General features: G+C 35.8%; 7 protein-coding genes across 9 annotated transcripts in view; 3 read left to right on the top strand and 4 right to left on the bottom strand.

Moving 5' to 3' along the window:
* Positions 1-19,897: 19,897 nt before the first annotated feature.
* On the bottom strand, positions 19,898-21,918 carry LOC121407480. The gene is made up of 2 exons (XM_041598575.1): positions 21,177-21,918; positions 19,898-21,071 (listed from the first exon to the last, which is right to left on the bottom strand). The coding sequence occupies exons 1-2, from the start codon at positions 21,764-21,766 to the stop codon at positions 20,081-20,083; spliced, it is 1,581 nt and encodes a 526-aa protein (XP_041454509.1). The 5' UTR covers positions 21,767-21,918; the 3' UTR covers positions 19,898-20,080.
* Positions 21,919-25,608: 3,690 nt separating this feature from the next.
* Positions 25,609-34,363, top strand: LOC121407481 (C-type mannose receptor 2-like). Its single transcript, XM_041598576.1, has 6 exons — positions 25,609-25,834; positions 28,166-28,238; positions 28,866-29,261; positions 29,439-29,603; positions 31,101-31,334; positions 33,861-34,363. Exons 1-6 carry the CDS (start codon positions 25,736-25,738, stop codon positions 34,115-34,117), a joined length of 1,224 nt encoding a protein of 407 aa, XP_041454510.1. The 5' UTR covers positions 25,609-25,735; the 3' UTR covers positions 34,118-34,363.
* A 19,954-nt stretch (positions 34,364-54,317) lies between these two features.
* LOC121407479 lies at positions 54,318-65,179 on the bottom strand. 2 transcript variants are annotated; one of them, XM_041598574.1, is made up of 9 exons: positions 65,029-65,179; positions 61,780-61,952; positions 60,904-60,953; positions 59,903-59,964; positions 59,211-59,435; positions 57,927-58,049; positions 56,683-56,721; positions 55,638-55,749; positions 54,318-55,036 (listed from the first exon to the last, which is right to left on the bottom strand). In XM_041598574.1, the coding sequence occupies exons 2-9, from the start codon at positions 61,935-61,937 to the stop codon at positions 54,642-54,644; spliced, it is 1,164 nt and encodes a 387-aa protein (XP_041454508.1). In that variant the 5' UTR covers positions 61,938-61,952; positions 65,029-65,179; the 3' UTR covers positions 54,318-54,641. The 2 variants fall into 2 exon arrangements, with proteins under 2 accessions (XP_041454508.1, XP_041454507.1); XM_041598573.1 differs by having other exon boundaries at positions 54,319-55,051.
* Positions 65,180-69,342: 4,163 nt separating this feature from the next.
* On the top strand, positions 69,343-72,390 carry LOC121409395 (ras-related protein Rab-6B-like). Its single transcript, XM_041601331.1, has 2 exons — positions 69,343-69,958; positions 71,091-72,390. The coding sequence occupies exons 1-2, from the start codon at positions 69,767-69,769 to the stop codon at positions 71,586-71,588; spliced, it is 690 nt and encodes a 229-aa protein (XP_041457265.1). The 5' UTR covers positions 69,343-69,766; the 3' UTR covers positions 71,589-72,390.
* Positions 72,391-76,202: 3,812 nt separating this feature from the next.
* On the top strand, positions 76,203-95,551 carry LOC121409674. The gene is made up of 18 exons (XM_041601583.1): positions 76,203-76,236; positions 80,107-80,373; positions 81,211-81,326; positions 82,543-83,089; positions 83,511-85,148; positions 85,570-85,742; positions 86,183-86,471; positions 87,056-87,154; positions 88,185-88,395; positions 88,865-89,067; positions 89,599-89,716; positions 90,278-90,371; positions 91,537-91,657; positions 92,163-92,265; positions 92,727-92,865; positions 93,810-93,934; positions 94,322-94,542; positions 95,034-95,551. The coding sequence occupies exons 1-18, from the start codon at positions 76,203-76,205 to the stop codon at positions 95,291-95,293; spliced, it is 4,758 nt and encodes a 1,585-aa protein (XP_041457517.1). The 3' UTR covers positions 95,294-95,551.
* Positions 95,552-98,719: 3,168 nt separating this feature from the next.
* LOC121407478 (cysteine-rich venom protein-like) lies at positions 98,720-118,323 on the bottom strand. The gene is made up of 9 exons (XM_041598571.1): positions 116,263-118,323; positions 114,866-115,114; positions 114,468-114,586; positions 112,170-112,261; positions 111,792-111,821; positions 106,997-107,086; positions 101,776-101,892; positions 99,944-99,971; positions 98,720-99,361 (listed from the first exon to the last, which is right to left on the bottom strand). Exons 1-8 carry the CDS (start codon positions 116,488-116,490, stop codon positions 99,952-99,954), a joined length of 945 nt encoding a protein of 314 aa, XP_041454505.1. The 5' UTR covers positions 116,491-118,323; the 3' UTR covers positions 98,720-99,361; positions 99,944-99,951.
* Positions 118,324-119,943: 1,620 nt separating this feature from the next.
* Positions 119,944-137,606, bottom strand: part of LOC121407477 — a 21,360-nt gene continuing 3,697 nt past the window's right edge. Inside the window, exons 2-16 of one of the 2 annotated variants that reach the window (XM_041598570.1) lie at positions 136,235-136,465; positions 135,118-135,224; positions 134,494-134,585; positions 133,899-133,928; positions 133,517-133,606; positions 130,297-130,413; positions 129,679-129,705; positions 129,191-129,391; positions 128,662-128,720; positions 127,777-127,886; positions 127,330-127,556; positions 126,516-126,741; positions 125,866-125,924; positions 125,365-125,402; positions 120,494-120,720 (exon numbers count right to left, since the gene is read on the bottom strand). In XM_041598570.1, the coding sequence (XP_041454504.1) occupies positions 125,377-125,402; positions 125,866-125,924; positions 126,516-126,741; positions 127,330-127,556; positions 127,777-127,886; positions 128,662-128,720; positions 129,191-129,391; positions 129,679-129,705; positions 130,297-130,413; positions 133,517-133,606; positions 133,899-133,928; positions 134,494-134,585; positions 135,118-135,224; positions 136,235-136,465 (1,602 nt within the window). In that variant the 3' untranslated portion in view covers positions 120,494-120,720; positions 125,365-125,376. Of the gene's footprint in view, positions 120,721-125,364; positions 125,403-125,865; positions 125,925-126,515; positions 126,742-127,329; positions 127,557-127,776; positions 127,887-128,661; positions 128,721-129,190; positions 129,392-129,678; positions 129,706-130,296; positions 130,414-133,516; positions 133,607-133,898; positions 133,929-134,493; positions 134,586-135,117; positions 135,225-136,234; positions 136,466-137,606 lie in introns of both variants that reach the window. The other variant, XM_041598569.1, reaches the window with a different exon arrangement.

Below are 137,606 nucleotides of genomic sequence, written 5' to 3'. Positions count from 1 at the left end.
GACTTTACATACTACGGATGTCAATGCAATCGGTCTATAATTACAAGGAAAGGAGGTATTTCCAGATTTGTGTATTGGGGAAACGTTAGCCTGCTTCCAAGACTTTGGTGATTGACCAAGAAACAAAGAATGATTAAATAACTTCCACAGAACAGGGGAAATCGAATTAGAGCACATTTTTAAGAGGTTCGGAGTAATATTATCCGGACCGGGTGATTTATCATTATGAAGGGTTTGTATCACTTTGGAAACATCGCATTTAGAAATGTTGACATTCTGTTAATATGGTACAAAAGCATCGACATCTGATATTGGTTCAGGAATATCATTACAAGTACTACCTGGGGTGAACATAGTACTGAAATAATTAGCAAACACCTGTGCTATCTTGCTTGGTTCATGCTGAGGTATTCCATTGTTATCTATTGAGAGGGGAGCACGATTTTTTCTCTTACTACGCACAAATGCAAAAAACCTTTTCCTATTGTCATCTTTGTCTGATAGCAATTCATTTAAATATGAGTAGTATGACTTGTTTACCGGGCTTGTTTATCAACACTTTCACTTGATTACGTAAGTCCCTATACGCGTGCCAACTGTCGTTGGTATTTATCTCTTTGGCTATCTTAAACAATCTATTTTTTCTTACTGATCATTTTCTTAATGTTAGGCGTTATCCAGGGACTTAAACGGTCATTACGGCTTCTTTTTCGGGGAATACAATCACGAATCGCCGCATCAAAAATATCCATAAAGCCGTCCCAAGAATCGTCAATATTATCAGCTTCCATAAAGAAGTCCGAAGGGGCATAATGTAAAATGTTATTTAAATGATCTGTATCAGCCTTCTTATCCTGTAGATAGTCACGCAAAATCTGTTTGGGTGGAGGCAACTTTTTCAACTTGACCTTAAAACAGATTGCATGATGATCGCTGGTTACTGGGTTTGCTTGAGTACACACATCCAATACTAAGCGTGGACGATTAGTAAATAGAAGATCTATTATTGTTCCTATGCGGGGGTTTTCGGGTGATCGCCGGGTGACGTCATCGATGATCTGATACAGGTCCATCGATGACGTAATGCGTTCCAGATGTTGAACGGTTGGAAGATGCTGATTGGCCCATTTGACGTTGAAGTCTCCGGTAAAGATGACGCCTGTGTTAGTCTGCTGAGGCAACTTGTAAATCATCAACGGCTGTCTGGAGATGATCGCAAAACTCTGCTGGGGCATCAGGAGGGCGATAAACAACACATAAGAGCCATTTAACATGAAAACGTGATGTAATATCAACACACAACATCTCGATGTTATCCTTTTCTAAATCCGGTTTTCTCCTCGGAGAGAGCTCTGGTATAATGGCAGCCGATAACTCCACCACCCATTCCACTGGGTCGATCGCGTCGAAAGATTTGGTATGCATCAAATCCTGTCATTACGGTGTCGTGTTCTGTTAGCCATGTTTCAGTGATGTTTATTATATCATATGATCTAGATTGGAGGAAAGGTTCTATTTCTTCAAACTTATTTCGAAGACTTCTTGCATTAAATGTGATACCAGAAACTTGTTTCAATGTTTGTCTATGTGTTTCATGATTTGGGGGACCTGGGTTAGGTTGAATGTCGCCATGAGATAAAATATGAATGTTAAAGTTTACGGTAGAGTTGCTATAGTAACGGATGGGACAATGTAGGTAACGTAACTGGTGACGAGTATGACATACTGAATGTCGCGAAACCGAGTTAGAAAGTAAAGTTCCTGCAACAGAGACGAGTAGTAAAAAGTATAGCGGCGCCATGGTGACCAACATATTACGTAGCTGTGCCGTTTATTATTATGCAAATGTAAAAAATGTGAAGTTCGTTGGTACATGGAGATGTATACACTGTAATAGGCTATGTAGACGAAAATCAACACTGACTGCACATGAAAACGTTATAAAATCTCACGAAGTTTTTTAAAAACTCACATGTAGTTCAAAAATGAAGTCTATAGGTGAAAAATGAGACGATTGTTACGGTCTTAAACTGTAAACTCTTGCTATAGTATAACTCTCTCCCTAGCTTATTTAAAATGTGTCCAGTGTGTGCGCGCACTGCCTCTTTGTTGTTTGGTACCATTTTTGTACACCAACGCAACGGATGCACGCATAGGATTCATTGCATGCACACGTTCACGATTGCCTTGCCAAGAGCATTCAAAGCAATCACCGCAATATTTGTTGGCGATATCATTACATACAAATATCGAATGAAGTGCATTAGATTGTATAAATTAACGCCCGCAATTACATAATTACTCCCTAACATTACACAACTGATATAGTACGATTCTTTCAATAATACTCGCGTATATTTTATGGAAAATTGATGGTACCGTGTAGGCCTACAGAAGTGATTTTCTCGCACAAACTCTCCATTCATTATGCGCTCGTAAATTACATTTGCAATAGAACACTTTTTCGCGAACTTACCCGGCGAGTTACACTATAAGCCCATGTCGCTTATAAGATCGTAACAGACGATGTCCAAAGATGAAAACCCAAACCAATCCAGGTACCACATAAAATCATGAAAATAGAAGGAGCTCTCTCTCTCCAACGAACGAACGAACTGGTAAAAATATATTCACTTGAATACCTGGACCGCCTCTTGATTTTCTCTGACCCATATGGACAGTTTCCCCACTGATTATGCCATGACGATTTGTATTAATGTTCTGTTCTTTTGCAGACATTGTTTGCGTTATCAGATGACATGTATATTGAAATTTTGTATTTGAAATTTAATGAGATTTTGATTTTGCATCGTGAGTAGGCCTACTGTTGGTTTTATGAATGTGATTTGGGGGTGCTTTGCTTGATTATACTTTGTGCCTATACAGTGATGGATGTGGGATATGAGTTATAACATATTCTGATTGACGTATCACTGTCTTGTATAAGATTTACGTGCTTCTTTCAGAAACTTTTTATTATGTTATGTATTATTTTTATGTTTCACCTATTTGTTAAAGAGGTGGTCCGGGCTGAAAATATTTGTATCTAGATAAATAAAGTAAAATTCAAAGAGCAAGATGATGAAAATTTCATCAAAATCGGATAACAAATAACTAAACATCCTGCCTGAGTTTCAGGTCACATGACTGAGGTAGAAGGTCATTTAGGGTCAATGAACTTTGCGCATGTTGGGGGTATTTGTTGAATTTCCATGTTAACTTTGAAAGTTTATGGAGCTAGTTCATACAACTTGGACATAAGAGTAATCAAGCACACTAAACATCCTACGCAAGTTTCAGGTCACATGACCAAGGTCGAAGGTAATAATGTCAATGAACTTCGGCAATGTTGTTGGCATTGCCATCATACCTTTGAAAGTTCATGGATATAGTCAGTGAAATGTGGATATAGGGGGTCTTAGGTCACTTGATCAAGGTCAAATGTCATTTAGGTTATTATAATATTTTTTGTGAATAATTATAGTCATTTTCAAAGTCAGCACTGCTGCAATATTGAATCGCGTAGTGCGGGCGAGGCTGGCAGAGGCGCTCAACTTGTTCAAAATTGAATTTTGGTCAGCAACTCTGGTAGCATGCCGTGATTTACTTCAGAGGTAATCGATTTATACCATGTGTATTCACAGAATGAACTTGATTAATGTGTCTGATTTTTTTTTTCAATTTTCTGAAAGATAGGCACTGTTTATTTTTTTTTCATGGATATTAGAAAACTGCACACTTATGACTTCACAAATAAAGCCAGGCTGACACTTGCACGACTTTTGGCCACGATTTTGTCGTGGCAAGTCGTGCCAATTTGGGGCACAAGCTGGGAGGCTCCCGCACTGTTTACGACTTGTTCACGCATAGTTCACGACAAGTTCACGACGAGTTCACGAATAGTTCACGAATGCGTGCCCGTCAGTATCCACATTGACACGAACTGGCACGACGAGTTCACGCATAGTTTGCGCATAGTTTACGCACTTCCCGCATTGGCACGACGAGTTTGCGCAATTCGGACGGGGTCGTGCTGAACTATTCGTGAACACGACGTGAGCTGTTCGTGAACTATTCGTGATAGTCGTGGCATGGCGCGCACTTCCACGCACTGGCACGCATTCTCCCGCATCGTCCCGACGAGTTCACGAACAGTTTGCGCATATAGTTCACGGCCCGGTCGCTAAATTTTGTCGTGACCAAAATTTTGAACATTTTAAAATTCTCGTCCCGACCTGGCACGCAGTCACGACATGGCACGCAGTCACGACGTGTCACGACGTGTTTACTCACACTTCACGCCAGTTCACGGCTAGTTTGCGCACTGGCACGACTTGAGTCGTGCCAGTGCGTGACACAAAATCGTGCAAGTGTCAAGCCAGGCTTACTTATAACTCCGTTTTCAAACCATCTTCATATCAGTCATCTTCACTGACTAAATAAAACGATGTCTAAGGACATAATTGTATACTTTATTATCTCGAAAGGTGCACATTGACCATATTACGCAAATATTGCTGATGTCGCTTGAGAGGAATCAATACAAATTACCCCCATCAAGTCATGTTTCTACATGTGTATGTATCATATCTTCCTCAACAGCAATTCAGCAGATCCCAAAATTCAATGAATTCGTTTAACTATATCAATAATGAATATCTATTCTTAGCTGATATCGGATTTCTCCTGAATAAAAATGTTCGAATTTGAATTGGGCCTGCTACTAACCAATAACTGTGTTTGCTCATTAATGATACGTCTGTAACAAACATTCGAATCATCATTACTGCCCTCGCCAGCAGGGCCGGTTTGATTTGCCATTCCATTATTTGCACAAACGATTCTCTTTAACAGGTCAAATTGGAAATAATAAAGTGTAATTCAATACAAATTTTGAAAGAGAGACCCGAAAAACTGTTTTCTGATCACTAACGAGATAATTGCAATGAGACTCGAAAACTGTTTTCTGATCACTAACGAGATAATTTCATTTCCTTATCCAATTCCATTTTGTTTGATGTTAATGTATGATTGTTTCTTATTTTTCCATGTATATAATCGTTGTGTTGAAAAATGAAAAAAAATCCATATTTCATTGTTCGAAATAGAAATCTGAGAATAGAAATGTCCTGACATTCATTTTGCCCAGTTGATCGTGTGTTAGGCAGCAACTGTGCAGCGCCAGATCGACAAGGCTCTATCCCTTAAACGTTGAACGCCAAACATAGTAGCAGCAACTCCCATCTCTTTACGTCTTTTGGTCTGACCAGTGTTTCCACAGCTCCAAAATTAATTTCCCGAAACTGAATCCCAAATTTTCTGAAATTCAAAGATATTTCCTGGAATTTTCAAGTGTGATTTTAAACAAAAATCAGGCAATAATACAGCGAACCTAAATTTGGCGTAGGTGGCAAAAATCAAGGAATTTAGCATTTTTTTGTTCACGCAGGTGAAGAGTTAAAAATAGGAACAAATTACAAAGTGCGAGCGCGGAGCGCGAGCGAATAATTTTGAGCTACGTACGGATGTAAAAAAATATTTAAATGTAACTGAATATTGATAGTTTCTACGTTTAATTGTTGTTTAATTGTAATTTTCGGATTTCCTGAAATTTACTGGATTTTTTTCATTTCCCGAACCTCTCCTGGAAAAAGTCAAAATTTCCTGAAATTTCCCGAATTTCGGGAAGAGTGAAAACACTGGGTCTGACGCGGTCGGGGTTTGAACCCCCGACCTCCTGGTTGTGAGACGGACGCTCTACTAACTTAGCCATCTGTACACTGGTGTTAGGTCCAATAATACTTTTAGATGGCTGAATTAATATTTTTTGTCCCCCAATAAAAAAATCATTATTGATAGTAGCAATAATTTTAGCTGTTGATCTATTTCCTTCAAACGTGTTGGTTTGTACATTACTTTGATGTGTCTGCATTATAGACTTAGTACTTACCCCCCCCCCCCGCATCTTCTGCATTTCTTGCTGTAATTCATGATTACTTTGAAAAACATTATTTTATTCACTTTCGAACATTGATGATACAAGTCAAATGTGATGTGAAGTATGGCAATGGTGCAAAATCATCGTCAACTTGAAAAACTTTGAAAGATGAAAATTTGTTTTTTATTTTGAAAACGAAATATGAAGGTCATCAGAGTCGCGGCAAGGCTTGAAGTTGATTCATGCAAGAGAAGACGAGATGGGGAGAATGAAATAAAAACATTAATCATATTTTTTTTAAATGCAAATAAACCCCAATTATTCTAAATTTATGAACCTATTTGTTGGGGGACTATTTGAGAGGCAATATATACCCTACAATAGGGCTTGACTCCTTTGGAATATATTCACATACTTATGACTGATGTTTGTGCATTGATGACAATCACTTTATGCTTATCATACAAATTGGTTAAGAAGTCTCCAGGACTTCTTCCTCACATCTGATTATAGAAATGCCCATTTCAATGTCACGATGATTGCTCCGAATTTCCCTTTGAAACCTGGTACATAATTGCAACTCATTATTAATCAGTTATATTAATTTGCAATTTATGTCTCAATTCATAGATATACATTAAGAATTTAGCTACAGTATTAACGAGGCAAATGAAGTTTGCCTCTGGTTTGAGAACAAATGGGATTGTTCTCAAACCAGAATTACTCAATTGATAATACAATTAATGAATTAATTTATAAAATTACATTAAGATTTCAACTACAGTATCATTGCGCCAAATGAAGTCAAAAATGAGGATTGTACTCAAGCCATTAACTTTATTAGAATTTACCGTGGAGTAATAATAAATAGACCAATGTTCGACACATACATTCTCTCGCGATAAATGATATTACAATTTTAATGATTTTATGTTGATGAATCGGCACCACACATCTGAAAACCTATAACTGCCTAATCATCTGCCAATAATGCGAAACGTCAGTACAATAAATTCACGGCCTTGTATCAAGATGGCAAAAAGTTTATTGTATATTCGATAATAAATTGAAATGGGTCAGGTATTCAATGAAAAATTAGATCATTTATGCATATACCGCATCCTTCTCTATAGGCCTACTAATTAGATGGGGGAGGGGAGTCAGAGGAAGTCCTGGAGGGCGTTTTCACCCGCTAGTTTCCATAGGAACTGTGCTCTGCAGCCAATCACAATCAAGGAAAGACGACAAATATTCGAGAAATGCACTCGAGGTTCACGCCTCATTTCCCCCAAATTTTCAAGCTTTTCTCTATATATCAGAGTCATCCGAATTAACACGACACTTTAATGAATAGACAGATCACACATTATATCGTTTTGTCATGTTAGAAGACTAGAGTGATAATCTTAGATTTGCTGGTGTTGACAAGCTCTAAGGAACTGACAACTTGCGATGACGACCCCTTCAAATATCTATTTGTTTAATTCATAGGTCTTGCGCCCATATGCGTTTAAAATCCCTCGACGGGAGAGTATTTTATTAGCAACGGCATCAATATAATTGGTAATCAATAAACCTACATCATTTTCCTGGAAGTGTGATATTCATACTCAATTTAATTCACTCGGGGTGTTGTTACGCGTTTCGCCGGAAGATTGCGTAATTATAAATTTCTATGACCCGTAACTATATGAATCACAGAGACAGACATTACACAGATTTTCTTCTTTTGAACTATTGGATTTAAACCGAAAGATGCCTGTAACTTTGATGACATATGTAAGTATATTCATTTAATCCTATTTGTTGCTCTCTTTTTTTAATATATATATCAAATTGGGCTTACATCATTAGTTTATGTTTATCACCATCGATTTGGAAACAATTTCTACCAGATACATGAATTCAAATTCTTATTTTTTTTAGAAGCGTTTGCGCTTTGAAAAAGAGAAAATTAATCCCGTTGCTATAGCCCCATAAAAAATATTATTTTTTCAATATATTTACAAACTTTTTTAATCAATTTCTTCTCTGAATATGAATTCGTATAGTGGTATCAATTTTCCAACGTTCGACTTCGTTTTTCTTGATATGTAATGTTTTATTGCTTAGATTGTAAGAGATATGTCTGTTTTTTTTTATTATTTATGTTATTTAATATCTATCTAAGCCAAATGTACTATTGATTTTTTTTTACTACTGATTTAATTATAACGAATTGTATGTCATGTTGAAAAGGCGGGGCCAATGAAGAAAGCAGTTTGACACTGGCAATGCTACACCGTGGTAAATAAAACTACATATAAAATAAATACATTTGTAAATGTAAACTCTTCCTACCATTTCACGTAGATCATGCAGTAAGCATGAAAAGTTTAACAATATACATGTATAAATTAGTTTATGCTTTATCATGTTCAAATGATTGTGTTAAATTGTTCAAGGAGAAAAGACTAAAACAAATCTTCTCAGATTTAACTACATACTTTAGTAGATGAAAATTCTATTTCAAAATGAAATAAATTGTAAAAAAATACAAATTGACATTTAAACGAATATACATTCGTATTTTGGAAGCGTCTTGGTGTAGCGGTTCTGACTCTAGCCTTCCAATCAGAGGGTTGCGTGTTCGGCCTAGCGTCTTTTGGCAAGGCGTTTATTAATAATCCACACTTTGTCACTCGATCTGCACCCAGGTGTTAAATGTGTACGCGGTATGTAGATTGCCTAGCAGTTGAGTCTTTGAACTCTTGTTGGAATGCTCCCCAGGGAGTGGAGAAAGTGCATACATTGTGTGCGGGCATGCCAGTGTCCGATGACCGGGTTGATAATAATTGCAATGTACAAAGCGGTTAAAAACAAAGTTTAATAAGCGCTATATAAATGTAACTATAATTAATTTTATTATTCATATTTTATTATTTTTGATAGAAAACAAGCCACTTTTTCCATAGACTGTTTGAAGAGTGTGCTATTTGACCTACGAAGGCAATTCTTTTGAAAACAACCAAATAAAACTTAGGCCTACACATATTTTCCTTTTTTTTCTTGTTGGTTAGTGCAGTCCACCAACTGGTGTTATCTCATTCTAATTTAGCTAGACAGGTGCTGTGATAAATCTTAAAAATAAACTAAATTTATGTATGGTTGCAGCCCCCCTTCCCTATATACCGAAATATAACTGTGTATAAATTTGAATCTTGATATTCTATATAATTTGCCTTCCTTAATGAGAAAAATTGAAATCGAGAATCGACATTATCATTACAAATAGACATGGAAATATACTGTATCATGCCGAATTCTGCATCATTATTGTTATCTATTAAAAATATGATTTTCCCCTTTTCTTCAGGGAGGTATCCTGATTATGTTTTCGGCATTTTCTGCAGGACAGACCAATCAAAATCCAAGCAAGAGTAAGTACATATCATCATGTCAGCTTGTTTGTGGTTTTAATTCTAGTATTGTCTCGCCCACCAGAGGTGAAGGCGATACTTTGGAATACAAATGTCGTCCGTCCGTCACAAACCAATGACACATAACTCCACAACCGTAAGTCGCTTTTGAACCAAACATGGATGGTAGATGGACTTGGGGGACCTGCATGTTAGGCTGCAGTCGGAGGTCACATGGTAAGTTCAAATGTCATTTTCAGGTCAACGTTAAAGTTTACAGGCAGGTCAACGTTAAAGTTTACATGCAAGACTCTCTTATGACACCTAACTCCGCAACCGTACATTTAAGTCACTTTTCAACCAAACTTGGATGGTAAGTGGACTCGGGGGACCTGCATGTGATGCTGCAGTCGTAGGTCACATGGTAAGGTCAAAGGTCATTTTCAGGTCAACATTAAAGCTTACATGCTAGACTCTCTTGACACCCAACTCCACAACCATTGGTCACTTTTCAACCAAACTTGAATGGTAGATGGACTTGGGTGACCTGCATGTTATGCTGCAGTCAGAAGTCACATGGTATGGTCAAAGGTCATTTTCAGGTCATCGTTAAAGTTTACATGCAAGACTCTCTTATGACACCTATCTGCGCAACGGTATGTCACTTTTCAACAAAACTTGGATGGTAGATGTAGTTAGGCGACCTGCATTTCATGCTGCAGTCGGAGGTCACATGATAAGGTCAAAGGTCATTTTCAGGTCATCATTAAAGTTTACGTGCAAGGCTCTCATGACAAATGTTATTCTATCCCAGTCATCTCACAATGAAGTTCCGATACAATTCTGTTGCGTGCCCTCGCTAATCACGATATTTCTGGTTATTTTCATAAGTGGGCGAGACACAAAATCGCTTTTGCCTTGTTGATGTTAACACAAATAAAAAGGAAAGCTTTAAAGACCCAGAATGGACCTAGAAGTGTAAATGACAAATGGTAAATATATAAGCTACATAGTAAAAGGTAAATTTTATGCATATTCTCAACTTGACAGCTGAGCAGATTGATGACAACCACGAATTGTAGGGTTTTGACAATAGGCTTTATCGAGCTTGTTAGCGGGGCCTGAATTTTATGTTTCTTCAATTTGCGGAGGAAAATGTCACTGACAATTCTCCTGTGCTCAATGGATGGAAACATTCAACTATTTACTAGGTTACTTTTAGTTTGGCTGTTATTGGTCCTAAATCGATATGTCAGGAATGTTGTTACATATCTGAATGCAGATATAATTGGAAACCTGCCCAAAACAAGTGGGAAATAAAATACGGCAAAAACTAGTCCAAAGCTGTAGATATACTCATCACAAGGTTGCGGGAAAAGATATTTCTCTATGTGTTAGAAGTGAAGAAAATAAAATGCGTAACTCTGGAAAGCATAAAAATTACTAGGTTTTTCTATGTACAAGCCTAAGTGATCACAACGTTATAATACAACGCGACGTCATGGTCTTGAGCCCGGTGAAATACAAAAGAAGGCCTATTATCGAAGGATGATGATGAGCGCTTCTCTTATAAAGCAAAACTCTCAGCCGGTAAGTGGTGAAAATGCACAAAGCTTTGCATTGATGTGTCAAGTAGCTTATACGTTTTTGATTGGTATATGATTTGTCATTTGGTCCATCAATAGTCATTGCCATGGTAACATTGCTCGGTAAACAATTGAATTTAAGGTTTGCCTGCAAGCTAGAGATAATCAAAATACACCTTGTGCAGAGAAATGTCCTCCAGAACAGCTGGATCCTCAGTCGAAGTCCTCCTGCCAGCCATTTCGGCCCATTATTCTTGATATGGCTTTGTGGGAGTCAGAGACCAATCGCCAATCTCTTGCGAGACAAAGGAGCCTACTTGTGTGAAGTCTAGCTTTTCTGTTGGCTCCAGTACTTGTTCCAGCCTTCACAAATGAGATCATCGCATGAGCATTTAGTAGTTTTGTCTGGTTTGCTTTTTCAGTAGTGATCTTTAGGTCATTGCTCAGTTCTTTCAAGATCTCATTTTGCCTCCATGTATACAGGCCTTCTGCCAGAGACACCTGACAATTTGATAGAATGTGTCTGAGTGAACCCTTCTTTCCACATCTATGGCAATTCTCGATCTCAGTCTTGGCCCACTTCTTCAGGTTATGAGGAGAAGGAAGAACGTCGTAGGATGCTCGTAACAAAAATTTGAGTGTGTCTGTTTCCATTTTCCATATGTCTTTCCAGGATAGGGACTTTGGTTCTACACACTCTCATCGACACCAAGCTCCCTGCTGCACACGGCCAACTGCTTTAGCTGTACGTCGTTCCTCCTCTTTGTGACGGATTTCGTCAGAAACCATCTTCCGCTTCATTTTCGTGCTTGCCTTAAAGAAGTACTGGGTTGGATTCATGCCTAGCCCTGCTCTATTTGTTTGTGTAGGCCCAACCATATCCTTGCGCCTCAGCCGAGATTCCATTTAATCAACTTCTTGCTGGGCATTCCATTTGCGTCCCGTGCAAATGTCTGGCACAGTCCCCAACAACAACCTGGTCGCTGGAGTCCCTAATACATGTGAGCCTTTTTCATCTTAGGCCCAATGCGAATAACTGAGCGCTATATTGCGTCGACCACAATGAACAGAAACTATGCCATGTAACCCTTAAGTGTAATGAGCATGAATCAAACTAAATGGAAATGGATCTTTAGAAAATATTGATTAAAATGAATGATGATTTTCAAATATGAACACCTTTTTATTCTCCTTTCTCTTGTCCTAATTGTTGTTCCCATCATATATCCTTTTTATTTTAATCTTCAGGACTGTGCCCTTCTGGTTTCCATCACTGGAACTCATCATGTTATTACATAGAATCGTCATCTCTGAAATCACGTGATGATGCTCAGATCATGTGTTCGAATCTCGATTCCCTATTGGTCGATATCACATCAATCGAAGAAGATGAATTCATCAGTTCACTCGCGCTCAGTGAGAATACAACTATCAACTATTGGATTGGCTTGGAAGATAAGAATAAGATCTGGCATTGGATGGACGGATCACCTTTGACCTTTACCAATTGGGATTCCGTCGAAAATGGCGTCCATGATGTTGGTACAGACTGTATTCTATTGAAACATGGAGGATCGGGGTATCACTGGAACGATCATAAATGCGTTCGTGATTATTTGGCTCTCTGTGAGGGAAGAGAAACAGGTAACTATGGGCGTGTCACTACTCAAACCCTACCCATTATCTGTTTTGAACCTTTCCTCCTCTTTTACAGTTAAACAAAGTATGATTCATTTGGCAATTTCGGGATAACAAGCACCAATCATAATGTTAAATGAATTAATTTCGTATAAATTACCATGTTATTTTTCTCTATCTACAGATAGTGTCTGTTCCGATCTGGATTTGTTTAACTCTTCTTGTTATTATGCGAGTGATATCGAGCTTCATCGAGACCAGGCCCAGGATTATTGCCAGAGTGATGGAGCACATCTTGTTTATATAGAGACAGAAGACGAAAATGATTTTATTTCCGATCTTATCATGAGTGAGTTAATAATGGCTTAATGAGAGACGAGCGATAATGATTTATAAATACGTTGTATCACGATATTCATAGGCGGCGGTAGCGGGGGGACGGGGGGGACGTGTCCCCCCCTAAATTTGAGGAGGGGGGGACGGTCCCCCCCCCCCCTAAATATTTTGTTGATGACCTTTTTTTTTTTTTTTTTTTTTTTTTTTTTTTTGCTTGTCAATTTATTTTCTTACGTCCCCCCTAAAATTTTGGGTTGGGAACCTTTTTTTTTTTTGCTTTTCAAAATTTTTTTGGTTGTCCCCTCCTAAAATTTTTTGCTTCCGCCGCCAATGACGATATTGCATGCATATCATCTATGTTCCATTTTTCAGACGCGATGTGTAGACCCTAAAAGGGGTCAAAGTCGTGCCAGTGCGCCAACTAGTCGTGAACTGGCGTGAAGTGTGCGTAAATACGTCGTGACACGTCGTGACTGCGTGCCATGTCGGGACGAGAATTTTGAAATGCTCAAAAGTTTGGTCACGACAAAATTTAGCGACCGGGTCGTGAACTATGCGCAAACTGTTCGTGAACTCGTCGGGACGATGCGGGAGGATGCGTGGCAGTGCGCGCCATGCCACGACTGTCACGGAATAGTTCACGAACAGCTCACGTCGAGTTTACGAACAGTCCAGCACGACACCGAATTGCACAAACTCGTCGTGATAATGCAGGAAGTGCATAAACTATGCACAAACTATACGTGAACTCGTCGTGCCAGTTCGTGTCAATGTGGACACTAATGGGCACGTATTTTCGTGAACTATTTGTGAACTCGTCGTGAACAAGTCGTAAACAGTGCGGGAGCCTCCCAGTTCGTGCCCAAAAATGGCACGACTTGCCACGACAAAATTGTGGCCAAAAGTCGTGCAGGTGTATGTTGCCACTATGCTTTATGCATATGAAAATGAATAATAAATCCACGATTTTGTGTCACGCATTTGCACGACTCAAGTCGTGCCAGTGCGCCAACTAGTCGTGAACTGGCGTGAAGTGTGCGTAAATACGTCGTGACACGTCGTGACTGCGTGCCATGTCGGGACGAGAATTTTGAAATGCTCAAAAGTTTGGTCACGACAAAATTTAGCGACCGGGTCGTGAACTATGCGCAAACTGTTCGTGAACTCGTCGGGACGATGCGGGAGGATGCGTGCCAGTGCGTGGCAGTGCGCGCCATGCCACGACTGTCACAGAATAGTTCACGAACAGCTCACGTCGAGTTCACGAATAGTTCAGCACGACACCGAATTGCACAAACTCGTCGTGATAATGCGGGAAGTGCGTAAACTATGCACAAACTATGAGTAAACTCGTCGTGCCAGTTCGTTTCAATGTGGACACTGATGGGCACGCAATCGTGAACTCGTCGTGAACAAGTCGTAAACAGTGCGGGAGCCTCCCAGTTCGTGCCCCAAAATGGCACGACTTGCCACGACAAAATCGTGGCCAAAAGTCGTGCAAGTGTCAGCCTGGCTTAAGACCTATATCGGATCAATTAAAGGAGACCTGCGGCAAATAAAATGACAAATTTATATCTCATATCACGAACAAGCCACATAATGACGTGTAAACGACCCTTACTCATGTTTTTTTTATTGATATCAATAATGAAATATTTTCGCTGCAGACCGTACAGCAATTTTCGGGTTCAATCAATTCTACTGGATCGGTTTGACGCGGCGTCTTACCGGCAGCGCCCAAGATAATCTCGCTTGGATGAGTGGAGAGCCCCTGATATATTCTAACTTTGGTGATCTAAGCTTCGGTAGTGGATGCTTTCACATAAACATGAAGATGGAGAATGATTACACCAGCTGGATTGCTGGAAGGTGCCACAACGAAAAAGGATATATATGCGAGAGGAAAGGTATGGTGCAGAAAACTCCTCATAATTATTATCCCTCAATGTGATCACAAAATATTCACATATTCAGAACAGAAACAATTTCACGTTGTGACATTCTGTTTAATTTACACAATTCACTTGCTTTTATAGGCAGCCAAGAGGACTTTTCAATTTCAAAGAAAAGGGAATTAAACAAAATATCTATTAAAATATGAGTAGATATTTTTAAAATATCTACCCATATTTTAATAGATAGCTAATTTTAAATGGAGCACTTATCAGATGTCTTTAAAAAGATACGACAGATTCTGCTACAATTATTAAAAAAAATAAAATTTAAATAACGATAAGTAGGGGAAGGCGGGGTAAGTTGTGACAGTTTTTGCTTTTTGCATGTTAGAATTGATATGATTAATAATCTTGTCGAAATAAGTACCTTGCCTTGAAATTTAATTCTTCTGAAATATTTTCCACCTATATATAACTTTCTATCCCCACACTGAAAGTCATTGTGACCTTTGAAAAAACGATGTCAAATGGCTCAACTTGCCCCATATATGGGGTAAGTTTGAGCCACCTTCTGGGGTAAGTTGAGCCACAAAAACTATGTACAAAATGTATGGGGGAGAACCAGCATGTCAATTTTTTGTTTAAAGTCTTTTCACTTGCTAATTCTCTATAAATACTAACATCCTGTAAAAGGAAAAGAGCAGTCATGTAAATTTGCTCCTTTCAGCCTGCATTTCAATCGATTTTTATGGTTTGTTTGTTTTTAAAGATACATTACCATAGGGATTACCATGGCTCAACTTGCCCCATGCTGTTTGGCTCAACTTACCCCAGTCCGAACTTTGTGCGATAATTTTGTATCCACACATTTATTATGCATCCATCATATAAAAGACTATGACAAGAATGAAGATCCATACCTGGACTAATAATGTTGTTATCATGTCTTTATTATATTTAAAGACGTGTGTGTTTATAAAGCACTTATCTATTTCACACTCTTTTTTACTTTTTTGGCTGAAATTCATATTTTTCCCTCTAAAAAACTACTTTTTGTTTCAAAGTTGGAAACAATGTGGTGGGGTTAGGGGTTATGCTATGGGTCATCAATACATGACACCACCACAATGTCTGACTCATTCATTATTGGCCTGGGGCTGGTGGCTCAACTTGCCCCTATGCTCAACTTACCCCGCCTTCCCCTACAACTACTACCATGACGACTACCACTACTTCTACGACTAATATTACTTCTACTACTACTACTACTACTACTACTACAATTACTACTATTACTACCATACTACTAGTTATACTACTTCTACTACTACTTCTACTCCTACTACTTCTTCTGCTACTACTACTACTACTACTACTACTTCTACTACTACTACTTTTATTACTACTATACAGCTATTACTACTACTATTACTACTTCTGCATGTACTTCTGCTACTACCACCTACATATACTACTACTGTACTACGACTACTACTTCTACTACTACTAAAACTGCTGCTGCTATACTACTACATGTATTACCGCTTACTGCTGTTACAACTACTACTACTATTACTACTTCTACTACTACTACTCCACTACTGCTCCTACAGATATTGAAAATAGTAACGATAATGCTAATAATACTAAAAATAATATAATATAATAAATATAATATCCTACACAATTTTACACCTTTGCAGAGCTTTCGAGACATCAGCACCAAAAACATGAAAATCGGTTCACGATGAAACGAGGAAACAGTGTACCAATTCCGGAATTTATCATCGCTGACGTCACAACAGCAAGTATCATACGATGTGCATCTCTATGTACATATCATCAAGAGTGTGCATCATTTGCCTACAATCATATGAATAGGAGATGCATCATATCTAATAACACAACTGGGACTAGTTCTGGAGGGCAAGAATTTTACCAGTACATATCTGTTTGAACGTGCTCTTTGTTCCCATTGCCGAACTGATCCCACCCAGACCCGATCAATATATATTTTCGGCCACATCGCTCAGCAAGGATATCGGGAATGCACTTTAGTCTGCCTTGATCACTTTGCTAGATCCACATCGCTCAGGTGAGCGTTTCATTAACGGACTTATAAGAAAAAAAGTTCCAAAAAACAAACAAAAAATACAAAGTAAGCCTACGGTTCATCCGAGTGCCTACTCTACATCTGTTACCAGCTTGGGAGTGTTTCTGTTGGACTCCCATGATACCGTGTGATTGTAAGGAACGAACTGGTAAAAATATCTTCACTTGAATGCCTGGACCGCCTCTTGATTTTCTCTGACCCATATGGACAGTTTCCCCATTGATTATGCCATGACGATTTGTATTAATGTTCTGTTCCTTTGCAGACATTGTTTGCGTTATCAGATGACATGTATATATTATGGTATATGATTTGAAATTCAATGAGGTTGTGATTTTGCATCGTGAGTAGGCCTACTGTTGGTTTTATGAATGTGATTTGGGGTGTTTTGCTTGATTATACTTTGTGCCTATACAGTGATGGATGTGGGATATGAGTTATAATATATTCTGATATCAGTTGACGTATCACTGTCTTGTATAAGGTTTACGTGCTTCTTTCAGAAACTTTTTATTATGTTATGTATAATTTTTATGTTTCATTTACTTGTTTAATAAAGGGATGGTCCGGGCTGAAAATATTTGTATCTAGATAAATAAAGTAAAATTCACAGAGCAAGATGATGACAATTTCATCAAAATCAGATAACAAATAACTAAACATCCTGCCTGAGTTTCAGGTCACATGACTAAGGTCGAAGGTCATTTAGGGTCAATGAACTTTGGGCGTGTTGGGGGTATTTGTTGAATTTCCATGTTAACTTTGAAAGTTTATGGAGCTAGTTCATACAACTTGGACATAAGAGTAATCAAGTATCACTAAACATCCTATGCAAGTTTCAGGTCACATGACCAAGGTCGAAGGTAATAATGTCAATGAACTTCGGCAATGTTGTTGGTATTGCCATCATACCTTTGAAAGTTCATGGATATAGTCAATGAAATGTGGATATAGGGGTAATCCAGTATCATTGTTCATCTTGCACACGTCTTAGGTCACTTGATCAAGGTCAAATGTCATTTAGGTTCAATGAACGCAAAATTATAATATTTTTTGTGAATAATTATAGTCATTTTCAAAGTCAGCACTGCTGCAATATTGAATCGCGTAGTGCGGGCGAGGCTGGCAGAGGCGCTCAACTTGTTCAAAATTGAATTTTGGTCAGCAACTCTGGTAGCATGCCGTGATTTACTTCAGAGGTAATCGATTTATACCATGTGTATTCACAGAATGAACTTTATTGATGTGTCTGATTTTTTTTTTATTTTCTGAAAGATAGGCACTGTTGTATTTTTTTTTATTTCATGGATATTAGAAAACTGCACACATATGACTTCACAACTTACTTATAACTCCGTTTTCAAACCATCTTCATATCAGTCATCTTCACTGACTAAATAAAACGATGTCTAAGGACATGTATACTTTATTATCTCGAAAGGTGCACATTGACCATATTACGCAAATATTGCTGATATCGCTTGAGAGGAATCAATATCCGTTATCCCCCTATCTCTTTATTTTATGTATTGAAATTTTGGCTAACAGAATAAGACTTGATCCAGAAATTCACGGAATTAAGTTTGGAAATACAGAAGTTAAGCAAATTTTATACGCAGATGATATGACAATTTTTGTAAAAGACACTCAGTCCATTGAAAAGTTAGATATGCTGTTCGAATGTTTTGCCGAAACGTCAGGTTTGAGGATGAATAAAGATAAAACCTTTATTATGTTACTGGGACACCATGAACAAATAGATCAAATTTTACCTTTTGGTAAAGTGGAGCAGATGGTTAGGATCTTAGGTATATATTTTTCATTAGATAGAGAAAGTCAAGTAAGAATAAATTACAAAGAAATACTTAGTAGAATAAAGAAAATTTTGATGTGGTGGAAGCAAAGGGATTTGACATTAATGGGCAAAATTCAGTTAATTAAAACATTTGTACTATCTAAATTGATATACATTTCTTCTCTTACCATTGTCCCGACATGGGTAATAGAGGATCTTAATACACTGATCTTTGGATTTTTATGGGGTGGTAAAGATAAAATTCAAAGAGACATTGTTTATTTAGATTATGGTCATGCTGGTCTAAAAATGACAAATTTTCAGTTATTCATTAATGCCTAGGTCACATAGCCCGCCGATGAGGTTCCGATGAGCCAGCGATGCGATTTTAGCCGGACACCGGCCGGACTCCCGTGGTCACCGGCCGGCGTTTGGGGCTAAAAACCGCATCGGTGGCAGCTCGGCGAAATTTAACTTCGGAGTTAAAAATTCGACGGGCTCTCACCGAGCTCCCTCATCGCAGCCCCATCCTTACCACATCGGAATACGCATCGGCCGGTGTACGACCGAGTATCGGCCGGTGTCCCGTGCCAGTTTATGTTTATTGCCATATTTATTGTGTATGTGGTAACATCCAAGGTATGAAAACTAAAGTTCTGTCGTTGTCTTTATTGTTTTTATCTTTTTAACATCTTAGAGCAATAAACTGAGAACTCAAAAGGTAAAACAAAGTTAATTTAGAAGGAAAGAAAATGTCATTTAGAAGGTTTTATAGAACACACCATAAAAATTGGTTAATTTTAACAAAGTTGCATAGATCAAAAGTTAAACAGTACTCAAGTAAAAATTAATATTTCGTACGACTTTATCTGATATGTAAACAATGGAGATCCTTCCTCATTATGAAAAAACACATACTTTTTAAAAGGTGAAAACATATTAATGGGCAATCATTTGAAGCCTATTACAAAATTACAAAGCTAATCATATTGGTTGATACAAGTGTTTTTCTTTATGAAAGGTTAGTTTTTAAAGGTGAAAGAAAAGATACAATGACGATTATTCTTTGATTAAAAATAATTCAATCACAATGAATGTGTTGCTGTTGTATTATTTACACACATCTCATCTTATTCATACTGGTGTATTTTAATATTGATTTATTCTTTCAAACAGGTTTGATTTCTTTTGGCATTTATTACTAGTGTTCAAATTAAAAAGAGCAAAGGCAATGTTTTAAGATTACCCAATAACAGATTTATTTGCAAACAACATACTGAATAATGGAAAGTATAACACATCAAAAATGCGTTAAGTCCTGAGAAGAATAATGGAATGTCTGTGGCTGCATCCGGTATACTGTAACAATATTAGACACAAGTTACTGCTGGTTTATTGCCACATCTTGCCATGGCACACTCCCGGCAGGACTGCAAAAGTAATTCTTGAGGTATGCGCGCAGTTCTTTGCCTGGTCGGGTCAATCTTGGCCCGTGCCCTGCTGCTTGCACATCTTCGAGCACGGCTTGGTCTCGCCATGCACCCGCGATGATCTGACCCTGCTCATCTTCCCGGTCGAGGTCAGCATTCTGAAGGTTGGGGTAACGAGTCCTCATGAGGTTGTGAAGGGTCATGCAGGCCTTGACGATCTTGGTAACTTTCGACGGTCTCAATCCCAGGGTTGTTAGCAGACATCTGAAGCGATTGGCGAATATACCAAACGCGTTTTCAACCACACGGCGTGCCCTGGAACACCGGTAGTTGTAGATCCGCTCGTCCCGTTTCAGGTGCCGATGAGGGTAAGGCTTCATCATGTATGGCCGTAGGGGGAAGGCGTCGTCTCCGACCATGTAGTAGGGTGTGTCCTGGTCGTCATTTGGTAGGGGATCCGGCTGGGGTAGTCCGATCGTTCCCTCACGCAGACCTGGCTCCAGTCGCGACCGGTTAAAGATGCCGGCGTCGGAATACGACCCTGGTGACCCCACATCCGCCCAGATGAACTTGTAGTCAGAGTTTACCACTGCAAGCATGACGATGGAAAAGAAGCCTTTGTAGTTGTAGTAAAGTGAGCCGCTCTTGGGGGGCTTCTTGATGGCGACATGTTTCCCATCGATCGCGCCACAACAGTGGGGAAAGTTCCATCTGTCTCCGAATCCCTCGGCTACCGGGCGCCACTCATCTTCTGTCTGGGGAGTGGCCCACATCTCGTCCTCGTATTCGTCGTAGATGGCCTGACAGACCTCGGGGACGAACAGAGAGATGGTGTTGTGTGGGACACGAAACGCGAACGCCAGATCATGATAGCTGCTTCCGGTCGCCAAGAACCTCAAGGTGATCGCCAGCTTCAGCCCAGGATCCAAGGGGGTTCGATGCCTGCAACAGAAGAGGGTGAAATATGAATAAAATCAAACTAGAATAAATATGGATGGAAGACATTTCAGCACAATTTGACAGTAGGTTCATAAAGTGTAAACTTACGTTGTGGTCTTGGCAATGCGGGGGCCAACTCGGTCAAGCAACTCATAGAACATCTGTGGCACCATGCGGAGGTAGGATTTGAAGTCGGCAGCGTGCTCGGCCTCGAGTTCCCTCATGAGCGTCTCATACTGGCCGAAACGAGGTCTGCGTAGGATCCACTCGCGCACCCACCAACGTCTTATTCTTCTGCCGGCCCTCTGTCGCTCCCTCTCGGCTTCTTCGAGCAGTGCTGCCAGGACCAAGTTGTACTGGAACCTCGCCTGAGCTAGCTCGTGTTCTAACAACGCCATTCGTAGTCTTCTCGGTGCAGCCATAGTGATGAACTGACCATTCCAGGTAGGGTGGACATATATATATACAGGTATGGAATAGCTGACCATCGGCCCCCCAAGTCCGAGGTACACCGGCCGAACATCGGCCGGGCAGTGTTCGAAGCCCGTTAACAACCCGGCCGGTGATCGCACGGTGTCCTTTAACCTGCTCGGGTACCGGCCGTATACCCCCCGATGTCCGGCCGACCATCGGCCGGTAGTTGCTGCCACATCGGCCGAAAAAAATCTCCACTTTTGAGACAGACTCCGGACGGTCATCGGCCGGTGTTTGGTCGGTCGCCTGTAGATTTCCGGACGGAGCCCGGTCACGTCACCGAGCTATGCCACCGATGAGGGGAGCTCGGCGACACCTCAAAAATCCACCGAGCTCCACCGATGCCGGACACCGGCCGGGCTATGTGACCTAGGCTTAAGACACCTAGAATTATGTGGATTAAAAGACTTATAATGGGAGAGCCAAAAATGAAATGGAAACAATATTTCAGATACTTAGCACACGATATGGGAGGATTGCTAATTTTTTTTAGTAACCTCACAATGAATTTGATTGGATTTGAACTGCCAGAATTTTATACAGAAATGTTAGATGTATGGTTCAATAAGAAATTATTTTTACTTAAAGAAGAGAAGAATAAAAGAAATGAGATCATTTTCAATAATAGGTTCATCCGTTTGAAAGGACAAACATATTATAATGAAAAGCTGTTTTTAAAGAAAATTTATAAACTCCATCATATTGTAGATAAAGATGGGAAGATTAAGTCTATCTCGACCTTTCAAAAAATGGGTTTGGATCGTTTTGAAATAGAAAAGATACTTGAAATTTTTAATAACATTCCATACTTTTGGAAGACTGGCTGAAAAAAGGGGGTCAAAGTTCCATAGATAGTGAGTTAATTTTGGATTTTCAATTAAAAGGCAGGACTTTTGACTTGCAAGACATCACATCAAAAAGAATATATGATATTCTTGTAAGTATGAAATCGGATATACCCCAAGCATTTAAAAAACTTGAGGAAAAATATAATATAACAAAAAAGGATATATCTGATATTTTTCTAAGACCACGAAAATCGACTCTGAACAGCAGACTCAGAGAATTTCAATTTAAAATATTACACAATATACTATACACAAAAAAATATTTATATTTATTTAAAATGACAACAGATGATTTATGTTCATTCTGCAGTAAAGAAGAAGAAACATATGATCATATATTCTTTTCATGTGATAAAATAAAAACTATATGGATAGAATGTGGGAACATGCTTCAACTCCCTATCATTACAAATATAGATAAAAAAAGGTGTACACGTAGGCGTGGAAGGGTCAACTAAAGGAGAGGCTCAATTATTAAATCACATAATAATCCTCATAAAGTATATGATTTTAAAAAATAGTAGAAACACAAAAGATCCACCGACCCTTAACCATATTAAGGAAAAAATACAAGAAGATAGACTTGAAGAAAGAAAACTAGCTGAACAGAGAGGTCTATTAACAAACCATTTCAGAAAATGGGACAAGTTTATTTTCTAGGGATGCTGAGGCTAAGAAAGTTCAACCATACAGTTAGACTGAAATGGAGGGTAGGGTTAAAGGGAGGGAAGCAGGTCGCGCTTCCTGGGCTTGGATGGGATGTGGGGGGAGGGGCAGTTGGGATGGGAGGGCTTTACTTTGTTTACTCATTCAGTTCAATTGCGTCACTATGAATTATTTTGTTATAACTATTTTGTTCCTGATGACACGAATGTTATATTCTGTATTTTTTTTGTACAATTCTTTTTTGTATTATGAATAATTGTTTATTTGACTTTGTGAACAATGTTTTGTTAATTTACTATTGTATGTATGATTTTGAACTGAATGTTTTAATAAATACTACTTCAAAACAAAAAAAATACAAATTTTCTATTACCCCATCAAGTCATGTTTCTACATGTATATATATCATATCTTCCTCAACAGCAATTCAGCAAATCCCAAAATTCAATGAATTCGTTTAACTATATCAATAATGAATATCTATTCTTAGCTGATATCGGATTTCTCCTGAATAAAATTGTTTGAATTTGAATTGGGCCTGCTACTAACCAATAACTGTGTTTGCTCATTAATGATACGTCTGTAACAAACATTCGAATCATCATTACTGCACTCGCCAGCAGAGCCGGTTTGATTTGCCATTCCATTATTTGCACAAATGATTCTCTTTAACAGGTCAAATTGGAAATTATAAAGTGTAATTCAATACAAATTCTGAAAGAGAGACCCGAAAAACTGTTTTCTGATCACTAACGAGATAATTGCAAATCCTTATTCAATTCCATTTTTTTTTATGTTAATGTATGATTGATTATTTTTTTTACATGTATATAATCTTTGTGTTGAAAAATAAAAAAAGAAAGAGAAAAATTCATAATTCATTGTTCGAAATATTAATCTGAGAATAGAAATATTCCGAAAATTTGCTTTGCCCAATTGATTGTGGACCCGACAGCCACTGTGCAGAGCCAGATCGACGAGGCCCTATCCCTTTATTGTCGAACGCCAAACAGGGCAACAGCAACTCCCATCTTTTAACGTCTTTTGGTCTGACGCGGCTGGGGTTTGAACTCCCGATCTCCCGGTCATGAGACGGACGCTGTACCATCTGAGCCAACTGTACACTGGTGTTGGGTCCAATAATATTTTTAGATCGCTGAATTAATGATTTTGTTCCTCCAATAAAAATGAATCATTATTAATCGTAACAATAATTTTTAGGAGCTGACCCTTTTTCCTTCAAATGTATTGCTTTGTACATTTCTTTGATATATCACATGTGTCTGCATTAAAGACCTAGTACTTGCCCCCCCCCCTCCTTCTGCCTTTCATGCTGTAATTCATAATTACATTGAACAACACTATTTCATTCACTTTAGAACATTGATGATACGAGTCAAATGTGTTGTAAAGTATGGCAATTGTGCGAAATCATCGTAAACTTGAAAAACTTTGATAGATGGAAATATATTATGATATGCTTTTGATTTTGAAAGCTAAACGATATGGAGGCCATCAGAGTCGCGACACGGCTTGATAGTTGCTTCATGCGAGAGAAGACGAGGTGGAGAAGGAAAGAGAGGGATAGATTTATACAACACTTTTCATATTTAAAAACAAATATAATGCAAACAAACCCCAAATATTCTAATTTTATGGACTTATTTGTTGGGGGACTATGAAAGGCATTATATACCCTACAATGACTCCTCATGGAACATATTCACATAAAATGGCATTATGACTGATGATTTTGCATTGATCATGTTGATGAAAATTACTTTATGTTCATCATACAAACTGGTTAAGAATCTGATTATAGAAATATGCCCATTTTCAATGTCATAAATAATGATCGCTCCAAATGTCATTTTGAAACTTCGTACGCTATTGCCACTCATTAGATTAATCAGTGAATTTACAATTTATGTCTCAACTTATAGAATTACATTAAAAATTCAACTAAAGTATTCGTGCGGCAAATAAAGTTAAAAATGAGGATTGTACTCAAGCTATCAAGTTTATTAGAATTTACCTTGGAGTACCAACGAATAGACTAATGTTCGACAACATACATTGTCTCGTGATAAATGATATTACCATTTCAATGGACGCATGGATGATTTTATGTTGAACAATCGGCACCACACACCTGAAAACTTATAATAATTGCCGAATCATCTGATCATCTGCCAATAATGCGAAATGTCATACAATAAATTCACGGCCTTGTATTAAAATGGGAAAAAAGTCTATTGTATTCAATAATTAAAATCTTCTCTTCTCATTTCCCCCAAATCTTGTAGCTTGTCTCCCTTTAAGAACATTATGTATCAGAGTCATACGGATTAACACGGCACTTTAATGAATATACATATTACACATACAATTGTTTTTGTCATGTTAGAAGATAAGAGTAATAGACTAACTGGCGTTGACAAGCTCTCAGGAGCTGTCAACTTGTGATGACGGCCACTTCAAAAACTTATTGTTCTATAGGCTTTGCGAGACCTGGAGAGTATTTTATTTGCACCATTATCATGGTTTTAAATATCATTGGTAAAATAAGCCTACATCGTTTTAAATCATTTTCATGGATGTGTGATTCTCCTATTTAATTTAATTCTCTCGGGGTGTTGTTAAGCGTTTCGCTGGAAGATCGCGTTATCATAAATTTCGATGACCCGTAACTTTATGAATCACAGAGACAGACATAGAGAATTTCTACATTGGAACTTGGATTTAAACCAAAAGATGCCTATAACTTGGGTGACATATGTAAGTATATTCATATTTCTTATTTCCTTTTCAGTGATATCATATCTTGCATTCATTTAATCTTATTTGTATTTTTTTTTCAGTATAAAGTTGGGCCTACATCATTAGTTTCTGTTTAAGACCATCGATTTTTTCTTCCTTTCTGCCTTCCTGTATTTCTGCTGTCCTTCTTTGTTTCATTCAAAGAATGATAGAAACATTTTTCTTTCTTGTCCTTCATTCTGTCTTCCTCCTTTTTCTTACTCTCTTATTCCTTTCTGTCCTTTATTTTTCCTTTACAAATGTATTCATCTTCCCTTCCTTTCTTTTTCTTTTTTCATTCTTTTAAAAGAATGACGGAAAACTTGTTCTTTCTCTTATTCTTTTATTCTAACTTTCTTAATTTTCTTTACTCCATTCTCCCTTCATGTTTTCTTTCTTTCCTCTTTTCTTTCTCTTATCCATTTGTGCGTTCATCCTCCCTTCCTTTTCTTTATATTCATTTTACAGGTCTTATATTGTATAGCCTTCTTTGTTGTTGTTTACGCCCGTTCAAGACGGGACGTATTCACGCTCTCATTCTAATTTAGCTAGACAGGTGCTTTGATAAATCTTAAAGATAAACTTAATTTATGTATGGTTTCAGCCCCATTCCCTATACCGGAGTTTAATTTTCTGTATCTCCTGCGAGCAGATTTGAATCTTGATATTTTATCTGATTTACCTTCTTTGAAAAAAATCAAATGAAAAAAAATTGAAATCGAGAATTTACATTATTATTATGCAATATTGCTGAAAAACAGGCATGAACATATTTCATGTGCCGAATTCTGCATTACTACTGTCAGTGGCGTACCGTGGGTCACGGCATTGGGGGGGCACCAGCAAAAATTTTGAGTAGCTCAGTGAGCGTGCAAAGCGCGCTCAATTACCAGGTATAGGCCTATTGACCTTATATAGAGACATTTTAAGGACTGTGCCATTAAACGGATATGTAATGTATCTCACTGATCAAATGATGCGAGTGCGAAGCGCGAGCTGAAATTTTTTGATATTCATACCTAAAAAGGGTCATAATAAGCAATTAAAAAATAAAAATACGTATCTGTCTCGCTAAACAAACAATGCGAGCGCGAAGCGCGAGCTGAAATTTTTGTATTTATTGACCCCAATCAGAGACAGTTTAAGGACTATTTTTAAAAATCAAATAAGATAATACATATCTCACCATACTCATCTAATTTGAGTGCCAAGCGCTTGCTGATTTTGTTAGAAAACATGAAGCACCTTTTGTAGTCATTGTAATCATGATTAAAATACGCATCTCACTAATCAAATGTTGCGAGCGCGAAGCGCGAGCTAAAAATTTAGGAAATTCAGACCTGAAGAGAAGCATTTTAAGGCTCGTTTGTAGGAATTTACGAAGACCATACGTATTTCACGTACAAAATGATCCGAGCGCGAAGCGCGAGCTGAAAATTTTGTATATATTGACCCCAAACAGGACATTTTAAGGACTATTTCTTTTTTTGAATCCATTAAGAGTATACATATCTCACCATAGTCATCTAATGCGAGTGCCAAGCGATTGCTGATTTTGTTAGAATCACATTCAAACACATGAGCTTTTTGTAGTCATATCATGATTATCATACGTATCTCAGTAGCGCAAAGTGCGAGCTGAAAATATAGGAAATTCAGATCTGAAGAGGGGCATTCTAAGGCTTGTTTGTAGGAAACAAATGATGCGAGCGCGAAGCGCGAGCTGAAAATTTTTGATATTTACATTAAAAAAGAGACATTTTAAGGACCGATTTCAGGAATTCATGAAGAGCAGACATATCTCATCAATCCACTAATTCGAACGTAAGCACGACCAGGAATTTTTTTTATATGCAGACCTTAAAATGGGGCTATCACTTTAAAAGAAGCATATGTCACTACATAAAACAATAATAACTCGAAAAGCGATGATATATATTTCGTGCATATTGACTTGAAAACAGGACTTTTTGGTACAACATGATTGTACATGTATATCTCGTTAAACAGACAATGATAGTACCAGGAATAATGAACAAATAGGCCCTGAGCACATTATGTTTCATAAAGTTATGAAAAAAATAATTCTTATGTAATATAACACAACATATATAATATAATAAACATTATAATGTACAATGAATTCTTCTTTCCCACTACGTTTCTTTCTCTCTTCCTCCTTTTTCTCCCTTTTCTCCCGTTTTTTTTTGCCGGCCGATTGGGGGGGGCACGTGCCCCCCCCATGCCCCCCGTAGTTACGCCACTGACTACTGTTATCCGTAAAAAATGTTATTTGCCTTTTTTCTTCAGGGAGGTCTCTTGCTTATGTTTTCGGCATTTGCTGCAGGTCAGACCAGTCAAAGTTCAAGCAAGAGTAAGCATGGTAAGTATATATCAGAATCATATCAGCTTGTTTATCGTTACTATAAATTCATTTATTGATGTTTACACAAATAAAAAGGAAAGCTTTAGAGACCCAGAATGGAGCTAGAAGTGAAATTGACAAATAATATACAAGCTACATAGTTACAAGGTAAAATTTTATGCATATTCTCAGCTTGACAGCTTAGCAGTTTGATGACAACCACAAATTGTTGGGTTTCGGCAATATGCTTTATCGAGCTTGTTAACGGGGCCTGAATTAAGTGGCGTCAAATGGTGCTTAGAGGGTTGTGATTCCATTTGGTATTCAAATTGATGGAAACATTCAACTCTTCACTTGGTTTTCAGTTCTTTCTTTGTTTGGCTCTTATTGGTCCGAAATCGTTATGTCAGGAAATATTGTTACATAATTATAATCGGAATGCAGATAAAATTGCAAAGCTGCCCAAAACAAGTGGGAAATAAAAAGAAGCAAAAACTAGTCCAAAGCTGTAGATTTCCTCATCACAGTAATTAAATAGTGATTAAAATGAATGATGATTTTCAAACATGAACACCCTTTTTCTCCTTTCTCTTGTCCTAATTGTTGTTCCCATCATATCCTTTTTATTTATATCTAAATCTTCAGGACTGTGCCCTTCTGGTTTCCAGCACTGGAACTCATCATGTTATCACATAGAATCATCACCTCTGAAATCACGTGATGATGCTCAGATCATGTGTTCGAATCTCGATTCCCTATTGGTCGACATCACATCAATCGAAGAAGATGAATTCATCAGTTCACTCGCGCTCAGTGAGAATACAACTATCAACTATTGGATTGGCTTGGAAGATAAGAATAAGGTCTGGCATTGGATGGACGGATCACCTTTGACCTTTACCAATTGGGATTCCGTCGAAAATGGCGTCCATGATGTTGGTGTAGACTGTATTCTATTGAAACCTGTAGGATCAGAGTATCGCTGGAACGATAATAGATGCGATAGTAATTTTTTGGCTCTATGTGAAGGAAGAGAAACAGGTAACTATGGACGTGTCCCTTTTGAACCCTTCCCATTTTCTGTTTTGAACCTTTCCTCTTTTACTGTCAATCAAAGTAAGATTCATTGGGTAATTGGGGGGGGGGGTAAGAAGCACCAATTATAATGAAAAATGAATTAATCTCGTATAAATTACCATGTTTTCTCTCTATCTACAGATAGTGTCTGTTCCGATCGTGATTTGTTTAACTCTTCTTGTTATTATGTGAGTGATATCGAGCTTCATCGAGACCAAGCCCGGGATTATTGCCAGAGAGATGGAGCACATCTGGTTTACATAGAGACAGAAGACGAGAATGATTTTATTTCCGATTTTATCATGAGTGAGTTAAAAATGGCTTAATGAGAGACGAGCGACAATGATTTATAAATAACTTTAACACGATATTACATGCACACTATAATATATTCCATCTGAAGTTATTTTTCAGACGATGGAAACGGATATTTTAACCATGAGATTATCATCTCCGTTAAGTAATTGTGTGTTTTGTAGTAATAAAGTTGAGCAAGTCTTTTGGAAGAGATTTCTGATTGATAAAATATATATTTAAGCTTTGAGAGCGAGCGGTTTGGAAAAAAAAAATCAAATCTGAAGTTGTGTAACTCGTTTCTTTGGTCAATTATTGCGCAAACTACCTGTTAAAAGAGCATCTTTGTGAAATGTTGCGAGCGCTAATCGCGAGTTCAAACTTTTGGACATTTTATGTACTATAAAAGACTGAAAATTAAACATTCCGAGCAGCATTTGTTATCTTGAAAAAGATGAGTATCTAACTAAAGAATTGACGCGAGCGCGAAGCGCGAGCTAAAATTTATATTATAATGACCAGAAAATGAAGCTGGTAAGGACTGCAGTGACTGATGAAGAGGACATATATCTCACCGATCCAATAATTCGAGCGCGAAGCGCGAGCTGACAATTTTTGATATTCCAACATGAAAAATGGACATGAATAACTTACTAAACCATGATTGATGCGAGCGCGAGCTGAAAATTTGTGATATCCCAACCTGAAAACTGGACATTCTAAGCACTTTTTGGAACCAAGAACAGAACCAATAATTGAGCGAGCGTGAAGCGCGACCCCCCCCCCCCCGTTGTAATTTTATAAGGTGAAATGTATTGTGTTTTACTTTTGAAAAAGTATTTTATTCTGTAAAAGGGCACATATCATTTTGAGTGTTTTTTCCTACTGGGGTTTGGTGAGTTCCTTTCAGTTCTAAAAAAAAATGTGCCTCTGCTGATACATACGGATTCCTTTTTTTCATAGAAGGAATAATATTTTGAAAGGGAAATATTTTATCAGTTGTGCTCAAAATTTAGTGAACCCCTTCACAAAATGCTGTCCTTTATACTGGGTGCTGAATGTAAACGACAACACTACAGATAAACGAATTTTATTGAACGAAACATTTTATCAACAGACTTCCCGATTAATTATCCAAAACCTGACAAAGATTGAACACTATAAATATGTTCAATTTATGTTGGGATTCACTAACTTTTGAGCACCACTGGAAAAACGTATTGCACTTTCGATAGATGTAAAAATATTGCATTGCTATGATTGCTGGAGAGTTATGAGCATAATGAAGTGGTAAATAGTAATACCATTGTGTTGCCATTATGCATATAAAAATGAATGATAAAATCAGAGAGTTAAGTAGAGAGAACTATATCAAAGTAGACCTACTTAAAATTAAATGAAAATTCATCTCGCATATCACGAACAAATCACAAATGTCGTGCAATTAAACGACTCTTGAAAATATTTTTCTTTAAAAAAAATGATTTCACTTATTTTTTTTCGCTGCAGACCGTACAGCTATTTATGGGTTCCAACAATTCTACTGGATTGGTTTGACGCGGCGTCTTGCCTTTAGCGCCCAAGATAATCTCGCTTGGATGAGTGGAGAGCCACTGATATATTCTAACTTTGGTGATCTAAGCTACGGTAGTGGATGTCTTCAGATAAAGAAGAGGAATGAGTACACCAGCTGGATTGCGGGAAAGTGTCAAAATGGCAAAGGATATATTTGCGAGAGGAAAGGTAAAGTGCAAAAAAATCCTCATATTATTCATCAATGTGATAACAAAGTATTTGATTTGATTAATTTATTCCTTTTGCATTCATAACATTCGTATACAATACAATTTCATTACGTAACAAACATAATATAGCGGTAATTGATTTTGGTAAGAAGCATAAAGAAAAAGAATAGTCATTCTAATAACATACTACCAGCAAAGAAAATTCAACATTTACTAGAGGATTGCTATTATAAGCAGATTGCTTGAAAAAATGACAACCCCGGAATAAAACTCATTAAATTAGTGCATGCATTTATAAAGCAGGAGGGAAATATTATTTTCTTGAAAATTTTTATAATGATGAAGATGGAGATGAACGAGGATGATGGTGAAAATGAAGGCCATGATGGAGATGATGATGATGGTCATGGGGGAGTATTTCGTGATGATAAAATCAAAGAAGTAGTACATCATGTCTTTATTAGAGATCAAGCATAACAACAAAAAACCAGGCCCGGCAACCTATCAGGTTGGCCGGCAGGATAAATTGATTAAGTGATTTAATGATTAACTGAAATATTGACACAGAAAACTTACTTTAAATAGTCTGATAATAACATGGATTTAACATTTGCCTTGAATGAGTAAAGAGATGAACATATTTTGATAGACTCTGGTAAAGAGTTCTATAAATCGGGACCGTGGTGTCTTATGGATCTCTGTGCAATAAGCAATTTGTGGTTGATTAAGTGAAAATCTTAAGAGTTCCGTGTTGGGTATGAATGAATAGATGTGTTCATTATATAAAAAAAAATGTGGAATGAAGATGGAAGCATATTATTTATGTACTTGAACATAAGTAGTAAACTTTGAAGTGAATTTATGTCAAATACTGATCGAGCCTTTAGTTTATGGAATCATGGGTCTGTGTGTGCTAAATATTGCGAATCAGTACAAATTCGAATAACTTTTTTCTGTAATAAATATATTGTATTAATTAAGTTTTTGCACACGTTGCCCAAACTATATTGCAGTGCGATATATAGGGTAAAATAATGAATTGTATAGTGCAACAAGGGTAGTTTGTGGAATTATTTTTTTCATTTTGTACAGTACAACGACGTTTCTCGAGATACTTGTAGATATGCAACGTAATTATGTGTTCGTTCCAATTTAAATTTTCATTTATTGTAACACCTAAAAATTTCGTATTTTTTTTCTTTTCAGAGGAGCATTGTCTATTATTATATTTTAAGGAATTTCAACAATATGTGAATTTGTATGTTTGAAATACATAAAATTTGTTTTATCTATATTAAGTGAAAGCTTATTACACTTAAACCATGTAGATAGTTTTGGCAATTCACGATTAATTGTATCTACTTAAGTTTCTAAAGTATTATGTGAGCAAAAATGTCTGTGTCATCTGCAAAAATACAAATGATAACCAAGGCGTTACATAAGTCAAATCATTAATATATATTAAGAAAATAAGGGGCCCAATATTGACCCTTGTGGAACTCCACATATTATTGATCGAAGGTTAGAAGAAATATTATTTTGAATTACATATTGTTTTCTATCTGATAACTCTCAAACCATGATAATGCAATTCCTCTAACTCCATAAGTAGAGTATCAAAGGCTACGCTTAGGTCCATGAATACTGCATATGTTCTTTATTTGCCATTGCATTTGTAATTTTATCGTAACATATGTACTAAAGCCTGGTCTGTTGAATGTCCTTTCCTGAATCCATATTGCTTTGAATTTAGAAAATGAAAAGCATCTAGGAACGTGTAAATTCTGCTGTAAATATTTTTCTAATATTTTGGATATGCTGGGGAGAAAAGATATTTGCCTGTAATTGGTTATTTCCGGTGGATCGTCTTTTTTATAAACAGGATTTACCTTTTCAATTTTTAGGGAAACAGGACATTGGCCGGTGCTGATCGATAGATTAATATGTGACTCAAAGTACATGCAGTATAATGTGTTTAAGAAGAAAAATGCTTATTTTATCATTCCCTTGAGATTTGCTATAGATATACATGTTTCGAACAGAAACAATTTCAAATTGTGACATTCTGTTTAATTTACCAAATTCATTTTATATTATGGGCAGCCAAGTGGACTTTTCAATTTCAAAGAAAGGAGAATTTAAAAAAAATGTACTCATATTTGAATAGATAGCTTATTATCGATGGGGCACTTATTAGATGTCTTCAAAAAGAAACGACAGATTCTGTTAATAATTAAGATTGAATTATAAAAATGTTTAAAACGAACAATAGATACTACTACTTCTACTACTGTTACTACTACTACTATTATTTATACTGCTGCTACTACTACTACTATTTCTATTACTACTACTACATGTACTACTACTATTTCCTCTTACTACTGCTGCTACTATTAGTACTACTACTTCTACTACTATACTTGTAGTACTGCTCCTACAGATATTGACAATAATAATGACAATGCTAATAATAATGCAAAAAATAATATGAATCTAACACAATTATTGTACGCATTTGCAGAGCTTTCGAGACATCGGCACCAAAAACATGAAAAACGGTTCAAGAAGAAACGAGGAAACAGTGTACCAATTCCGGAATCTATCATCGCTGACGTCACAACAGCAAGTATCATACGTTGTGCATCTCTATGTACATATCGTCAAGAGTGTGTATCATTTGCCTACAATCATATGAATAAGAAATGCATCGTATCTAATAACACAACTGGGACTAGTTCTGGAGGTCAAGAAGTTTACCAGTACATAACCTCTGTTTGAAAAACAATCTATCCATGCTCTTTGTTCTCATTGCCGAATTGATCCCACCCAGACCCGATCAAACACGATTAATATATATTTTCGGTCAGATCGCTCAGCAAGGATATCGGGAATGCACTATAGTCTCCCTTGATCCCTTTGCTTGATCCATATCGCCCAGGTGAGCGTTTCATTAAAGGAATTATAAGATTTTTTTATTAAAAAGTAGGCCTTCGAAATCCACTTTCGGATCCAGGGGGCACAGCGGGCACGTGCCTCCCCTTTGAGAAGCACAATTAAAATTTGTAATGTAAAAATGCCATCAAAACAGAGATGTACCCCCTCTTTTGAAATTGAAGACCTTTTTATTTTTATTTCATTTTTTTTTTGCTTGTCAAATTTATTCGGGTACGAAATATCCTTAATTTGTGGTTTATTTTTTTTTTGCGTGTCATAAATTTTCCTCTGAAAAATTTGCCCGCCCCCTATTTAAATCCTGGATCCGCCCCCTGGATTCATCCTAGTTACCATACCTGTAGGACTATGTGCTTCTCGGGCAATCAAAAAAAAAAAGCAAAATTGTCAGATCTGACATCTTGTCGGATGAATGTTCATAAGTTCATTTATTTGTAGTCCATGTTCATGGAAATGTGCTTTCCAGTAGTAAAAAGAGATGTCTAGCAGGGTATCTTTTTGAATATACTGACAAATTTCTTAAGTATTGGAGTGGCGAGCCAGAGCGTTGATATTGATCAAGTTATAATAGATCACCTGACCATGCCGAGCGAGGACAACTGGCAGATCGGATAATTTCTGGACCGGGTTTGATGGAGCTCTTCAGTTCGGCAGTTGCAAACCTAGCAATTGGCTCCACAGACATACCGACAAAACTTTCTCCAAACCGAGCCGGTCCGACCGACGGTCTAGCTGTCATTATTAGATTTTGTCGGTATCGAGTCGGTTTCGTCTGCGTGAAATGAGCGTTGAAAACATAATATGATATATAAAGTTGACAACCTTGGTTGTTGATTTGGTTAACCTATAACAATTAACTAAAAGGGGGAGTTGCAAGAAACCTGATTTGCAATCTGTTGCAGATCGATACATTTAAAGACTTGATACTGTTTGTATAAAAGGCTTAAAGTGATTCACACAATAATTGGCTCTCAATAAACAGTCAATAAGAACACATCTACATCTTAAAAAAGCGGCGCGACCAAAGGAGTACTTCCGAATGTCAAAATTATTTTTATAAAGACAGAAAAATGAGAGGTGATTCTTGGATAGGCCTATTTGGCGAAATCCACAAAACTAGAGTTATGAATTCATAAGTGGTATTCAATTCAAATAATCATTTATTTTCTTCCATTTCATTACATTTTTCGTAAACATAAATTCATGCATAAATCAATGAAGAAGGCGTATACCCTAAAAGCTTAGGCTTGTGGCGGAAATTTGAATTGAATTGAATAAGTGGTAATAATAATAATAATAATAATAGTAGATGCTTATATAGCGCATAATATTCTACAGAATCTCTATGCGCTTTACAGAGGAGGTAATTAAGGCTTATACAGGTATACTTAGAATAAAATACATAAATACTAAATGAAAGATTAACAAAACATTGCAACATACCTATCCTAAACCAAATAATCTAATATGAGAACAAGTACGTTTTTAAAGATTTGAGAAAGGTGGAAGTACATGTGATGGCCCTCAGATTATTAGGCAGTTTATTCCATAGTACAGGTGCTGCTAACTGAAAGGCACGATCACCAAACGAACATGTTTTAGATGTTGGTACAGTTAATAAATTTTGGCTAGAAGAACGGAGATTCCTTTGTGGGACATATTCAGTAATCAGATAACTTCAGGTAACTTCGCCCTACGTGAGCAGAGCAACACCACTATACTTGATCTATGATTAGATTTATTTTGACCTCCTGAATATGATTTTCTTTTGTTTTGCCAGTTGATTTCAGTATGCATTCTTCCTATCTATTTATGCAATATTTGATTAATGCGATTTATAATTCAATTACACTCAGAAATCCTTTATGTAATTTGATCCGTTATAATGAAGTTCTTTGTGTAAATCATTTTGTGTAATTTATGTATTGAATGCTTATCATTTTTTTATTATTCTACTCATTTCCAAAACAAACTGTTTAATGTCATTTAATATTCTTTTCTAGAATTCCACAACACAAGTAGTTTCAATACCAAACTTTATCCATTTTTGTCTCACCTGCGAAGCAGAGTGAGACTATAGGCGCCGCTTTTCCGACGGCGGCAGCGACGGCGGCGGCGGCGTCAACATCAAATCTTAACCTGAGGTTAAGTTTTTGAAATGACGTCATAACTTAGAAAGTATATGGACCTAGTTAATAAAACTTGGCCATAAGGTTAATCAAGTATTACTGGACATCCTATTAGAGTTTCATGTCACATGACCAAGGTCAAAGGTCATTTAGGGTCAATGAACTTAGACCATGTTGGAGGAATCAACATCGAAATCTTAACCTGAGGTTAAGTTTTTGAAATGTCATCATAACTTAGAAAATATATGGACCTAGTTCATGAAACTTGGACATAAGGTTAATCAAGTATCACTGAACATCCTGCATGAGTTTCACGTCACATGATCAAGGTCAAAGGTCATTTAGGGTCAATGAACTTTGGCCGAATCGGGGGTATCTGTTGAATTACCATCATAACTTTGAAAGTTTATTGGTCTAGTTCATTAAACTTGGACATTAGAGTAATCAAGTATCACTGAACATCCTGTTCGAGTTTCAGGTCACATGATCAAGGTCAAAGGTCATGTAAGGTCAATGAACTTTGGCCATGTTGGTTTTTTTTGTTGAATAACCATCATATCTCTGTAAGTTTATTGGTCTAGTTCATAAAAAGTGGACATAAGAGTAACCATGTATCACTGAACATCTTGTGCTAGTTAGAGTAGTATTCAAAGTCAGCACTGCTGCTATATTGAACCGCGTGATGCAGGTGAGACGGCCAGAGGCATTCCACTTGTATTTATTTTGTAATTATCTGTGTTATTTGTTTGAACATTTTCGAGTCATTAATACCTTGTTAAATACATCGCAATTCGGCCTTAGCCGCGATCAAATGTCTTGATTTTTTTTATTAAACCATCTATCTATCTATTTATCTATCTATCCATCTACTTATCCATCTATCTACCTATCTATCTACTCATTGCATAATATCTTTGTGTGTTCTTACATATTAAATTCATCGCAATTCGGCCTTAGTCGCGATCAAATGTCTTGATTTTTATTGATAAACCATTTGTCTATCTACTCATTGTACTGGCTGCCAATCATGTATTGCCAATAAACCATTACTATTTTACTATTCTATTCTATAAATGTATAATGAATACATTATCTGCACAATAGCATATACTCATATAAAAGTATAAGGTTATCATAGACATGTCATCTGTCTATTGCAGTAGGAAGTTGGTATGTTTTCTATTGTAACTCTTCCTTCGAATGTTTGTACCATTTCCCCACTCACACTAATAAGTGAACTAATAAACCAGCAATAGAAAGGCTGGAGGAGCGAGTGACAAGCTTTTTCCAAATGATATATTCCCAAAAAGCTGAATCCGACAATTCATGTTTTGGGTTGAACCATTTAAAGTGGTAAATGCAACAATGAGCAAGGGTTGACACTCCTCTAACCTTTTATTCGCTGATTTAATATTTCAGTTTTTAGAAAGCTTTTAAAGACATGTACGTTGTTATCACGTAGAATAAAAAGTGAAATTTGAGAAATTTGAATAGAATGAAAACTTAATGCATCATGTATTTCCTATGCATCATTCCAGTTTATTAATGACACGTTAGGTGTACTGCCTATATAGACGTGGCTCTTCAAGCCTCGATTCAATTTCATCAAACTTCCAAAGAACATTCAATTAACTTTATTTTAGTTTGATCAGGACAAACAAATCACGATCGACTAATTATTTCCAAGCTACATGAGAAGTGTCAAGAGAGTGTGTTTATCACGGGCTGTTTTACTCGAGTGATTTAGTCGTATCCATGGCAACATATTGTAAACATTGGAGGTGGTGTAATGCATGTCTAGTTATTAAGGAAACATCGATGTCTCAGATAATAGTTGGTACTAGAAATATTGTTAGAATGAAAATGTTAACTGGCTCGAAATGCGGCGCGACGGTAATACGACGTCCCATATATGCAAACTATAGATTATTTTACATACCCGAAGATTCGTTATTCCGAAGGTTCGTAATTTTGAAACACGTAATTTGCCTATACCTCGATGATCGTTAATCCGAAAACGAAATAGGGTTCGTGATTCCGAAGGTTCGTTAGTCCGGAAACGAAATAAGGTTCGATAATCCGAAAAAGAAATAAGGTTCGTATGTCCGAAGGTTCGTGAATCCGAAACGAAATAAGGTTCGTTGTTCCGAAGGTTTGTTAATCCGAAAACAAAGTAAGGATCGTTGTTCCAAAAGTTCGTTAATCCGAAAACAAAATAAGGTTCTTTAAGGCATGGTCACCCCGCCCGAGCGTTTGGAGCGGAGAGAAAAAAAACTCATCACCGCTCGCTACCGTTTACCATTTTCGATTTTGATTGTTTTTTTTTGTTTTTTTTTCGATTTTTTTTTCCCAATTTTGAGAGAGAAATTCGACCCTCTTTTCCTACCGCTCCACGACCGCTCCAACAACGCTCGGGCGGTGTGACTAGTCCGAAGGTTCATTTATCCGAAAAATGAAATATTCGGTGGCGAAGCAAGGCAAACCTGAAGGGTATATAGCGTAGTGGAGGGGGGGGCACCGTTGCTGTTCGATTGTTATGAGGATGGGGAGGCAAAAGAAGAGAAGAAAAGTAGAGCGAAGCCTCTTTGAGTGATTTCTTAATATGGAAAGATATTCAGGCTTTATTTTTCGCGAGAGAGTGTAACGAGCGCGAGCGGTTGCGAGCGGTTTGGAAAATTTTCAAAGCTGATGTTGTAAAACCCTTTTTTTTTCAATTACTGTTAAAAGGGAATCCTTGGGAGGTGTTGCGAGCGTGAATAGCAAGCTCAAACTTTTGGACATTTCAATAAGAAATGAAAATAAAACATTCTGAGCAGTTTTTGCAATCATTAAAAAGATGTGCATCTAAAAAGTTGAAGAATTAACAGAGCGCCAAGTGTGAGATGAAATATACTGACCATAAAAGGACCCTGTTATAAGGACTGCGTTTCAATAGCCGATGGCAATAACCAAAAACTTTAAAAGGGGTATATCATTTCGAAAAAAAGAGCATTTCATTTTGGAGAAAAATAAAAGGAAATTTCCCATTTTGGAATTAAAAAAATAGTATTTCGTTTCTACGGGATTTTTTTGTGGGGTTGTAAGTGCCCCCTTCCCCCCACCCCCCCCCCCCCCCCCCCCCCCGCTTTCACCACCCCTGTGGGAAGGGGCTGATCTATCGTTACCAGGGGTGTTTACGTACGCCGAATTCTTTCAAAGGGATGATCGTACGCTTTTCTCTCATGTTTTTCTCTCATTGCTAAACCTGCAAATGTTTATTTTATTATTCATTTTATCCGGTTTAAACACAAATAAATGTACATGATATAAAGATATAAGGACCAAACTGAACATGACAACTTAAAAAAAAACAGACGACAGAACATCAAACAAATAAAATATAAATAACGAGAAAACTACTACTAACCTACGAAAACCAGTATAAGAGCAGAAATATCATCAGAGAAGTTATCAAATAAAATTTCGATATAGGGGCGTGTTGATACATTTTGAAATTGTTTTGTCAAAGTTCAAAATGTCTACTTGATTATGATGATGATCCATTCTTGATTAAAGTGTTTACCACTTATAAACCATAAACAAAAATCGCTCCGCGCGGGAGGGGGGTTGATTGTTTGGACCAGTATAGGGGTGATAAAGACCCCTTTTTGGCTGGTACGGGGTAAAAAAGCCATCGTAGCCAGCTTTTTGGAATGCGGGGGGGGGGTCACCCTTATTCCACATTATATTTATATGTGCAATGGTGTATGCACATTATACAGATGTATATTTTAAAGGGGGGGGGGGTTCATTCATGTTTTCCCGAATCGGCTGCTCAAAGCTTGATTTTTTTTCTTTAAAGGGGTAGTCCGAACTGTGACTTCTTGGCTTTATTCTTATAAACAAGATGTTATCTCATAATCCCTGACTGAATAGTGCGAACGTGAGAATCGAGCTAAATTTTATAGAAATTTCGTCCCAAAAATTGAACATTCTGAGCAATGTTTGTGATTATGAACAAGACGCGTATGGAACTAACGAATAACTTCGTGCGCGAAGTGGGGGCTGAAATTTTTGCTAAACTGTCATAAAGAGAGATTTTAAGTAGTTTGTTAGAATTCATAAAGGTTAGTGGGATATAGTAGAGCGGATTAGCCGAACAATTGTGCAAAATTTGACTAAAGCATGAAACTTTCACAAGTATTAGTATATGCCGTAAGATTTATTTTAAAGATGGGAGGTAAATTTAAAAATGCCATTTTCGGCCGTTGCCATGGCAACGGAATAATTTCTCAAAAATGACATACATTCCCTTGTAAATGGTAAATAAACATGATATAGATGAATAAAATGATAACTTTCAAGCTTCCAATTGAATATATATAAAATTTAGAAACATTCAAAATCAACAAGATAGTTCCAATTGGTCCGTTGCCATGGCAACGGCTTGTTTTTCCCCAGAAAAATAAAAATTTTGATTAAATAAACATTGTAGAATATGATTTATCTTTAATTTTCCCTAATTTTGCAGTTTTAAACAAAGATATTTTGGTTGCTAGATGTATAAATCATATCTCAAGCCATTGCCATGGCAACCAAATAACAACTGATTTACAAAAATAACATGGTTGACAAGACAATGGGCAGGTGGAAAAATCAACTGGAATTGACTTTATATGTATGCTTTAGTTTTGACCCCCACATTTGAACCAAAAATACAGAAAGTGTTCTGCAGGAGTTCTTTATAAAGATGAAACTTTATGTTGCATTGGTAATGCTTGAATTAAATAAAAAGAAACAATGTTGCAAAGAACCCGTTGCCATGACAACAGCTTATTTCCCTCTAGAAAGGTAAAAATATTGATAAAAATGTAGAATACATGTATGATCATCAGTCCATTTTCAATCATTTTGAGGTACTAATCGGGATATGCTTTTGACTAAATTTATAAATATAACATCTTAAGTCATTGCCATGGCAACCAGATAACATCTAATTAAAAACAACAACAACAGGGATGACAAGGTTATGGAAAGGTGAAAAGTACAATGAAAATTAACTTATATGTACATGCATAAGGTTTGACCTACTCAATTAATTTAGGGGAAATAATACAGTGAGTGTTCTGCATGAACTAATTGGAATGATACAGATTGATGTTGCCTTGGTAATACTTGAATTAAATAAAAAGAAACAATGTTGCAAAGAACCCGTTGCCATGGCAACAGCTTATTTCCCTCTAGAAAGGAAAAAAATGATAAAAATGTAGAATACATGTATGATCATCATTCCATTTTCAATAATTTTTTAAGTACTAATCGAGATATGTTTGTGACTAAATTAATATAACATCTTAAGTCATTGCCATGGCAACCAGATAACATCTAATTTAAAAAAAGAAACAACAGGGATTACAAGGTTATGGATAGGTGAAAAGTACAATAAAAATTAACTTATATATACATGCGTAAGGTTTGACCTCATCAATTAATTTAGGGGAAATGATACAGTGAGTGTTCTGCATGAACTAATTGGAATGATTCAGATTGATGTTGCCTTGGTAATACTTGAATTCAAGGATAAAAATCAATGTTGCAAATGGCCTGTTGCCATAGCAACGGATCATTTAGTACCAATTTTTATTAAAAAAGGACTATAGAATCTTATTTTTCTTGCATTTCCCCTAATCTTAGTGTGTTAAACATCGATATGTTTGGTGCAAAATGTTTAAATAACATCTAAAGCTATTGACATGACAACCAAATAATATCTAATTTACAAAAATATTAATTTGGATGACAATATCATGGACAGGTGGAAAATACAATATAACTCAATGTGTGAAAGGTTTGGCCAGTCATTTAATTTTGGACAAAAAATTTACTAAGTATTCTGCATGAGTTCATTAGAATAATAAATTGATGTTGCCTTGGTAATACTTGAATTTAATGATAAATATTAGTAATTCAAATGTTAGTAATTCAAATGTTCCCCTCCTCCCAGAAAAGTATAAGCAACTTTGATAAACAAAAACATGGTAAAATTTGATTTTTCTTTCATTTCACCTAATTTTAGGGTGCTAAGCATATATATGCTTGTAGATAACATCTTCAGCCATTGAGATTAAGATGTAATTTATAAATACAAAAAAAATTCACTGTTGAAATAGTAATGGTCAGGTGGAATGTAAAATAAAATTTTACTTAATCTACATAATGTTTGAACAGTCATTAAGTTTTGAACAAAAATTACAGTGAGTGTTCTGCATGAGTACAATAGCATGATAAAACTGATGCTGCCTTGGTAACGGTTGAACTTAATGATATCAATGTTTGCAAATGTGTGTTCGGTTGCCATGGCAACGGATCATTTTTCCTCCAGAAAAGACCATCTTTGATTAAAAAAATACCTAGTAGAATCTTATACTAAATAGGTTCATTATTGCGGATTGAAATAATCGCTAGAGGGTATTCATTTGTCTCGCAATCTACTGTGGTCAACAAGGAAATTCGTGATCACTCTCGCAAAAAGTGTTCACTGGCTTTCTAGGAAATTCGTGATCACTCTCGCAAAAAGTGTTCACTAGCTTACAAGTTCACGAGCTTTCGAGTGCCGCTGCAACTCTTTATCAAGTGACAAAGATTGTCCGATATCGTACTCTATTCATACTAATCTCCAAGACCGTATAATCTTGGTTCACACAAAGATGAGAACAATAGGTGGGCACTGATCCGTTGTGTGATTGGTCAGGAGTTATGCAAATAAGCCGGGGGTATATGGAAATACACCGTGGGTCGGCAATATGCAAATGAGACCAAAATTCGCGGGCTCGCTAGCTCGCTAGTTTCTTGGAGATTAGTATAAATAGAGTACGATATCAGACAATCTTTGTCACTTGATAAAGAGTTGCAGCGGCACTCCAAAGCTCGTGAACTTGTAAGCTAGTGAACACTTTTTGCGAGAGTGATCACAAATTTCCTTGTTGACCATAGTAGATTGCGAGACAAATGAATACCCTCTAGCGATTAGAATCTTATATTTCATTTATTTTTACTAAAGTTAGGGTGCCAAAGATACGCGTACATTTTTGTTGTTTATAAATAACATATTGAGGCATTAATAATGCAATAACATAACATTTAATTTACCCCCCCAAAAAAATATAGCTGACAAAATAATGGACAGACGGAAAATACAATAAAATTAACTTAATATGCAGAAGATTGGACCTGCTCTTTTACATGTAATTTTGAACAAGAGTTACATTAAGTGTTATGCATTGTTCCATTAGGTTGACAAAAATACTTATGTTTTGGTAATGCTGAACATAAAGATGAATATCAATGTTGCAAATGGCTCCAGAAAAGTACAAATTTCGATAAAAATATGTTTATTTATTTATTTTTTCCCCTTTTAGGGGGTGCTGAACATAAAAATGCTAAATGATAAGCACAATCTTGTTTCATTATACATGGCATCGAAATAAGACCAACAAAACTCGTATCAGAGTTTTGTGGGCTCAAATAAATGCCCGAAACTCGATGCTGGACAATTTCGTTCAAAGTATTTGCAGGCGGCCATTTTGAAGAAATGGGGGTGATATGTGTTTTCAAGCTGTTCAACATATCAATATTTAAGGGGATTATAGGGGTTGATAACTCAAAATCTTAGGTCTATGTAAGGAGTCGACATGGTCTTGATATCCAAATCAAGGTAAATACAGTAAATCATCTTTTACATGGAGATCATTGAAATCATGCCTTGTCTGACTGTTTTAGCATACTTGGCTTGAAATATGATAGCAAAGCACTATTAAGCATCATCTGCCAGGATATGCCTATTTCCTGCATATAAATATCAGAAAATTGTTACTTTTTGAAAATTCCCATCATTTTTTTTTAATTCCTGAAAATTGCCAAAAATTCCCACAAAAGTAAAATTTATTCCCATGGAAAGTTTCCATCAAGAAAATTCCCAGTAATTTAGCAACCCTTCTCCACCCCCCCCCCAAAAAAAAAATCATTATAAAAAAAATAAAGAGAAAGTGAAAGATAGATGGATGAAATATTATTTTACGAATAATGTACCCAAAATGAAAAACAAAATGAAATTTTTGCTCTGTCGCTGGCTCCGTGAGAACATTTTAAACTAAATTTTGCTCGATACGTCATATCTGGCCCCCTCAAAATTACACCGCTGATTTTGACGAAGAAAATTTTGTAATACTGTGATAAATTTAAAGTAACGTTTGAATTTATTCAACACGAAGTTTAATCTATTCACTGGTTATTTTACATGAAAAGTAGACTGGTCAAATACGATAAAAATACCCTTACTGGTTGAAAGGTTAAAAATAATTTAAGCACTCAAGGGTGTTCCAAGATGATGCCCTCACTGGCTGCCGTGAGCTAAAAATCCACAATTTATCCATTACTTGATAAAATGGCTTTAATTTGGTTTCTATTCATTGGTTTTAAGGATCAAGTAGTACATTTGGCCAAATACAAGGACAGCCAGTGGTTTGGAATGTCCAAAAATCCAAGATGGCTTCGAAAAATTGAATCTAGAATGGTTGCTGATACCTAAAGCGTACATAGCTCATTTCATATTGGCCTAGAGGATGATATATTGGTGTCTAAATCATTGGTTTCAAGAGTCTAACAATATCAGGACAAGTTACAATGACAGGTGTGTTTGAAAATCCAATATGGCTTCCAAAAACTATTCTAAAACGGTTGCTGATACTTGAAAATGGAATAGCTCCTTTTATATTCACTTGTGAGATATGATTTTGGTGTTGAAACCATAGCTTCAAGAGTCAAATAATAAATTAGGATATAGTTTGCTCAATATCTGTCTGGGGAATATGATTTGTTATTTCAAGGGTCAATACATAAGGACAAGCTACATGGACAGTCAGTGGTCTAGTATGTCCACATTTCCAAGATGGCTTACAAAAAAAGTTTTGTAAAACCAATCTAATGTTACTTACAAATAAACATTGGTTGTTCAATATCTGTCTGGGGAATATTATGTTGCTGTCTAAACCATAGTTTAAAGGGTCGTGTAATGCATTAAGACAAGTTACAAGGACAGTCATTGGTCTGGTATGTAAAAAAACGCAAGGTGACTTACAAAAATGGGGTCTAAAATTGACTGTTTTTTAAAATCTGACGTAGATCATTCTATATCCGCCTGTGAAATGTGATTCTGGTGTCTAAACCATAGTTACAAGAGTCAAATAATAAATTAGGACATAGTTTGTTCAATATCTGTCTGGGGAATATGATTTTGATGTCTCAACCATTATCATAAAACCATTTTTAATGCATTAGAACAAGTTTAATACAAGGACAATCAATGGAATGATATGTTAAAAATCCAAGATGGCCTCCAAAATGGGGTCTAAATTGACTGTTGTTACTTCAAAATGGACATATAGTTCATTACTAATACACATTGGGGATATGATTTTGGTGTCTACAGAAGTGTTTCAAGGGTCAACTAATACTGTACATTGTGTCCAGTTGAACAGACAGTCAGGCGTCAATATTGTGTCCAAAAATTCAAAGATTGTTTGAAAATGGGGGTTTTAATGTTACTTAAAAGTGGACATAGTACATTTAATACACATTGGGATGTTGTTTTGGTGTCTACACTAGGATTTCAAGGATCAAATGATACATTGGGACTGGTTACAATGATGTATAATTGTCCATTTTGCCTGAAAATCCAAGATGGCTTCCATAAATAGATTCTAAAATGGCGACTGTTACTTTGAAGTGGATATGATATCCACTTGTGAGAATCTACCTTGGATTTTGGACAAAATTGAAAACTAACCATCCTTGTTACTTGTCCTAATGTAATAATGGACCCTTCATACCACAGTGTAGACACCAAAATTGTTTCTTACAGGTTTTATGAACTCTGATAATTTTTTAGTGATAGAAGTCATTTTGGATGCCATTTCGGAAAACCCTTTTGGATTTTTCGGCAAAATGGACAACTGGATATCATTGTAACAAGTCTAAACGTATCTTTTAAAACTTGAAACCAAAGTGTGAACACCAAAATCAGTTTTCCTTGGTGGATTTAAATGAACTATGTCAATTTTTAAGCAACAGGCTCCAATTCAATAGACTCCGATTGTTTGAAGCCATCTTGGATGTTGGAACATACTGGATTACTAACTGTCCTTGTGTCCTTGTAACTTGTTCCAATGTACATGATGTATTTACTGACTTTTAAAACCATGATTTAGATATCAAAATAATATGCACTTGGCAGATATTACACGAAATATGTCCATTTGTTAGTAACAGGGGCTATTCTATATTCCATTTTTGGAAGCCACCTTGGATTTTTGGACATACTTGAACACTAACTGTTCTTGTAACTTGACACATTTCACTATGGCATAAACTTATTCCAGGATATTAAAGAAACTACGTTTTTTAATGCAGCAACAGCAATTTTAGACTCCATTTTCAAAGCCATCTTGGATTTCTTTTAATATACAGGACAACTGACTGTCCGTGTAACTTGTCATAATGTATTACTTGACCATTGAAACCATGGTCTAGACACGAAATCATATAATTATCCCAGACGGATATGAAGTGAGCTATGTCCATTTATATATCAACAGCCGTTTTAAACTCCATTTTTGGAAGCCGTCTCAAGGTCTTGGACACATCAGACCACTACAGTTTTTCTAATCAAAACTGGTACTTTTCTTGGGAAAATGAGCAGTTGCTATGACAAAAGATCATTTGCAACGTTGATATTTATCATTGCATTCAAGTATTACCAAGGCATCATCAATGTTTATCATTCTAATTAGTTCATGCAGAACACTCATTGTATTGTTTCCCCTAGATTGAGGTCAAACCTTATGCATGCACATTAAGTGAATTTTTCACCTGTCCATAGTCTCCATACCCTTGTCATCCATGTTGTTTTTGAAAAAAATAGATGTTATCGGGTTGCCATGGCAATGGCTTAAGATGTTATATTTATAAATCTAGTCACAAACATATCTTGATCAGTACCTTAAAATAATTGAAAATGGAAAGATGATCATACATGTCTGTATTCTACATTTTTATCAATATATTTACCTTTCTACAGGGAAATAAGCTGTTGCCATGGCAACGAGCCCTTTGCAACATTTTAAAAAGAATTTAATTCAAGCGTAACCAAGGCAACATAATTTTTTATCTTTCTAAAGAACTCCTGCAGAACTCATTCTATACTTTATGTTCAAATGAGGGGTTCAAAACTTAAGCATATACAGAATAATTCTAATTGTATTTTCCACCTGTCCATTGTGTTGTCAACCATGTTTTTTTTCAAATTAGATGTAATTTGGTTGCCATGACAATGGCTTCAGATATTATTTGTATGTTAACAGCAAACATATCAATTCTTATCACAAAATTAGGAGAAATGAAAGAAAAATCAGAGTCTATAATCATTTTTCTAATCAAAACTGGTACTTTTCTTGTGTAAATGAGCCGTTGCTATGGCAACAGGTCATTTGCAACATTGATATTTATCGTGGAATTTAAGTATTGCTAAGGCAACATCAATGTTGGACATTGTAATTAGTTCATGCAAAACACTCACTTTATTATTTCCCCTAAATTAATTGAGTAGGTCAAACATTCTGCATAAAAGTTATTTTCATTGTATTATTCACCTATCCATAACCTTGTCATCCCTGTTTTGTTGTTTTTTAAATTGAATGTTATCTGGTTGCCATGGCAATGACTTAATATGTTTTATATATATATATAAATTAAGTCACAAACATATCTCGATTAGTACCTTAAAATTATTGAAAATGGAATGATGATCATACATGTATTCTACATTTTTATCCTTTTTTCCTTTCTAGAGGGAAATAAGCTGTTGCCATGGCAACGGGTTCTTTGCAACATTGTTTCTTTTTATTTGATTCAAGTATTACCAAGGCAACATCGATCTGTATCATTCCAATTAGTTCATGCAGAACACTCACTGTATTATTTCCCCTAAATTAATTGAGTAGGTCAAACCTTATGCATGTACATATAAGTTATTTTTTATTGTACTTTTCACCTTTCCATAACCTTGTCATCACTGTTGTTGTTGTTTTTAATTAGATGTTATCTGGTTGCCATGGCAATGACTTAAGATGTTATATTTATAAATTTAGTCAAAAGCATATCCCGATTAGTACCTCAAAAATGATTGAAAATGGACTGATGATCATACATGTATTCTACATTTTTATCAATATTTTTACTTTTCTAGAGGGAAATAAGCTGTTGCCATGGCAACGGGATCTTTGCAACATTGTTTTTAAATTTAATTCAAGCATTACCAATGCAACATAAAGTTTTATCTTTATAAAGAACTCCTGCAGAACACTTTCTGTAGTTTTGGTTCAAATGAGGGGGTCAAAACTAAAGCATACAGATTAAGTCAATTCCAGTTGATTTTTCCACCTGCCCATTGTCTTGTCAACCATGTTATTTTTGTAAATCAGTTGTTATTTGGTTGCCATGGCAATGGCTTGAGATATAATTTATACATCTAGCAACCAAAATATCTTTGTTTAACACTGTAAAATTAGGGAAAATTAAAGATAAATCATATTCTACAACGTTTTTTTAATCAAAATTTTTATTTTTCTGGGGAAAAACAAGCCGTTGCCATGGCAACGGACCAATTGGAACTATCTTGTTGATTTTGAATGTTTCTAAATTTTATATATATTCAATTGGAAGCTTGAAAGTTATCATTTTATTCATCTATATCATGTTTATTTACCATTTACATGGGAATGTATGTCATTTTTGAGAAATTATTCCGTTGCCATGGCAACGGCCGAAAATGGCATTTTTAAATTTACCTCCCATCTTTAAAATAAATCTTACGGCATATACTAATACTTGTGAAAGTTTCATGCTTTAGTCAAATTTTGCACAATTCTTGTGATTTTTGGAGCTTATCCGCTCTACTAAAAGTAGTAGGCTTAAACATACTAATGAAAATGCAAGCACGCAGCGCCAGCTAATAAGCTTTGACGATCAGACCTGAAAAGGAATATTTTGAGAACTTCATGGAATACAAAATAGAATAGATACTTCGAACGAACCTTGTTTCATTTTCGGAACCTTCAGAATTATTCGTTTTCGGACTAACAAATCTTTGGAATAACGAACCTTCAGAAAATTCGAACCTTCGAAGCATTGGAATGACGAATGTATGCGAAATGCCCCTCCCCTTGAAGTGAGAAATGTATTTTTACTACTACATGAACAATTTTCACATTAGGTATCCTCATATACACTGGCGTACATATTGGGGGAGGAGGAGTCCCCCCCCCCCCCCCCAAGAAAAACTAAATATGAAAGGAAAATATATTATTTTTCATGATATTATGTTAAAGAAACTATCAAAAAATACAATTTTTGTATTTAAAAGGTCAAGATTTCGCACGCTCGATTTGCTCATTCACAGATTTCAAAAAATGTTGTCCCCCAAACCATATCTGGCCGGCCCCCTTAAATTTCTGGATCATCACACTAATGATTACATATTAGAAACAGAGGGTGAACAGTTTTTGACAAAGATGGAAAAATGCAAAGCTTTATGTGCCCACTGTAAACAGTTTGCCTATGGCAGACTGAGTGCATTATAATTGAGTCCATGTATATAAATAATAAGAATGACTCAAGTCCATGATTTTTCTTTTTGAGTACATCAAGAAAAACAAATGATTATTGTGAATATCCACCAAAGATTTTATAAAGTTTTTCATTCTGTTTGACATTTCTTGGTATATTACATTCACACACTCAAAGTGTGGGTGGAAATAAAATAAACTCCCCAAAAAAGTTTGGAAATCTGACTTTGATCGATAATCCGTCCTTGGTTTTAGTTAATATCAATGTGTAAATAATAACAATAAATAGATCATTCAATTCTCTTTAAAATGATGCCCTACATGATATGATTATGGTTCACATGGAGGTGCAGTGCCTTAAAATGTGGGCAAGGTCAAAATTCAAGTTGCAAAATGACACAATATTGAAAGTCACTGTTCTTTTTTCCGTGGTGATGAGCGAGTTTCTCAGCGGTTTCTTTTGTTTGCATGCACCTTAACATCAACATGGAATCAAACACATCTCTGCACAAGCAAACAAATAAACAAACATACATGTGTATTTGAAACCACGATTCAAACCATATTATCTCACAGAACCATCACTACATAAACCCACAACAAACATAAAACATGAAGAAGCAGGGGCTTGATTTGAATGGATTTTCATCTCTATTGACACGGACAAAAGAATCATGTTTTGTATTGACCCTTCATGGCTATTTCTGCTCATTTTGCAGCTTTTCAATTCAGACCTCATCCAACACTTTTGAATCCTGCTCTTTCCGTAATGGCATGATCGTGACAAGCATGAAATCATTTTAAAGAGAATTAAATGATCTTTTGAATGACATCAAATATGCATTGTGTAAAGTTGGGAGTTGGGAGAAATTAATGGCCAAACTCAGATTTCCAAACTTTTTTTTGAAGGGTTTGTATAGTTGAGAGCCATCCACTCTGATCTCAAAGTAATTTGAAAATTACATCAAACTCAGATGTAAATGAAAAAGTTTTGGCATTTTCAAGCTTTACTTGTTTCAGGAAACAGTACTATGCATACCATGACCAGTATGCAAGTGAGTAAGCAAAATGATGTCAAACAACAGTGTGATATCTTTAAATTAATACCTATGTTCTGTGATAATCACAAAGCCACCCTCTTCCTTATGATATTAAATGTTTCAACGACACTTAAACATCTCGAGCTGACACTCCTCTGGAAAGACACAGAGGTGGAGGCCCAGGAGAATATATAAGCCCGTGTTCTGAAGTCAGGTTCAACTTAGACCATGGTCTAACTCTGTCCTAAAATTATGGGAAGCCAAAAGTGTCAAAGTGTATGTTTCTTATATTTACTGTGCTCTTTCCTGATTCTTCAATGGTGAAGACATTCATCTATTTATACTTCCTAAACAATTATGAATGATTTAACAGCCAAACGAGCTGAAATATGATATCTCTACTATTAATGATTTATGTAACAATTGGCTATCCATACTTAAACCACAACTGAGTTTAAGTTAAACCCGACTTCAGAATATGGGTCATATTGACTCTCTACGTACACATATTGATCTTCATGAAATACAAGAAATAACTGATTTCATGAAGGATAGAATGTGTTGGAGAAATCGTAGAATGCTCCCATGTGGATCTCAAGAATACTACCGGACTCGATTAATTGATTTAAATGTTTCATGAGCGGACCATTATTATATAACATTGGAACTAAATCAAACTTTTAAGATTTCATGTAAAATGATCAATTAATCAAATGTACTTTCTTACTATTCCATCTATACTTGTATTATTTAACTCCATTCCATTGGTGTGCCACAACAAAATAGGACAAAAGGGAAAGAAAGAAAAGAAAAAAAGGGTGGAATATGATATTTTTTCTGGATATTATACAAAAATTCTATCGCATTTGATTTTTGTATTAAAATGGTTCTAATTTTTGCTACCTCACAGCTTTGGAAAAAATTTGCCCCATATGCCATATTTGGTCCCGTCAAAATATTTGGCTCATTTACGCTACTGCTCTTTTCAAAGGGTTGTCTGAGACAGTGTTGAAGGAGACCGAAACCAAAAGATTAATACTGTTTAATGTGTTTATCACATGTTGATAATCTTTAAACAACTGGAGACTCAGTGATTTTGCTTTCAAACACTTATCATTGATAGACTACACTCCAGCCGGCATTTATGCGTCCTCAAGTCTCTCCAACAGATCAAAATAAATGTGAATTTGAATAAATACAGTAAAGAAGGAAGTTATCAATATAAGAATTAAAATTCCACTTTGATAGGTGAATAAAGATATGAATTCTACAATGTTCTTATTATGCTAATGAGATGGTTTGAATAATATTAGTTCTACTTTCACACTGCCTTTTACACCCAATATCTTGAATACATAGAGCTCAAAGAATTTATCTTTTTGTTCATTTCTTTAACATTTTCTATCAACATTTGTTGAAATGCTTCTAAGACTGTTCTGCTGCTGATGAAGTGTAGAGAAGTCAGTGTTTCATTCTCATACATAAGTAGCATGGATGGTATTCTCCTAACACAGTTTAAATCGGCTTAAGTTCACTAAGACCACATTATCATGGAGTACCAATGGCAAAATCGTTCACAGAGTGCAAATTATGTTTCATTTTTCCAGCAAAGAAAAATTATACAATAAGTTATTTTCTATGAAATGAAAAAAAAAGAATTTTTAAGTTCATCACTTTTTTAAATATTTTTTTTTATGAACGAAGATGAAACCTAGCATTCCATAGAGATGTGCACGATAAAATACCATCAAACGTGTTCAATGATTAATATACAAATAAATAATGCATACATACTATTAAAGTGGCTTGAAATCTGAAGGACTAAAGCTTATACATTTATTGTTAGCATCATACACATGGAAAAACAATTGTTGGAGTAAAGTATATCAAAATTGCACGAAATTCCCAAAATCATTCAAAATATCAGCAAATAAACTGCATTTGATAAACACCATGAACTTGCTGCATAGTCAAAGTGGATAAACAGAGATACACATAAGCATGTTTTGTCACTAATATGATTCATCTCATTTTAATTTACTAAAAATTTTTGACTACAATTAGGAAAAAAGAAGGTAATTTTCTGCCTAAATATGAAGGAAATTATAAATAAATGAAGATACAGAAACAGGTTTCATGTAAGTATAATGCTTTTTAACAATAATCATTAAACTAATTATAATACTTTTAATGAAGCCTATGACTTCAAGGAAAATTAGACAAACCCATAAATGAGATATTTTTACCCCCAAAATATGGATTAAATACTTAAGCTTCCTCATGAAAGTTTGTTAAAAATAATCTAAAAGGTAATATTATGAAATAAATTTTAAACAATTATGACTTCCTATCTGAAGGAGAGGAAGAGTCTTGGATGTTTTAATTACAACCATTATACCATCTACATGACTGCTTTCATTACATCATTAGCAGGTCAATTAAGGTAATAAAATATTACCTTTTATCTTATCTTTCTAGATTTCTAACACATATTAGAACAATCAAGTTTGAAAAATCAAATCAATAACTAAAGGTTGTACTTCATACACTCAGATTGACAAATGGCTTGCAGAACTCTGATCAAAGGATGAGATTAATTCACTATGTGAATGAAGTCCAGCAAGGCCCTGACTTACAAAGAGTTTCAACAGACTCTCATCAAACTCAAATTGCAATTGATTTAAAATTCATATCACTTAGGGTGTGTTCAATGACGTTTTTCAAATTTAAACAACATGAATCATGATCACAAACACAATCATGAGTGCACTGTTCAGTGTAAAATATATAAAGCTGATGATACGTCGATCATCTTTGAATTTCCCGCTCTCATTTAATGCAGCTTACTGCACAGTTTGACCCATCCACAAGAAAGGTCAATTCTGACATGTGCTTTTGCAGGTTTCCAAGGCGAGAGCAAATATAAAGACATTTCACAACTCAATGTGGCATTCAAAATGCTGTAAAATCTGAGCTGATCGCATTTCTAAACGCATCTTTTTCTGAAAAAAATTTTTCCTCCAAATCACCATCTGAAAGACGTTTACTTATACAAGCAGGAATGGAGAACATTGAACACACCATTTGTTTCTCATTATATCCGTGTTTTGTAATAGCATTTTCCATCATGATTCATGCTGAGTAGAAGAAATAACCAGTTGTATCAAACGTAGTTCTACGTTTAATACATCGTGAGACAACTGGTTATTTCTTCTACTCAATCCTGAACCACGATGAACCACTTCCACATCATGATTCATGTTGCAGATCAAATTTGAAAACCGACATTGAACACATCCTTAGCTACACAAAATTTAGCTCTTGAAATCAAACTTTGAGTTTGATTTGAATCCATCGCATCTCTTTGTAAGACAAACCCCAAGATATAAAAGACATAAACTCACATGATTTGTTCAAAAAGTTGAATACTTAAACAGATCTGGTAAAAGAAATATAACACAATATCTTTGGGATAAAATGAGAAGCCCTTATTCCTCAGCATTCAATACCAATCAAACAATCTTCACACAACTCCATTTGAAATACCAAGCCTCTGCTGCAACATGGTAGCAGTCTTTCTAAAGTCTTCCTCCATGAGTTCAATCTTCTTAAGGTCATTGGTCACTCCATCCCTGAAAGGACTCACATGACCCATGTCTTCGGCATGCTCACGGTTGTCATGGTAACCATCTTCCTGTCCAGTGGGTGTAGGGGCGGGGTACCTGCGCTCATTGTTGTGGAGGGCTCTTGAGTTGAGACCAATGTATGCCTTGGCACTCTTCGCACGAGGCTTTCTGGCTAGACTGTTGTTCATGTTTGAGGATGGGTTGGAGGAGGAGTCAGTCAGGAAAGTTGTGCTTGTGATCTTGGCAGATACTGGACGAGTTGTCTCGTACTTGAGTGGCCTGTCTCCTTTAACTGTTACAGTTTTAACTAAAAGAAAAAAATCATTTTCATTTAATAAATAAAATTTGTTCTGCATGTGAAAGTTTGAGTCTACATGTCCACAAACCAGCAATAAATTATAAAGACGAGATGAGACGATTAATTTATGTCATTATGCCTTAGTGTGTATCATTTTCAAGGTTAATAGTTTCCCCATGTGTTTAGCCATTAACGTACATGTACTTTGCTGAAGATAATATCGAAGGATCGAAGCAAGAATTTTATTAGTGAGAGCCCAGAAAAAGGGATGTTTTTGATGCCAAACTATTTTAAAAAGGCAACAATCCAGTCAATCTGCCTTTTGTGGCGGGAAATGCACTGATGCACGTATTTCAATTGTTCTTATCCTGATCACATTTACAGGCAAATTGATGACTGAAGTTTTGTACAATAACTTTTTTCATAACTTTCCTTACAAATTTACTTCTGTTTGACAAGGTACAAGTTTTTACACATCCAGACTAAGCATATTTCAAAGAAACACATCATCTTTTGGCAGATATCATTACTCATTTTAAATATGATTTAATTCTAGATTAATTGGGAATGTAATATTGCTTCCATGGCTCCTCACCTGCACTCGCACTTCGAGGTTTTGCCCTCTGAGAATCGGTCTTACGTTGATGAATGGCACTAACTGGGCGCTTAGGTTTCTCTACCACACCACTGCTATCATATAGACCAGGCTATCGATGAACAAGGATCAGAGATATTCAAAGTTAATCATGACAGTTGTTGAAGTGATGGTGATGATGGTTGTAGTGATGGTAATGATGATGATGATGATGACGATGATGATGATGATGATGATGATGAAGATGATGATACTGATGATGATGATGATTATGATGATGACGACGATGATGACGATGATGATGAAGATGATGATAATAATGAAGATGATGATACTGAGGATGATGATGATAATGATGATAATGATGATCATTGCTGTGAGGGTGATCATAGTGGTTGTGGTGACACTGGTAATGATGATGCTAATGATGATGCCTGTTGTGGAGGTGGATGTCATGGTAGCGATGTTGATGATAATAGGTGTGATGGGGAGTGGCATTGATTGTAAATGACAGTGATGATGATAATGGCAATGATGATGAAGATAACGATGACGATAATGATTACAATAATACTGATGATGGTGATGATGACAACAATACTGATGATGATGATGATGACAACAATACTTATGATGATGATAATGATGATTATGATGAAAATACTGACGATGATGATGAGGATGACATTCATGGATATATAACACAATCTAAATGACAATTGGATAATGTTCTTGGTAACAACATGACATACTTCAGTATAATGCACACAAACCTCAAAGAAAAATGTTTGTATTACTTGAATGAGCATATAAACATAGACCGTATTTCCAGTCAGCATCCTCACATCCATTCCTGATCTTTTCTCTATGAATTCTTTGATTTGGTCATTCTGTATCATTTCATATTTCTAGATATTTATCTTAAAAAAGGTATTGAACATGTATTTATTTTAGCATTCTAGTATGCACCAAACATTGGATCAACATCTACTGAAGTATAAAGAAAGAAGAAAGGACACAGCACTTATTTTGGAATTCAGCTTACCTGTGAATATCTCCTTTGGGTCAATCTATTCTGTTTAGGCTTTTATTGTCAAGGAAAAGAAAATCATATAAAAATGGGGAGGAGAAAGATAGATTGGAGAATGAGAGTGTGATGCACTTAACATCCAAATATACAATTTGATGCTAAATAAATAAAATATAGCTACATATTAAGGACAACAGGTGATTTTGCCTAGGTCAAATCCCTTCAGAGTTCAGACCAGAAAGCTCTGGATTAAAACAACTACGAGGTAGATTCTGGAATGAATAATTACTTCAATTCAGGCAAATATTTGAAATAAAAAAGAATCTTGTAATCTCATCAGTAAAAACAAGTTAATCAGTTTTTAAATCATTTCTGCTGATCAGCAAAATGTATTTGGTATATGATGGTATTTACATGTATGTAATTGACAGTTAGGGCGTAGTGTTGAAGAGCCTAGTTGCGTTGTTCTAACCATCAGATGGGAGCACAAGTTATTTCTAGTTCCACAAAGCAGACAATCATGGCTGCATGCAATCTTAACCTTGGGCTGGTCACCAAACAAGATTTTAATTGATGCTGCCGAAACATAGAACATGAGGAACGAAATCCAACGTTCCCCTGAAACATTTCAATGACTTTGCAGAATCAAAGAATACAACCATAGCACCTTGGCACTATGTGATTCAACACTAATTGAAGATAAATTGACACTAATCTCAAGTGCAACAGGAAATAGTACAGTGTAAAAAAGCAACTGTGTTTTAGGCTGACTAGTTGTGTTTCATTGCGAGCTGATGCATAGTTTATAAATCAAATTTGTACAATGAATTTTGTGGCCGCTGCTGGCTTTCCATAGTTGCGGTTGCTTGGATCAATCGCAAGTTTTTGTAAGACAAGAGCCTTGAAATGAATAAATAAAGGTATACCTTTAATTTCATTAAAATCCTTAACTTAACCTATACATGTATATTTGCCAGGGTTTGATTAGGCCTCAGAAATGAAACGACCATGGGTTATGTGGAATAAATGTTTGACTTTGTGCAATGGCCTGAATATTTTCATTATAAAAACTTGAAATGCTCAAACGAGGCATTGGCTGAATTGAATATTTCATCATTCATCTCATAAAAATGTGCTTTCCATTACTCTTATAAACATCCATTATTTGTTTTTAATGGAAGATAGACTAAGACAAGTTACTTTATGTTATATTTGGCTAATTTGGCTATTTGTTAAGTCTCATATTTAACTACTCTTACCTGTTTATCAATCTTTTGTCCTGGGTATAAGAACTCTACCAATGTCCCAGGGTGAGCCGTCATCTCTGTGTTTCCTCTGTGACTATCATCTCGATGCACTCTACTGCTAGCTGGGTGAAACACCTAATTCAAGATGGCAGGAATTTATATGGAAAGAAATTCAACTCAATTTCTAACATTGTCACATCTTTGAGTGATTTATCCAAACATTCATCCATAAATAGATTGAGGGATTTCCCCAAGGCTACTCCTTCTATCCTCTTAAAATTTAATTCCACATTAATGGCCCATTGCTTGATCAAACCATTTAATTCAAATTAGGCACAATCATATCCTGTATTTATACCATTATTGATTTTCAAGACAGCATGGCAATTGCTAAAGAATAAGACAAATTAGCATGTATGTGAATTATGAATACCATTTATTGTCTTGGAATGGCTAGTTCACAATCCCCCCCCCCCCCCCCCCCATTAAGATAATGTATGAGCCATATCAATTTATCTCTTTGACATAAGGAATCATGAACATAATGACAATGTATGTACTATTGTATGATAAAAAAAAAGATGACTGCACCAAGTGCCTTGAGCAGTTGGAACGAAAGCAAGGGTAATATATAGTGTGCCATTGAAAAGGCAACTACATAATCGGTGCCTCATAATAGCTACATATCATTGTTATTAGAAATATCACTGAAGGTTATTAATACTCCCATCCAATCTTCAAACTCATTTGGAAAATTAATCTTGCACGTCCTTAACAAAGATGAAGGTTTGTGCCAAATTTCATGAGCAATGGCAGAAAAAACGAGAAAGAAATTCAATCAGCGATGAGTTTTACTGAGATTTTGGCAATAACACGCTGTTGCCATGGCAACATAATTTCCAACACATTTGAAAAAAGGAGGTTGTTTTGCATAGTTTACCCAAGACCAACATTGGCGCCATGCATGTCCTTAATAAAAAAACAAATGTGTGAGCCAAATTTCAAAAGAACTGGTTAAAATCTGAGAAAGGAGTTGGAACTATATGAATATTTACACTTTTATCAACCTTTAGTCTACTCCTGTGAACTTTCTTAAGCAACATCATTAGTAGAAGTGAAACATGCCACTGATCACCTGACTTGAGAAAGTCCACAGGAGTAAATAAAAACCTTACCCAGGAAACTCCAGCTTGGTAGAAGCTTTGACATTTTGTTATCATTTTGAGTGTTATGCAAAATTATGTTGAGATGCACTGTATATTACAGTGTTAATTGAACAACAGCCTAACATCTCACCTGTTCGGGAAACCTTGGCTTGGTATTGGCAGACATGATTCTTTTCTTAAGCAATCTCTTCTCCCTCATTAATGTCTCTCTATGGGCCTGAAGTTGTTCATCTAAGTACTCCTGTCTGTGTTGTAGTCTAGCCTTGGCATAAGCCAGGCCTTCTGCTTCTAGCTGCTGGTAATGTCTATTGAGCAGACCAATCGACAGCACAGCCCAGTGGTGGATGGCAGCATTCTAGGTAGGGTGGTCATAATAGTGATTAGTGCCTTGGACACTATATAAGTTTCAAACGATGTATTACACCTCAACTACTTGAAATCAAAGTGATTTTACTTTATATTACGGGCTATGAAAGTTAATATGATTTCTTTCTGAATTTCATTGAATTACTTCTATGTCATGTTCTAATTTGATTGATACACCTCTGTCCTGATGCTGCCTGAAAATTGTAGGCATACACAACTTTTTATGTTAAGAGTTTAGTGCGCTGACACTCATTAGGTGTGTTGCTGGGGGAGCAGGTTAAGAGTGAAACATCACAATACCACATTGTTTATCATCAGAGCACCAAATAATATGTCTCCTGATATGTTAAGTTTTTCTCCACACATGCACAATTTTAAGAAATCTATCATAATAAATATTCAAAACATCATAAATGGTGATTCACAATTGAAATCATTAACAACCAGTCTCTTTACCTTGTACTCTCCTTCCCCTTCATCATCGTCCATCCTCCTCAGGAACGATGGTATTGGGGAACCTTAAATTTCAAGAGAAAACAAACACTTGACTTAGTATTACAAGTCAAGCATGAGGCCATAATTTTCAATATCTTCAGGAAAGGTCAATTTCCCCAGGATATATTCTCATAAATCTGGGACAAAATTAAAAGGGTACAACAAATTTCCAAGGCCAATCAGATGGCCATCCAAGGCAAAAGCATTTGATAGCCTTGGATTTTTTGCAAGTTATGTTCAAAGTTCAGTAATGTACATGAATATGCTTATTAAGATAATGAAACTGAAAACTAAAATTTCGTAAATATTTTCTCCATTATAACTTTTTCACTCAATGTAGAATGAAATAAACAAAGTGGTTCACGACCCACAAGTGTCGCCTGATTTCGCAATCAATAAAATATGCAATGTAATCATTTGACTCCTGGATAACATTTGACCTTATCATCCTCATGAACACACATGTGGTATTGCCCAAGGATCATAAGTACCAAGAGTGAACATAATTGATGCAGAAATAAAGAAATGAGAGCAAATTGAACGAAAGTTTGAAAAAAGGATGAACATGACCTCATACCATTTGGCCCCTAGATGACCATTGACCCCATCATCCTCATGAATACACATGTGGTATTACCCAAGGATCATACAGGTATGTACCAAGAGTGAACATAATTAATGCAAAAATGAAGAAATAACAGCCGGTTGAACAAAAACTTCAAGGATGGACATGACCTCATATCATTTGACCTTTAACCCCAAGTTGACATTTGGCCCCATCATTCTAATGGGCTCACATGTGGTATTACCCCCAAGGATCATATGTACCAAGTATAAACATAAATGATGCAAAAAATAAAGAAATGAGAGCAAGTTCTTTAACGTTTTTGTTACAGACTAACAGACCAACAGGAAAAGTGATCACTAGGTCTCTCCCAAGACAAAAATGAAAATAAACTTACCAACGATATTAGAAACATGAACGACTGCTGCTTGATCACCTGTCCAAGCCCTGAAAAATGATATAATTCTTTTAGTTTTGTATCATTTAAAAAAATATATTTATTCTTTTATGGGCGCATCATGACCTAGTGGTTCTGACTATCCCTTTAAAACAGAGGGTCGTAGGTTCATACCCTAGCCATGGCAGGTTTCCCTTCAGCAAGATATTTATCCACACTGTGCTGCACTCGACCCAGGTGAGGTGAATGGGTACATGGCAGGATTAATTCCTTGAATGCACGAGTGCTGAAAGGCAGCTCGAGCTAAAGTCTGGGTAATAATAACAATGCGCCTTGGAATAGATTATTTCTAAATGTAGATAGATGGTGCTATACAAATACCTACATGTATTATTATTATTATTATTATTGTATGGTAAATTAAACAATGAAAATTATTGTGCATTCTTCTAAAAAATAACTAAATGAATAAAAAATCAAAAGTGGGTATAGTCTTAGTATAATGAAATCTTATTGCTAACAAGCATCCAAATGTAAAGTTTCTTTTTTGTTTTGAACTATATTACTGAAAATTAAGTCATAATTTGTCAATTTAACAACATGACCATTTTGTGCATTTAATTTAGAATCACTCAAGAATATGTTCCTGTTATCTTTGATGTCCTGTGTAATACAAACATGTACATGCAGCATTAACAACTCCTCAGACTGACTCTGGGAAGGTGATGAGACCTAGAAGACAATGCAGGATCTTGATAGGACCTAAATCCTGTCTTCTCATCTGCTCTGCTCTTATTGTATTTCTGTACTGGATTATCTTATCATCTTGTTGCATTGTTAACAAGTATCCATGAGAACTACAGAAACATACTGTACCTCCTGACAAGCATAACAAGACAGTTGAGCTGATCTCGTACTCTCTGCGTCTCAGCCTTACTCTCCAGGACATCATTCCTCATCTTACAGATGGCCTCTCTGAAAGCCTTGTTGTCAATGTTAGCACTAGACAGTGACCTCTGATGTTGAGGATTCATTCTGATTCTCTCTCTCTGTAAGACGTAAGACACAAGAAAAATGCATCAAAGACTCCCTAAATAATTTGTTTGGTAACTTTGGATGTACAAGATGTTTTTTCTTCCCGTTTAATTTTTTTCAATAGAACTATACATTTTGAGAATGATCACAATGATCAAAAACAAAAACATATAGTTCTACAGTATTGGAAATTATCATGTTTAATACTCATTATTGTTAAGAAACACAGCATTTATTATGCGCCATCTATCTAGTAGCCTCTAGTGCTGTTGTCGGGAACAAAAATCCATGTCGACATGTCGCTTAAAAATTAATCCCGACATCGACAATGTCGACATGAAAAAGGGACCGTAATTTAGCCTAGGCTCCCTAACAAAAAAAATCATTCGATCGTGGAACATAACACTCTCAATCAAATGTATTCACCTTGCCACGAGTGATATCCCCACACTAGATCTAGATCTATATAATACAGGCTCAGTTCGGGAAAACATATTTTCACAAAGCTAGAGTGAATTCACTTTCAAAATCACTGATTTAATCCACATCTTTTTCTGGAGAATCAAGTTTTGTACCACGATCCGGTCTCGAAAGCATTGCGCAATAACACTCGGAGCCAATTTGAGAATCACCAATTACAATAGTGATCATTGCGTATTATACGCTGGTACACATGTGCTGCAAACGCAAGCTCCTCAAATTGACAGTAAAAAATAATGAAAATCGACCGATAATTTCAGTATCACTTCCGCGGCGATCCGTGCAACGATCTCCAAACGAAGGAAGGGAAGTTTTCTGTGACTTCGTGATTTGAAATAAGCGCTCAATAGCGGCGGTCACAACTTTGACAAAAACGTTTATGTGAAAAGTAATGCATTGCAGAGCAACGTATTATCAAGCACGGTGAATAGCGATGGGTACATATGGATGGGTACGGTGAATGCTACTAGTACTACGCTACGCTCGCTATACGCTAGCTAGATCTAGAGCGATCGTCGAGGGGCAGCTCGATCGATCGGGCAGGCTGGCCCACACTCAGCTCAGGCACTGACGTATTTCTGCTGCCGCGCAGCTCGCAGGTATTCTTTTTTCATTTAATGTGCCGCTTTATAGCTGAATAAACCTTTTAATCGCGCCACTTACTGTGGATAAAAGCTTCTAACTTTTCAGCTAAGCTTTATACTCGTGACTTTAGGCTAGACCCCTTTTTATTTTATGTTTGCATGTCGATGTGGGTGCGTGCATGTCGACATGTCGGAAACATTGAAAATCCTTTGTATGTCGACATCAATGTCGATATGAGGCCTATCGACAACAGCACTAGTAGCCTCCAAGCTCTTCATTGGTGAGTGGAGCCAACGTAGTTCAGCGGAACAACCAAAATACAAAGACTGAAGCTTTTGGTCTAAAATATGTTTTGTATGGTCGGGGGTCCTAAAGCTACGCACCACTCATCGCACAAGCAGATTTTAATGGCCAATGCACACTCTGTGTGTGAAACTGTGACTGCAGTTTGACGAACGATTCCTTTTCAAATTTTTCTACATGGGCTGCAGTAAATCTCTAAATGCAGAGAAACCCACAATTGTTTGGAATTTTGGAGTTACATTTGATTTAATTTTATATTATCCTATCATAATTTGAGCAAATTTTAAAAATTGAGGCACAGGAAATACAATTTGTTTGCATGATAAATCGAGTGCGTAGCTTAGCTTTAGGACCCCTTCTACATTGTATGATGGGGTGTCCAAACTTCGCGCACTTTTCAAAAATATTCATCAGGCTTAATTTTGTCCACAAATTATTCATAATTTATACAAAACCAATTCAAGAAATAGTAACCACATTGACGGCAAGATCGTAAACTATAAAATCATGGACGAAAATGTAAAGTAGGTCACTGGGTTTCGCCGGTATCGCGATCTCAAAATTCTATTCCGATCAGCGAATGCGGGCTGTGCTGGAAAACCGTTCAGAAAAAGTGTGACCTAACTTCGCGCACCAAAGCTTTTGTGGAGATTTAAACAAAGACTCAAGCTCAAAAGTGAAATATTTATATCAGATTGATGGCAAAATGCTATGGAATCGGTTAGTACCACATTTAACTCACATTTTTTATGATTTCTGCTTGTAAAATGGTGATATCGTGATGCTTGTTGCTTTCTTCAAAACGGGCGATAACGGTGACAAATTTGCCGATCTTTTGCCAATATTTTCATGAATACTGGACTAATCCTAAAGAAACTTTCAGCGAAGGGTAATTTTAGGTCGCTTTTCACATTGATGATGTCAGATTTTAAGGATATTGGCTAGTTTTGGAGATAATGACCGTCCGCGAAGTTTGGACACGCGCGAAGTTTGGACTCACTGCCATACATCGGGCGGCGAATTCAAGAGGTGTTCGGAAAACACGACGGGATTTTCGTATTAGTGAGTTTTGTGATATTTTCGTTTTGGTTAAGGATCTTTAGAATATTTGCCACAAATCAGTAAAAGATGATTTGTTCAAATATAAAAATTGGCATATTTTACATCGCTTGTAAACAAAGTGCGTAGCTTTAGGTCCCCCCATCATACGGTATATTGACTTCAAAATTTGCTCCATATCAGCCTATTGTCTGAGCAAGAATGAATCTAATCGAACAGGCAATTCTGGCGCGAAGCGCAAGCAAAACTTTCTTGTAACATGAAAGATTTTTTTTTGCAAATCTTCCCTCACATTTTTTCATTCACTCGTCTTCCTCCTCTTCCCTCTTCTTTCTTGTCTTCTTTATTCTTGGGAGTTCTTTTCCTTTTTTCTTTTCTTCTTTCTCCTTTTTAATTTTATTTTGCTCTGTCAACTTTTTTCTGGGGGGCACACAAAATCTCAGGGGGTCACGTACCCCCCCCCCCCAGGTCCCCGTACCGTAGCTACGTCACTGGGCTAGAGAAACGGGCCTCAGTTGCTCAACCTCCGCGGAGAAAAACACTTTTCACAAGACGAAAATCCGAATATATGGGACTGAACCAAACTCCAAAGAAAAATAATTTTTCACACTCAAGATACAACAAAGATTGTGGCGAATACTTAAAATACCGATATCTCATTACCTCACTGGTAGATATGCAGAATTCCTGAAAAATATTAATAACGCTTTATTTTCTCAAACGCCCGCATAAACGGAAGCAATTTTCTTGTTTTATATCGAATAAGTCCGAAATTTGTCATAACAAAGCTTCCCCGGTTGCTCGGCAATTCTTGTTTGTCGCAAGAGGGCGCGCGTCAAATAATACTAACGACCTGGGCCCGTTTCTCAACACCGTCATAAGTCTAACTTCTTGACTAAATCGGAGATAGTGAGCTACTTGTCCGCTAACCGTTTCACGAAGCCCTCTTTACCAAGATCGGGTACAACAACCTCACTAAATATTTATGACACCTCCGAACCTGTCATAACTTCTTTCTTAAAGACGTAGTGGCATCACGTGGGTAGACTATGACATGCAAAAGTGCCGAGAAATTTGAAAATTATAATCTTACGTAATCAATCATAGAGGTTGAAATTACATCCCAAAATAAGTGGGATAATGCATTCAATGATCATTGTAATACAAAGTAACTATGAATACTGTTGGTAAAACGCCACAAACCCATTCATTTTGAAATAGTAAAATAATCTAATCGATAAAAATTCTACCACGTCAGGCCATCCATAACTGGACTTGTATTTGTCGTTTTCAGACCCATTGACATTTGGATAATTCTAATCTCTAATTTATGCATAGAATTTGTCAAATCGTAAGATCGGTATCAAGGATTTAAAAAAAAAAGAATGTTAAACTATATTTCGATGATGTTTGGAATCGTAAAACATTGTATAATTATCATAATTTTACAAATAAAACCGTTTTGGTTTACTTTCGTAAACTATCAAAATTGGATATCCCGGGGGTACCCATCTCAACGTAAACATGTGATTTTTTAGTCATGAAATAAATTATTCATGATTCCATTTTTCAGCAATTGAATGCCCCAGTCTTCATGGTATAAGTATGTATGATGCATAATTTACCTGTGCTATTATTTTTAAAAGATGTAATTCCCAATTCATCACAATATTTGCAATTTCGTCATAATCTTTCTTTTTAAAAATTATGCTATTTTGTGACTAAGGCTACGTCTCGTCTGCTCTTTTTACCGATAGTATCGATATCAAGGTATTTTAGTTAGGAAGCCTTTCGTGAAACAGGTTTAGTAAGATTGGAACTAACTCCGTGGTTTGTGGATAAAGATATGACTAACTTGTCCAGGTGTTGAGAAACGGGCCCCTGGGGCCGGGGCACGTTTCTCAACACATGGACAAGTTAGTCATATCTTTATCCACAAACCACGGAGTTAGTTCCAATCTTACTAAACCTGTTTCACGAAGGCTTCCTAACTAGAATACCTTGATATCGATGCTATCGATAAAAAGAGCTAACGTGACGTAGCCTTAGTCACAAAATAGCATAATTTTTAAAAAGAAAAATTATGACAAAATTGTGAATATTGTCAACTTTTTGCAGTGATGAATTGGGAAATACATCTTTTCAAAATAATAGCACAGGTGAATTATGCATCATACATACTTAGGCCATGAAGACTGGAGCAATCAATTGCTAAGAAAATGATACTCAATTATGAATAATTCATTTCATGATTAAAAAATCACATGTGGACGTTGAAATGGGTACCCCCGGGATATCAAAATTTAATAGTTTACGAAAATAAACCATAACGGTTTTCTTTGTAAAATGATGAATTATACGGTATTTTATGATTCCAAACATCATCAAAATATAATTTAACATAACCTTTTGAAATCTTTGATACCGAAACAACGATTTGACGAATTCTATGCATAAATTAAAGATAGAATTTATCCAAATGTTAAAGATAAATTCCAGTTTTGGTAACGATCTCAAAATGACTTTTTACAGAATCTTATATAATGACCACCCAAGTGTCTGTTTGTATGAATGAAAAATATATGCCAAAGGATTCTGAAAGAAATTGTGTAATTGCTGAGAAATAAGCAAAATAAGCGCGGATTCGGTCACTTCCGTCGGGTCTTTATTCCAGCAATAATAATACACTGTCCCACGTGTGCCTATCTGTGTTGGTGATGTTCAGTGTGAACATTTTTCAGCGTAGATTTCAAGATTTCACGAAGTTCAGTTTATTTAACTGTACCAGATCTAGATCCTTGACGATATACTGACATTTAAGCCTGGTTTTATAGACTTTGTCATAAAATCAATCTTTACTGCAACTACTGGTATTTCTCTTTAATAGGGGTCTGAGTAAACATAAAAAGCTTGACCCCACTGGTATTCTTTTTCATCAGTTCATTGTACAAACCTTTTTAATTTACGAATTGAATTTCATTGATCAAAGATATACTTTAATTAACTATTTATTGCAGGGAACCCACACTAACAAGCTTCGCTTTCCAGTGGGTTCCCTTTTTCCATTTCTGTATATGATATGCTTTACATTGTAACTTTTGTTAATTTTGGAGTGAAAAAGAATAAATGCAATCAAATTAATCAAAACGACGAATGGCGAGTTTAGTTATGAATGGCCTGACGTGGTAGAATCTTTATCGATTAAATCATTTTACTCTTTCAAAATGAATGGTTTTGTGGTGTTTTACCAACAGTTTTTAAGGTTTCTTAGCATTACAATTATCATTGAATGCATGTGTTGTGCATATAATTTCAACCAACCTCTATGATTGATTACGTAAGATTTTTAATTTTCAAATTTCTAGGCACTTTTGCACGTCATAGTCTACCCACGTGATGCCCCTACGTCACTAAGAAAGAAGTTGTGACAGGTTCAGATTTGTCATAAATATTAAGTGAGGTTGTTGTTTCCGAACTTGGCTAAGAGTGCTTCGTGAAACGGTTAGCGGACAAGTAGCTCACTATCTCCGATTTAGTCCGAAGAAGTTAGACTTATGACGGTGTTGAGAAACAGGCCCCTGACGAATACTAGCAAGGCCCTACATATAAGGCCTTGAATACTATAGTACTTATTCAATATTTTCATCAGAAAATAAAAGCGTTGATCAACCGAATCACAGTTTCTCGACTAAAATGGATCAGGGGAGCGTTTCATGACAGGGCTTGTCAAACATTTTTTTTGCCGATAGTTACCATAGTAACAAGGTTTCTTCTCTAATCAAAATTCAGGAAAGTTGACAGATCTGACTACTTAATTGTCCGATAAAAATATTGATAAAAACGCTCCCCATGCAGGATTGAGCAATATTATTATTTTTTCTCTGTAAGTGGGATATACATGTAGGCCTAACGTTTATACATTGTTGATTTTGTATCCATACATTGGTTTGACATTGAGCCCCGGGGCACTTTCATTGACGAGAGGAAACCAGGCGTGTCTATGGGGTTTCGAAATGCACCCTAAACAAATATTTTCAATATTCTGAAAATGTTCTGAAAAGATAAAAAGTAACTATTAAGACGGTACCTTGACAAGTATTCCCTGAATTGACCCCTAAACAAGTGCAGTGATATTGTAATCGTTATGTCACGGACGGCGGCCAAGTTTGGGACTTCGGACACTATAAAGATGTAGTGTTGTGGCTAAAAAAAGTCCCTTATGAAACATTTGAGTCTTTTTGTACCCTCACAGATTTTTCCTTAAACACGTAGCTTTCTTAGCGAAATAAACATACACCCTTTCCTCAGTATTTTACTGTTTTGACACCCTATATTACGTTAAGTACATAACGTGCCCAATCTTGAAAAAGAGACAGGGAAGAGATCCTTTTTACGCGTTTCGTTGGACGCGCCGGGTATCCGCTCGTCAATGAAAATAACATTGAGCATTCGATCATAATGGGGGGGGGGGTATTTTCAAAAGCAAATGAATGATAAACAGAAATAAACTGTATTGAACTGGAAGTATAACTTTTGGCTTACAGCATTTTCAAATTTAAACAGACAAACAGCAAATAAATAGCTGTATAAAAGTATACTGGAAGATGTTTGGTGTATCATTTCAGGTAAGAACGATGCCTTATCGTTTATGATGATCCGATCCTCCATAGTGGATCCCGTATCCTATGTTGCTGATAAAGGTCCGATGGAATATTAACATTTCCGTAAAAATTAAAAACCAGATTATGTATGCCCTTATGCATAGAGGGCTTTATCACAAAAAGTACTAGTTAAAATAATTGTTGCAACTGATAATATAGCGGGAGTAAAACACATAAAAAACATTTCTATTCAATTTGATTCACAACCACAGACTATTTTGCTGCATGGATACTATGTCAAACATTTTCTAGTAGTGTGACTATTGCCAATCAGCCATCAATCTCTATCAATGACGCATAATTGCTAATAAGACGAAAGAAGTGACAAATTGAGAGGTTTGCCGTAGTTTCCCGTTCACTAATTTGCCAGCGGTGCTCACAGCGGGATCAATGCAGACCAAGTTAATACGGACCGGAAGTGATCTTATCCCACAAACGTGCATCTACGCAACAAAGCACCTTGAAAGATTTTTATATCACGGGAATTTGAAATTTCGATCGATGCTCAGGAAAGCAGTTTAAACACATGTTATTAGGACAACTAGAGCAGAGAAGAAAATACGAAAATTGCACAACATTATTCTACACTTGGATTGGATCTGTTTGTGATGTATTCCGGGGATGTCTTATACCTGAGATGAGGATCGAAGTCATGGCAGTCAACAACCATGTGAAGGGCGAAATCACTAATATTGACCCTAATAGACTATAACTGAAAGAAAGGAAAGAACTCTGTCAGAATGCAGTTCAGTACTCACAGACCCCCTATATTCAAAGTAATTCTCTTGGGGGAGTCGGGTGTCGGCAAGACTTCACTTTACCAACGGTTCAGAGCAAGGGATATACCTCTTACACAAAGAACAGCGCTTACACTGGACAGCTATCAGTACAACCGACAGTTTCCAGTGGGACCACAGAGCAAACCTATACAGGTAAACCAAAATACTTTTAAAAAAATATTAATTGATGCAAAATGTTACATTTTTGTTTATCGTTTAAAAACAAAGCTAGATTATATTATTCACATAAGACTCCGAATTCTAGAACATTGTATATTCAGTTGATGAAACTGATACGTGGATCTTTACTGCTGTGGATCTAATAATTGCCCGAAATGAAAAAAAATAGAAATACGAAAATTTGTATTTTATTTATTTTCGCTTGTAGGCTTATAATTATAGTTTACTCTAATTTCAATGCGGATACCTTCAAAGAAAATAACAGCACAATCTGAAGATTCATTAAAACATCGCGACTTATACAAGACAAACAAATTAAATCTCATTAATTTTTAGTTTTGATTTTGAACTTTCGAAATGTTTTAAGTAAGTAATTTATTTTGAATCTTGATTAGTAAACTAGATGTATTAAATCGAAAGTAAAACGAAATAGAAAAATAAATCATTGGCCTCGGCTACACGTAATTAAAAAACAATAAGTTTAACGTGCCCTTTTTCTAATGATTTATCAGAGAACTATAAGTGTTGGAGAGGTTTTTCACAATTCTAATCTTAAGAACTCAAATCATAGGAGTTTGGGTATCTACAAAAAACAAGTATGGGAAAAATGTAGTAAATTGGTAGACTTTTAAAGTTGTAATCAAAATAGGGATAGTTGCGATGAAAAGCTTTAAGCTTTCTTGCACTCGAATTTCTAATTTTCAGCTTTAAAAAGGCATGAAGAGTATGCCAAACAATGAAAAACAAAAAAGGTTCATAAAAAGATATATTTTGAGTTCATTGAAATTATTAGAATATTTGACAATCAAAGTGAAATAAGATTTAGTGTAATGTTCTGATTTGAAACTGATTCAGCAGAACAATCTCAAGTACATAATAAGTGTAAACGACTCTTGAATTTGATATGGGATAGTGGGCAACATAACGATGAAAGAAGGTATTGATGATTGGGCATTTAGAAATTTAAACGTGCAAGCATCATATCTATGGATGTACGGGATAATGAAAATGGTATATCAAAATGTATATCGATAAAATATTGAGTATTGAGCAATTCTTTTCCAATCATTTTACAAAAGTATTTTGACTGTTTCATCCTGCTCAGATTGAACTCTGGGACACAGCAAACATGGAGAGGATGCATTCACTCACCGATAATTATTTCCGAGAGACAACAGCAGCTATCCTCGTCTACGACATCGCAGATAGTCAATCCCTTCAAAGATTGTCAGATTGGAGGAATGATTTCAGATACCATTCAGAAAGAACTTTAATGTTCCTTGTCGGAAACAAGGTAGATTTACCGCCAGACAAATACGACGAGGATCAGACGACAATCGAACACGCGCGAAAAGTAATGGCGACAAATTTTGAGGATGTTCTCGGCGCGTACGAGGTATCAGCAAAAGAGGATTACAAAGTGGAAGAAATGTTCCATAAGATCGGACAGATTCTGTGGGAGAACTATAAAGATGAAAGGGAAAGTACAGGAACTAGAAGCTTGCCAGAGATACCAGAAGGAATGGGGACTATCAAGTTGGGAAAACATGATAAAGGAACGAGATTGAGGTTTTCATTCAAGAAGGAAAAATGTTGTTATTGACGTTGACATTTTCGTCACGATTCTTTTTTAGAAAAACACACACACAGTATTTGGAACGTTTTTTTTAATAATTTATACCAAAAACACCTTCGCGTGTCATGTGTATGATATGTATAATATTTCTAATAAAATGTGAATGGGTCTATCTTAAAATAAATTTGGCCACCAACTCAAAGAGGAAGAGAGAGTTACGTCACTCACAACAAAAAGGACATAATAAATGAAGCAACTACGAGTAACTCATGTTTGACTATAACCAGTACTCAAGTTCAAGTTGTGCTGGTTCCTATAAAGAAATTGAGAAGAATTCTAATCTAAGATGAAGTTTTCCTCAAATCGGTGCATACACAGCAAAAACTGTGGTGTTAACCGGTGTACATAAAGGACCACACCAATTTATTTTACATCGGTGTTACTTTGACAGTGTTCGTTTAACACCTATAGTTATTACAACGCATTTGGTTGTTGCATTTGGACTCTTTTGTGCTACAGTATGTTCAATCTATAGGATGCAATTTTAACACCTCAGGACGTGGTCCTCTATCAACACCAACTGATGTCAGTTTAACACCAGTTTTCAGTGTACGAACCTCATAGAGTCAAATTTGACATACAGGAAGTTCTCGCTTCCACGACATATTCGACGAATTCAAGAACACAGTATATATATTGAAATGCCGGTCAGTTGACAATGAACAGCTGGGAGATCTTTGTAGAAAATTGGTAAACCAGAACAGCAGTTTCGTCCTGTCGTCCGACATGTATGTCGTTTGTCCAGAGTCCAGGGGACTGTTTCATGAAAGTTGTCAGCACTGACAGGTTGTCTTTCTCCGACAGTTACCATAGTAACAGTCAGAGCCAGTGCCTTTCAGCCAGTCAAAACCAAGGATTTCACAGAAATTTCAGCACTGACAATTTAGTCAGCTGCTGACAACTATCCTATAACCCCAACCAGGGGCCCGTTGCAGAAAGAGTTGCGTTTAAACGCAAGTCAAAAAATCAATCGCAAGTCCCAAATGCGCGCTGTTGATTGGTTGAAAATCAAGTTGCGCGTGATTTTTAGAGTTGCGATTGATTGCAACTCTTTCTGCAACGGACCCCAGGACGAACATATTGTTTTGATTCATCAATATTTCGACATAGACTTTTTTGTTTTTCCATTACCATGAACATGATGAAGGGCATTTGACAGATATATTTTCTATGTTCCTGAATTTATGGAAGGGAACATTATTGAGCTGGTCTCCTATAAGACATAAAGAATGTCTAATTTATGTAGTAAGAAGTGAGTTTATTTTGTTCTTGTGCCCCCAGAATGTGTTTACTCAACAATCATATACTAACGATGATTATTCAACATTGGTTAAAGAAGAAATAGGCATGGTTGTTTTGGTTTTATATCGTGATCCAATAACGTATAGTGTTAATGCTTGATGCTACATAAAACAAAATGTATACTTGTGTTTCATTTTTATCAGAGTAAACTTCCACTTAAAGTGTGCATTTGCATAATTATATTCATTCTGTGCATTACATATTTATAATTAAAGAGTATACACTCTAAAAATATTAGGTAAAAATGCTCCATGAGGGTAATTATGTGTCCAACCAACATTGGGTATTTCTTTTGGGCCTTTTTATCTATCAAGTGTGATGAAAATTTTGCCCGTTCTAAAGTAATTGCTGCTTTTTTTAACCTTACTTGACTATGCTTCCCGCATTGGGTAAAACATTGCCCATATTGGTTGGACACAATTATAATTACACTCGTACTGGTTAAAATTTTACCTAATATTTCTTACAGTGTAATGAGGTGAATTTATGATAATAATAACAATAATGATGAGAATTAATGATGGTGATATTGATAATTTCAACATTATTTTCAATGCACACTTTCTAATCAAATATACAAATAACTACATAACGTACAATAAACAAAAACAAAGTGACTCATAGACATACGTAAAATAATATAAAAGATACGAATGAAATAAGAATAAAAACAGAATATTCCAGATTTTTTATTATTTACAATAGAACATGAAACCAGACAGATATTTGACAATATGATATCATATAGGTATTAAATCACACTGAATGAAGAACAGAAGGGCTTATCCTGTTTTCAGTACTGTGCACGCATTATTGTCTTCTTCCTGCTGTTACGTGAATAATGCAGTGTGTGTCAAATCAAGATACAAGACCCTACTAATAAGAATGGTCGAAAGCAATTATTGCAATTGATAATAATTACTGTTTCAATTCGACCCTCATTTTACCCTGAAAAGCTTTTCTATTCTCTTCTGCATAAATTATGAACGCACAAAAAATGCACAGAATAAGTGTTTACTATATCGCAACCATTATTATACGATTTGGAAGCTTTTGTTAAAAGCTGATGACATTATTATTAGCAATAGCAGCCCCTCCCACATACCCCATCATCACCTGTTTTGATATTTCTTCTTCTTCTTCTTCTTCTACTACTACTACTACTACTACTACTACTACTACTTCTTCTACTACTACTACTACTACTTCTACTTCTTCTTCTACTACTTCTACTTCTTCTTTTTCTTCTTCTTCTTCTTCTCCTCCTTTTTCTTTTTCTTTCCTCTTCCTTCTTTTGTCCTTAATCTTCTGATCTTATAATAATTTTTCCTGTTTTCATTTTCCCCTTCCCATACTTTCTCTGCTTTCTATTTGCGCATGACATCTCAAATGAAAGTAAAAAGTAACTGATGAATCAGAGCACGCATAATCAAATTAAAAGAAAAAGTGGTATTTATCATAATAATTATATTATCAGATTATTGATCATCTGCATTTAGAGTATAGTATAATCGAAGTTGTAATTGCACTGAATTTTATTTCAATTGCACTTGAAAGAAAATTCATACTTTCCTTGACATTGTTAACAACTTCTCAATCCAGTTGAGAGATTGTGTTTAATTTGACCTCATATAAAATGGCGACTTTACGACTCATCATAAGCCTAATAAGCTGTACGCGAAAATATTGTAAAGTTACGATATATTGATTCTGAAGTTTTTTTATTTAAACCAGTAAGAACTATGTTGTTTAAAAAGATACAATCTAATCGTTTGACATTAGTGTGTATTATAACTCTTTTTTCCACAAATCTATCAGCACTTCCGATTGGTTGCAATGTAATTTAGAAAATAAAATGCGTTATTAAGTCATTGCCGATTCTTCGCTAAGTTGGATTAAAGTGACATCATTTTTTTAAATAATTGGATACATTGTAGTGTCTTAATGGTTTGCAAATACGGTGATGAAGTTGGTATAGGTCAAAGATTTGCTTCAATATAAGGAGACCCAATCGAAATTAATTTATATTCCATTTTATTGTGACTCACTTTACAGAGGTTGTCATAAATGAAAAACAAATAAAATCATGATTATTTCATATAAAACTGAAGCGTCATTTTCTTTTATCACGGAGCATGTTACTATAGACAAACAAACACATAAATTATCAATATCATTAGAAATCATATATTTGTTTCTGTTTGTTTAGTTTTGATAGTTAGGCCTATCGATTTTGAATTCGAGTAGGCATATAGGCTGGTAAATATGTAATACGTAGATTCGTGATTTTCTTACGAACTGATTATCTATCTAAAGGTGATTTGAAGTCGATAAAATATAACTTCATTAATCAACATAAGGCATACTGTGCAAGGCGATTCTCAAACTCCTATACTGAATTGGAAGAATGATTACTTGAGATGTGCACAAAACTTCTAGAAATGATAGCGATAAATTGAGTCAGTCACATCTTTTAACGACTGCTTAATCTTAACATTGTGAGGGCATTATGAGATTGAAAGTTACCATGGTAGCACGAAAATACTTTTGAATAAATTACTGAAGTTTCATCACTTCATTTCCGCCCGATTTAAAGTATTAATCCTGACTTGGCGTCGGTCTATAGTGGTAATCTTTTAAAAAGAAAGGATATTGTAAACAAAATAACGCACAATAGATAATATTCTGTATATTCCCACTTTTTATAGAATAAATTACGCTCATCCTGACACTATTATCCCTAATAAACAAAGGGGGGAGGAAAAGAAAACCGCTTCATATTTCTCTTTTGGAAGCAAAGACTCGATGAGTGAGAGAAAAGGATGGGCTGCTGATGGGTGGTGACCTTTTATCACTTATGTTGTCACTTAAAAAGAAGGAAAATAAGCAGAGAGACATCAAAAGGGAGGGAGAGGGGGATGAGTGGGGGTGCACGCAAATTATCATAATTTCAATTCATTTACTGATTTGAACTTGTTGTATAGTAAAAAGGAAAAGGGCGCATTACGGTAAAAGAATGCAAGAATCGTGCTTCCCCCATAGAGGTGGATACCGACGTACCTTTTATACTGGCTCACGTCATAATGGACGCGCAGAAAATAACGTTGTACCGCGCAGAATTCCGCGCATGCGTAGATACCTAGATACCAACTTTGGGATTTTTCTGCAATACAAACACCAAGACTATTGCAAAGGGATCCTCAAAATAAAAAGGAGGGGTTGTGTTAGGAAACATGAAAATCATCCTTTCTATTTATTCTTCTTGAAAGAATAAATAGAATGGAACAGGACAGTAGTGAAATAGTTCCAAGAGGTATGTACTTCATTGTTTATACATTCCAAAGAATTATGTACTAGTATTTATCTTATTTATCTAATTTGGGACATTTTTTGAAAACTTCCAAAACCGATTTTGTTTTCAATGATGGTATCTCAGCGAATTTATCATATCTTTATTAAAACTGGATTTAATAAATTTGAGAATATAATTAATGATGCGTTGAACTGTTATGATGAAAGGAATATGTATTACATTTCAGCGAAAATATAGGATGGGGTTGGGGTGTCCGGAAACTTTAAAATTTTGAAGCCTTACTTTTTTGTCTTTAGATTACACAAAAAATAAGAATTCAATAGGTTTAATCTTCTTCAAATTTGTTCTATAAAATATTGCCATTTTGTATTACAAATTGATGATACTTTGCTTGATAACTTTTCCAAATAACTGTTTAAAATCGATTGTCCGGATACACATACTGCATGTCCGGACACAATTCGTTCGGCATTTTCAAAATCATTGCCTGTCATTGTTGCAATATGATTTTGCATGCCTTTCTTAACTTCAACAGGGGAGATACCCTCTGAATCAGAGTTTGCCCGTCTTCTATGTGACAAGACTTTCGTAGATTATTTCAACGTCTTTCTCTCCCTACCGGTAAGTTTACTAATTATCAATTATTATTCCCTTAACCCATCGAAATGATATAATTTCAAGAACTTTGCAGCAACCAACCCATATTAATTGTAATTTATAGCAGATCCTTTATGGCTGTTTTGTAAATTATCCGCAAAAGATTCTTAAAATATGAGTGAATTACCTATTTTTGATAGACAAGACATAGAAATACAACAGAAAGTACATTAATATATAAATGACTGTAATAATATTTCAAATAACTTGATGGACCTATGTGATTCAACATTCAGCCCATTAATGGCAAGTTGTTTAATCAAAAGAGAAGAAGGAACAAAAATCTGACAAGCAAAAAAATAAAGATTATACAAAATCGCTTAATCGGACAAGACCATACACGTAATAGCTCTATTAACCTGATGAGATTTTCAAATTAACCGTATATGAAATGAGATTGGGATATATAGGGTAAGAACTCTTATGCACAATTTCACAAAATGACTTCATTATACTCAAAACGATTCATATTTTATTTCTTTGTAAGATGTGTACATGTATTATAGGGCCTTGTCCAGGAGCCCGTCGCAGAAAGAGTTGCGTTTAAACGCAAGTAAAAAATCAATCGGAAGTCCCAAATGCACGCTGTTGATTGGTTGAAAATGAAGTTGCGCATGATTTTTATAGTTGCGATTGATTGCAACTCTTTCTGCAACGGGACCCAGTTGTGAACTTGGTGTTTATGGAGGAAAACACAACTCGATGATGGAATGGGAGTGTCTTCCCTATTATTATTTACTATATTTAGTTATTCTGTTATTTGTTTGTTTTCTACTCTCCGATTTGGCATTTTAAGAATTACCTTTCACAATTTTGTTTCGCTATTCCATATTTCCATCTTTTATTTTAGTATTTTCTTCCCGATTTCACACAACAAATTATATAATTACCATTTTTATCATTACTTTTCTTCAATAACTAGAAAATTTAATGCAAATTACATGTCTATTCATGACAAGGTTACTCGATTAATATCCTCGGTATCTATTTTCTTTTGCTCTAAAAACATTTCCCGTGTCTTTTTTTATTCTTCTAGGTGTTTTCTCAGAGACTGCTATTTAAATTTTCAGACCAAAGCTTTGAACTTGATCCACCCTTAAAGAGAAACCAATATGTAAGTATGGTTCTATAGAGGTCTACTACTTCTTGTATCTTTTTTTTCAAATATATATATTCATATTTCTGAGCAAACACAATTGTGAAATAAATATTTTGTTATACTTTAGCCTACACTTAGAACGCGAAGTGTATGTTGGCTAAAGATCCGTGCTTAGAGAGTGACATCACTAAAAATATGTAACTCAAAGAAGTTTAAATATAGCCTACACGGCATATTAAAAAAAACATTAGTCAGAAATTGTCTCTTGTCATCCATTACTATTAATATTTGTGAGACTATCAACTATATTGGAACGGAATCAAACTCATATCACCGGCATGTCAGGAGTTGTCGGTTTGGAGTCCAGTTTGACGCAGGGTACATCAGGGTACATTCATCAGAATCGTATCTTTACTCTTACTTTTCACATTTGAAATAAAGAAAAATGTTATTTTCACCAAAATTTGGACACGGAGTTACTATGGTACGTGTGCAGGCCTGGGCCCCGTCTTACAAAGAGTTACAATTGATCAAATTAATCGTAACTCTATGGAAATCCATCAGTGTCATAATTTTTTGTACAGGAAATTTGTAAAATGTCCTTTGTATACAAAGGAGAACACACCGAATTGTCAAGAAATTAATGAATTTATGGATATACATTCATATCTAGAAATTTTTGTAAACAAATGTGCATTTTATATGTTGACTTTGCTGGCTTTCCATAGTTGTGATTGATCGGATCAATCGTAACTCTTTGTTAGACGGAGCCCAGATATGATTATGTACTTGGGTCATCTATTTTTATGAACATGTGAAGTTCGCTAAATTCGGGTGACGATGTCAAGATATTCGCGCCCCTCTTCGAACTCACGGGATCACAGCGCAGAGTTTAAATCCCCATTTCTCCGTCAAACCCATATAACTTTCATTGAATTTTCAATTATGGTACTTATTAAAATATAGATATAATGGGAATCATGCAATATTTTTAAGCTAGCAACGCCCTCGTTTCAGAAAGATCATGTGAAGTTATCATAAAACCTACCCCCAGAAGTTTGATTATAGTAATGAAGAAATGTATTTCGAAAATTGTAATACTGCACTGTATTCCTAATCCATGTCATTTTCATCAAAAACTTCAGAGTTGTAAATGAAGGTTAAAAGAGTTAAAAAATAAAAGTACCTCCCAAAAAGAATCCCAGTGGATTAAAAATTCAAGTCATGTTCACTGCCATCGAGGAAATTGTATGTAGGAATAATGTATCTGCTGATTGGCTTTTTATTGTAACTTTTTAACACAGGCCAGAGAAACATCAACTGTTATCTAATAGATTATCTGTGTTGTCAATATGAAGTAAATCTGCAGTGCGAAAAATATTCTCAGATATGGTACGGTTCACATGAACATAATTCATGGAGGTTCCTTTATTCATAATCCCGACTTCATATCAAGTACTGCCACTCAAGAGTTGGACTCTACTCTAGAGAAAATAGTGCCACACCATCGTCTTTCGATCCAAACAGATGCCTAATATTGACGTTTAGAGTTATTTCTAAACAATCATCCTCACATTTTATTTTCACTTATGTGTGAAGCGTGTAGATCGAATCAAATTGATGAGATGGGTACGAACAAAGCGAGCCCCGTTTTTCTTCAAAAGTGATCTCTACCTTGAATATCTACTATGCAAGCAGCTTCAAAAAAGTCAACTTCATCTTGTTTTCAATTATGGACCCGATCCAACAAGTAAGTAACAGAGAATATAACATTGAATAACTTGTTAAAAGCAAGACCCCTGAGCTGCAGTTCAAATAAGTCTGGCTTCAGAGAACTAAAGGTTATTAATTGTTTGGTGTTCGTCATGCCAAAACAGAAAAATAAACTTTGAACTTTTTCAGTTTAATGAGTTTTATGAATCTTGCCCCCCCCCGAATAAAAAATAATAATAATAATGAAGAAAGAAAGAAAGAAAGAAAGGGAGAGAGAGAGAGCGCATGAGGAAGAGACAGACATACAGACAGATAATTGGAAGGTGTCAGTTCATTTCTCTGTAATATTCTTTCAGGTATATAATGATCAATTTTCATTGTCCATTTTCATCTACTTATAGGCGCCAAGGAGAAAATGATGGATCACTGTTTGATGACACGCTGGTTAAAGAAAGCATCGGGCATGCGCAGATTTCGCTGCTTCATCTCATCAACTGTCGGAGAGAACTCTGTGCAGTTTTGGTTGGATACGGAAAGGTTCCGCAGAGCAGCGAACCAAGGGGAAGAGAAATGGGCACTATTCTATCGGAGGATGGAAACCAAGTATTTTAAGAGTCGCAACGTCAAGTTACCTCCAACTGCACAAATGACCCCTCTTCAGTTATACCGTAAGTTTTTGAATACATCAATAAAGCAAGACCTGCTTTGAATTATAATAAAACTCTTGATTGAATTATCTAGTTCAAAAGTCATGTTCATGAAACGTTTATAATATGATAATTAAAAGCCTAATTCCATTAGCATTTTACCAAAAAGTTATAATCCATGGTCATTATGATGGAAAGGATTTATGTTTCTTAATTTATTGATCGTTTAATTATTCATACATATTTAAATCAAATAGGATCACAAGATCAAAATAAAATCAGTTTTCTCTTGTTCCTGGTATATATAAAAAAAATCATTGTAAAAATACAAAGTGACACATTAAGATTGTAAGACATCAAAGTAAGATCGAAGTGCGACAAATCATTATACTGAAAGGCCGTAAGAAGAGGGATGGGAGAAGTCTTTCAAGGTCAAGAGATTTTGTCCCTTTAGCGGGAAAAATAGATCTTCTTCTGAATACTATATATTACTATGCCTATGCGGCCCACTGTCCGCAGTCCGCTTAAATTCAAAATGTACATGTACGTGCTCATTTTGATTAGACCGAAGGAAACATGGTAACGTCTAGGTGACTCGACATCTGCTCCTGCGACAGCTTCTCCAGTCGAAATATCTCAGAGGGCGTAGGGTTAAAGTTATAGGATTGCAATAAAATTTTTGGTTCAGAATAACGTAAAGATAAGGATTAGGGTTTATTTAGTTTTGGAGTTTAGGTTTAGCTTAACGTGCACATTTTCCAGCGGAACAATGGCGCCGGAGCAAATGTCATACAATTTATTTCAGTGACTGCCCATAATGATATAATCTTGTAGTATGAATGTGATTGTAATTTCCAGAATCAAGTCTAAGTAGTTCTACGGATACAGAAATGACTGATGAAAGCGTAACACTACAGAAGGTGACTCGGGATACTTGCCTTGCTATTCAGGGTTTCATTCTCAAATCTCTACAGGTGTGTGTAACCTTTGCTTTATTTTGACCCATTCCTTGTGATTTTCTTTTTTTAGTTATCATATCGGTAGCCACTGAAATAAATAAGTTATGTAGGTTTTCTCTCTCTCTTTGATAATAACCTATTTTACATGGAATGGGCTGAAAATTTCAGTATATTATCGTTGTCTATAGCATTCTGATATCCATTCTATAGATATATTGCTCAAAAAGCTCTTTTTGAAGACACAAAAGCTGTGCCTATAGAGAGTACGATTATGAACCAACGTCAAATTTGAACTTCCAACGGCTGAAAATAGATGCGATGACCAAATTACACTCGTGTATAATTTGAATGTTAGATGACACTCGATTTATAATCCACAATCCTACCCTTTTCCAAACCTTTAGCATGGCTTTAGGTCTTTTAGTGCTATCGGATTCAATACGTCCACATGTCAGTCAAGTAATCTGCAAGTTGACCTTACAACGGAATGATAGCTACTTCCCTCAACATGTAGGCCTATAGCGTGACTGAAAGATAGAAAAGGAAATGCTGATATAAAATAACTAAATCAAAAGTAATTATAACATGTCTTGACAATTAATGATGCAACAGGATGTACTTACTTGTTTCCTTTTGGATGCAAACTCAAGAAACTTTTTTCTCAATAACTTGATTTTCACGACTATGAATCACACTTCTGTGGGGTTTTTTGTGTGTGTTTAACCCCGTTCTCTGTTGACTATTTCTCAGAACTATTTTTTGTCATCGGGGCTTATATACAAGCTTGCTTTCATGAAGGTCACATTATATTCCTTTCGATGAAAAATATGCTATAACTATGTAACTCGACTGACTGAATGAACATGCTTCAGTTGTTTTTAATTCATATTATGCATGCATTGGTGTTGTTTTTGTTCTATGTGAAACAAAATGTCAAATGAAAAATATGAAAATAAATGAAATAAACTGTTAGCATGAAATAATGTTATGAATCAGTCAAACTACAAAGTCATGAAATAATGATAACGATGGAGAATAACGTTTATAATAATAATAGCAATAAAATTGATAATGATGATGATGATAATAACAATAATAACAAAATAACATAAATAAGACCAGAAGTACATGTAGGTAAATAAGAATTATCATTATTATTATTATTATTAAGACGATCCCGGCTCACAGCTTTTTATGGAATGAATATGTCTTTATTACATCTACTTCACAGAACTATTGGGTTCCAAGGTACCTCATCCACTGCAAACAACATTTTGCAAAGTTCTCTCAGACAACTGCATTCCAGGTTTACCGACCAAACTGCTATGCTATACGAGTTCGTAGCTTATCTGAGATCACAAGCGATGATGAAGGCGATGTGAAAGGAGGGATACCATCCGACGTTCGCTCCCATCACAGCATCCGTAAACTCCAGCTTCTGAAACAGAGTCTCGGAAATCTCATGTCCATGTTCAGCTCCAACCAAGTCAGAAGGCCAAAGTTTCTGAACGTAGAGGACACCGGCGAGATGGTGCGCTCGGGAACTGCTGGAATTTCAGCCGACAGAGAGGAGGAGGAGGAATGCGGAGACGTGACGTTTAAAGGACATGACTGGTTGACCGACGAATTCCCACTGCCAGCTATATCGGAAGAAAGTGCAAGTTACGGACGAGGTCGCAGTGCATCACCAACTAAAGCCACTCCGAGTATCTCGGCATCAATCATTTCAAGTTCATCCACCGTTGGTAGCATGGAAAGTGATTCGGGTGAAAAGCAGGGTAAGCTGTCAAAATAGATTTGATCACATATTGATTCAACTGAACTTTGCCATACCTTTTGCAGACTGCTCATATGTATTACTCTAAAATTCGTTATCCTTGTCATCCAGTTATCATAATCACATCGGAAAGGTTTCCAGTTTTCTTTTTTTTCATCAGGTCTTTGACTTTTTATTAGACAAAAAGAAGAATATGCGTTATTTTTTTCATACAATGTCACTTTATAAATGCTTTAAATTTATCAATGTTGGCATAATTCTTGTCATTATGAACCCTTTTTAATACGATTCGGTCATTTGAACTGAATCATCTCAAACTAAGCTATGACACCAAAGTCGTGCTCTTTTCATGATATTTTGACATCCATTCATATCAGCTGCTCATAATCATTTTCTGTAATAATTATTTTTCAATTTTAAAGAAACATCGCCTCTCTCTAGTGAGAAAGCATCCAAAATGTCCAAGCATTCCTCCCGCCGATCTTCAGCATGTCGCAGTGCATCTCCTCGAAGAAGTGCTGTGACCAGTGATGACATGGATTTTCAAAGACCACCATCCCACAGGAGATCATCATCTGGTAGTTCAAGAAGGGGATCAGCAAGAAGAGGGTCCTCAAGACGTGGATCATCAAGGCTTAGATCGGCAAGAGAAGAAGAGAGCAAACACGACTCTTCGGATGAGCAAGCGTCATCTTCTAGCAGTAGTGAAGAGTCGGATGAAGGTCAAATAAAGACCCCCGAATCAAAGACTCCAGGTACAATGGACAAAGCATTTAAACTAACCATTTCATCAACAGGATCAGAGCCTGACGTAACTGATTCAACAGATGTTACTGACACTGGCAGAACGACACTGTCAGGTGAAATGCCGTCAGTCAAGGATGAACATAAACCCGATAAAGAAGAGGTTAAACATCGTGGTACAATTGCTGATCTAAATAAGTATCGAAGAAACTCCGATACATCAAGATCATCTAGCAGAGACTCGAGCTCAACCTCTGTTGGACAGGCTTCTGTATCATCGGGTTCGATGATTTCTCTATCAAAACGTCGCATGTCAGTGCCAGCCACAGGTACAGTTCCACGTCCACCTGGAATGCCAAAGCATCCCGGTGCCCGTCGACCGAGATCGCAATCCGTCGAATTCCGTCTCGGAGACTTTTCACTGTTCATTGACAAAGCGGAAAAGGATTCTTCTAAGAAGAAAGAGACTAAAACAGGCTCAGATAAAGATATCAAGCTTGAAGCTGATCTGAATGCTTTGAAAGCTCTACAGAAAGAACGAGAGAAGAGGAAGAGACAACGTTTAAGGCAACTGAAAGCTTTGAAGAGAAAAAGGGCAAAACAAAAGCAAGAAAGCTCAAGTGAAAGTGAAGTTCCTGATCTTGATTGTTTACAGGATCGCAATGATGACCTAGTCAGCACTCTCAAAAGACTGGCGATGAGAAGAAGAGGAACAGTGTCACCACTTGCGAACATTAATAAAACAGCTCTCAAGAAGCTTGAGCAGATGCACTCAATATCCCTGAGTGAAAATGAAAGGCACAAGGAATTCACTAAAAAGGAACGAATGGTCAATAGACAAATAAAGCGAATTGAGTATGCTCTTCTTCCATTTGAAGAAAAACTTCTTGAAGATGACAGAAGGTTGATGCTTGTTTCAAATCTTCCAGAGGCACTCGAGGTAATGGAAGAAGGAGTCGATAGTATTGAATCCCTGGTTCCAAGACGCACAGATACGCTTCCAGCTATAAAAATTCAACAGACAAATGCTGCAAATATTACCAAACCTCGGTTTTCTAGTTATAACTTGGGAGAAGCCAATTTCCGCTCGAAGAATAGGCAACTGATGAGTGCTGTCCTATCTGACCGGTTTGCTGGCTGGCCGTGGATGAAATTTTTGGTCCGATACAGCTATTCGAAGGAGCAGTGGTATCTGAGGTTCTTTCACGCTGTTCAAGAATATTTAGACGCTGGCCATCGCATTGCTGGAGTACAACAAGACTCGAGGCGGCAGAGACTGGCCAGTAACCTCATCACTAACTTTCTCCATTCAACACGTGAGTCATATAACGTTTGATCGTAGGGGTTCTGATGGTGTTTTACTTCGCACATTAGGTTTAGAATTGAATTAGTGTCCTTATCTCTGCTTACCACTCGTTCATTTTACAAGAAATGAAGGCTCTTACGGATTCATTAATGTATGTTTTGCTTTGAACGCACTATTCCTCAAACCTTCTACAGCCCTTCTGTCATAACGCGTGCATTTGGCACCAATTGAAAACAATTAATTTGGTAATGTTTTGTGAATGTGGGTCCCAATCGTTTACAGTATACAATATTACTGTTTTAAAATATCTGTTTTTATAGTCGGGTATGCTAGCCTTATCTTAAGCTCGGGATCTTGAGGTCATTGTACAGTCAGGTTTTATCTTGCAAACCAAAGAAAAAATTTCAAATATTGTGCACAACTCTTTACAGGTGATGGCAAAGTAAACATTGGTCGTCTGCTAACGGCGGAGCTGAAAAATCAACTTGGCGCCAATAACGGTGACGAACTCTTGATCCATGCGCAGGATCTTGCGTGTGATGCTCTGCGGGAGGTATGGGCAGTATTTCAAAAACACGACCTGGACAGTTTCATCAGTAGGACGGTGAGTGAAAAAAATAAAAAGAATAAAGATGAGAGGGAAAGAGATAGAGAGAGCAGGGCACAGACAGAGCGAGGGGGGTTCTAGACGAAGATAGGTAAGGAGAGAGGGAGGGGGAATATGAGATCAGAGGGTCGCTTGGCCATGGAGGTAGCGAGAATCACGGATCTATCAGGAAAAACAGAGATAACGGAAGAAAAAAAAAGGAAATTGTAGATTTATTTCAACTAAAGTGAAGGAGGGTGATTTTTCACGGTTCTAGTTCTATACAGTTTCACAAAGACATTGCAGGAATTGGTATCTGTTTATCTACAGCAACGTTAAACGACCTATTACCAACCGACTTTTCATATTCACACTCACAGTTTTTAACATGAGCGTAGATAAGAAATCGAATCATATATCTTGTGACCCAGTAATGAAATTAAATTCCCATTTTTCAGAGTGAACGGAAGAATGCACAACAGCGTGCCTTTCCACTCTATACCAGCCCGACTCTTAACTTGATGACCAATCGCACGGTAAAAGCAGCCCCTCAGGACATCCCCGGGAACGCTGCCCCCAAGACCCTATCACAGGTACTCGCCGATGCTCGCAAGACCAGCTCGAAGGAGAACATCGATGGTACGGCATCATCTACCAAGGTACAGGAAAGCGGTGATCAGACCAATTCGGTAGCCCCATACAGGATGATGAGAGCAGTAAAGGTCTGTTTAGAGTTCCCTTTTGCAGGTAAGTCCATCCAATCTGGATCATTTAAACGGGGGTAAGGGGGGGGGGTGATAAAGTCGTTCATTGATTCCCATATACTAAAGCTTACAACCGACCACTATTAGAGTAGAGTAAAATTCTTGTTGTTAAGCAATTAGAGATGTATAAATAAAAAAATTATTTATTAGTCTGTAAGGGTTGTTGGTTGTTCAATCTTTTCTGAAACTTTCCGAAACTTTTTTCCTGATGTATCGAGAAGTATTAGGAGACATTATTAAGTAGAATAAAGGTAGACTACTATTTGAAATGTGATATTCAAAAACACTGCAGTCATAAGATAATGCCATTGAAAGGAACCATGAGAATGTGTTCATTGTCATATGGCAGCAACAATGAACGAATGAATCAATCAACCAATCAGTGAGATAATAATAATAATAACGTTTTATTTACCTATGGTAACCACTTCAATTAGGAAACTGCTCTACCAGCGGGCCGTGCATAATGTTATTCAGAAAAAGAAGACGAGCCGTTCCATATAAGAATCCGTTCCTGAATTGAGATAAGATTAATTTGGTGCAATTCTCCTTTGATTAATTACGTAGGTTTGACAGATGCTGACGTCAGTGACCCTAGTGACCCAGATGAAGAGTCTGACGATGAAGGGAGTGTACGCAGAAAGACCATGATAGTCCTGAGAAAACGTAAATATTACCTATACTTTCTTTATAAAGATCGACCCATATAATGTACATATACAATGAACAAAATAATCGAAAAAGGGACTTTCCTTCATTTTGCTTCATTATTTTATTTCCTTGGCGGAGAACATATTCCATTATTCCGTGTATATACATGTACATACATACATAGACACACACACACACACACACATATATATATATATATTTATATATATATACATATACTTATATATATATATAGTATAGCTTACTATAATTAGAAACAAAATATTGTGTATTTATATGAACCTCAAATCAGACTTAGAGATAATTATTTATTGTGCCATTGCAATAAATTATAGTAATAAATTTTACAAATTATTTTTCAATTGAAATCCATACTTTAATGGTGTCTTGCTATTATAAATTTGCTTTAAGAAAATGAGAAAGAGACTGCATTAAATGCTAAAAAAAAATATCCAGTGTATTTATCATATGGAAGATCGAATAAAAGAATAGTTGAGCTTGTCTTTTTGTGCTTATAATCTTACTACTTATTCAGGTTTAAAATCCCATTGCTAAAGGTCTTTTCTTTGGGATCTGTAATATAAAGCATAGAAAACTGATGTATATTTTGATTCAAAGTCAAATTACGAAATAGAAAAGAAATAAGAATTACTATTATTGAAACGGAGAGCAGTTTCACGTCCGATCCGACGCTTCTTCAGCTCGTCTGAATTGGCGGGAAATCGTCGTTTTGCCACTATTGGCGCCCACGCACAATCGATATTTATTGTCTTTGAGACTTTGAGACAAAAACGCTTTTTATTTATTCAGACGAGCTGAAGAAGCGTCACGAATTGGAAGTAAAACTGTTCTCCGTGTCAATAATAGTAAGTCTATCCATTCTCTTTCGTAATAAAGATTAGAAATTGAACCTTATGCTGATTTTACGATTGACTGCACTGATTATCATCTATCGTAAAAAATATCCCCAAGATCGATCTTTACTTGGCCCTGATGATCTTTACTTTTGTGTGTTAATATCTAGGTAAGATCAAGAGTCCACCGCCGAGTGAGCGGTTCAAGGCAGGCAAGGATGACACCCGCAAACGGACAGGTGCTCAGTCACGAGCTAAGAGAAGTAGTCAAGGTTACGAATCGCCTCGCACAGCAGAAAGAGATCAAGAAACGGCAAAGACTGGTGTATGCCGAGCCATTAGAAAAGGCGGCAAAACAATCCCTCGACCTTCAAGACCAAGGTAAAGTGAATCGATCAGTAAAAGCGACCTCTCTTACAAAAAACAACAACAACTCAATCAGGAATTCTTTTAAAGTTATTTTGTTTATCAAATAACGAAAACTATATTGTAATCTCATCAAATGAAGGCTTTTTTATACGAAGGGGTTTATTGTTGTAGGTACTATCAGTATACTTACATGTTGTTTTTTGTCATTTTCGTAGAGAGAAAGGCTGCAAAATAGCGTTTCAAGAGGAGATATACATCTTGAACCCTTCCAGAGAAGGAAAAAACCTAAAGACAATACTTTGTAAAGGATGTTAAGCATGTGACAATTATTCAGTATGATAACTCTTGGCAAGCCTCACCTGGCATGCCTGGTGGAAAAAACAAAATAAGCCTACATACTCATGATAACTGCCGCTTGTGTAATATCAAGTGTCCTGTTTTATTGATTTCTTAAGTAAATGCTTAAATTGATACTGTGCAGGAGCTTCATGGAGGTACTCCACGATCAGAGCCACTTTGAGTTCTTCCGTCGTTTCCTCCAAGTGGAGGTCGGTAACGAACTCCCTCTCTCCTTCTGGCAATCGGTGGAGCAGATCCGTATGGGCAATGTCCGTGATCCGAAAGTTCGTCAGGCCAAGGCTCAAGCAGTTGTCAAGAAGTATTTCAATAAATCCACGAACTTTGGTAAGAAACACGTAATTGTGTAGAGTGGATGATGAGCTGCGAAACCGGGGAGCATTTCATGAACACGTTGTCAGATCTGACAACTCTCCTTGATTTTGATTGGCTTAGAAGCGCTGTTACTATGGAAACTGTCGGATAGCACAGGACTTATCGGATTAAACGTCCGACAACAAGTTATTTCATGAAACGTTCGTAGACCACTCTTTCTGGAGCCCTAAGTTGCCTTGGTGATATCCCAAGTCCATTCGATTTTAAAATTGGTTCGCAATGAGTCACATCAACATGGTGTGCAGAATGATATATACCCAAACCAGTTTGGAATATGCTATGTTTTATTCCAAGTGAATATTGTCTAACGAATCATGTATTAGAATCGTGCGTTTTACTGTTTAAAAAAGCAATCATAAATTTCCACCATGCACTATGCCAATGCTTCCATCCCCAAAATATACATGCCAGTATTTAGTGCTCTGATATTCTCCTTTTTTCTGTAGAAATTTGTCCTAATTCACTTTATCTGTCTCTTTCCAGGTGCTGATCTTAATACAGATGCTGATATAATCGCTGATATTCCAAACATGGAGAAAGTCACGCCTCAAATGTTGATGTCAGCACAGACCTGCGTGGCAAAGAGCATGGAAATGAAATGGTATATCACCACTCATATCCCATATAGAAATTGCAATTACTTATTTTACTGGACATGACACATTCAACAATAGACTACGAGAAAGCAAATGAAAACGAGAAGTATATATAAATAGATAGATATATAGATAGATAGGTAGATAGATAGATAGATAGATAGATAGATAGAAAGATAGATAGATAGAAAGATAGATAGAAATGGTGGAGGTAAGTTGAGTCAAGAACAGTACTGGTCTAGAAATGAAATGTAAAATAATGTGATTTCGACGATAAACATCTGCATATGTATTGTGGTTTGGACTTCATGTTCTGCGAACGTTATAACGAATATCATTTCTGCTGTAGTAGTAACACTGACGAAACCTAATCCGAAGCAACGGATAGTATGTTATTGGAATAACGTTGGAGTCGGTGACCGTAGCATTACACCCCAATCTCAATATTGTAAAAAAAAATGCAAATCATTAATTGTGACTCTTTTCATAACAAACATTGTTTACGCTAATGAAATTACACAAAAATAATGTTGGCTGAAATGCATTGTTGTGCCTTCTTTATTCAGGTATGGGGAATATAAAGAATCGTATACCGATGAGTCGAGTGATGTTGCCAGTGAAGCCCCTGCACAAGTACAGTTTGGCCAAGAAGGGAGAACGGTAAGTTAAAAACCATTGTTAGGTCGTGACGATAAATTATGATAGTTACAATATGCAGAGCGAAAGTATATAAGGACATAAACCAGTAAAAGGTAAAATGACTATTGGTTTGAACATAATGATGATAATATTGCTTGCTGGTGGTGATAATAATGATGATGATGAAATGATGATGAAATCTTATGGTATAAGTTAATAATGACGGTGATATTGTATGCACTAATGATGACAATGGTCGTGATGAAATAAAGGATGAGGAGAATGAGAAAAATAAAGAAGGGGATGTCGATGAAAAGTTGATGGCAAAAACTAATGAGGAAATGTTCTGCTAGAAGTTCTTGCAATCATGTAAATTTAATTTTCAACGAGAAGCCCACATTTGAAACTTTTTCTTAATTGAATAGCATTCTTTTTTTTATAACGGGCGTCATAATGGAAGTATTCATGGGGTGATATCGTTTGTTATTGATATTATCACTGTGGAGGTACCATAGCCGAGAGGTATAAGGCCCCTAACTATATATGAAAGTCCGGGATTCGATCTCCGGCCAAGACATCGAGTCGCCCATGAGCAATCAACAATTCTCTTTTATCCTACATTAAAAAAAATGCGCATACATTCGTAATTCCGAAGCTTTGTTTTTCCAAAGGTTCGTTATTCCGAAGGTTCGTAAGTCCGAAAACGAAATGAGGTTCGTAATTCCGAAGGTTCCTTAGTCCGAAAACAAAATGAGGTTCGTATTTCCGAAGGTTCGTTAGTCCGAAAACGTAATGATTAACGAACCTTATTGCGTTTTCGGACTAACGAACCATCGGAACAACGAACCTTATTTCGTTTTCGGATTAACGAACTTTCGGAACATCGAACCTTATTTCGTTTTCGGATTATCGGACCTTCGGGATAACGCCACAAATGTTCGGATTAACGAACCATTTTACGTTTTCTGATTAACGAACATCGAGGTATAGGCAATGTACGTGCTTCGGTATTGCGAACCTTCAGAATTACGAAGTGTAACCAAAAAAATGGCAATGCCATACGCATTCTTGGTAACTATATATGTGCATTATAATTATGATATGATAATATATAATATGGTCAACAATTTGTTAATTGTTATCAAACTTAATATTTTGATGACATTAAATTTGTTCCCCTCTCCAGAGATACCTGTGGAACATATTCATTTCTAATGTGTGTCAATTCAGACGAGGCCTTATGACACCTTGGCTTTTATCACTCTTTAAAGATTACCTTGGTAAAGAGGTCCAGAGAGAAGTGGAAAGTGAGTTTTAGACTTGATAATTATACAAACCATGTTCTGCCGACATTTCGTGCTCATCCAACCGAATGTTACCATTGTTTGAATCAATATGTCATTTTTCGAGCATTATTCTTTTTTTGAGTGGATTGAATTCAATAGCCATGCAATAAAATGAATAACGATCAAGGTGACAATCCTATAGTGTTATATCACGACTAACATGATTTGACCATGGCGATGAAACGAATGGCTTGCCTTTCCTGCAATTTCGTTTACATTTATTACGAGCTTCTTTTCTGATCATTCATTTGATTTGGCTCTGAATACAACGCAAACTTTTAATAATTTTTCAACTAAAATATTTGTCGTTGCAGAACAAATTATATGACTCCATTTGCTATTTTCATAGATATGCGTTGTAGAAATAAACGCGAATACTTTGGGAAAACATAATTTCAGAGACAAGTATAGAGATTTGTGTTTGACATAGATAAATGTGTGTTGTTAATTGAATTCAATATTACAGAACAGAAAGCCACTGGTGTAGTCAGCAAGAGGATTATTGGCGGGAAGATTGTCATCGTCGACAAACTACAAAATGATCTCTGCTTCTGGGCTGAAGTGGAAAGGTACATGGTTACGTCATAGAGCTATTCTGTAATAGCTCTATGGTTGCATAATCCTCTCAACATGCAGAATCCACGTGATCCCATTGAAGTTTAAACGACTCATTTAAACACTTATTTTTACTAAACGTATTAGAAGTTTGAAAACATTCAAATGTAGGTAATAACCCCACGGACTCCTCAACTCTGAATGTCAACTTATCTAAGTTTAAAAGATGAGTGTGGCTTGTTATAAGTTACTTTACACTGGTGTAAAAATAGATCTCAAATAATGTCGATACCGTTGGCCAAATTTACGATGCATAACTTAAGATATTTCGTACACCGTTTTAATGTTCGTAATTTGTTCCTGTTTTGTGTGGGATTGAGGTGCCTGTGCTCCTTTCTGTCATTACGCAATCATTTTTGCGTGAAATCTTTTTCTAAACTTATAAAACACCATTTTTTCTCATTGGTCATGCTAGATTCAAGCAACTAGCCGACAATGCTGCCCGTGCTGCGGCAGCCGGTACCTACACCATCGAGGATGAAGAATACGTTCAGAAGAAAGCTAATGCCATCATTGACGTCTTCCTTGACTCGTTCGTACCACCGAGGGTGCAGGTAAGACGATCGTTTTCACTCCTCGAATGGCGGTGCATGGGGGTAACGATGGTAAAGGTGATGACCGACTTACAATTTGCCATTTCTAACATTTATCGGTACATATTTTAGCCTTGCGGATTGGAATTTAAAGCTGAAAGATTCATATTCATATCTTTTGAGATTTAAAGTATGCTCAGGATTGAAAATAAATAAAATGTTCGGCTGGTCACTATACACCGGCTAGCTGGGTTTATGTTTAATTCCTAGAAACTTTAGAGTGTAGCGATGACCATGAGGATGGCGTTTGGGATTAAAAAGTTTGACGTGATTTAACTTAATATGAGTGATACTATGAAGTAGAAAATTAACGAATATCACGACTGCGCATTCTTGATGATGATGATGATGATGCTGATGATGAGGTCTGTCATGGTGGTGGTGGTGGTGGTGATGATGATGACGATGACGATGAAGATACGACAATGGAGATGGAGAGGATGAAGAATTTTGCAGCAATTATGAAGGTGATGATTATGATGTCACGAGCGGATGGCCAAGTCTAGTGCAAACTCGGAAATTTGATGTAATTGTGACGATATAATTATCAAGATCTATTAAAATGGCTGATCATGCTGTTTTTTTTTCTATAGAAGGTTACGACGCCGATGATAACGATAGTGACTATAATATAATAAGCAGTCAAAGAAATGTTCATTGCAAACAATGATTTTACATTTAGTAATAATACTACATGTATTTAAACTGATAACGCTATCATGATAAGATTTTGAGAAAAGTTTCAAGCTTTCCATAGTTGAAAGATAATGTTCACAGTACTGGATTTCGAATGATACGACATGCAATATAATTCGTTTTACACGAATAAGCACATATATTTCTTGATTTTACGACTTTATATTTTTAGAATAATTTGAATTGAATGGAAATTGAATTTTCTGCAGATAAACGTCCCCCAAGAGATTGCTGATGACATTATTGATATTAGTCAACATGGAATAGTTGAACGTGGTTTGTTTCACGATGCCGCTATCCATACATTTACAGTACTCCTCTACTGTTGGAAAAAGTAAGTGTATATATGTCATCAACTTGTATTCTCTCTTTCGCTGCATTGTGTCTTCATTCCATTTGTGTTCTTTCTATTCATCTCTCACTTTTTCAGTTTCATCTCTAATCCCACTCTCAATCTTGTCATATAAGAAAAGACAAACCAGAACCTACATTATTCATTTTTCCGTTTTACGCCAATTTAGGTTTCATTCATTTTATTAATTGATTAATCATACTTTATCAGTTAATCTTTGAGTTAGTTTTACCAACGAATAATTTGAGTTTTTTTATTACATAATGTGCTGTTTATCTATTTGTCGCTTTGTCTTTACTGTTCTGTTTTTGTTATTCATTTAGCGTTTATTCGTTGATTTATTTATAAACAAATTCTCTTTATGCTCAGATTTACCAAGGAAAGATTGGCTTACAAGTCTTCCCCTTCGTCGGTTGTGGAGGCCACCATCTCAGTACCCGCTCAACCCAAGATCCATGAATACCTCGCCCCAGGAGAATTCGGCCCTCCCAGAGTAGCGCCTCCACCAAAGAAGAAACTCAAGAAGAAGAGGAAATCCTCCACGCCTAAAGTTTGTGGTGTCAAGATCAAGACAATCATTGGAACTTCCAGTTAGTAGTCCAGATAGAACAATAACACAATTTGAATAGGTTGACATGAAAGAGATTACAAAATATTTCAAAAAGTCGATTATGGTGATCGTCGTTGGGTCTGTATTGAATTATTGTACCTGGTTGCCTGATTCTTTACCTGTATGGAAAGCTTAACCCAATATAGCAAGGGCTATTTTGAAATTGCATATAGCCTAGGGATGCCTTTTTGCGCCCCCCCCCCCCATCTTCGGGTGTCGATAGCGCGATCGCGACGACAATTGGCACGCACGTCACCCATAACGCCTATCTCTGGATAGTCAACCAAGTTTCTAATCTTCAAAGTCAACAGCCAATTAATGATCTACTTAAAGGAGGTAAAAAAAATCCTTGTAACGTTGAAAATGGACGAAAAATGTCTCATTAAAACAAACACATAAAACTTTGACACCGCGCGAAAAGAAAAAAACAAAATCGGCAACCATATTTTTTTTCTTCTCATCCATGTGCAGGTGAGGACAATCCCCGGATGTATTACACCATCGAGCATGGGGTACAGCTCATCCTTCCTCCTAAACCACAACCAGAGCATGAATCTAAGGACCGGTATCGTAATCTCATGCAGACCCTCATCAATTCTGGTCATGAAGAGAGTCTCTTACAGCTCTTCCAGCAACCCGCTGCTCTCGGCCTGGGACTGGCGCAACAAAGGAGGCTAAGTCGTACACTCGCCATGCAGTTTCCAGCTTTGCTAAAACAAAACGCCCAGTGAAGTTTGGTTCTAGATTTATAGGCAAATGCTGTTTGAATTACGTTCTAGTCCACTATTGAAAATGATTAGCTCTACAGAAAACAATTAATTAGAGGAAAATATCACAACATTTTACTAGTAAAATGGCAGGAACATGGGAATAAGCCAAATTATATCCTGTAGGCCTCTCATGATTAATGATAGCAGTTTCGAAATTTAAGTTCTAATGTCATTGATTAGCTTGATAATTGATGATTAATTTTGTATAATGTACTACATGCAGTAGGCGCAACAATTTTTTTTTTCACAAATTAATTCTATCAACAATTGATGTCATGGTAGTAGGCTATAAGGCCTACTTCTAATATATCATTGCATTGAAAAAAAAAGAACTTTTTTTAAAATAGAGTAGTGTGGAATAAGATTGGCCTATGAAGCAAAAACAAATCATTTTTGTCAATTCATGTTCAGACTGCTATTTCCCAATATAGGCCTACTCATAAAACTATATCAAGTATCAGGTCCGAGAGAAAATTAATTAAAGTAAATTACTTTTCGATTACTACCGTGATCTTTGTTTTAGATTGGTTTGTTGACTCACTTTCAAAGAAATTTTATTCATGAAACACGCCCCTTTTTGCCCAGTTTAAAGATTTGTGATTGCTAATGTCAATCTTATTCGTTACCAAAATTTAGAAGGATATACATTGGCTGTTATAAGACAAGACCGTTGATGTTAATTGGTTGCAATATGTACAGTACACTTTTACAGTGAATGAATTTTTTTGTGAGAAAAAAAGAATTACTGTCAAATTAACTTACCATGTTTTCAATGACAATAATGAATAAACAAAAATAAATAATAATGATAATGCATTGGATCTTGAAACTTTGATACATTGGGCCATTCCCTTCACATATCTGTCTCATAATTATATACTCCCTGTTTTCAAACTTCAATTAATTCATAAGATTTACACGGTCGCCTTGTGGTAACTATTCTTATTTTGTATGTTTGAGTTGTTTTATTTATTTCAATTTAATTGTTAATTTGTTTTTTCATCCTGTAAATTTTCACGGGTTCTCACGAATGATATATAACCCATCATTAACTAGACTATTCCTCTTCTGATTTTTAATAGTGAAATAAGTAAATAGATAATGTGAATGTAATATACATGTATATATATATATATATATATATATATATATATATATATATATATATATATATATATATATATATATATATATATATTGTCATCTTTGAATAATTTTCCTTTTCCTCTTTTTATTTATCATTAACAATATATATATATATATATATATATATATATATATATATATATATATATACATATATTGTTAATGATAAATAAAAAGAGGAAAAAGGAAAATTATTCAAAGATGACAATAAAAAAAACAAATTCTCGCGCAAACAACTCCCATTATACCTTGATAATTTATTGAAGCAGAAATCAATATTAGCATTCAAAGAATGTCAACCTCCACCATTTGAACCGGATATCCATACAATGAACCAATGAAACCTGAATATAAATAGAATTGTGAAACATTTCACACATTATCATTGTCTAAAATAAAGATTTACCTAAACGACTATTGGTTTTATAATAAAACTGTCTGAAATCGATTGAAATGTGGAACACCTTATTAATAATTTTTGTATGAACTGAAAGTTATTCATAAAATATCAATTGATATTTTCACAGTTAATACATATTTTCGTTCGAGGCATGTCTCAAAATTTGAAATAGAAAATTTCGTTGTAAAGAAAATGTGGAAATCTTTTGACTGACATTTTGGCGCTTCATAATTCCAATCAGTAGTAAGTTTGTACAAACGCAAATCAGTAATATATCTCTTTGACTACTACCACTCAAAAGAATCTGGCAATAACGGTATAGGCCTGTATATCAGAGGCTCGTGCAGGAACAGTAAAAATCAAAATGGTAAAAATAGGTAGATTACAGGACTAAGATTCAATTGCAACTCACTAAAGTGGATCACATGTATGAATAGGTTTATCGCTTGACAGGGGATTCTCATTGGAGAGATTTGCAAGGTTAATATTCATATTAACAATATTTTATTGATTGGGGTATAAATAGAGTAATAAGATGCTTTGATTTTTTGTTTAAACAACCCATGTAACAGGTCTTCTAAAAATAGGATAGGGTACAACTTTACGAAATATATTATAGATAATCCTACATAATGTAGCATAAGGATGCATGGAAAGTCTATTTTGTATTTATGAACTCCATCTCCTTGAAATACTTCAGAACATCATCAAGTGATCGCGTTAGTTTTAAGCAACGATTTAACAAATTCCCATTATCCACTTGATACCACTATGAATTATTGCTGATATTGATAAGTTGGTATACTATACGGGCATCCCAGTCTATATGATGCGTGTGTGTGGGGGGGCAGGGTGTGAGTATGTACATGAAACATAATTCCTCTTGCCTTTGACACGCCCCCCCCCCACCAAAAAAAAATAATAAATAAATAAATAAAAATAAAAAAAATCCACCACAAATTAAGGATATTTCGTACCCTAACTAATTTGACAAGCAAAAAAAAAAGTCTTCAATTTCAAAAGAGGGGGCACACCTCTGTTGCTTCTCAAAAGGGAGGGGGGCACGTGCCCGCTGTGAACCCCAGTGCCTTCAATAATGATAAATTGAGAGTTAATACGGTTCTTTCTAGCCCAGGGGATTTTTTATAACTGAGAACTCTAGACATAATATGCAAGAGCATATCTAAAAAAAAACCTAATTTGGCATTCTGAAATAACGTATCTAAAAAAAAACAGAAATTCATTCAGTACTCGTGATCTGAATCCACAATCATGTCGAATTCCTAAAATATACAAGTCTTCATCTGAATAGCTTCTTAACTGTACGTGAATCTTCTTGTTATCTGTGTATTTTGACTCTTCTTCTCTTCGATAACCCATTACGTGTTTTTAAAGACAACAATGCAGAATAAATAATAATTTTATTTTATTTTTTTAACTATGGGTGTGTTCGTGGATACCGTGACGGTCTTAAAGCGGTATATACTGAAAAGGTATTTAACTAGATATCTCAATCTAAAAAAATAATCACAAAAGCAAAAACAAATTAATAGACAATTGTCGATGAACCTCACCAGAGTCATCAATTACCCTTATTCCAATTCCAATTGTAGACTCTATTATGTTTTCCACACTATTAGTATTATTAAGAGTGATACATAATTTTTATACATATATATATATATTTTATATATATATATATATATATTTTATATATATATATATATATATATAAAAGGCAATTTAATGATAGTTTTGATAGATACGATAGTAATTTTCATAATAAATGAAATTAACCAAATTTTTATAAACGTGTAGCATATTCTGTATGAATTCTAGCGTTGTTAAAACAAAAGGAAACTTGTCACAGTAATTCCAATACACCTCCAGAATTGTATTTTAGACTACATTCTCTGAATTACCAAGAAAATGATTTTTATAATGTAATAGTGCTATAGCGTAATGTTAGAGCCGTGATATGGATGTAAACAACATTCTGCGATCGAACATCTGAACTATGTTCGGGTACCATATGGAATTCCCAATTAAATATTGTATGAACTTGCTCCAACCACGAATCACAATTTATTACTTGTATTCTACATAAACAAAGGAATACATCAATATACCAGTAGGCAAACAATCACCTCATACAACGAATGCGAAGTACCTTTACACCAAATGATTTCATGATCATAGTCTTGCGATAATTGATATTAAAGAAATATTTTGAAATGAGAAGTTTACTTCTAATTGCACTCAAAGATAATTTAGTCATTATGATAAATAATTCTAGCACGAAAAATGCTCAAATGCAGGTTAAATGCAAAAAATTAAAAAGAAAAAAGGCGATATCATCCATTATCAAGTTCACGAACTCTCTGACGTCTAAGTCTGGCTTTATTGGACATCAAGTTGATGTGGAAGATTGTCCACCTTTCTAGCTGACTTTCCGAAAAGAGCGTCCTAGTCAAGATTTTTCTCTGCCATGGAAAAAATATCAACAACAAAAACTAATCATTCTCTTATTACTATCGGTAATATTATTTTTTGGAATAGAAAAAAACCCTTAAAATATTGTATGTCCAGGGGTTTTCTTATGTTTACGAATCCGTACAGTGTTTGAATTGGTAATGGTAGATTTAATAATGAATGGATGCACAGAGCGTTTGACGGTGAGGAATGTTAAAAGACATTTTTAGCTTTAACTGACAATACATATTGAAATCAAGTTACCTACCGGGGATACAAAATATGCATCTCCAATACACTTAACAAGTATTTTGTTAATGTGCTTTCCCAAAATAACCAAAGCCCTGTGTATTTAATTATCCTCATGATAGTGTGATAACATGTATTTGACTGTTGAAAAGTAGTTCCATTTTCCTGATTTTAATAATGTTGAATCAATGTACGTGCATTGCCCGGCCAGCCGTGAAAAACAACACGTTTTTTAATGATATCATGAGACATCACGAGCTTCATGTCAATCCTGTAATAATGAATCCCGGACAGCTATAGGTTCATTAGACTATCGAAAATTACAAATATTTTGTTTTCCTTACCACAGATCTCATTTGGCTGGGGGTGCTTCTGCAAAATGTTAAATAGAAAGAAATAAGACATGAATATATATATATACATATATATATATATATATATATATATATATATATATATATATATATATATATATATATATATATATCTGACGATATTGCATTTCGCGTGTTGGACATAGATGAGATAAATGGGGCAAATTGGTAATGCATTGTATTTAGTTCCAACAAAGTCTATTTTTAAGTCCATATTTTCGACGTAAAACACACGTCTTCTTCAGGGATACAATAAAGCTCACAGTGACAAGAATTGGAATAAATTGAGTCATGAATGTTATTATTCAATGTTATTATTTTAATTGAATCGTGAATGTTATTATTTCAATTGTCACTGTGAGCTTTATTGTATCCCTGAAGAAGAATTGTGCTTCACGTCGAAAATTTGAAATTTGGACTTCAAGATAAACTCTGTTGGAACGAAGTACAATGCTCACCACTTTGCCTATTTAATATATATATATATATATATATATATATATATATATATATATATATCTACATATATATACATTATTCCTCGCTCCCACTGCCGTGCGATCCGTTACGAATTCAATGATTTACCTTCCGTAACTAATCGCGAGAATGTTTGAACCATTCATATTTGTTTCTGCGATCAGTACGATTGCCACGACTGATTTGATACGATCTGACACGATCACAATGATTACTACACGATTAAGATCTCCGTTTCAAACGTGGGGTGGATCGTGACAGTGCGAACTAGGTATTACATGAAAGTTCTATTTCTCCATATGATGATGTATGATGTCAATGTTAATTGATATCCATTGCAAATATTTTCTTTCTTTGTTAATTCTGTGCACTCTAAAAATACCTTCTTTATTCAATTTATTCATTTTATTGTCTCGCCTGCATAGCAGAGCGCGAGCGAGACTATAAGCACCGCTTTTCCGACGGCGACAGCGACAACTATCTTAACCTAATGTCTAGATTTTGAAATGTCATCATAACTTAGAAAGTATATTAACCTAGATCATGAAACTTGGACATAAGGGTACTCAACTTAACATACTGCTTGAGTTTTATGTCACATGACCGAGTTCAAATGGTTATTTGGGGTGAGTGAACTTTGGCCATGTTGGGGTTATTTGTTGAATTGCCATCAAAACTTTAAAAGTTTATGAATCTAGTGCATAAAGCTTAGACACAAAAGTATTCAAGTATCAGTGAATATCCCATGCGAGTGTCAGGTCACACGACCAAGGTCAAATGTCATTAAGGTCAATGAACTTACATTATGTTGGGGATTTCAAAACATTTTGTTTTTAATGTCAAAACTTTGAAAGTATATGGATCTAGTTCATGTAACTTGGACATAAGTGTAATCAAGCATCAGTAAATATCCTGCTTGAGTTTCGGTTCACAAAGGTAATTTAAGGCTAATGAGCTTTGGGCATCAGTATTTGAAAGTCAATGGATATAGTACACGTATCTTTGATATAGTTCATAAAATGTGGACATATATGGGTAATCAAGTGTCACTGATCATCTTACATACGTCTTAGGTCACTTGATCAAGGTCAAATGTGATTTAGGGTCAATGAACATAGTATATTATTAACATATGAATGGTGTTTTTATGAATAGTCGTTTTCAAAGTCAGTACTGCTGTTATATTGAATCGCGTAATAGGCGAGACTCCCAGAGGCGCTCCACTTTTTTATTCATTTACCACTCGTGAGATGGAGCACTTTATCAGCCAATGCTGTTCCTAAAATTAGAGAAAATATTTTCAACTGATCGAACGTTATACTTACTGCACGTTTCACACATAAGGGGACAATTTTCGAGTACATACGGATATTCGTCACGGCACCAAGACTTTGGCCAGCCAGGACTGGCGCCACAGTACTTATGAGTATTCGCACAAACGGCTGTAAAAGAATTATATGAAAGAAATGGGAGACACGTATTATACGTCAGTCATGTCAGTAGCAGCAGCAGTATACCGTGTGAGTATACAAAAAAGTGACAACTAACAAATCCCCAATCTAACGGGAAGAAAGTCACCAATGACACATAATCCTTGGGTCAGATGCATAAAAAATAACAATTACTTGCAAGCAATTGCTTTAAGCACAAGGAAAGCAAAAGCTATGCTTCAGCAATTGATTCATTTCATATGCATAACCCTTTGCTTGTGCATGCTTAAACCCTTTTCTTGCTTTCAGGAAGCAAGTGCTAGCAGTTTGAACAATAGCAACGAGCACGCTGCAGCACGCTGGTGCGAACACGACTCACGGAAAAGGCAGGACTGGTACGTACAGGTATGCATGGTATGGCAGTGTAAATTACCCCTTCTTTCATGTAACATTATTCCTCAGACGAGTTGATTGCCAAACTAACATTTATTTTTGATAAATTTATACATTTGGCATTTGATTTGCACTTATTAGGAAGAAAACACGTACATGTACAGGGGCCGATCCAGCTTTCGCCAATAGGGGGGGGGGCCGAAAAATATTTTGCTCAACATTTTTCTCGATTGGCCGCTACAATCTGGCTTTTTTGTTGTTGATTTTTCACGGGGTAGTCCTAACTAAAGACGGAAGTTTTAAGTATATGTTAGTTTTTATTGCTATAAACAATATTAGGTATCTCATGTGGTCTTAATATATAATGCGAGCGAGAAGCGCGAGCTAAAAATCTTTGATATTTTATGTCCTTGGAACTGAAGATTCAGAGCAGTCTTTATAATCATGAACAAAGATAAGTATCCAACTAAACAATGCGAGCGCGAAGCGCGAGCCGAAATTTTATCATATAGTAACGTGAAAAGTGACTCAGGACTGTTTTTTGTGATTATTGAAGAGGATACAAGTATCACCAAATAAATAATGAGAGTGCGAAGCGCGAGCTCAAAATTTCTAAGTCTAAGCGCGTTTTTATTTAAATAAACAAGCTGTGCGTCTCAAACAATTAAATGCGAGTGCGAAGCATGAGCTTAATTTTTTTATATACTGACATGATAAAGGAGCATTTTGACAAATTTTGGTAAGAATTTCCAAAGAGCATAGGTATCTCACAAATTAAACAATGCGAGCGCGCAGCGCGAGCCGAACATTTTGATACACATTAACAATTTGTGTAAATCAAACAAAATAATGAAAGCTTGATGTGATAGAAAATTGTGTGCAAATTGACACTAATATATAATATATATTAGTGTCATTTAACCCTCTTGAATGGGATTCATTACATAGGCATTGCGAGCGATAAGCGCGAGCGAAAATTTTTATATAAAGTCTATTTTCCAATTCTTCCCCTCACTTTTTTTTCCTTTCGGGTCGGGCCGGTCGATACGAGGCTGTATACCTCTTTCTTACTTTTCTTTCTGTTTTTCGTAGTTTCTATCAAGGTAAGAAGTGAACTTTTTCTGCAGGTTGTCAAAAAATAGGGGGGGCCGGGGCCGGCTCGGCCCCCTCCTGGATCCGCGCCTGCATGTAGGCTACGGTAAACCTTGGGCATGTTGGGGTTCTCTGACGGAGCTTGAAAAAACCCAAGCATTGTGCTTAAACGCACAAGCGAAATGTTCGCTTTATGCATACGCTTTTTAGCAATAGCTTTATCCTCAAGGAAATGCTAGCAGTCGGCGACTGCTTAAAGGTATTGTTTAACTTTGTGAGCAGCCGATTTAAAAAAATTCTCAAACCAAGATGAAACATGTGTACAAGTGCATGTATTTAAACTAATAAACCCTGAAAACAACCATTATTGAGAATGAAAAGCTAAAACTACAAGGCAACCCCGATTTTGTAAATAGGTGTCTTATATACGCCTAAATAGTACACATAAGTGTACGGGATGAAATTAAGATGGTGTTTCCGGTCACTTTATATTTCAATTTTTGAAGCACTAAATAATTATTTTCGAACGCAATTTTTTCTGGGCTTCATTTTTGTAACATATCACAGACACAGGTGACAAGTGTGACCTTCTAGCTCAGATGTTTTAAAAGTCAAACCAATGTAAACCAATCACTTTAAACTTGCATTTACTCGCTTATTTTTATGCATACGGAATCAAGCAAAAGCCTGGAAAAAGTAAATGCTACTTTTATGCATCTGATCCATTATGTATGGCCGGAAAAATTATCTCCTCCCAAATAATTTGATGCCATATTTATATGTATTCACGCTTGGATTATGACAAGGTGTTCTTTGCAGTGATGTCACTTTTGACAAGCGCCAAAGTAAGGCATGACTGCAATTAATTAATCCAGATGTCAATGATGTTCTGACCTTACAAGATTTGCATTTAATTCAATTGCGAAACACATTTTCAATAATTCATATTGATATTGATATTTCATTGAAAGGGATGTGCAAATATGTTCACTAACTCATGTAGGAATGTGACATAATTGCTCGCAATTGATTGACAATTAAGCAAATGCTAAAAATCATACATGCATAAAGTGAACGGTTTACTTGTGCGTTTAAGCATTTGCTTGTTGTTTTTTTCAAGCTCCGTCAGGCGTCAGAGCAGTTCGGGTGTTTGCTTGATCAGGGCGTTCGCATTTTATAACCATGTTTTATACTTATGCACATGAGAGAGGCCCCCATGGTGCACTTCAAAAACACTGGTGTTGATTTAACACCAGCCCGGAATCTATTATGTCCACACCAGAGAAGTGTTAATACCAGTTTGGTTTTTATCTAACACCAGATAGGTGTTTATAGAACTCCAATTAGTATTAAAACAGCATCGGTTTGATCGCAAACTGATGTTGTTTCAATACTTCTCTGGTGTGGACATATATATAGATTCCCGGCTGGTGTGAAATCAACACCTGAGTTTTTGCAGTGTGTGAAGTAGCCTACATGTACATGTTAAGTGCAAATCCAATGCCAATTATCAAAAAAAATCGATACAAACAAGTTATAGGTATAGTTTGACACCACGTCAAAGAAAAAACGCGGTATATTTTGCACTGCCAAGTCAGGAAACTTATGCATAGGAATCCCGCCTTTGTTTTAGAGTCGTGTTTGCACCAGTGCAGTGTGACGTCGCTATTGTTCAAACCGCTAGCAATTGCTTTAATAATAATAATAATAATGCAAAAAAATGTTTTAAACACAAGCAAAGGGTTATGCATACGATATAAAGCAATCGCTAAGGCTTGATCTATTGTTTGGTAAGCAATTGCTTGTGCTTAACAGGGGCGGATCCAGCTTTCGCCAATAGGGGGGGCCGAAAAATATTTTGATCAACATTTTTCTCGATTGGCCGCTACAATCTGGCTTTTTTTGTTGGTTTTTCAGGGGGTAGTCCTAACTAAACACTGAAGTTTTAAGTATATGTTAGTTTTTATTGCTATAAACAATATAAGGTATCTCATGTGGTCTTAATATATATATTGCGAGCGCGAAGCGCGAGCTAAAAATCTTTGATATTTTATGTCCTTAGAACTGAACATTCAGAGCAGTTTTTATAATCATGAACAAAGATAAGTATCCAACTAAACAATGCGAGCGCGAGCCGAAATTTTATTATAGTAACGTGAAAAGTGACTCAATTAGGACTGTTTATAGTGATTAATGAAGAGGATACAAGTATCACCAATTAAATAATGAGAGTGCGAAGCGCGAGTTCAAAATTTCTGATTATCCGACCTGAAAAAAATGAACAGTTTAAGCGCGTTAATAAACAAGCTGTGTGTCTCAAACAATTAAATGCGAGGGCGAAGCATGAGCTTAATTTTTTGATATTCTGACATGATAAAGGAGCGTTTTGACAAATTTTGGTAAGAATTTCTAAAAAGCATAGGTTTCTCACAAATCAAACAATGCGAGCGCGCAGCGCGAGCTGAACATTTTGATACACATTAACAATTTGTGTAAATCAAACAAAATAATGAAAGCTTGATGTGCGAGCTAAAAAAATTGTGTGCAAATTGATATCAGAACTGGATATATTGTATATATATATATTGGTTATATATTGGTTATATATTAGTGTCATTTAACCCTCTTGAATGGGATTAATATCACAGGCAATGCGAGCGCGAAGCGCGAGCGAAAATTTTTATATTTTCCAATTCTTCCCCTCACCTTTTTTTGGTTTCCTTTCGGGGTCGGGCCGGTCGTTACGAGGCTGTAAATTACACATCATGGTAAAATACCTCTTTCTTACTTTTCTTTCTGTTTTTCGTAGTTTCTATCAAGGTAAAGAGTACACTTTTTTCTGCAGGTTGTCAAAAAAATAGGGGGGCCGGGGCCGGCTCGGCCCTCTCCTGGATCCGCGCCTGCTTACAAGGCAACTGCTGCTTTTTATGCATCTAACCCATTGTTGCAGAGGGGAAGAATCGGAAATCGATAGCATGTCAGGTCACTTGCTCATTTTTTTCTGATGATTGAGACCCATATCTTATTCATGAGCAATGACGCTTATTGAAATTATTATGTTGTCAATATACACAATATATTTCAGCTGTCATACTGAGCTTTCATAATTTGGTTTAAGTTCACTCATCAGTTCATGAATAAAAAAAGCTCAGTAAAATGTCCAGTTTCCAGGCCTAAATATGAAATTTTACAGCACGCACTTCGCGCTCTCATTATTAATTCAAAAGGCATTATCTTATTGTTTGCAAAATGGGGCTAATATATATTTCATCCCCCAGCAAACGAGAAAATAGCTCTTCGAGCTCTTAGCTGGCCGATCAGAGAAATCATATATAATTGATGGCAAAAATTATATCTGCCCCTGAAATTGAACCCTATCGAATGTTAAAATTTAGGTGGGTATGTTTATTGCAGGTGCCGTTCTGTGCACATGATAAAGGAGGGTACTTCGAGACCCCACCAAGTAAAAAAAATATATACCGGTACAAAAATAAGTATCGCATTTTCCCTTTAGTGCTCTAAAATCAAGAAAAACAGGCTATATTCAAAGTCGGAAATTATTTGAATTTCGAATACAGGAAAAGAGTCAGAAAATAAACCAGAATCATGTTGAAATATTTTTTAGACTTACAGGAACAGTCGCTGCCGAAATACCCGTTTGGGCAATCACATGTACAGTCATCTTTTAATGATCCGTCGTTCATACACGACGCCTTGCACTCTAGAATATAAAAATATCAAGTTAATCAAAAGGATGTGTATTCGATGTCAAAGGTGTATACCTTTTACACCAATTATTAGATATACTAGTATCCCGTAATTAGTAACCATCTGGAATAAAATTATTGGAAATGGTTTTTTGACTGTTTTGAGTATGTATGGGTGTCAACTTTTACCAAAAAAAAGTTAGGAGGAATACGGGTTGGGGAAAGTGCTTTTTTTCAAGGTCAAAGGTCAATGACCTTTTCATATATACTGTATAATGGTATCTCTGAGATGGAAAGGCGCAGGTTGGTGATAATGGTGTCAAAATGCACAAATTCTTACCACAATATCTAATAGAATGAAATTAAGTACCCAGAATGCACATTAAACGAAAAATTTCAAGGTCAAAGCCTTTCAAAGGTCATTGACCTTTTTTACATTATATACCATATACGATATAATGGTATCTCTGAGATGAAAAGGCGCAGGTTGATGATCTTGGTGTCAAAATGCACGGATTCTTACAAGAAGATCAAATAAAATAAAATCAAGTACATACAATGCTCATTCACCAATGAAATTCAAGGTCAAAACCTTTCAAAGGTCAATGACCTTTTTTTTACATTATATACCATATATGGTATAATGGTATCTCCGAGATGAAAAGGCGCAGGTTAGTGATCTTGGTGTCAAAATGCAGAGTTTCTTACAGGAAGATCAAATAGAATGAAGTTAAGTACCCAGAATACATATTAATCCATAAAGTTCAAGGTCAAAGGTCAATGACATTTTTACATAGGTTATATATCGTATAATGGTATATCTGAGATATCACGCTGCATGTTGGTGTCAAAAAACAATTTTTGCAAGAAGATAAAAAGGCACAAAATAATATTAAAGAATTATCCTTCACCTTTGATATCCAATGCCAAAGGTCAGAAGTTAATGAATACTGATATATCCATTTATAATTCACCAAAAAAGAAATTAACCCATTATATTCACATTTTTTGTGAATAATAGAATGAAAGATAGCTATATGTAATGAAAACTTGGATGTTTAATAATTTCATTTTGAAATAAGGATAAATAATGGCCATGAAAAATATATTTAGGGGTTAGAGGTCAATGAACTATGTCAAAAACTGCTGGAAATTTAAGTAAATAGATCGATAACTTGATTGTGGCATGTAGGTATATAGTGATTTTGATGGGGAAAAGACTCACCTGCGTGGAAAATGAACAGAAGTTTAATAGTTGATTCCTGGACCAATGATGATGTCAAAATACAAGTTCGAGGTGAAATTGAAATCAAATAGCACTCTTTAATATATACTGTAGTAATGCATTGCCAAAAGTGTAAAAAATAAAATCATGTATGATATAATTTGAAATGGTGAAGTTGTCTAAAGTAGCAGCATTTAGATATGCATTTTATAAATCTAAATCAAGGTACTAATTTCTCTGTAGCAATATTTCACTAACCTCAAATGCTACAATCAATACTATATACTATAACTTAATCTGTAAATGGAAAAGATAGGCATCATCCAAGAACATTTTCATATAGCCAGGGACAATGATGAAGAAGTGAAATAAGGCAATCATTAGAGCGGCAGGTTTTGTCATAGTAAATGAAGTTAAGTGTCTCAACTTCAGCAAAGAGTAATCAAACTCTTGGAAACCTTCTGACATTTTCAGGACTTTGATCTGGCCCATTCAATGAAAGCCTAATGTTCTGTCAAGGGAAAATAACATACAAGGATCTATATTATTACTGATATGTTGCACAGCTTGATCCTCAAGAACTGAAAGTGGTGCTGTAGGAGTGTTGTTAGGTCAATGGATGTGTACTTGTAAGCTATTATCTCCTTTTGAATTTCATTACTATGCATGATAACAATCAGTTGTTCTGGACAATATACATGATCCTTGTACAAACTGATACCTAGTAGAAATAGCATTATGGGTGACCTACGGCAGCTAGATAGCAGATTGCCTTGCAGCATTAGCATCTCAAGAGATTCTGGCAGCTCGCAATGAGAGGTAATTAATAATAATACGGGAATTCATCTTTGTTAAAGTTGAGATACATGCCATTTACTATGACAAAAGCTGCAGCTCTAATGATGGCCTTCATTTCATCTTCATCGTCATCCCTCTGCTGTTTGGAAATGCTCTCAGATGATGCAAGATGTGACATGAGATTTAGACCTATCCATTATCAGAAGATTAAGCTAATGAGATGAATGGACAATCGCTTGGAGAGAAACAGACACTACAACTTTAATTTAGATATTATGATGCATCACATTTCAAATTGTATAATCCATTTCATTTTTTTTCTCATTGCTTTTGGAAATGCATTGCAGTATATGAAGAAGTGTTATTTGGTTATCACCTTTTTAAAACAATTTCCACTGATATTTTGGAAAGAGTTCATTGACCTCTGAAAGCTAAAAACATTCTCCATGACCTTACATATATATATATATATATGTACCATTGTTCTCTTCATCCATTTCTTTACACAATATTGAAAATAAAAGAGTTGCCAAAGCTGTTGTACATGTATAGCTTCACACACATTTATATATATATATGCATATATCATTTCATCTGAACTTGGAATTCAAGGGTGAAATATTCTGTATACTGATTTTGGTGTTGTTTAATCTACTGGTACAAATCTTTGCATTTTGGCACCAAGATTACGAACCTGTGATGTTTTGTCTCAGAGATACCATTATCATTATCTCATGTTAAAAAGGACATTGACCTTTGTCCTTGAATTTTAAAGGTGAATGTAAATTCTTGATGCTTGATATTATTTCATTTAATCTTCCTGGAAGAATCTGTGTATTTTGACACCAAGAACACCAACCTTCGCCGTTTTATCTTAGAGATACCATGATATGGTACATAATGTATAAAAGGTCATTGACCTTTGGCCTTAAATTTTATGGGTGAATGTGCATTCTGGGTACTTGATTTTATTTCATTTGGTCTTCTGGTCAGAAATCTGTGCATTTTGACACCATGATCACCAACCTGTGCCTTTTCATCACAGAGATACTATTATACAGTATGGTATATATAATGTAAAAAGGTCATTGACCTTTTAAAACCGTTGACCTTAAATTTCATTGGTGAATGTCAATTCTAAGTACTTGAATTCATTCTATTTTATCTTCTTGTAAGAATCTGTACATTTTGACAGCATGATCGCCAGCCTGTACATTATCATCTCAGAGATACCATTATGCAGTATGGTATATAATGTAAAAAAAGGTCATTGACCTTTGAAAGAATTTGACCTTGAATTTTATCAGCGAATGTGGATTCTGGGTACTTAATTTCATTTTATTTGATATTATGGTAAGAATTTGTGCATTTTGACACCATTATCACCAACCTGCACCATTCCATCTCAGAGATACCATTATACAGTATATATGAAAAGGTCATTGACCTTTGACCTTGAAAAAAGCACTTTCCCCAACCCGTATTCCTCCTAACTTTTTTTTGGTAAATGTTGACACCCATACCTACTCAAATCAGTCAAAAAACCATTTCCAATAATTTTATTCCAGATTGGCTACTTTGGGGTCTAATTTAGGGATACTATACATCGTCTTTAAAATTTCTTTTTTTAAGAGGAAGAACTATTTCAAAAGAATATTTTACTATCATTTGATACTTCTTTATTAAACGGAAATTAAAACGAAAACACAAAACGGGAAAATAAAGTCAATGAATGTGAAAAGATATATATATGAAGGAATCATTATCGACAGATATGTGCGCTATATAAAACTTACAGCATTATTATTATCATTATTATTATATTAAAATGTTCATTAGGGAGTTAATGTTCGGATACGATACAGAAATATCAGGTAACCTTTAAGATGATTTTTGTTTTTTTTTTCTGATTGTTATCTTTCAAGTTAGATTGATACTGAAAAATATATCAATAATGCATAAGAGCAAACGACATACATACACAGTATTATCTGGAATACATTGAAATTGTAAGTCAACTGATGGAACTGTTATAACAATTGTATGTTACATGAATTATAATCTTTTATTTTCATTTTTGAATTAGGGTGTCGACCCCAAAAGCCAACCCCAATGACCAGCTCTCCCATCTAACCACCTCACTAGTAAATACTACTCCCACTTTCTCTGTTTTTAACTCACCAAATCCTTTCCAATTAAACACAACAATTCCGTTCTGTTCACTACCTCTTCTTTTGGGTATTTTTTTATTTCCATTTACTTTTTTGTCATCATGTCCTTATTCGCATGTGTTCTTTGGCATGATGAATGCACGATGAACGACCGAAGGCTTGCAAAATAAAATCTATATGAAAAGTTTCGTCTTACATCATTATCTCCTCATAATATATTTAGTGTTAACAACAAATCGAAAGCTAATGTTTTTTTAACCAAATGATCATTCAAAGTAACTAAACTATTCGACGTTCCCTACGTCTTCGTCTACATCAGGATTTGTTAGTTTTTAATAACTTATAAAGCCAACACTTTGAACTATATAAATAAATATATATACATATATATATATATATACATATATATATATATATATATGTGTGTGTGTGTGTGTGTGTGTGTGTGTGTATGTATGTATATATGTATGTATGTATATGTCTTCAAAATAGAAGAACGGTTTCAGTTTTCTTTCAATAACTTACCACAGCCTGTAGTGCCTGTAGTGCACGAACCTAGAATAATAATAATAACATTATTCAGTGCTTTTGAAGTGTCCCAAACGTTGAAAATGCCGTGATAGATTGAGAATGTTATATCTCATCTTTTGAACCTTATGAGAAAGCATTATATCATCAGCTTGAGCTCAACTCGGTCACAAAATCTCATACATTATGTCTATTCGTACTTCATCGCTCTTCATAGCATATGTATGCGTTTGCGTTTATATTCAAACATTTCGAATGTGTTTTTTACATATACTAAGACTAGATGCCTTCAATGTCTTAAAAGCAAATGCAATAGTTTAATATCTTTGTTCCTATCTGTTTCTTGGCCCTTATTATAGCAAAATGTTTACTTACTGCATTTCTTTTCATAACACATGCTCATGTTTGTCGGGCACTGTGTACAGCTGGTACCAGTCAGGTACGGGCGAGCTCTGTTCACGTTTCCTCTGGTGACAAAATAGAGATAATTATATATATTAGGTCTCGATTAAGCTTGGGTTACACCAAAAACCGAATTCTCCAGAATTCGGCCACATTCAGATGGTTTCGGTTGATTCGAATGTTCTTGAATCCTACTTGAATTTCTCTCGCATTGTTGGAGGGAAAACAGAACATTCCAGAAACCACCCGAATACGTGTATTCGAATTGAATCGCAGCTGATTAGGTTCGGGTGAATCTAGGCCTTAAAGAGATGGTCCGGGCTGAAAATATGTATATCTTAATAAATAGAAAAGAATTCACTGAGCAAAATGACGAAAATTTCATCAAAATCAGATAACAAATAATAAATTTATTGAAGTTTAAAGTTTAGCAATATTTTGTGAAAACAGTCGTCATGAATATCCATTAGGTGTGCTGATGATGTCACATCCACACTTTCTGTTTTCTTATGTTATTACATAAAATCATATTTTTTCATCATTTCATATTTGTGTAAATAATATGTTTCCCTTGTAATTAAATAAGCTGCAGCAATAAATATCTAATGCACTAATTCGGTTGTCAATCCAATTTTTCTAGTTCTTGGAGAAAAAATTTGAATAAACCTAATTTCATATAATATATAAAGGAACAAGTGGAGATGTGACATCATCAGCACACCTATCAAATATTCATGATGTCTGTTTTCACAAAATATTGCTACTTTACAATTCAATAACTTTGTTATTTGTCATCTGATTTTGATGAAATTTTCGGCATTTTGCCCATTGAATTCTACTCTATTTATTAAGCTATAAATACTTTCAGCTCGGACCATCCCTTTAACACAGGAACCAAATCAACTGCGAATCCATCCAAATACACCTGTTCGAGTGGAAACGGGAGTATTCTGTTTTCCCTCCCCTAATGCGAGAAAATTCGGAAGGGATTCGGAAACATTCGTCGAAGGATTCGGCTCGTTTTGAAATGTTAAAAACGAGCCAAATACCCTCCGAAAAGCAGGCGCGGTTCTATAGACACAAAAAATATTGATGGGCCTTAATTCTGGGGGCTTGAGAAATTTTCTAAGTTTACTCAACACAATGAAAATGGCCCGCGATGGTCAGCATTATGTATACAATGGAGACGTTCAATACATAAACATATGGCCTACATAATACCTTACTATTTTATTCTTTATGGTTGATTTTTTTTGCGGGGGGGGCTTAAGTTCCCAAATCTCCCCCTAGAACCGCGCCTGTCGAATAGCAGCCGAATAAGTCGATTTAGGCCCTATTCGGATTCTTCTGGTGGCGTAATCGGCGCATTCAGGCAAATTCATTACTATTCGGAACGTCATTTCGGAGCATTCGGGTAACATTCGTCTCGACATTGTGCGATATAGTATGAATTTTGTTGATGTAAAAACTTGTAGGCCTATATCTTTATGGACGATAAAGTACCTCAATTGAGGATAAATAGAAAAAAAGATATCGTAAAAATTAAAAGTCGTGTTCAAATGAGCCTTTAAAAGCTTTGCAGAATTATGATTGCACTATTAAGTATCAGTCTTTGTTAATGTTCTCTTTTCGCTTGCCACATATAAAATGTATTCATATGTATCTTTGTTATTATATGACAATGTTAATCTATCATTCGATTTATGGATAAAATGCAGAAAATCCTGCAAGAAAAAACCGCCAAAGCGAAGAGATAGATAAGGAGAATTTCATTATTAATTTGTCTATTTATTATCATTATTATTATTATTATTATCATTACCGTTATTATCGTAATAATTATAATTATTGTTATCATTAATAATAATCCTTATACCTCTTAAAATTAATATTATTATTAGTGCTGCCATCATCACTAGTAGCATTGTAATAAAAGTGTAGTAGTAGTAGCACTAGCGTACTTAAATGGGGGGCAGACTACCCCATCCCTGACGAGTCACAACCCATGCAAGGCCGTATACCTGCCCGCCCCCCCCCCATGACGAGCCACAAGTGGCCCCTCTTTTGAAGTTGAAGACCTTCTTTTTTTTGCTTGTCAAATATTTTGGCAGACGAATTTGCCCCCCCCCCTTGAAAAATCCTAGGGACGCCACTGAATAGTAGTAGTAGTAGAAGTAGTAGTAGTAATAGTAGTAGTAGTAACATTAGAAGAAGTATAACTGTTTTTGTTGTTGTCATATGGTTCAAAATCAGCAATTGTGTCAAACTTACGCGGGGCCATAATTGCAAGTGAAGAAAGTAGAGTCTATCATGTCCGGCTCTCCAGGAATTTTTATCTTGGCGCAAAATGTTTTTCCACATCCAACAGCTTGTGTAGAAGCCCATACAACCTAGTAGTAGACATTTAAGAAATAAACTTTATTTATAAAATATAAAGAAAGCACAATATTGGTGATTATGATAATAATTATTATCATTATCATAATAACAATAATGACAATAACAAGAAGAGGATGAAGAAGGGAAAGGATGAGAAGAAGAAGAAGAAGAAGAAGAAACGGAAGAAGAAGAAGAAATGGAATGATGATTATAATGACAAAATTAGCACTAGCATAATACATCGTCATTTTTATAATCATCATCACCGCCATCTTAGCAACAACGGTTACCTGCGTGTAATGACCGCACATTTTTTCAGGAGGGCAAAAGTTAGCCTCATAGTCGTAATCAAAGGTCTCATTATACCAAGACTCTGTCCCTCGGACACCAATATCAGCTGCAGATCCTGTCTCTGCGAAAATGTTTTCTCCTACCGATGTGAAAGTTGACCCTTCGGCGCGTTTTCTACGGGAACTATGTTTAAAAACGCACCTGTCGGACCACTTCTGAGCAGTAGAAGCCAATACGTCATCCCATTCCTATAGAACATGTATAGAAAAAGAAAACCATGTTGAAAGAAGGACTGGCCAACATTATATAAAGCATTTATGGTCGTACCTACATGTATTCGATCCTGTTATCATCAGTAGATACCAAGGTGCATACGTGTTAGCTTTCATCGAGCATTAAAAGAAAATCTTACTGAGGTATCTCAGATTCCCATTGTTCATGCATACAACCGCACAACCTTCCAAAAAAATGAAATTTAAAACTTTCAGAGTCTGAAACTTTCAAATTTTAAATTTCAAACCGTTTTTCACTCTGTATGCCATAGTCATTTTCTTTGGACTATGTTGAACTATATACATATATATATATATATATATATATATATAATATATATATATATATATATATATATATATAGTGCCCCTTGAGGGTAATTATGTGTCCAACCAACATTGGGCATTTTCATTTATCTTTATTTATCCATGTGATGAAACTTTTGGCCATTCTAAAGTAATTGCTGCTTATTTTTAAACCTTACTGCACAGTATGCTTCCCGCATTGGGTAAAATACTCTCCAAATTGGTTGGACACACCCTCATGGTGGTAAAAAAAAATGCCCAATATTTGATACAGTGCATTCATTCTTTGCCATGGAAACCTTCAGAAGTTACTATACAAAGTCATAACGATTCTTTGTAACTGGATGATTATCATTAAAATTAACGAATAAGGATGGTGATATTAAAGAGTGGCATAAAAACATTAAATATTTTATTTGGAAATAATTCAATAATCAAAATATGTACAAGTACAAAATTATATCGAAATAATTTTTGAAAACAAAATCTTGATATCAAACTGTTTGATGTGTGTGTGTGTATGTGTGGGAGGGTGTGTGAATTCTGAACCCACTCTACTTCCACTTCTGTTATTGAGTGTTTTTTTTTCAACTCTCTAGTCTGAATTTATTTTATGATTAATAACCAGCCCCTATAAAATTGATAGTTTCGTAACAATCCAAATACATTGCTTATAAGTGTAAAATTGCAGGGTGTATATAAGCATGCAGCTTTTTCATTACAGTTGCATATTTTTAATGAAAGTATTAAATAAATGAATTCAATTACACTATTCCAGTCTTGCAGATGGTACATTTACAGAATATCTCTTGACTTACCATGAACTGCATATTGGAGGCCTCTGGTGAAACCAATCCCCTAAGACGATTATGTTCATCAAGAATAGCCTTTGCCTCCTCGGCCGAGAAGGAACTTGATACAGTCTCGAGCGTAACCTCGTCATCAGTATCGACTTCTTGGTCACTCTCAGATTCGCTGCTTTGGCCATCAACCGAGCTTAAGCAAAGAACAGCCAATAAAAGGAAGACCCTTTTCCACGCTTTCATAATTTCGATTTTGTAGGCAATTCAAAACAAGAAGAGAATTGAAAATCAAGAATTGTGATTGGTTTTGTTTTTTATAGTTAGAATTCTTTACCAACAGAGTTTTACGCGTGGTAAGATAAGGGATCGTGCAGTGTACGTTTCACGCGTTTGATGAGCCTATGGGATAGTTTCGCTGCAGCAGAAGAAATGGTTGTATACATTGTCAGGCACAGAGCTTATATCACATTTTCAAGAGGAAGAAACATTCTGGCTTAGTAGTGTGAAGGACACTAATAAACGCGTTTTAATTGTCCGACCTTCTATACCTACCTTTACATTTGCGATACCTCCCAGACATTATGTTAAATCAATTATCCCAAAATTGATTACATTTCAGAAAGTTGAATATTCATGTATTTCTACCAGTAAAATTCATATTCAGTTAGCATTGAAAGCGGTTTTCATGGAGAGGATAAGATGACTGTACTTTGGCTTTACTATGTATGAAGCAAGTTTTATTATTTTCCCTGATAATCAAGGTTCTGTTATTCAGCCATCTGTTTTTCAGTACACAGGTTGAAGGCTACGTTATATCATACCATGTTTGTTTGTTTGTTTGTTTTTTTAATTTATTTTCTATGTTTTCTTGATTTTGTATTATTTCATTTTAACACACCCTACCCATTTTAATGAATATCATTAATTGCGGAGAAAAGACATATCAATAACTGAAAGCAAGCAAGTTACTGATTTAGAAAATCTTTCTTTAATGCAGGCTCATTTTTAATCGTATATTGTCGTGAAGAGATTTGATTTTCTAGCGTATATCTTGCGAGCTGTGATCAACTGGTCTAAGGCGCCTTACTGTAGACATCCGATCCATTATCAAACGTAAATTACATTGAACCTTCATTAATCAACTCGTAACGGTAAATGGTCTTATCTGGGAAATGGTTAAAAAACAACTGTCATCTTTTTCCAGTGTGCGCGAACGAAACTAGTATGCGTTTGAGGAAAGATACGAGTTGGATAATACCCAAGTGGATCATCATGACGACTAGAATATGCTGCTCGAAACGTCGATAACACTTTTTTGTAAGAGCTACCAAATCATCAAGAAAAATAACTAACAGTCCTTTTCAGGACTACATACATGGTGTTTACCGCAAAAAAATCCATTATTCTCTCCACCATTAAAACCTTTAGAGATCATAATATTGTGAGAATTTATCGCACTCTTTTCTACAAATATATGCGGGTAATGTTAAACACATCGTTAACTATTCTCTGGGACTGGTAACAAGCCAACAATGTAACGTGCCGACAAGCAAACCTATGGAAGGATTGTATTGATTAAAGTCTTGCAATGACATTGAACACGGATAGTGCATCATTTATACAGTTAAACATAATTGCAAATTGGTTTATCTACCAAACAATAGAAAATTGTTTGCCGGTCTTTGTTTCGTCGCACAAGTGAATCGTGCCATGAATTATAAACTATCATACAACAGTTTTGTAGAAGAAATATTTAATAGCGTATTTTGTTGGAATACTCGTTGTTAGACTCCTTTCCTTAATATGGTATACGCCCGTTATTCATATCAAAGGTCCGTTAACTTAGAGGTTCATTATTCCGAGGGTATGATATTAAAACAGGTAAATTGCATATACCAAGATGTTCCTTAGTTGGAAATGAAAAAAAAAGGTTTGTCAATCAGCTGTGTATACCCGAGGTTTGTTTGTCCAAAGAGAAAAGTGTTTGTTATTCCGAAGGTTCGAATCGATAGTCCAAAGAGTGAAATTCGGTGCGTTAGTAATAAAATTGCAATAACCTTTACATAAACCCCATAAACAGTACTTCATTTTCTGAACATCGAACTTTCTGAATAAGGAACATTACTTCATTTTCGGAATCACAAACCACTGCCTAAACCAGAAGCGTACGACTAATAAAAACAAAGAGAAAGGAGAAAAAGGAAGAATGAGATGATTGTGCAATTTCTGTTTGTATACCCAACTGCGCATTACAATAATAAAAGGTAAAATAGTTAACAAGATAAATACACGAAAGTACGATTGAGTTCTAATTACTGGAAAAGGGAAGCCTACATCTCTACAAATTATATAACAAAAAGTGAATTATTTCTTGATACTCTCTTGAAAATGAAAATGGGTGAAATGTAGGCCTAATTTTTTTTACAAAACAACTTTTTCCTTGATATTCAAAATGACTGCCCTGAATACTCTATTATATACAATATGAATGAGCAAACAAAATAATTTTTACAAGAGTGAGCACTTTTGTGATTGTGATCTATGAGTGAAGTACTGTCTGAAAACACAATTGCTAACGAAACATATTGCCACTTATGTCATGTATGTGATAAATGCTGTATTTTGATAATCCAAATGGCTGCCATTCAGCAGTAACTTTAATTTACCATTTGAAACCATTTACCTTGGAGGTGGGGGGGCTCTCTGTACCCCTTGTCTTCCAAATTAATCAATTATGTCATAAGTGGTGTCACTAATGTTGTATACAGGGAAGAGGAGTTGCCCTGAATTTTAACTTTAAATAAATCTCAATAGTATTAGTTGGGCTTCTTCAGGTTCGAAGTCTCTGGATGCATGGGGATCGCGGAGATTTTCGTGGGGTTAGTTCCAAATTGTGACGTCAGCGGCGAACTACGTCTCTAAGTAGATATCTACGTTTGCCAATTACAGATTATATTAATAAATCAAATACACACACACAAAACTCAAACAAATTTTTCATTTTTTCGATATAATCATATATCACTTTTCTTTAATAAATCTAAGGTAAAGATGAATTAGTCTGTCCTTTTTTAAACACATTATACATTCAATTTCTTATCCTTTAACTCACATTTTAAAAACTTCAAATTAGCATTTGGAATTGTCGAAAACCATTAACATTGCTACGGTAAATGATATTTTTACTGGCCCTTGTTGAATACAGACCTATATCTACTATCAACATGCATGTATATTGTATCTTGGCAAAAATACAGATTATTGAAACACTTCCTTAACATTGTAAATGAAATTGTTGAAGTTGCCTAACTGAATTTTGTTTTAAGCAGTTGCCTCATTTTCTAAATGGTATTTGTAACTTATGGCAATTTTAGGTAAATAATATTTGACTTCTTTACAGTCCCATCCAATACTCAATCTAATATGCTAACCTCAACTTAATCGACTGAATGAATTATCAGTGTGTTTTTGAACAAGGAAAATAATTAGAGATGTTTAAAGCACGAAAGTCTAGATATGCTTAAACCCAATGCACAGTTAACATGTACACTATACACACACACCCTCACACACATATATGTAATGGGTGTGCGCACGCGCGCGCGTGTGTGCGCGAGAGTGTGTGTGTGTGTGTAAATATTTGATTAAAATGAGTTAAAATGGTTAGAATTTGGATAACTTATTTTGGAATGCACAAAGCCTCATTTCGCCTTTTATTTCTGCACTTTGTGAAACCCTTTAAAGTATTTGGTTGAAATATTTACATGACAGAAATAATTCATTTTAAGTGGTCTATTTACAAGAAGTTCGCACTTACTGCCTCTGCAAAGATGAATAAATGCAATATTAAATAGATGGACTGGTTTTTAAAGAGAGAGAGTGAGTGCATGGGGAAAATAGTAAGAGAAAGCGAGGAAAGTAGAAAGAGGGGATGTGTATTCAAGAAATGTGAGAGAGTGAGATATGTTGAGAGCTAATATATTGAAAATACAGTGGTGGAGAATGAAAGTATAAGGTTGTATTGGAAGAAGAGGGGGGAAGACGGGGGTGAATATACCTAGATAATGAGGGGTAAGGTGTGGGGACATGAAGTGGGGACATATAAGAGAGGGGAGGGAACATGGGAAAGTGGGAATAATGGAGAGAGTTAGTGACTTCAGAGGGATACCTCGAATGAAGAGGAAGAGAGGACCAAAGCAAACATATCAAATCATTTCTTCTTCCCCTTCTTTTTTGGTGGTGCCTGTGAACGTTTCACAGGGGGAAGGGAGTTATTTTTCTTGATTTCAGGAGCCTTTTCGCTGGATTTCGACTTCATTGGAGTGAGCTTTATAGGTTTCCCTCTGGATGATGTATTACTCAAGCCTTGTCCTCCTCTGTTCTTTTGTGGAGGATGTTTATCTTCATATGACTCTCTTTGGTTGATGTCTTTGGAGGCATTGATGGGGTCGGCTGCTTTAGCACCTCCAGTTTCTGTAAGGAGATATGTCCAACAATGCTAAGCTTGGATGGGTTCTTCATTTTGTTAGAGATCATAAATTTCTTAATAACTGAGGTATTTTATATATAAATACAAAATAAATGGTATGTGATATCATCAGCTTACTCATTTGTATACAAACTATTATTAACATAGAACCAATATATTGTTGGTGAAATAAGCGAAAATTTATTAGCTCATATTTTTCTTATTTCTCGTCACACTTTGATGACATTTCCAGTGACGTGCTTTTCTGTTTATTCCTATTTGCTCCAGGAATTAGTTGTCGAGTTGAATTTGCATTTGCAATGGATATAGTCAATTGCGTAACTACGGGAGCATATGCCCATCACACATAATCAGGCAAAAATGAAGGGAGAATAAGAGAAAGGGGGATAGAAAAATATTGAGTTATATGAATTTGGTCTCTTTTCTCTACATCCAAAATAGTGTACCTCCACTTGGGTCCTCATTATGACATGGATATTTCTCGTGAGTACATTACTTGCTGAAATTATTATGTTTTTCTCACTCTTAACTCTCTCTCTTCTAATTGAGATATGACTTAAGCAAACTTATATGACAAAAAGTGTATTATGACAATATGAAAGGTAGATACAGCCCATGCTGTATCTACATGATAGCATAAACAGGATGGTTTCGGAAGAAAATTACTTCTGAAAGTTAGGTGACCAACAGGCATAGGACGTGTGTTGCCAAAATGAACGACCAGTGGTGTAATTCTATCATCATGAAAATTGTGCATGTTCTTCTGCGTTCGCTTCCTTAGACGGCATATAATGCTGGGAGTTTACTGGGCCGTCGCCAGTTTGCGACAACGCAAAGCGGCTGTTGCGCCTGGTGTCGCCAAAAAGGTGCCTATAAGTGGCGTGCAGTAGCTCAAAGTGCTTCCCAACTGGCGCGTGGTGGCACGTAAAGGTGCCAAAATTGAATTTGGCGCAACGAAACTTTCAAAACTTGGGAGATAGTTTGAGCCATTGCATGCCACAAGCCACCTTTTTGTCGAAACTAGGCGCCACAACCGCTTTGTATTGGCGCGAACTGGCGACTCCTAGCATAAGATACGACAATCGCTTTATATTTCCGCGAACTGGCGCAAACTGGCGACTCATAGCATAAGATTCAGAATTTGGATCCACAATGTCTTCATCAGCATATTGTCTAATTATCAGATCGCTGATCCAAATTTTGTATTATACCAGTTTGGTTCAACCGTCTCGGTCTAATTAGTTGGTCTAATTAGTCTATTGCTCAGGTGGTATTTGTGCATGCACTTTGTCTATTTATCATTTTGCACAAGTGAAATCAACAAGTTATCTTGTCATAAGTAGTATGAGACCAAATGGGTATTAGACGGAAAAGGTATAGCTTATGGACAGTGTGGTAAGTTTACATTGGACCAAATTGTTAGTATACTAACCACAGACCATATGAGATGAGACCCAATAGAGAGTAGAAAAGCTAGTGTAGAGCAATTGGCAATTTACCCATTTTCCAGAAACAAGCAATCACCGATATACAGGTGCAAAAAAGGTCACGTTTTAAACTTGGAATATCTTCCCCCTCCCTTCCCTACTGCAAAAACACCGGTGTTGATTTAACACCGGCCTGGTATCTATATCGGTTCACACCAGAGAGGTGTTGAAACAACATCGGTTTGGTGTTAGGCTAACACCAATTTGGCATTTTAGCAACACCAATTAGCGTTAAACCAATATCGGTTCGATTTTTAACTGGTGTTGTTTCGACGCTTCTCTGGTGTGTGCTGATATACCAGGCTGGTGTTAAATTAACACCGGCGTTTTTGCAGTGGCCCCATGCACTGCCACTGGTCATGCTGGTCGATCGATTCTCTTTCTGCATCGTTAAGCTCCCCGGACTTGTTTAAGACTGTCTCCAGTAGCTGATATCGAATATTTCAAAGGAGCTATCGTGTTTATGAGACATTTAGGAGCTTTCCTCTTTCTTTCAACATTTGAAGAAAGGCCACAGCTCAATGATACTGATTCGAAATGTTGCTATGCCCCCCCCCCATCCCCCTCGGTTGAACCAATCGGTACGCCACTGAATTTGTTTATAGACACGGGTGTAAATACTTGTAGATAATTATGATCCACAATGACAGAAAACAGTTTATAATAAAGCAAACTACACTGAACAATTCTGCAAGATCATTACACTACTTATTAGTCTACCAATCAGGCCAATAGAGATATCAACGTGCCTGTGATTTCGGGCACGGCCGAGCAAGGCACTCAATCTATACTCTATATATCTATATCTTGTGTGTCTGAAATAGTCGATAAATCAATGCAAAGAAATTATGTATGATGTACATCAGTAATCATGCTGATAATGAACAATTGAGCAACCCACATCATGGCATGAACTATACCGGGTCAACAGATTGAGAAAGAAACATCCACAGCATCACACATTCACGATCACCGCCACTTTTGATAAAATGATTTATCAATTCTGAAATGTTTTCTTGAAACAGAAAAAGAAACGACACTCTCAAGTAAGAAAATGCATTCACATAATTAAAGACGATTTACGATGTCCATTAACCACTTAGTTGCGATCGCCATAATGCTTGTAATTTTAATTTCTTATTTTGTAGAGCTAATCATTCCTGCATGTTTTATTTCATTATTAGAAAGCGTCAGTTGATTTTTGATAAAACATGGGAATCGTGTTCTAACAACAAAATTGTAATTATAGTTCAATGCTATAATAAAATCGTTCAAATTAATATTGGCAGATGCTGAATTTGTTATAATTTAGAAATTGTGTATTTGTTATTTCAACCAGTCTTTATTGAAACGGGATCCAGGAATTGAATCGTATTTAACTTTTAGCTTGTATAACTTATATACTTGAGTTGTTATTGCTCATATTAGTACGTTATTATGATGGATATAGACCGAATCTGTGTAAATTTATACAAGTCACGCAGTTAGTGATGTTTTCGAGTAGCTATTCATGGTACTTCTTCCCAGCCATGAAAATAAGATTATCAGTTTGCATGAATTCGTTCAAAGTGGTTACATATCTTCCACGTTATTATTAAGCTCATCCATTAAAACAGCAGGGGCATGAGCCACGTTTGACGAGAGTGCTGAAAATGCATGACGTACGGGGCAAAACATCTTTAAGGCGCTGTCACACCTTGGCGTTTTAGACAGCGTATGCCCGACGTATCAAAATTTCTCTAAAACGCCGGCATACGCTGAACTTTGATTTTTTTTTTTCAACTCTGGGCGTATACTTAGCGTATTCATAACGAATTGGACGTATACATTACGTATTAGTAACTTATATCGAACGCTTCGTTAACTTATAAGTAACGTATTCCAACGAATGCTTAGCGTATTGCTGGCGTACACAACTTATGCCCTACGATAGCCTAACTTACGCATAGCGCGCGGCAGCGTATCGCTGACGAACACGTGTCGTAGCCTATAAAAAGGCTGCCGCTCGACTATTCAAATCATAACCGCACGATACATCACCGTATCAACACCACCGCCATGCCGAAGAAAACTCCTGTAAACCCCACCTTTATATACCAATTCCTATAAACGATGTCAATACGCCATTATACGGTAGCTGTAAGTTATAAACACGTTCAGTAAGTTTTGTGGTCGTCCGGAGCACGTCCTCATACGTCTTCAGAAGTCAATATACGTTGGAGTTAAGTTGCACATACGTTCAAAGCACGTTACTCATAGGTTACAAGTAAGTTTTAGGGTACGCTGGACATTATCTCGACGTACATCGACTTATGAGTAACTTACGAGTAACGTGTATCAACGATCGCGTAACTTGCCTTCAACTTATGGCCCGCGTATGCGGGACGTATGCGGCATACGCTGGCATACGTCGAAAAATTTTGTGCTTGCACAAAATTTTTCGACGACCTCGCCGTATGACGACGTATACCAGCGTGTTTTAGCGTACTCTTAACGTATGCAAAACTTACCCGTAACGTATTCGACGTACGCCAACGTATTCGCCAAATTCCTCATACGTCGGGCATACGCTGTCTAAAACGCCAAGGTGTGACAGCGCCTTTAGATTCAAGAGCAAAGTGACTGAGCGAAAATCTTTACCCTTTCACCATTTTAAGAGAAAATCTCATTTTGTAACTTATTTTCATATTCAGAAAATGATGTCATATTTCACCTTTTCCTTTTTTTAATTCCTCATCTTTTCTTGTTCTTGGTCGTGGACTTTAATCTTATTTTTATTTATTTCTTTTTTGGGGGGGGGGCAAGTTTACTCATAGTCCCACGTGTTAACCAGGGGATTAAAACATAATCTCTAGAAAATTATATTAGTTTAATGTGTGATGAGCTATTGATGAGTTAGAAAAATGCTGATATTGACCAATGAGCCATGCAGTATTATGAAATGGAAGCATGGGAAGTGAGATCGTGTGATGAAAATGATATGAAAATGTATTTGAGCCTGCAAGAAATTATACATGCAGAAAAAAAAATTAAGTGAGAGGTAAAAATTGAATGATTCCCTTTTCATGTAAAAACAAAAATGAATACAAGACCACACCCATGGCATGCTATCAAATAACAAAACGAGTACGATGTACATACTAAATATCTCTCTTAATGCGATGATGACGATGATTTTCCTGTGGATATAAAAAATAGCAATACATTTCAACCCATATGGTATACAAGGCCATATTTTAAAGATATAAAACCCAAAGTAGTTAAAATGGATAGATTAATAGTCAGTTGAGTGTATTTTGATTGTATCAACAACTAATCAAATCGCAATCATACTATATTCTAATCAGAATTTACTGTGTTCTACATGCATAGTCAAATGCGATTAGAAAATACCTTCGCTCTCAAATGGCTGAAGAAAAAAAAAGTTGCATAAAGCTGACCCTTATTTTCATCTGGTAGTTTTCAAAAAAAATTAATCTAAGCAATTGCATTTTTCTGATTATTCTCTGAATTTAACACTCTTAATTAATTGAAAGTTTTAATTGGCTAAACTAGATTTGCACCAAACGGGTATCTTTGAAATAAACATCGCAAACGGCTGGTTATCCACATTATCATACACATTCCAAGCATTATACAGACCTTCATCTTTCTTGTCCTTGTTAGCCTTCTTGTCAGGAGACACAGATTGGTTCTTTTTGCTAAAAAAAACCCAACAAAATATAATAGGTTATCCAATCGTTTGCATTCAGCGATAGTCTTTTTTGGGGGAAAGGGGTTTCAACATATCCGAGAAGTTAGACATTGATCTTGGAAAGTTTAACTTACAACGATTAGCGATAGGTTAATAAGATTGATATCAATGGCGGAACCATTTCGATTAGGGGTGACGACCTAAAAATACATGACATCACCTTTAAGAAAATGGTCGAAATAAATGGTTCGATATATTTTATTGGTTTTATGTTCTGATTTCTCCTCTCTTCCCAAGGGGATAGGCTGGTTTGAGCATGGGGAGGTGCACATCAAGGGGGTGGAACTTAAATGGTATGGCGGGGTGCCCGTCCAGGGGAGGTGGAACTAAAGTTTGGAAAATCAGTTGTTGAAAACAGAAGAAGGGGTACAATTTCCGTTTTGCATGCCAGTGTCGAAACTCCGCTGCCTCAGCGAAGGGTGCACCCCCAGCTTACGCCCCCGCTTCCTTTCCCCTTTTTTCTTATTGTTTCACTACCACCCCCCCCCCTCGACCAATCCTACCCCTCTGGATCCCGCGTGCATGCATGTATACCTACCCTATCATCGTCATGTATACAGCAACCCCGAGTACGGCGACGACAACCAGAAGGACGAGCACGACGATGAGAGCAATAGCCCAGGCTGCCAGTCCTCCACCGTTTCCTGGATCAGGTTCGACTTCGCCTTTGACCACCTCACCGACCGTGACGTTGAGTTCGTCTTCCAGAGTGTCAATGTTCTCACTGACGGCCTGGTACAGCGCGTCCTGATCAAGGTAGTTTTCTGTTAAGCACAAAAATAATATGCACTTCCCTTCTGATGAGTAATCGACTTCACTATTCCTTTATCTCAAAGAAACACTTCGACATTGAAAATCAATATTCGGTCAAGCATTGTCACAATGTGAAGGCATATACAGCATATACGTGTGATTCAGAAGTTAGTGCCTGTAAAATCTGATATCAAAAGATTCTAAAAGAGAAATTAATCCACACCTCTCACAAGGATTACCGACGATGGATCTGAAACCTTATTCAATGAATTAAAAAACTAAAATAAGAAATGGATCTAAAAAATATTAGCCAAAGGTATGACGACGTAACACAATACTGGCTCTGAAGTACGGTCGACTACACACATGACATACGGCTTCAGTCGTGAAGTTCGCGAGTTTCGGTGCAAACTCTGCAATTTGATTCGTAAAGTTCGAGACTTTCGTTGCAAACTTTGCGATTTTATATCGCAGATTTTACGATTGAAATTGCAAAGTTTGTAACGAAAATCGCGAACTTCACGAGTGAAGTCGTACGAGATCGACCGTACTTCAGAGCCACCATACTTATAACATGTATGAAATGTAAGTAAAATTACCTGATGTGTCAACGTTTCTCTTCGAAATCCCATTGCCTTGATCAATCCATCTTCTTCTCCTGGTTGCAGAGTTAGAATCAGATCCTGCTGAGCAAAGTTCTGTTATCTCTGGTGGTGTCACCAATAGCATGACCCGAAAAGCATCGAAGGAAAGCCCTGTTTCTTCCCTGGGAAACCCGTCAGCAATAGTCACATGGGTTTCATCGACGTAGCTCAGAGTTGCGGATCTGTGTGACCCAGAATTTAATAAAAGTGAACAATATTTTATACTGGAACACCGCTCCCTATCATCTTTCTTCTCCCGCGAAGGATGAATGCCTCCCCCCCCCCCCCCTTCTCCAAAAAGAAACAGAGGAGAGTGAATACGTAAATGATTCAAACTGGAAAAAAAAAACCTGTGTAACAATCACTGCAAGCCACTCAAAGTAAAATCAGTAAAGTACTTACGACTCTGAAAGTGTTCCCTGGTTTGAGCAGCAGATATCAAAATTGTCATTGCACCACGACGTCACGATTTCTCCAATTATTCGCAGGAGAATATCTTCAAGATCAGGCCACTGTTGTGGGTAGAGCCATGAAAAACGGAGAAAATAATGTATTAATCTGGTAAGGAAGAACTCGCTGCTGATTTACGAAACACGACGAAAAACATTTCAGCTTTAGCATTTAGTGTTCAAACCTATTGTTTACTTTGCATGGTTGATATGAAAATGTTTCATCATTTGTATTGCAGGTACTGTTATTGTTATTAATATTATCATCATCATCATCATCCTCATCATCATTATTTGTTTGGCGTCACCCTACTTGGGAGGCGAAGAGCGAATTGAATCACTATGACCCGCAGTTCTCTCCTCCCGATGTAACTGATTGGGGAAGTGCAGGTGGACCTCTACACCTGGGGGTTTCCCCATACTCTTATACGAACAGGGCAGTGGGTTCTTAACGTGCAGAGGTGGTGGCTTTTCTCTACGCTGGGCCAACATTTTAAGTCCTATCAGAGGAAGGAGTGTTTTCCACTGTAACATAACCTGTATCTACGAAACACGGGAGGGACACACAACGCAATCTGCAGTCATCACCCCGGTTTTGGACTTGAAACTACGACTTTTGGTTTGACAGGCAGACTGAAAATAACATCTATATTAACAAATGATTCTTTTGTTCTGTCTACTCACCGTGATAATGCTATTCTCTAATATTCTGAAACGATATGTAAAATATATAATTTTGTCTTAAAAGTCATGACCAAATTAAGCGAATATTAATTAGACATAAGATACACAAACACACTACTGCACGAGCGTATGGTAAGATAAACAGTATACTCACTCTATTTATGCTCGTATAAACCAGTACTACTACGCCAAACCGAACCTGGGCTTTTTGTTCTGTCGGATGCAAAATATGAAATAATATGCCAAATTCAGAACATTTAACATTATGAACATTTGATATCATAGAAGGCTACCGTTATAGGAGCACGGAATGAGCTATAACTTATGAACACATTACTAGAATCGTTCTGTTAAACATCTAGCCATGGAACCTACTGTCACTCTATGTTAATATATTACCATAACCGTAGAAGATGTGTGGACCATAATTTAGCAGTCATGCTGGTGCTCCTAGCTTCGAATAAAATTATTCATTTCACCTTGTGGGTAAAATTATGAAAAAAATAATATATGCTTCAATTGTGTCATATGGCATATGTTCCGATTTAAGGTCTGGGAGAAATTCCAAAATGTCCCCCGTGATTGAATTATATTCGTTCATTGGAAAAAGTACTATCAAACTTTATTTTCTCGAGGAATTTAGAATGTGTCAAACACATTGTTCAGTCTCCATTTACTCTTACGTTCACACTGTTCTCCTTGGTAGTCACTTGGACAGTTGCATTCACACGATGTCTCGTCAACACTGCCGCCATTCTGACACGTGGTATCACATGTTTGTTCGGTCGTGGTTGACTCGGTCGTGGTCATGACAGGGGTTGTTACATCGCCTCCACCGCCCGAGGTCGATGTCGCGACCGGAGACGAAGTGGATGTGGAACTATCTGCAAAGGTTTGGTTAAAAGACATTTTAGTGTAGGCCTCTTCTAAGTATGTTCTTTACACATGTTACACTACATATCACTAGCGGGATATACGCCCAATTCGTGCATAGTTACAGCAATGATTTTTTTTTAATAGTAAGTCTTACTATAATTCCAGAAAGTAAGCCTATCCAAAACATAAAATCTTCGTTCATCATATAAACTCCATCTTTATTGTAAAAGAAAAATAGGAAAAAACGATTAACTCCTTTGAAATGATGTTCACAAATTTATCTTATTATTCTTACCACAAGTCTGACTTGGGTCGGCTTCATCTGCAAACAGAAAAATATGTGGATATAATTTAAGGTTTAAAATCGAATCCATTTCTCTTTTCTGAAGAACTCAGCAAATGACACGAGATAAGTTGATTTGATGTAGCCTATTGCCTATATATTCGAATTTTCATAGCATGCGTCATGTTGTTGTTACCAGTGGCATATTTGGCAAAATTTCTAGAAGAGAAGCGATTTAGCATTTTTTTTACCGTTTATATACAGAAATCTAATTTTGTACTAGATTTTGGCATAATGTTAACAAAATTATATTTCGCCTTTAGTTGAAATTCATTTTCTTTATTTTTCTTTACTCTAATTTTTCTTGGTCGTAATTTTTTTGGGGGTGGGGGTCCATGGTTCAAGCCCCAACATCTGTGTGTCACTGTCTGTTACATCATGGAAGAAAATTCTTGAGAAAGAGCAAAGAAAAGAAAACATAGAACCCATCATGCAGAGTGCCAGTATGATAAATTAAATATCTATTCGTATAAAATCAAAATGATCAGGTTTAAAGCGCTTAGAATTTAGAAGCTGTTTATATGCAAAGAGCAACATGATATGAAATATTTTTTAAAAAATCCCACTTACTACACAATCCGCAGAAGAGAGGACAATTAGTGAGCACGTACGACCTGTCCTCGGTACACCAGGAGAGAGGCCAGCCAGGATTACCGCCGCAGTATTCATGTGTGTCCTCACAAACAGCTGAAGAAGAAACACACACATACAGAGGGGCGGGACATGGTAAATTTGGTTTCTAATTATTGCTTTGAAGTCAACCGAAGTCAAATAAATCAAATTAATCACAAAATCTTTATGTAAAGTAGATTTACATGAAACATTACATCAGCTGCGCGATTTCTATCTAGCAAGCGCAGCCACATCACCCCTATATACTCTACACTGGTTGCCCCTGATGAAGGAACGCATATAGTCTTTAAAATCTTTCTTTTGATTTTTCATATAGTCAATGGAACTTCCCCCAGTTACTCCCTCAAGAAATTTACGATCCTCATCATCTAATCCCTTAAAAATTCCAGTTGATAAGAAATCATGCGGGGAGCGGACCTTTGCTCAAGCAGGACCTAGCCTGTGGAATTCTCTCCCACACAGTTTGAAAACCCAGACTTCAGTGGCCACCTTCATGGGCAACTTGAAAACAAGGTAAATTGTCATTGGATCAGAGGAGAGGAATTATTCATCTCATTTCTAAAAAAGACCAAAATCCTTTGCTTTTAAAAAGTTGGAGGCCCATCTCTATTTTAAACACCGACTATAAACTTCTTGCAAAATGTTTAGCTTTGAGATTGCGAAAGGTGTTAGGTGGTATTATCAATAATGACCAGACAGGATTTTTACATGGTCGGTATATTGGTGAAAATATTCGCTTAGCCTTAGATATGATTGAATTTACAAATGAACACGATATTCCTGGTTTTATGTTAATGGCCGACATAGAAAAGGCATTTGATAAATTAGAATGGTCCTTTTTACTTCAAGCTTTGAAATATTTTAATTTTGGTGAAGATTTGATATTATGGATTAGAGTTATGTACAATGATATATATTCTTGTATTTTGAATAATGGACATGCTTCAGAATTTTTTCAAATTTCATGTGGAGTAAGGCAGGGCTGCCCTTTAAGTCCTCTTCTTTATATCATTTGTAATGAAATTATGTGTTTATGGATAAGGGGAAACAGTGATATTAAAGGTATAACAGTGAATGGAATAGAAATTAAGCTGAACTCTTATGCAGATGACACAACATTTTATATAAATGACGTCAAGTCTCTTAAAATCATTATGTATATTTTGGATGAATTTAAGGTTTTTTCAGGGCTTTGCATTAATCGAAATAAATCTGAAATTGTGGCACTAGGTTATTACAAAGCACATCCTCCAGACATATCCTTTTCCGGATTAAGATTTTCTAATGGCCCCTTTAGATTATTGGGAGTATAACTTTCACCTGACTTAAAAGACATATTTGAATTGAATTTTATTCCAAAGCTTAAGAAAATAAAGAATGTTTTAAGAGTATGGAAAATGAGAAATTTAACTCCAATAGGGAAAATAACTATTTTGAAGTCACTCGGCCTTTCTCAAATTATATTTCTGTTGTCTGTATTACCAAAACCTCCTGAAGATTTTTTGAAAGAATTAGAACATTCAATTTACTCTTTTATTTGGAATGAAAAACCGGATAAAATCAGTCGTCTTACAATTATTGGAGACTATAGTCAAGGTGGATTGAAAATGTTACATTTACCTTCTGTAATTTCTGGCTTGAAAATTGCGTGGGTTAAACGTTATATGAGCACAGAAAATAAAGGAAAATGGAAATGTTTTTTCGAACACAACTTGGTCACCTTTGGAGGAGAATTGTTTTGGACATGTAATTTAAAATACGATGATCCCAAAATATTACAAATAAAAATCAATTCATTCGAGAAATCTTAATTACTTGGAGTCGTTTAACATTCTCTCCTAATTTATCTGATTTGAATATAAAGAATCAAGTGTTATGGAATAACTCATTGATCAAAGTAGATGGGAAAGTTATTTATAAACAACTTTGGCTTAAAAATGGGATCATCAGTATTAAACATTTAATGGATGACCAAAACAATTTTCTCTCACATACAACTTTTTTACAAAAATACAAAATTAATTGTAATTTTCTTGAATATCATTCATTGATTTCTGCAATACCCAATGAATGGAAACATTTTAGTCAACTTCTTGTCGAGAGTAAAACAACTCAAGAAGATTTGTTGTATAATTTAAATAATGTTTTATAAGGTATGCAAGTTTATCCATAGAATTTCTGTTGATAAAATCTTAAAGTCCCCCACTTCGCAATCAAAATGGGCATCCATTTTAAATGAACCGGTTAATAATTGGAACAGATTGTATATGATTCCCTTTAAATGCTGTCTTTCTACAAAACTCCGCTACTTTCAATATAAACTTTTCAATCGGATAATGGGGGTGAACAAACATCTTTACGATATTGACTTGTCTGAATCTAATTTATGTACATTTTGTTCTTCCTCTGTTGAAAGTATTTCACATCTGTTTTGGGACTGCCCTGTAACTCAACAATTTATTCAAAACTTCCAAACCTCTTATTTGAACAATAACGTGTATTTGAATAAGAATTTATTTCTGTTTGGTTGCCCTGACGCTCAATACTCTACTGTAAACCGTTATATTCTTTATGCTAAATATTTCATTTTTCCACACGTTGTAAGGGTAATCGGTTGTGTTTTAGCTCTTTTAAGAGTGTATTGAAACGCTATTGTGAAATTGAAAGGGTTCTCAGTCAAAAACATCATAATTTTGTCATATCATTAGATAATAGCACGCATGTACAGTTGTTGTAAACATGTTCGCTTCATGATTCTTTTGTAAATTGAATTGCTTTCGTGTTTGATTTCTGAATAAAATCTTTCTATGAAAAAAAAAAAAAAACTTGAAAACATACCTGTATAAAAGTGTTTTTTGACAGACATTGACTTATTGTTCAGACATTATTATAAATAGTTTTTGTTGTTCTGCTCTGAAGCGCCTTGAGCATCTAATCAAGATGGAAAGTGCGCTATATAAACATTATGTATTATTATATAGAAAATATATGCCTATGTTATTCATTTTTTTATACTGGGATGCATGCATTTGAGAAATGAGTGTAGGATTTTTACTTGACGTCCAACATTCTTTTAATTTTTCATTTTTTTTTTATTTCAGAAACGAACCCAAATTTTAAGCTCACAATCTGTCATGAAATTCACGAATAGACTTACTTGAACAGTCGCTACCGTAATGCCCGTCTTGACATGTACACGTACAATCATTGTTCAATGTTCCGCAGTTCTGGCATACAGCTTGGCAATCTATCAAACAAAATTTTGAATGGTTATAATGTTAATTTATGTTCGAATCTGGGACTGAACAGAGGTATTATAAAAAATTTCTGTCAAGCAATAAAAGAAGAAGAAGGAAAAGAAAGATCAAATGTCACTACCACAGAAGCGGAACAGGCAAAAGAAATTGACAAAAGAAAAAGCAGAATAAATATTTGTAGGGGCGGGCAAGGACTCTCCCCTTCCCCTTCCCCGAATGAAGGAATGGGCTTGGTGGATCAATACATACATTAGTAGAATGTGGTAAAAAAAACCGACTTACCACAGGCTTCGTTGTGCTCAGAACACAATCCTGAATTTGAAAACAGAAGAATTAGGATAGAAAGAAATCGTTTTATTCAGTTATTATTAGGTAGTCCACTGATTAATGAAAGAGTTTGATGGTTTGATCTGAATTACAATAAATAAATAAATGTAGCAAATGATAAAAAGATAACATAGGAAACACAAATTTTACTCTTAAATATCAAAATCACAAGAGTACACTTTTACAATGTTTTCATTAAATCTATACGCTACTATGCCTTTTACTGTAACATATTTATTATTACAATAGTTTAATACTATTTTGTAACAATGTGAAACGAAACTTGATAAAATCTAAATCTAAATTCGTTCTCAAATTTCCACTTTATATCATAAAGATATGCCTAACTTTCTATGAGCGTGACTCCATCTATCTTGCTATCATTTAAAGTTCGGGAAATTTTGAGTTTCATTTTTCAAAAGAGTAACATCTAGATTATTGAAAAGTTACATTGATCTTCATTTACTTAAAGAACGAATACATGAATTGTTAAATGAATTGTTAATTGTTATTTTGGGGGATCCTTGATTAATTTGGAATGTTCACTTACTACATTTATTTTCATAACATTCTCCAATGCCTGAATCGCATTGTGTACAGCTGCTGCCAGATAAATAGGGACGCACACCGTTGTAGTTACCACTGGTAATAAAAACAAAGTTATTTCAAAGTATATTCGCATAATTCAGAAAAAAAATCAGGTAGACCTAAACTTTTGGAAAATTTAAAGAATGACACAATCCAAAGGATTTATTTAGGAAGGTTTTGATGATTATCGTATGAAGTGGATCCCATCATACGTCAAATTTAAACAAAAAGAAATGATACAGGTTTGATTATTCACTTAGAATTCGCTTAAAATACTATCAAGAAATTCACATATGTCAAAAAACAAGGAAATAATTAAATATAATACAGAGTTTTAAAACCTGGTACTTGAAATATGGATGCGTTCTAGAATCAAGTATGATTATATTCTCGAATATAAAAGAATAATGTAACGATGACGAGGAACGGTCATAACTAATGATTAATATTGCCTAAACGATCACTAGTTATAAAAACGTAAGCCACTTATTACATTGTCTTGACACTTTGATATGTTTAACAATATTTATAAACACATTCCAAAAACGATTGTACTTTTGTCTCATTAAAATGAAGTCAAACTTACGCTGGTCCATAATTACAGGTGACGATGTATGCGTTCGACCAGCCGTTGGAAACTGAAGAGCAAAAGGTTCGTCCACATCCAACAGCGTATGTAGAAGCCCATACAACCTTTAAATAAATTTAAAAAGGAAAATAATATTCAGAGAATGTAAAGAATGTGAAATATTTCTTTTGCTAAGATTCAAGTTTTTTGATCATCTCCAGAATGATGAGTAGGCTGTTTAAATGATTTGTTTTAAACCATAATCAGTTCCAAGACAAAAATTGAAGATTTTGACAGTTTCTTGAAAATATTGAAATATTCAGTTCTTGTTATTTCAATCGAGTTTCCATATTGTGTGTGCAATGAAAACCGAGGGATTTAGATAATCTCCGAGGGACTTGATAGTGATGATTATTGCACTACCAACAGTGAGCTAATGAGTTAATTTTTTGAGGGGCGAAATATGGCGTATCGGGCAAAATATATAAAATGTTGCGAGCGAGCAAAAATAAAATCGACATTGTTAATAGAAAAATCCAATTTCGTGATAGATTTTGACATAATATTCCAAAAATATTATAATGTTTCACCCTTGTCTCCTTCCTTTCCGTTTCTTTTCTTTTCTATATTGTTTTTCTCGGTCGTGAAAATTTTTTGGGGGGTAAGCACCCGAAGCCCCCCCAAAAAAAAAAAAATAAATAAATAAAATAAATCAATTAATAGCAGAGGCCAATACCGCAGCTTCGTCCAGTTTAACTGGAGTGCAACGTTTTTGCATTTCATCATCAAAATCATTATACTTTTTTACATTCATCACATCACTACCACTTTCTTCATCATCATACAGTCGTGTTCACCATCATCATCACCACCTCCATCATCATTGTCGTCGTAATCATCATCATCAGTATCATCAACACCATCACCACCATCATCATGGTCGTCGTCGTCGTCATCATCATCAGCATCATCACCATCATCACCACTTCAACATCATCATCGTCGTCGTCGCAATCATCATCATCGTCGTTATAATCATCAACATCATCATAGTCGTCATCATCATCATCGATCATCACCATTTTCACATCATCGTCGCTGTAATTATCATCGTTATCATCGTCATCATCATCACCTGTGTGTAATGGCCACAGACATCAGAGCAGCTGTGGTCATCATAGTCGTAGTACTGGTCCTCGTCGTACCAAGCCTGAGTTGGCCCAACACCATCGGGCTGCGATCCCGTTCCAAGCCATAGATTCTGGCCCACTGATGAGAATGGTGAGATGTTTGTAGGGTTACCATGCTCCCACAGACACTCATCAGACCAATCCTGGGCCATCGAGGCTAAGTCGTCATCCCATATCTATTCAGTTTGGGAGAAATGAGAGAGAACAAAAATACTACCGATGATATATTAGGGCTACCCCGAATTGTTCGCGTACATTTCATTTTAGATTCTGGCCCACTGATGAGAATGGTGAGATATCTATTCAGTTGGGAAGAAAAGAGAGAGAACAAAAATACTACCGATGATATATTAGGGCTACCCCGAATTGTTCGCGTACATTTCATTTTAAAACCGGTTTCTGTTGTGATCTAATAGGTTAAAGCCCTTCTTTGTTTCTCAAATCTCTGATGATGTAGCATAATGTGTACAAAGTATAGGGCAGGGTCGGATGTACCAGAGGACGCCACTTTCTATGAAAAAAAGTTTACAAACCCAAACAATAAAGAAAACGGAGAGCACCTTCCCTAAGCAAAGATTAAACAAGCAAAGAAAAAACATTTATCAAATATATTGGGTCGAGGAGGGGCAAGGCACGTTCGCCTTCTCCCTGATGAGCGTCATAGTACGGATTAAAAGACCGCAGTTTAAGTAAAATGGCCGTTTAAGTTATTGTTCAAAGATAGAACAATCTAGAGTTTAATTTGCCAAATTTACGTTTCTATCGATCAGTCTTTTTCTTCTTCTTCAAACAGCCACCATCCCTATCACGGTTCACGTGGATGACAGTTTTTTTTATGTTGAAGGCTGTTTAGCATATTAAGCCTTTTTTATTTCCAACAATTGTATCATTATAATTATCACGACTAGGATTTTTTAACGAATATTATATTGTTCCATATTTTCCAATCCTTTTTATTTGGTTATTACACATTATCATTTAGCCTATATGAAACATGATTATACATGAAACACAATTTACTCTAGAAAGTGATAAGCGAAATGATTGAAATAAAACCAAATCAACTAAATATTGGTTGAGAACACATTTCAATGACCTTTAATTTTCTTCTTTGTTGGTAGCGGCTCATTTAAGTTCTAGGCTCAACACTTGACCTATAGAAATATATCTATTAAAAAATAAGACATGTTTAATACGCATGGTTGATTTTGTTTTTCAATGTAAGTCTCAGGTGTTCCAACTCAGCCGTAAAATGTATTTCGATTTTCGAATGACGTAGCAAGAAGATCACTATAAAAAATTATAAAAAGAAGAAGC

This window comes from Lytechinus variegatus, chromosome 2, assembly GCF_018143015.1.
Source record: "Lytechinus variegatus isolate NC3 chromosome 2, Lvar_3.0, whole genome shotgun sequence".
NCBI lineage: Eukaryota > Metazoa > Echinodermata > Echinoidea > Temnopleuroida > Toxopneustidae > Lytechinus > Lytechinus variegatus.
Note: the sequence above shows the minus strand (reverse complement) of the source record. Positions and strands in the feature narration are given on the sequence as shown.

Coding starts and splice junctions, on each gene's coding strand:
- LOC121407480 (XM_041598575.1), bottom strand. CDS start 21,766: ATGACCGTCCGGAGTCTGTCTCAAAAGTGGAGATTTTTTTCGGCCGAT. Junction 21,072..21,176: donor CGCATTGCCAAGACCACAAC/GTAAGTTTACAC, acceptor CTTCTGTTGCAG/GCATCGAACCCCCTTGGATC.
- LOC121407481 (XM_041598576.1), top strand. CDS start 25,736: ATGACCCGTAACTTTATGAATCACAGAGACAGACATAGAGAATTTCTA. Junction 29,262..29,438: donor ATGTGAAGGAAGAGAAACAG/GTAACTATGGAC, acceptor CTCTATCTACAG/ATAGTGTCTGTTCCGATCGT. Junction 29,604..31,100: donor TATTTCCGATTTTATCATGA/GTGAGTTAAAAA, acceptor TTTTCGCTGCAG/ACCGTACAGCTATTTATGGG.
- LOC121407479 (XM_041598573.1), bottom strand. CDS start 61,937: ATGAATCCTCAACATCAGAGGTCACTGTCTAGTGCTAACATTGACAAC. Junction 59,436..59,902: donor AAGGGGAAGGAGAGTACAAG/GTAAAGAGACTG, acceptor CACCCTACCTAG/AATGCTGCCATCCACCACTG. Junction 58,050..59,210: donor AGCCAAGGTTTCCCGAACAG/GTGAGATGTTAG, acceptor ATCTTGAATTAG/GTGTTTCACCCAGCTAGCAG.
- LOC121409395 (XM_041601331.1), top strand. CDS start 69,767: ATGCAGTTCAGTACTCACAGACCCCCTATATTCAAAGTAATTCTCTTG. Junction 69,959..71,090: donor CACAGAGCAAACCTATACAG/GTAAACCAAAAT, acceptor CATCCTGCTCAG/ATTGAACTCTGGGACACAGC.
- LOC121409674 (XM_041601583.1), top strand. CDS start 76,203: ATGGAACAGGACAGTAGTGAAATAGTTCCAAGAG. Junction 81,327..82,542: donor TCATTCTCAAATCTCTACAG/GTGTGTGTAACC, acceptor TCTACTTCACAG/AACTATTGGGTTCCAAGGTA. Junction 92,266..92,726: donor TTCTGGGCTGAAGTGGAAAG/GTACATGGTTAC, acceptor TGGTCATGCTAG/ATTCAAGCAACTAGCCGACA.
- LOC121407478 (XM_041598571.1), bottom strand. CDS start 116,490: ATGAAAGCGTGGAAAAGGGTCTTCCTTTTATTGGCTGTTCTTTGCTTA. Junction 114,587..114,865: donor TGTGCGGTCATTACACGCAG/GTAACCGTTGTT, acceptor GTCTACTACTAG/GTTGTATGGGCTTCTACACA. Junction 99,972..101,775: donor CCTTATGTGTGAAACGTGCA/GTAAGTATAACG, acceptor AACATTTTGCAG/AAGCACCCCCAGCCAAATGA.